We start from the raw sequence: 144,179 nt of genomic DNA on the forward strand, positions 1-144,179 counted from the left end.
ATTGTCACAAACGGAATATCAAATCAATATACCACCAAACTTTTCACATGTTAATACACACATACATGTTAAAAATAGACCATCATGCCCCAGTTAAAGCATATTATTAATATGTTAAAATGTTTAGTCTTGTATGCTAAAACATCTGATACTCTACACAATAATGAGTCGATCCTTATGGTATGTCGAAGGGGCCCTTTTCTGATTGTCACTGCATGTGAAGACTAAGACTCGAAGTCCGGTAGTTCTTGGCCGATAGAGCTGATAATTTGTCTTGTGGGCCTACTATTAATAGTACTGACCTTAGAGCGAATCGAAGACTTCGGTTTTAAAAGTTGGATCACTTGCCCATATACGAATGTATGTATGTGAGTACGTATTTTGTCATTCATATATGTATATATATGTCATTTAAGTGTGAATACTCTACTAAACTCGTAAATATAAAGACTCAGACAAAGAGTCGCAAACATTGATGCCAATTTAGTGATTATAACACTAAATTTAGTGAAGCATTAAACTCTGTTTTGAAATGCCAAAAATAAGGAGGTTCATTTTAAAAACACAGACTTCTGCAGTTAAAGTCTAAACAATGTCTAAAGCAAAAGCACTTATAAATGAGCTAATTTTAGAACTAGTCCTTTAAAAGTTTTTGAATTCTTTGTTATCGAAATTCAGATTCTATGGAGGATTTCTAGTAATAAACCAATCAAATCTTCAGTTGAAAAGTTTGATTTTATTTGCTTTTTAATTTTTAAAATAAATTGGCAGCACTTTCACTTTAATATCAAATTATTTATAAATTCACCCACTCAACTTATTCGCTCTCTTATCCTTTGCTAAAAACAGGACATGTTTTTTATAATTGCATTTATACTATTTTTTTTTTCTACTAAAGCTTTTGTAGTTTTAATTAAGTTGTTTGTGTGGGTAGACTTGTGTTCCACTTTTTCTTACCAGTGGTTTTACAAGGTGACAATGTGTCCCCTTTTCTCTAATGTATAACTATCACTTTGTAATACAGAGTGATATCAAGATACAGTTACTTAGGTTAGGTTTTTCAATACTGTACCTTCGGAAATAACCCACTGCATAGTTAATTGTGTTTTAAAAGTGGAAGTGATGTGCGATTTGTAGTCATGTCAAACTAATTTAGCTAATTTTGTAACTAGTTAAGGACAGTCACTGGTATTTAAGTGCAGCGTTCCTACAGCGGTTTATATTGTATCTATGTATATGTAGTTTAAACACTCTTTATACTTGGTACCAGCAAATAATCCAAAAACATGGACTTCGAAAAGATTTTATTTTGTGCACGTACAGAAGTATTCCAAGTTTCATTACGCACTAACGTCTACACACCCCTTATTAGGCAGCGCTTTTTAAACAGCCTGCATTAGATCTTGTGAAATAGATTTGTTTGTATGTGTACATCTTAGACACAGGATATGTATAGCAATTATTCGATATATAATAAAGCTTAACCATTTACACGTGCATGTCGGAAAGTGGTGTGCATTCTTTGGAATAGAAGAATTTATTTATAAATAAAGCAGTGAAAACCTAGACCTACAAATGTTCAAAAACAAAATCATTCAGTCTGTAGGAAATTTAAAAATCTATACATACATACATACATATGTATGTACATATATTATTATTTTCACAGTTTCTTTATGTGGCTGACATCATCTTGTTTCCTAAATATTAAAGGATATTAAAAAAAAACAGACATATATACATTATGGTGGCTCTAAAAAAAGCAAATTGAGGATATTCCCGGCTATGCATTAAGTACAAACTGATCTATTTTAAAATTATAGACTTTATATTATATATATATGTTCACAATAAGTGTTAGAACTACAGCACCAAAAAAGGGGGCGGTTATATCATGCCACGCCCACTTTATAAGCTAATGCTAATTTTTGTATTGTTGAGTACAACAAAAAGTAATAACTTAAAAATATATAAATTAAGATCAAAATGCTTTAAAGAAGTAGTCGTAGTTATAATAAGGACACGCCTACTTTTTGTATAGAAAATTTATGCGCGTAAGTTCGAGTCAATTATGATCTAATATAATTTTTATGATAACCATGCCCACAACCAAACATTTCGCCCACTTTTCGCTATTATTCTGTTAATTATTTAGTAAATTCGTTTAATGTTTACAACTTTAATGATAATAGTTGAAAGTGGGCGTGGTCAATACAAATATTTGAGTTGTATTTATTAAGCTAATGCTGATTGGTAATCCTTTTTTTAGTACTTTTCATAAAGAAGAAATTTACAGCACTGTTTTATCGTTCCAATAGCATTTTTTGGAATTTTAACAATGGAATAAGAAAAAGGGAAACTTTTGGTTCTTTTACGTTCATCAAATTGTACTTTTTATATTTTCTTGAAATTGAGCTTTTTGGTACTTTTTTCTTCTTCAAATAGTACTTTTTATGTTTGTTTTATAAGCCAAAACAAAAGATTATTGAGCAAACACTGAATGAGATTCTTTAATAGAGAACTGTTTGGTACCTTTTCGTTCTTCAAATTTTGAACATGTAGGGTTCTGACTAAATAAGAATATCTCTTTTATTTAATGATATGAAAAGGTACCAAACATTTTAATTGTGAGATGGACAACAGCACCTTATTTTTTCCCCATACAAACGGGGACCACCTTAATGTACAACATACACAAATTTTCAATAAAATAAAAACAATTAAAATCTATTGAAAAAAATATCTAAGACATTGACAACTAAAAATTGGTTTAGTAAAGATGGATGCAAGTTTAGTGTTCGAGTACATGTGTAAAAAAGTAATTTAACATTTTGTTTTCCTAAAAGTAAAATCGTTAGAGTATAAACTAGGTTATTATAACCTCTTGTGCCTATTGTGTTTTGAAAATAATCTCAATTTTAAGTTCATTTTCTGTATTCTATTTTGTTCATACTTATTTTGGTTTGTTTTTTTTTTTTTACTTAAGAAATGTCAAACTATTAATTGTTTTGTTTATATGTTTTAGACTTTTTGTACAAATGCATTTTCGTAGTAAATCCCTCTTGAATTGTTTCTTGCATTAATATGTAAAAAGTTTGCTGAAAAAAATTTTATTTTTAAGAAACATTTAAAAAGTTTATTGCCAAATATAGACGAAGTTTAGTGTTTAAAGACTCTAAATGGTACCTTAGGATTTACGTCTACATTAAAATTATTTATGCAGAATATCATCGTGATATTAGTATTTAAACAATTTTGAAATCATTTTGTATGGGAGATAGGGTCTAATGAGTCCCGATTAAATCAAACGAAAATCAGCATTATCATTAAGATGTATTTTTGCCGATTTTTGGAGTCATACAAGAACATTTAACATATTTATAAGCTCAAAAGTTCTATTCGGGGAGTACGGTTCTATGTGGACTATACGGAAAAATGTACCGATTTTAACAATTAATAGGCTTCGTTTTTGGGTTTCATCAAATTATCTTGAAAATTGCGAAATATTGAGTGCACACAAAGTTTACATGAACAGACAGACAGACAGACATACATACGGACAGACAGACAGACAGACAGACAGACAGACAGACAGACAGACAGACAGACAGACAGACATACAGACGGACGGACGGACAGAGCTAAATCGACTCAAAAGCGATTCTAAGCCGATTGGTATACTTTAAAATGAGTGTAGAACCAATATTTTTTGAATGTTACAAACATTAGCATAAACGCATATTACCCTCCCCAGTACAGTAGTGTAGGGTATAATATAACATATTTTAAATTCATGTAGGGGTATATATGAAAAACTCAAGCTCAAAAGTAACTAAAACTAGTAAAAGCCATTAAACTCTCTCTCTCTTTCTGATTTAAATTTCATTAACTATAGATTTAATCTTTTTTCTTATCGTCTCTAATGAACCGCAAATATTTGCACTTCCTACATCTTTTGTATTTACTTTAATGTAGATTTTAATTACCCGAAGTGTTGTTATTGTCTTTTAGTAAACTACAAGAATAAAGAAATATATACATTTTAATAATGAGAATATGAGTGAAAAAAGAAAGAAAGAAAAAAAGAAAGCAGCAGCAAAATAAAATAAAATGAGATGAACGTTTTATAATCCAACTTCTTGTCAATTTCGTCCAATGATCCATAAACCTAGATAACTTTCCATTTTACTGCTCTACTATCAAATTCTATTTAATCCTTTGAACATTAAATAAAAGTTAATCTTAAAGATTTTTTTTGTTCTTTTCGTGTTGTTGTTGTTCCTCTTTTTTTGGCACACAAAATAGACATTTATGCCAACTGCTGTACGGTCAGTTCTGTTTTTTTTTTTTCTCCATTTTTTCCATTTCAATTACTTGAGTTTAATGAACAATTTCCGTAATTTTAGCTTAAATGTTTCAAATTTATTAAAAGTTTAAAAGTCACAGTATATATGTATATAAACGTACTACAAGTATTTTCACACAGAGCTTAAAATCCAAAAAAGAAAAAAATCGCTTTAAATTGGGAAATTGCTTGATGCATGGGCATCACTATTATAACATACTCACACTCAGAGATTTATTGCAATACATATCGCACATTTGCCATTAAGAGGTCATCATTTAAAAAGAACTACACAGAGGGAAAAAGAAATATACACGCTTGGTACCAAATTGGCACCAAAGAGTTTGTAATTTTTCAATAACAACCGTTGTCAAAGTATATACATACGTACGACAACACTATGTCGCAACGTTGTAAACATTGCAACAATTCGTTGTCGAAATCTAAATTTTTTACACATACGTTGTCTAAATGTTAACAAACGTGGTAAGCTCACTATTGGCAACGGATTGTTTGCAATATTCCAAGAGCCCTTAAGGGCTCCCTTCCCTTTAAAGCTATTACATTCGCCCTTTCGTTGCCGACTACTCCCGAGTGGCCAGATACCCATATGATGTAAACCATACCTCTGGGAGAGTATTCAGTTAAAGCTTTCTTATAATCTAATACGGTCTTAGATTTAGTTCTATCACCTGATATCGTCCTAATTGCCTTCTGGCTGTCGGTAAATATATTTAGCGCTGTAGACGCCATATTTATTCTAATCCAATTTACGCATTCCGTTATTGCTCGTACTTCTGCCTGGAAGCTTGTGTTATGATGGTAAATGGTGGTATATTTCTGTTTCTGGGTCTTCAATATAGAACCCCAGCCCCACTTTTTCCCCCAGTTTAGAGCCATCCGTGTAACAACGGATTCCTACTGTTCCGCTTGACCAAGACATTCTATCTGGGATTAGCGTTTCAAAGTTTCCGACATATTCAGTGTCTGGTATGCGATCAGGCACGTCCAATGAATGTGTATAACCTTCCAATGTGTCCAGTATACATTGATGACGTTTCCTATAACCGTTTTTGGCCAGTTCGCCTAAAGTAAAGAGCCGTTCGGCTGTAAGCGCCGCCTCATATCTTATATATGTTACAATGGGTGGAATATCTAGCAACGTTTCCAGAGCCTTGATTGAAGTAGTACACATGGCACCACTTATACCCAAGCAGCATGTACGCTGAACTCCTTGTAGTAGTTTGATATTACACTTTTTGTCTAAAGCAGTCCACCAGATTAATGAAGTATAAGCTAGAATTGGTCTAATTACACTTTTATAAAGCCAATTTGACATAGTAGGACTAAGACCAAGAATTTTTTCTATTGAAAATGGAAATACATATAAAATTTAATATGTTGGGGATTTAACCTTAAATTTATACTGAATGCATACTTCGAATATTGTTTGTTAGCTCCGCTAATATCAATATAATGTCACCCATTTCTGACATGTTAAAACGTCCACCTACTTTTATGTGGAAATTTACTTTGTTTTTGCCGGTTTGACACCTGGACTTTTGCATTAATATCACACAAATATCACACAAAAAAATATTATTAACATTTTATATTCATCAAAAACAAAAGCTGCATTGTTTACCCACCTTTTTGTATGTAAAAAAGTTTTGTAAACAATCATTTCCTACTTACAAATGTAGGTAATATACTACATACGAGTAAAATTGAGTAAAATTTTGTATTCAAGTAAAACTTTAAGCAAAATTAAACAAAAAAATATTTATTACTTAAAGACAATTCTAATGTACTAAGCTAAAATTACATGGTGGAGTTTTATTATTACCAACCGGAGCCGCTTAGTCTGGAATATCATGCTGCATTGCGTTAAAATTAAACAACAATAATATTATGAAGTCTCTCTCAAGTTATTTTAGGTTATGGTCATATAACTTAAATTGAACTTAAAATTAAATATGAAAAAGCTCTTCTAGCATACAAAATTTAAAATGATCTTTAAATTAAGAAAATTTTCTTAAATTATTTCAAAAAAAATTATCTTCAACGCATAACGCCTAGCGCCAACATTCTGTCTATGTTATAATAGTCCTTTGCTGTAGTATTTTTTTAAAAGCACACCAGAGGAGCTGGCGAAAAAAATAACAAAAACAATATTAAATGTCGTTAAACGAGAACAAGGATATAAAGAATTAACAGAAAGAAAAACAACAACAACAAGACGTTAATGTTCCGCGTAACATCATCTATTGTTGGAATGAAGCATTAAAGCACAAAAACACACACACACATAATAGATGTAGTACGTTTTAGTTTACCAACAAAAGAAATCAATACTTTCAACAGCTTTAATGTAAACCCTTAAAAAGCTTTCACACGCACAGAGAGGAAATAGCACTACGAAAGAACCCTATGCAAACAGAGAGTGAGAGAGCAAACAAAAAAGCTTTAGCAAACATATACAAATGCAAATACAATAAAACACTTACATATGCACTTGGAGAGTTAAAAAGAAGCTTTAGCAAAGCTTTTTCTTGCATTGGAATGCACTTTTGAAGGCCTAACGAGCATTCAAGCTACGTATGTAAGGGCAGTTGTATAAGCAACGTTTAAGGTTTTGAAACACGAAACGAAGCAACGCGCGAGAGTGTGTGTCGTTCAAATACAAATATTTCAATATAAAAAAATACCAAAAAAAGAAATAGAAAAGAATAAAATAAAATCGTTTATACTAAAAATAGCTTTACTATTGGACACAAAATATTTAAGAAAAAAATTCTAATAATTAAAATTTAGCAAAGAAATTCCAAGAAAATTTGTTCTTAAAAAATGTAAAAGTAGAAAAAAAAGCAAGACGGCGGCGCGTTTAAGAAAGTGCTAAAAATGTGTTAAAGAAAAAAATTTCAAGTTTGTTTGAGGCAAAATAGAAACGACAACTCAAAGCAATTGTTACAAAAAGAAATACATCCTTTTAAAAGGATATACACATAATTTTTGATTCCCCTGGTGCCTTTACACAACACACACGAAACAAATAAAAGCAATTAAATTGAGTGGCAAACAAAAGTATTATTTTCAATTAATTATTCAAAATAATTATAGAAAAAAAATTAGAAAAAAAGAAAATATTTTAATAAAATTAAAAAAAGGTGCAAAATAACAATTTGTGTTCTATGCAAAAATAAAATAAAATCAATAATTTCAAAACAACAAATACAAATCAAGCAAACAACCAGCCAGCCAAAAGGCAAAGCAAAGCCAAAAGCTAAATACAACTTAAACATCACACACACACACAAAATAAATACAACGAAAACGGGACAAAAGTCCATGTAAAATATACAAAAAAAAATATATTTAGAAGAAAAAAACAGCAAATACAACGAAAATTAATAATAAAAAAATAACAACAACAATAATAAGATACGAACATACATATATAAGATTTCTTCAGCTTCTAAGACTTCAAGACAAGAAAGAAGTTCTACAGAAAACAAAATTGTTAAAACAGACCTACAAACTAACTGACAGTCTGTCAAAAGGACAGACAGACAGACAAGACATACATAACCATTTCTATTCCACACTTCTAAGTGGAAGTAGAAGTAGAACGTTAAACACCAGACCAAATCAAACATCATAACATTATAAATTTATGACCAAAAAGCCATAATAAGACAACAAAACCAACCAACTAAGAGGGATAGAAAACAATAGCAAAAGATAATTACCAGGAAACATCATATTAAGAAAAACACATTCCTACACACACACACACTCCGATTCCAAGCTATCGAATTACAGTCTCCAACAAGGAAAACATCAGAATCAAGCGACACAGCGGAAGAGGCGACAAAAAATATTGGAGCATAAATAGCAAATAAAACAAACAAAACCTCCTCTCCTTACAAGAACACAGGGAGAGCATAACAAAAAATTAAATAAGAAAAAGTATAGAGTAAGAGGCAGCTAAATAAAGAGCAAGAGAATTTTCAAATTAATAATTCAAATAAAAATAAGAAAACTACGAAAAACAAACCAAAAAAATCAAGAAAATACTCATACGTGGGACTGGCTGGCTGCCTACCTAACCCACACACACACACTCTAAACTAAACTACTCTCTCTCTACCTTACGCTCTCACATATTCTCTTGCTCTGCTACTACAAAAACATAGGCATACGACAACAAAAAAAGCTTAATAAGTAGTGACCTTTAAAAGTAACTAACTAACTGGTCACTACTACAGCAATTGCAATAACAATAAAAACAAGGCAACTGCTGCAGCAGCAACAAAAACAAAAACCTACAGCAGCCTTAGCAGTAGGGAACTGCAACTTATCACAAAAAAAAGCTACATAAACCAAACAAATAATTTAATTAACGTTTAAAAACGTAACCCATATACACTTCAGGATAATTATCCCAGCTTAACAGGGCTTAATCGTCAAAAACAAAACCAAAGTAAACCCAAACTTATGGACAATGCCTACGTCTACTATAAGGTAGTATGCAAATACATAACAAAACAGGATTTATTTAAAGGCACTCACAAAATTTTTTAATCTATCAATTCAATCAATCGTTCAATTCATCAATCAATCAATCAAATCAATTGTCATCGTTAAGGTCATGCGTTAAAATCACAATAAATAAATACAAAAAAATAAATGAAAACTTCATCATCACAACGCCATTTAATTCATTCACCATTTTTAATCATCTCAATTATCATGGATTTTTTGAAATAGTGTCACCAACAAACAACAAATTAATAGAGTATTTATAGATGCAGCGAACATGAAAACTGTCATCAATCGGACTAAACTAATAGACTACTTTATATGATTATTTTTGACTCGTAACACACAGAAAACTTAAAGCACACACATTCACATCATTCAATTTATACATTTATTTTAAAAATATTGTCTCTCTGAAAGATTTTGGAAACTTATTGATATTGCTTGGTTGTGGCACCTAAAAGTGTCTTATATGCTGAAAAGTTTGATTAAAGTAAAATGTCTGTGAAAAATATAATTCAATATTACTCATACCACCCGTATTCTCAAAAATCTTTTTGTTTGTAAAATATGCACTACTGGTCGTATGATTAATATTTTATTTAAACATTCATAATGCGCTGTGTAGTGAAGGAATTTTGTAATAATGAAAATTTTTAGACTGTTGGCCTAATTTTAATATAACTTACCATTTAGATAAAATTTTCTTCATTATCACAACGAAAATTTCATTATTATAACGAACTTTTGTATTATACAAAATACGTAGCATACTTTTTCAACCTTTAATTATTTTTTTATATGAATTTTTCAATTGAATTTATCTCTTACGTTAAAAACGATCCAAACCTCAATCTCCCGATTTTAAAATTAACACCCTACCTATTGAGAATTTGGAAAATTTTCTTCTGTTAAAGAAAAGTTTTTCTGGGTACATATTGGTTTAGTGAAAATTGTGTTATGATGTTACCGCAATCCCGGGGTAAATATAAATTATCATTGCCTAAGGTTTCACGGGAGAGTTTTATACTCAAAGCTAACCAAAATTTTGGATCTGGTGCAACAGAAACTCCAAGGTACCTTGGTGCCCTTCCCGCAGTGCCTCAGGTATGAATAAACTTAAAAGTGGAGTAGTTTTTTGAAGTCATGTTCTGTTCTAAACAAGATAATGAGCGTGTTAGTACAAATACTGATAGATGGATTAGTGGCATATTTGGAACTATCAAATATGTCTTTAGATGCTCCATCAGTATGTAACCTTGGTATACTTTCGGCACTTACAATCCGAAAGTATACAATTTTCTTACAATCCCCAAGGAAAAAAGACGTCTCCAATGCCTCAGGATTGGCAGGGCTAATACCTTCGTAGCTGGCAACACTATAAAATTAGCACCGATGAAACTATTTTGATCTAATTTATAAAACTTTCATTAGTTAAAGAAAAGATATTGCGACATTTTAGCCACTGTTGCGGTACAATTTGCATTGGCTTGTATCTCTGGTTACCACTGGCTAAGGTTTCATGAGCTCGTTTTTAAACAGATTTCTTCATCTCGTACCTGGGAAATGAATCCATTGGTAAAGGTAAATCAAGTAGTAGCTGTGATTGAAGGACATTTTGTTCTTTCCCGGGTTAAAGGACTGTTACCAGTACCTCAGGCATGGCAGGACTTAAAAGTAAAGAAGTTTTTCAAAGACTTGTCTTGTTCTTGTTATTTGGAGATCAGGTGAAGGCTGTAACTAAAACACAATTCGTAGGAAGAGAATAAAGAGCAAAGATACTGATAGTTGGGCATAGGTTAGGTTTGACAGACTGCCAGGAGTAAGCTGAAATGAACATTCTAATTGTTAGAATGCTAAAACTCATGTAAACTAAATTCACACCCATGTTGACGAATTTAGATCAGATAAATCGGAGAAATGCGACGACCCCAACGTTTGATAGAGAATCGTTTCTTGGGCCGGGCAGTTACACAGAAGATGAGTAATTGTTTTCTCATCCTCATTCTGGCAGCATCTACAGAAGTCATTATATTGAAAATTTGTAGAGACCAGTGATAAACGATAAAAAAGCACTCAGATGCATTCTACAGAGACCTATTAGAAACGATGTTCTATGAAGATCCAAGCGAGGCCACTGCGTACTTGCAATCGAGCAAGTATGCTCTTGAGATCAACGGTCTTGAGCTAAACCATAACATGTAGCATTTATGTATTTCTTCTATGCCTATGTTCAGAGTAGCCATTCTCATCCCAGCTTTCGTCAAAGTATCAGCAATGTTGTTGCCGTTTGTGTCCCCGTGTCCTTTGACCCAAACAAGAGTAATTGTTAAATGTCTCGCCATCTCATTGAGAGACGCCTTCTTGGACAAGTCTTGATGTAGAATATACACCGATCAGGGATTTAATAGCTGCTTGACTATCAGTAGGGTAGAAGGGGGACCATACGCCACTTTTTTTTGAGGCGGCCTCAAATTAAAACCACAATACATATTCTTAATTTTTTTCTTGGTTCGGATACTTAGATATGTTGGCTTTAGTTTTATCCCTTTCAATCTTTCCTAAGTCATCCTCATACACATATTTTTTTAACTTTTCCAATTTTGATGCCATTTTTATCGCCGAAATTTCAGCTTGTAAGATAGTACACGCATCATTGAGTCTAAAGGTGATTTTGGTTCCAAATTCCTCAATGAAAATGCCCATGATCCATTTGTGTAAACATGAAGACCAACAGCATTTAAAGGTGGGAGTTTAAAATAATCAGGAAATCTCTCGTTATGAACAGTTCCGGAATACAATAGTCAGTGGAAAAGTGAAGGTTTGGGATCTACGATCTTTGCATGGGCATATTTGTGGCATATTTCGAACTACAAAATATGTCTCTAAGTGCTCCGCCAGAGCATATTACCATGGTGTACTTCCCACAGCTTATCTTTATAACAATCCCGGGGTAAAAAGACTTTGCCAGTGCCCCACGATTGGTATGGTTTAAAACTGGAGGAGTTCTTCACTAGCAACTGACCACAGGATTGTAGTGTTCTGGTTATTGTTGAAGACTCTTCAGGAATCATATGGAGCATTTGTAGAAATCAACAGCAGCCTCCTCAGCTCTGCCAGCACAGAGCAGAGGCAGAGCGACTTTGGTTGAGGAATGTATTGCAGCAAATGGTATTTCTTTCATGTTCTGACTGTCACTTAAAAGAACTTCAGCAGTCAGAGGGTTTCAATATGGTGAGTGGCATGATTTTGGCACGCTAATAGTCATTAAAAACCTCTTTAGTTTTCGTTTAAAGTCCGCCCAGTGGATAAAACGCTTAATGTGTACACATGTTGTGCACTAGAGTCTTCATATTTTATTCCAACATTAAGTCATGAAAATTCATTATGATTTTCTGTTTCATTTTGGTCGTAAAAGTTTCTTTTCCAAAAGTTGAGTTTAAAGAAAATCTATGAAAATATTTGAAAATCTATTCATAGTTGACCTTAGGTCCCCAATAAGAACTTCTTCAGTTACAATTCATTTTCAATTAAGATTCAGAAAACCATGTTAGGCATTTAACGAAAATTTAATATTGTTTCCTTGATTTACATTATTATTCACATTTACGCATTTTATTTAAAACTTTTTTAATTAATTTTGAATATTATTCTTATGGTAATGCAAACAGCAACACTTTTTATATACATATAAAATTTTAATTATAATCAAATGCAACTGCTCCTCTTACAAAAACATAAATGTGTCCCTCTACTACTTCTATGGCATTATACAAAAACAGCTTAAGTCACAAATTATAGTCAAATATTTGGGGGGCATTTAAGACTTTAACAAAATGTATTTTAAATTAAAAAAAAAATCTTAATTTGTTTGAGACTAATATATGTTATATGACTTAAATCGACTTAAGATATTTTGCTCTATTGCAATATCTATGTTTTGAAAGTGTGTCTATAATAATTAGTATATGTATTTGTAAACTTGTATGCAAGCAGAGTTGTATAATGCGTGGACAAGTGTAAAACGTTTAGATGTTGAAATTGTTCTTCTACATTTAAGTTTGTCTATAGATGTGAGCATGAATGTATGAATGAGCACGCATTGACACTTACAACCTTCAATAATGAAAAAAATACCAACAACCTGCAGCAACAACGACTACACAACAATAGAGCCGCCCACACAAAATCAACATACACACACACCTACACATAAACATAGAAACATAAACACACACACACTTATCTACATACATAATGAACATCCTCCCAAACAAACAAGTTGGAGGCTCCCATAATAATCCATATATACAAAAAATAAACAACAACAACAAATTACTTGTATCCCTAAAAATAGACTTTGAAAATGAGAACGAAAATAAATGTATGTAGGTATGCATGTGTTCGTATGTATTCCAAGCAACATAACAGTTTCTAACATAAAGTTTTTCTTGTTTTTTTTTCGGAATTTTTGTGTACATTAGAGAGCACCACCGGCTCTCATTGACTGACTGATACCCAACAACAAATCAGCCCACTTACACACGTTCACAAAACAAAATTAAAAGATACACCAACACATACATACATTTATAAATAAATAAATTTATATTTAAAAGAACCCAGCAACATGGCAAGGCTATTTCCTAAACAACTGCAAACTTTAAAGTGATTACTCTCTAGATTACTTAAGGACACAAAAGTGACAATGTCACATGTTTCTTCTGTCAACTGATCCAAAATTGAAATCAAACATATACATATTACCTCGCTAGTTTTTCGGATACCATATTGCTTAAAAGAGATACATTTACTCCTTGTAAACCTGCAGGGACAATTTTAACATTAATACACATTCTTTTATACTTGTTAATTTTGTTTGTATTTGCCTGTTTAGGTATACATACTTAAGACATAAAAAAGTCTCCTTAAAGCTTTTTATCTTCATAAACTTTAAAGAATAAAAATATGTTTTGATCCTTTTAGTATATTTCGAAAAACTGTAACCAAGCTGCAAAATTTTGGTTTACATTTTGAAAGATAATTTTTCAGACCCTTTTGAAAGTTAAGCTAAGGTTTAATTCAATGGATGACAATTTTGGGAGAACATAAGCAAGCTTTATTAAGTGCTTCCAAGGACACTGTGAAACTTTTAATACCGAAATGAATATTTCATTAGAATTTCATAAAGATGTACTCTTTGCCCAGAGAAAATTTATCCTATAAGTTAAATTTGGATTCAATTAAGAAGTACCCTGTTTAGCCTGCCTTTTGAATTCTCAAAACAAGCACGAAGCAAGCTCAAATCAATAACATTTTGGGATTAATTACATCTTTTGCATTCCCAAATCAATTTCATTTTTATTCCAAACCAAATATGCATTTGAGTTTAAATCATAGACTTGCTAATTTTCAGGAGGCTTATCGTCCTAATCTCGTTAGGGTCATCTCATAGGATCTTTATAATTCTACCCACCGTTTTAATACTTATGAGTTTATCTCACCCATATCTTTAATTCTGCCTTCGTTGCGTCAAATGACAATGGCAAGGAATGTGTTTCAGAGTATCACTGTCATGTAGGATCTTTGTAATTCTTCCCACCGTTTCAATATTCCAAGAGGACTTATGGGTTTATATCATCGATATCTTTAATTCTGCCCTCGTTGCGTCAAAGGATTTTGCGTTCGTCAGGATCCCTTCCTTTAAAAGCTATTAAATGCTTTTTTTTTGGCGACTACTCCTGAGTGGTGTTAACCTTACCTCTGGGAGAGTAATCGTTTAGAGCATTCTTACAATCCAATACGGTCTTAGATTTAACTATATCATTTGATATGACCCTAATTGCCTTTTGTCTGTCGGTAAATATGTTAAGTCCTGTGGGAGCCATAATAATCCAATTTACTTATTACGATGTTGCTCGGACTTCTGCTAGTGTTGCGATTAGCCAAACAGCGGTGTATTTCAGTTTCTGGGTAACAATATATATCTTGCCCGGGAAACAGGGCAAGAAGATAGTAGATAGAAGATAGTATTTATCCATGCAAAACATGGCTACGACTACTGTTTCGTCTTTTTTTCACCCAATCAATCATCTTATATACAGAAATCAAAAGAATATAAACCTCACAGACAACTCGTTACTTAAACATATTAATTCGAAAAGATATTGTCAATGCTTTGAGTTTTAAGTCTTCAATATTACTTGCGGCCTTATCGAACCTTCGCGAAGGTTTAAATACCCTTCTAATTGTGCTAATATTAGAATTTGGCAGAAACAATTTTAAACTGCCGTGAAAACAGAGATCTCATCATCTTATTGTGGTATTCTGACCCGTCCAAAAAGTTGTCGGCAATTGTAAAGCTGTAATTCTTATAAAAGTAATTATGGTCTCATAAATGATGTGTATATCAAAAATAAAATACACAAGATTTAAATTTTTTTGCCTTTCTAATCTGTTATATCTGTTTCCATATATTCTATAAAGTGTTTAGCTTTTTTATTTAAAATAATTTATTGATTACCATAATGATAAGCTTTTTTCTATTTTCGCTTATAAATCATACTTATAAAATAAACTTTAAATATTGTTGATGCTCTTTAGGGAATACATTGTATGTGTAAACAAATTTTTTTTCTACTTACCCTTACAACATACAAAGTACATCCATTGTTCTTAAAAATAAGTGAAAAATAATTAAATAATTTCTCTAAGCAACAAATTAAGAATTACTATCGCAAAATTTGCCATTTCCATAGTATTTGATTAAGAGGATAGTAAAACCATAGAGTAAATGAAATGGTAGAGAAAATACTGAAAGAATATTCCCTTATAAGGGTGATAGACTACAAAAAAACGTGGTAACAGATTTTCTTTTTTTTTGAATATCTGAACTTCCATTTCTATTACAATTTTAATTAAGTTATTTATTCGTTTGCTATATACATATGGGCAATTTCATGTCAATTGGTCCAACTCAAAAAATTTGATTTTGATTAAAAATTGCACCAAGGTTAGAACTATTAGATAGTAGGGCAGACACAAATTTTCAGCTCTATGGGTCAAGAAATGGCTGACTTAGAGGAGGTCAAAGTTGGACATTTTGGTGTTTTATTCAAATGAGTGTATCTTTTCAACTATTGGTCCTAGGATTTCAGATATTGTTTCCAATTGGGAACGCGAAGCTTTAACAGAACCTTTTAAATCAAAATGTCAACAAGGCAACTTTTGTACTTCGAGTTTACACGTTTTAAACTATCAGTGTAAAAACTAAGATCCCTAACAGTTCAAAACGTGTTATTGGTACTGGCTCGAGGCTGTTACCTTGCTGAACCGCCTCACCTCAGCGATAGAACATATCGTTTAATCAAGTCATACAAAGTCTCGGCTTATTGATGAAGATTGTATTTCGGTCCACCAAATATACATATATCTAGGTACTATTGCCGAATCAATGTGAATGTGAATTGTTGTAGAGAAATGCTTTAGATAAGATCTTAAGATTGCTGAAACAATGAAACTATGAAGATCTATTGAGAAAAATGAGTAGTGAGTTGTCTTTAGCTCATCCTGTGGTTGAAGAAGAACCATCGTAGAATAGGGCTACTCACCAGGTATAATGTAAAGCACTCGGACTTCTGGCTTGGAAATTTTATTCGTAGAACTTGATCTTTATCAGATTACCCAATGTCTGCAAAGGTTTTCAGGCTGTAATTAAAGTCATCGATATGACCGCAAAAATATCGGTCATTAATGTATAATACATGGATATCCTTGCCTCTACCAACTCTGACGTATTAAGGTAGACAAGTTTTTCTCAACTCAAATGACAATTTGTTGAGTTTGAAGCCTCCATGGTTAGGTCATATGCCATGGAATCTTCAAAATAAGTCTAATGATTTCAAATCGAACTAATTAGGAGCTGTTTCGCTCCATCTCTAAGTGAGATGACAAAAAAAAACTGAGGAATGTCCAATGTGGCATAATCTATTTGATTCCACATGCCGTTAGTATTCATATTATCCAGGCTAAAAGAAGTTGTGATAAACGACTTTATTGACAGTGATCTGGCCCACGAAATATGGACCAGCTCCAAATCCACTCCAACAGAAAATTTGTTGGGATACATAAAACTGATTTTTTCCCATGTGGACTAATGTCCTCCCTTTTTCGAATATATCTATTTGTTTGGCTTACAAACAACAAATTCAACTGATGTAGCTTCAAATGACCACTATAACTCTTTCACGTATACGGGACACCAGTTTCCCAAGTTTTAAACATTTTTCTCTATTTTGGGCGTAATTTTCAGTTCACAGTTACAGTAAATGGTTATTTCCAAAGAAAAATACTTTATTTTTTAGAATTTGATGTCACTACATGCTAAAAAGGATAATATCCTGCGATATCCTTCAAAAACCCATTTTCCATTTTTCATCAAAAATTATCGATATATGTACGTCAAATAAATTGCGTGGTGAAGTCATATCCATAAAAAGTTCAGCGGTTTGGTTTTCTGCGTGAAAGGGATAAACTGTCAAAGTACGAAACTTCTTATTTAATGACCCTAAAGAATATCTTGGCATATACGTATGACATTCGTTCTTAAGTCGACCTAACAGCTTATTGCATGTTATCATAGATATTTGTATTATCACCTGCATCATTACCTTTGCAACCAAAAAGCTTTAAGGGTTTTTTACTAGTTCTACAATGTAACCAGATAAATTCCTTTTCAATTGAGTTATAAATTCCAGTTGTTTTCCAAACCTGGTCGAAAACGAAACTTACAAAAAAGGGAAGAATATACTACTATAGTCCATCAATATGTCAATATATTTGACAGATCAAATGTCATCTCTTTAATTGATTTATAATCTCTTCCAGAAAGACATAAAACTCCTTACGCTCTTGCATGAGTTTCGGGGAGTCTTGTGAAACCAACCAATATTTCGATTACACAATTTGGAAAGTTTAAAACATTTCCTTGCTAACTTTCTAGTGAATCTTACTGCACTGCGACTAAATTTACTAGACTTTGTTAAAATTAATATGGAGGAAAGGGGAGGGGAGGTCTATGTAATAAAAGTAGATTTGTGTTTGTATATTTTGTAAGGTTAAACGTCACACTAATTACACTTAGATATACACACACATTTACACTGTTAAATGTAAACACAAATATAACGTAAACGTAAATTATGCTTAATCTTTATAGAATTCCATAAGATTTGCTTAGTTTTTCTTTTTCTTCATCTTTACCAAAACATTTGCACAAAATTAAACTTTGTGTGTATGTGTTTTCGTATGCCTAAGATTGTGTATATAACCTTAGATAATATATTGTATGTTTACACTGACACATGTCATAAAAATTCCCATACACACACATACAATTACACTCACACGCATTTGCAAAATGTTTGCTTCAATGTCATGTTGTACAAGTATTATCGTCTTAAAGTTAAATTTTCGATTCTTATTTAGACTTTTGGGGTTGTGTCTTTGACTACACATTTTGCCTCTGTATAGTCCATACCCTTGTTGTTGCTCTGTGCCGAATGTTACTCTGTGTTAATTGTTTAAATTCTTGTGTAACCTTGTACTTTTATTTTTGTATTTATGTATTATTATGTTTTTTTTTTCTTAATTTTAATTTATTTTCTCGACAGTTTTAAATCTGGTAGTTTTCATATTTTTGTTTTTTTATGAATGCAAACATATACAGGCTTATATACGAGTATAATTGTAAACGTATCCCTATAGTTCGGGGTGACTGTCTTGAACTGGTGATTGAAACTTTTATTCGATTACAAATGGATACTTGACCCTTTAATAGATACATTTTATTAGGTAAATAACAAATTGACCTGAAAAGGGGTGATAGTGTAATGTAGTCTCATTACACTTTCGATAACTTAGGGTCTCTGAAGGTCTGATAGTGTAGTGTATTCTCATTACACACTTGATTACTTAGGGACTCTTAAGTAGCGTCTTAAGTGCAAGATTGGCTAATGACATTTAAGATCCTACAAAAATTACAATTTTGGGAACTTTTGGAAAGATACTGCCTAAAGGGTTACAATATCTCAAGGTTTATTTTGAATCTGTTGGGAAATAGTAGATGTGTGTATATGTGTTTATGTATGTATGTGTGCTAAACTAACAAAAAAGATGGCGTTAATGTATTTGTTATACTACTATCATTATTTTCATATTTAATCATAATAATGATTGATGCTTTTACAAAATAAATATTCTATATTATTTTTCTTTTATTTTTTTTTAACTTTTTAATTGTAGTTTTAAAAACTTGCACAATCGCACATCCGTTTTTGTCTCTATTTTAATTTATTATAGTTTTTTCTATTTATTTTTTTTTTTTTTCAATTCCATTGTGAAAAAGTCAATTATAATTTTGAAATAAATCTTTCACAAACTGAATAGAAATTAAAAACACTCACACACATACAATTATTCAAACAAATAATCACTCAGATTCACATACAGAACCGAGCAATTTTAGATGTCACACACATACACCAAAAAAAAAAAATATCTCTCTTTCTCTCTGATCACATGCAGTCCGTGAATTCTTTCTGTGGGGAAAGTGTCATTGAACAAATCGAAAAAAAATAAATAAAATAAAAATAATGTCTTCAACTTGATAAACTATTGATGCGAATGTTGATTTAAAGTGCAAACGAGAAGAAAAGGAACTTTAGACTTGAACAAATATTGATGGATTTTCAAAAACAGATTGCATTACATTAGATGGATATACATATATACATAGATATATATTTTTTAACTCTAAATGCATCAATTTATGTGGGATAATATGCAAATGTTTAAATCAAATATTGAATTTGCATAGATATTTTCTACTTTACAAAGTGTTCAGAGGAAAACGTTTTAGGGGAATGTGTTATTGAGTTACGATTAAAATGGTTCCCTCAATCCTACAGAGGTTGACCACAGTCTCCAAAATAGGTTATGAGAAAACTTTACAGGATCTTGGTTTGGTTTTTCACTAATAGCAATTCCAAATCTTTTGAAACCAATGACATTTGATCGAAATTGTTTACTACCAAACCGATTCCATATAAATATTACTGAGAACATTATGCAACCAGTTCTTTAATCGATAATTTATGTTTAATTTTTCATAACATCCATTGCGAAACTATTTAGAGTTCTATTGAACTTGCGTAAAACTGAATAAGATCTAACTTTAGGTTAGGTTACATAAGGTACTAGCAATTCATTTTATCATTTTGATACCTATAAACTGAGATCTTGTGAAACCCTGTGATCCCCAAGACAACTAGCTGATACTTCTAATAGGAAGTTGAAGTCATTTCACAAGAGAAATGACTTTGGAGTTAGAAGCTCTTCTAACCCCAAAGACATAAAAAACTGAACAAAATTCCATTATACGATATCTGGAAAACCGGATGTAATGTATAAATTCTGATTCTAGATTTGGCTTAAGTGCTACCTAATGCCTTCGTAGAATATACTTTGGTCACTGAGTTAAAAATTTGTTGGTCAGTGAAATTAGAAGTTTAAGAACATGCAAACGTATAATTAAATGAGAAAGTTTGAAGTTTCAAATTGAGAAAAAAATTGCAAAGTCAATGTCACTTCTGTTCAAGAAATGCCAAAGACAAAAAGCATCGACCTTAATGAAAATTTTGCGTATGTATGCAATAAAGGGACTACAAATTTAACTGACAAAGAAAGGACCTGACTGATCGAATCGTCAGCGTCAGGTTTTCTGATATCATCTGTCTGCTACCTCAAAATCCGCCTATTTGCTTTCTATAGAATTGTACCGCGACCAAAGTCATAATATCACAATGAAACAGACTGTCTGAGTTTAAATGCCGATTTAGCAGATATCAAGAACAGTCTTGTCTCATTAAACCAGTAATAGAAAGCCAGTCCTTGTATTTTATTCGACCCAATGTCCAAATGTTCAGAAAGTCTAGAAGGGTTTCTTACGTTTCCACGAGAGCTAATAGTCTAAAATTACAGTAAATAGCTGTAAAGGGTTCTGGAGGTAACAATTATGTTAAATATATCTCCTTAAAATCTATTAGTGCGAAAAGTGGATGTACATAAGTATACATCAAAAACAAAGAGCTACACCTAAGCCTACGCTTGATGTGAGCTACTTTACCATTGCCTCAGGTGGAAACCCACGACCTCTACCCGACTAGAATACTAACCTCTAACCTACACTTAAAAAACTGTACAACTAAGTTTTACACGGTCTTAATGATGTAGCAAATTTGTGTTAATGATGTTAAGCTTTCATACAGTCCCGTTTAAATATTAAACCTCGATTACTCACTTAATATAACGGTAATTATCGATATCACGTATTTTTTCATTATAACCCACACCTTTCTCGGAATATGGTATTGAATATTTAGTTATTATATTACGGACATTTTATATAACTATAAAAATATATTCACGTTTAAGGGTTAATTTCGATTTTTCATTAGCATTATAAATATGGGTCTATACATTTATCTCAAGTTTCATTTAAATTGGTAGAAAACTAAATAATAATTCACTACAGCTTGAAGAAAGTTTTTCAATATTACATAGTTTGACTTTTACCATCACAGTTTATGGGTTAACATTAACATTCCCACCAAAGACTCTGGTATGCTACACTACAACGGGTGTATGGTCATCGTCACCCTACTCAGTAAATTAGATTATAATACAATTTGTAATTGTATTGTAATGGACAAATAAATAAAGCCATTTTTAGAAAGATTGTGTGGTCTGCGGTCTAAACATGAACTCGAATGCTTATCTGTTCTATGTGCATTTTCATGTTATTTCAAACTAAACCAACTATAATTTTCTCTCTTGTATTATTCTTAAATTTAATACAAACCTTTAGCAACTAAAATTTAAATATAAAGATTTTTTAAAAGATAATATTTTTTATAGCTTTCAATAAGAATATTTTTAATACATTTCAGTAAATTCACCTATTTGTTTATATCAAGTCATATACATTTGATGAACATTAATGCTTCTTTTTTCGCAAGATATGAACATAAACATATAGTAGTTAGTTATAGTAGTCCTTCCTTTAAAACAATCACTATCTAAATATTAAAATCTTTTTGTATTCTAGTCTTTACATGGTTATTGTTTTTGATTAATTTGTTTGATAACAAAACAAAAACACAAAAAACAAATATTCACATGTAACAATCACATGAATGGACAGCAATGAACTGCACTTTTCATCTGTTAAAGATAGAAAAAATAATAATAATATAACACAGCTACACATGCATACATCTACAAAAAAAAAAAAAAACCAAAAACAAAATAACATTAAAAACTACTAACTATTGAAGATAAAATTTGACCTTCTTTTTTGTAAATTCTCCTTTTGATGTTATTTCAAATGACAGGATAATAGTTGCAAAATTACACACGCAGTGTCTTTGAATGGCATAAAGGCGTACAGAAAAAAAATCAAAAAAACATTTGTTACAAAAACAGAAATAAAAAGTATAAATTTAACAAATGGCAAAAATATGTAATAAAAACAAGAACCTACAAATCCTAAAGCATAATATTTGGTTTTGTAGACTTAGATAACTAGATACATTTACACAAATACATATCTACATAAGTATATGTAATGAAATGAATAAAGTACTTGCTTACACAATCTAATATTCAGTTTAGCTAACTACTTACCCGGCAGTTCTGGACTAGACTATAGACTAGACTATAGACTAGACTATAGACTAGACTATAGACTAGACTATAGACTAGACTATAGACTAGACTATAGACTAGACTATAGACTAGACTATAGATAGACTAGACTATAGACTAGACTATAGACTAGACTATAGACTAGACTATAGACTAGACTATAGACTAGACTATAGACTAGACTATAGACTAGACTATAGACTAGACTATAGACTAGACTATAGACTAGACTATAGACTAGACTATAGACTAGACTATAGACTAGACTATAGACTAGACTATAGACTAGACTATAGACTAGACTATAGACTAGACTATAGACTAGACTATAGACTAGACTATAGACTAGACTATAGACTAGACTATAGACTAGACTATAGACTAGACTATAGACTAGACTATAGACTAGACTATAGACTAGACTATAGACTAGACTATAGACTAGACTATAGACTAGACTATAGACTAGACTATAGACTAGACTATAGACTAGACTATAGACTAGACTATAGACTAGACTATAGACTAGACTATAGACTAGACTATAGACTAGACTATAGACTAGACTATAGACTAGACTATAGACTAGACTATAGACTAGACTATAGACTAGACTATAGACTAGACTATAGACTAGACTATAGACTAGACTATAGACTAGACTATAGACTAGACTATAGACTAGACTATAGACTAGACTATAGACTAGACTATAGACTAGACTATAGACTAGACTATAGACTAGACTATAGACTAGACTATAGACGAGACTAGTAGACTAGACTATAGACTAGACTATAGACTAGACTATAGACTAGACTATAGACTAGACTATAGACTAGACTATAGACTAGACTATAGACTAGACTATAGACGAGACTATGACTAGACTATAGACTAGACTATAGACTAGACTATAGACTAGACTATAGACTAGACTATAGACTAGACTATAGACTAGACTATAGACTAGACTATAGACTAGACGATAGACTAGACTATAGACTAGACTATAGACTAGACTATAGACTAGACTATAGACTAGACTATAGACTAGACTATAGACTAGACTATAGACTAGACTATAGACTAGACTATAGACTAGACTATAGACTAGACTATAGACTAGACTATAGACTAGACTATAGACTAGACTATAGACTAGACTATAGACTAGACTATAGACTAGACTATAGACTAGACTATAGACTAGACTATAGACTAGACTATAGACTAGACTATAGACTAGACTATAGACTAGACTATAGACTAGACTATAGACTAGACTATAGACTAGACTATAGACTAGACTAGACTAGACTATAGACTATAGACTAGACTATAGACTAGACTATAGACTAGACTATAGACTAGACTATAGACTAGACTATAGACTAGACTATAGACTAGACTATAGACTAGACTATAGACTAGACTATAGACTAGACTATAGACTAGACTATAGACTAGACTATAGACTAGACTATAGACTAGACTATAGACTAGACTATAGACTAGACTATAGACTAGACTATAGACTAGACTATAGACTAGACTATAGGACTAGACTATAGACTAGACTATAGACTAGACTATAGACTAGACTATAGACTAGACTATAGACTAGACTATAGACTAGACTATAGACTAGACTATAGACTAGACTATAGACTAGACTATAGACTAGACTATAGACTATAGACTAGACTATAGACTAGACTATAGACTAGACTATAGACTAGACTATAGACTAGACTATAGACTAGACTATAGACTAGACTATAGACTAGACTATAGACTAGACTATAGACTAGACTATAGACTAGACTATAGACTAGACTATAGACTAGACTATAGACTAGACTATAGACTAGACTGTAGACTAGACTATAGACTAGACTGTAGACTAGACTAGATTACTTTGAAACACTACGGTAATGATATTCTTTTTCTGTTGATAACAAAGAGTAAATAAATGAATTTGAGTAAACCAAGCCGTTAGACATGAATTCCTAGCAAACTGCTGATTCACCTACACACACACTTCATAATAATGTTCATTTTTGGCTTCTCCTTTCCTAATGACTAAAAATTGTTCATGTTCGAGCAATATTTTGTTTGGAGACATCAAGTCTGCCATATTTATTGAAATTTTTATTTCAGTTTTTTTTAGCGTCATATGACCTCAATTTTATTAAAAAACAAATAAAAAGAATACTTACAAACTTTTATTTATAACTGCGTGTTGCTACTTACAGATACATAAATATATACTTACAAGATCCATATATATTTACTTGTGTATGGATGTATGTTCATATATGGATTTCAACACTTAACGTAAACACTAGGGTGATCGACTCGATTTTTCAACCGGTTTTAAAACCGGTTTTTTCTGCTTTACCAGTGTCGGTTTTTTCTTAATGTCGATTTTTCGAATATCGAATAACCTGGTTTTTTCACTTTTTAAAAACCGGTTTCGAATACTTTTATTTGCTTTGTATTCAAAGATTATTTAAATGAAATTTTTAAGTAAATAATAATACAGCCCGCCTAAATTTTAAAAATATTCGAGTCGAGGAGCTAGCGTATATTTTTCTAAAGCTCCTTTAGTTAAACTTTTTTGATTTTCCTAATTAATTAAAAAAAATTTATTTGTAAAATTGATAACTGTTTGATAAAATTTTATCAATCTTAAGATTATATTCAATTTACAATAATTAATTTACGGCTGAAATTTTATGGAAGTGTTGTCCTAAACAGGGCTTTTGAAATAAGCTAGGATTACATAGTACCTTATGTTTAACAGAAGTGTCCCACTTTTTTCCTAATTTTTTTATATTAATGAAATAATGTAAATCAGACGACTAGATCTATAGTTATAATCTTTTAAACTGTTAAAAATCATTTCTGGCCATGTTTTATTAATCAAATTTAAACATAAACATTAAGTTTTTAAAATTAAAATATTTTTTTTTTTATTTATAATGAAAAACCGGTTAACCGGTTTTTTCTGAATTTGAAAAATATCAATCGGTTTTTTTTAAATGTCAACTATTCGAACTATTCGAAAACCGGTTTTTGGAAAATATCGAATAATCGATCACCCTAGTAAACACACACTCAGAGTTACTCACTTTTTTCACACCCATAGATTTTGCATTATCATATAAAATGTATTACAATATCCTTAATATGCATATTTTTCCATATTACTTACTTATTACTTTTTTCATTCGTATAATTCTCAATTTGTTTATGCTTAATTGTGCATATAAATTTATATGCCACGCACCACAAATTTATTTGAATTAAAAAGAAAATTAGAGAGATACCAAAGACAACAAATTGCTATTTAATAGCTGTGTGAATATTATACCGCTAATTAGAACATTTTTTATTTGAATAATTTATTCTCGGGATAAATTTCAAGGTTCTTAGTCAGTACGATATATTTTCCTTTAGTGTTGATAGTGAAAAAGTAATGCAAGGGATTTAGAATAGTTTTGCAAATGCATTAAGCCTATCTTAACGGTAAATTGAATTCGCATTCGTAGGTACAGGTTTACGGTTATAGGTGAGAAACTCTTATTCGAGTAATTATAGATATATTTAAGTAACAAGGTTGTTCTTTTAGAATATTTCCCCCAAAGAGTAAATTTTCTTTATCACATTTCGGCTTCAAGTGATGCACAGTGGAATATAATTGATTTTCGAGCGGCATAATATTTAAAATATTTAGCCATGAAGCATTTGAGTTTAAGTTATGAAAATGTATCCCACAAATGGTCCATGGGCGGCGATATGGTGACTCAAAGTAGTGGACCTTCGACGTTTTTTTGTATCCCATACGATATCAATAATATATTTTTGATATAGTTTTGAAAAGCGCTCAGATAGGTCATTCAATACCAGAATACCGACAAATGATGATTGGTCCTCGAACACTGTCCTAAAAGACGACGTAATCTCAATCTACTCTGATAGTTCAAAGACAGAAAAGGGCACGGAATCGGGAATCTTCTCCGAACAACTGAAGCTTTTGCTGTCTCTTCGACTACCTGACACCTGCACGGTCTTTAAGGCAGAGATATATGCCATTGATACAGCCGCGAGAAGAATCCGGGAATTGAATATATAAAAATTTGACTATACATATATACTTGGACAGTCTTTCATCAATCAAGGCTCTTAATTCCAATGTTTTTAAGTCGAAATGTCTTCTTAATTGTATTCAATCATTGGCACAACTGACACAACATCACGTTGAGTTGATATGGGTTCCAGAACATGAAGACATCCGGGAAAATTAAGTATCTGATGAAAGCGCAACCAAAGGGTCGTCCCTAGACTTAACTCTTGCACAAAGAGATATTCACGCTCCTCTGGTGACCCTATTAAAATTGATAGATGACTGGATTTTGAGTGAGATAGAACTCAGGTGGTCAAATATATCAAATATCGAGACTGCTCTGTCTCACTCTGACAACGGATAGGACTAGGACTCTCCTCTCTTTTAGTTAGAATACAATTAGGCTTCTCACTGGTATAATTACTGGGCACTGTATGATTAGACATATGTCGGAACGTATGGGCTACCCACGTTATAGCTACTGTAGAAGCTGTATGGACGAGAAAGAAGAGGAATCAATACAACATCTTCTATGTGACTGCCCAGCCTTATAAGAGCATAGACTACTATATCTAGGTAGAACTCTTTTCCATGATCTGGACTGTCTCAGAGATGCGTCACTAGTAAACATGATCGGTTTTATTAGAAATACCGGTTGGTTTTCACGGAGACCGCAAGAACCAAGTAGGCAACGAAATTAGGGAGGAAACCCACTCTCTCAATATAATATAATGATAATTCTAAGGGTATCACAATGGCCCACAAGGCCTCCGAGTGAACTCGCTAACTAGCGAGCAACCCAAGTAACCTAACCTAACCTAAATGACATGATAGCGTGCAGTATTTATCTCCAAAGTAGGGATCAGAAACCGAAAATCAGTTTTAGTAACCTAGAATGTGTTCCCTATTTATTCCTAAAGTATTTTCCCAGTCCCGAGAGAAATGTCGACTCTATGGGTTAAATTGTAAAAATAGAATTGTTGGTCCATTTTTCATTTAAAAACAGAAAAAGGCTTAAAATACTTATAAAGCTTATAATAAGCTGCGTATTTCGAACACTGTGGGACCTAGTTATTTTCAAATAGCATCATACACACTCACACTTACTCTCACACATACATAGTGATTATTATATAACAAAAAACTATAAAAACCTTCCTATTATTCTCTTCATTTGTGCGTTAAGAAAAGAGTGAATGTCAGATAATTTTGATTATAGTTAATTTAGTTAATTTAAGTTAAAATCATGCAAAATAAATAATTTATTTTCATCTTACGTCTGCTTTTTATTTACGCTTTTCATTGTATGTGTGTATGTATTGTATTGATGTTTATGTATGTGTGTTATTTTATTTCCTTTTCCTCTTTTTTTCTATCTTCTACTAAACACTCTATTTTTGATTTAAAAACTTTAAAGATTTTTTTTCGTCCTTTTTTTTCGGTGAAAGCTTTATTTTTATCAACCCCTCCGGTTATTATTGTTGTTTGTATTGTTGTAAATATATTTTTTTGTGTCTTCTTTTTTTGTATTACCAAAAAAGAAATGAAAATTAAGAAGAAGAAGAAAAAAACTAACTCAACTATAACTGCCTTTTATTTAAATTTGCAAACAAACAAACTATAAACGAGAGAATAAAAATAAAATCAGCAAAAAAAAAGAAAAGAAATAGAAAACTATAATCAAAAAGTAATATTGTGCTACATTCTTGTTTTTTTATACAAAATACTTAAACAGAAAACATTATTATTTGGTTTTTGTTGTTGTATTTTTTTTTATTTGTTGTTTTTTGTTCGTATTAAAACTACTTACCACAACTACTACCAATAATTACTATCTCTACTCAAACTGCAGAATTGTGATACAGAAAAAGAAGATATGACCTTTTTTTTAGAAAAAAAAGAACTAAAAATTAATATATAAAAAAAAGTCACTCTGTCTCCTAATGAACATCATCGATACAAAAAATGTTGTAGACAAAAAAATGTTAAAGAACAAAACTAAGCTGACTGGTATAATAACATTTTATTAAGCGTAAATATTGGCTTTAGGAATTAAATTAATAAATGTTGGTAAAATACATCAGCAAAGATCAAAATGTCTATATAGATAAGTTATTGTTAAGGATAAATAATGTAATATCTTTAGGGGGAACTTAAAGCTTCTTAGATCTCTAGTAACAGAATTTTAAATGGGTTTGGGGAGTTTAAATTTTTGGTTGCCATATAGTCGAGAAAGATTGTCAAAAACCATAATGTAATATGTAGTTGTAAAAATATTTATCAAAGTTTTATATTTAGCTTATTTAAAATAAAGCTTTTAAAGCTCTAGTTTGACTAAAAGCCTTTAAAAGTTCAACTTGTTCAGAATCAACCACTTAGCTACTACTACTTAGCTATCAAGGTATATAGTACATTTTCAAAATATCGGGGACGTATCCAGGGATTCCCATCTTGTTTAACTTTGGAAAATCCATAGAGTTGGTTGGGTTATGTGGTAGATTACTACGAGCAAACTGTCAAGTAGAGTCTTAAGGTCCCAGTTTTGACAAGACCACACTACTTGTCAAGTGAATTGTTGCGTATATTAATGTGATGTTAGATCCAGCCTGTAGCTGTGAGATGTCTCAATTGGTCATATAGTCTGAGTTCACCAAGGTTGGATATAATGTATTTTCACATATATTTATTCCTCTTGACAGCTAGGGCAGGGTATTAGCAGTTAAAGTGGCAAGTCATTACAAATGCGACAAAATTCATTGAAGCGGAGCACTAGCCGACTTGCATGTCTGCCTAGCATCTAGTGTTCAAGTATTACTGCCAGAAACCACGATATATCCTGCCTATTTTTGGTTATAAGTCACCTTGTGTCTCTTGGCCCCTCTAACTCCATCTATTTTCAAACTTTTGCAGAAGGTTAGATTAGGTTGATAGTAGGATGTATACTACATCAAATCCGCAGAAATACCCCAATCAATGTTCAGAAACTCAATGTTCAGAAACTGGACGTAATTCCTAAGAATTTTCCAATATTAGATCTAACTTCGACGAATGCCGACAGTGGCAAAGAAAGTTTTCCAGCGTTTTACTATCCTCTCCACATGCTCTACATTTGTCTGAATCCGCACGACCAATTTTGTATAGATGTGCTCGTAATCTTGTGTGTCCAATCTGAATACGTACCATCATACTAACCTCAGACCTGCTTATTTTGAGCAGAATTCTCGTCTTGCTCTCATCATCGTCATTGCATAGGTTCTACCCACCGTTTCATTATTACGAGTGGCCTTATGGGATTCTCTCAACCATATTTTTAAGTTAGCTTTTGTTGCATCGAATGGTTCTGCGTTTGTCAGGTTAACTACATCGAGCTCACTTTCCTTTAAAGCTATTACATTCACCCTTTCGTTGCGGACTACCGAGTGGCCTAGTATCCATATGATATAAACCTTACCTCGGGAAGAGTATTCACTTCAACTTTTGAAGAAAGAATCTAAAAATACTTCTACGCTACTGAAACAGCCATGGATATATCCAAAGCAGATTCTAGCTCATTTGTCTGTTCATCTCCAGAGAAGTGTTTATGCGCAGGGACCCCAACTAGGGTAATGTTTGACAGGAGAAACAGCCTTGACAAATCATTGTTACATGATTATACTAATAGGGAAGTGGTACTTTAAGAGGTTAATGAAAGGAGTGACCAGATAGACTAGTCCATATACTAATACATAGACTATTGACTAATCCATTTAAGTACATATCTGTCCCTGCTAAATCGTCTGCAATTTCATTCCCAAGTATATTATTGTGACCCGGTACCCGGTACCAGGTACCTGTAGCTCTCTGCGACGGCTGACTACCTTGGAGCTAATATTTCTATTGCATAGTGCCTTTATAGCAGCCTGACTATCTATCGTAGATCGTGATACCGCTGCTAATATTGGTCTCATAGATATAAGCCTTGCTGCTTCGGCCACTGCGAAGACCTCAGCTTGAATTATGCTGCATTCATTTATAAGTCTGAGACTACATATGTTCTATACCTAACTTTTAACAAAAAAATACCGTTTCATTTTCGTTTTTGAAGCCTCGATACCATCCTGGCTTACTGTCTCCCAGTTAACACTAGGTGGAAAGATTGACATAATCTCTTTATCCCAACAGATGTGGGATGCTTGATAATCCGTATTAATAACATTACAATTAAAGTCTCTTATTAGTGAAGAGTGAGTGCCATGTATCATTAATTCTTAGTTGTCCAATCTGATTAAGTCTGATTTGTATTCTTAAGGTGTATTCCTTAATGTGTAGATGAAGTAGATCTATACCTAAAATCCTACACATTGACTCAGTAGCATTGGATCTACTCTATCAGTACATAATGCATGACATGCATTCATCTAACTATGATGTCACTGCTTAATTTAGCTTGAATGTGACGTTGTGTTAGTACGTTCATGATCCAAGCTTTATATTACTAAAAGCGCCTGCTATATTAAGGAAATATGATAGTGAATATTCTCTTTGGGCAAAAGATTTCTCTATTATTAAAGTTAGATTTATGAAGTGCGGTTTCCACCGATTTTCCTTTAATATAGGCATGTTGATCCATAGAAAAAACCATGTTCAACATACACGTTCTTATGTGATCATCCAAAATCCTTAGTCCCCATAAAACCGAACCCCCTATATTGAGCTTTGGAGTGAATGATGCGCCTTATTTGAACCTAGAGTGATTCATATTTGATCCTAGCCCCCTTGATCCTAGCCGCCATAAAATAAATCGAAATTAACACAAAATTCAACATAATTGCTTTATTATTAAAAATAATACACATTTAAGATAATACTCATAACTGGTGTTGGTCGGCCATGCCCGATTATACTTATAGGTAAGATGGGAAACATATTAACCTCTATTATCTAAATTTAGTTACGTTTTTCAAATCTTATGGGATTTCCTTAAAAGTAGTAAAATGTCGTATCAATTTTTCATGAGTTATTACACTCTTGCAATGAATGATCGAGGTATGACAGCAAAAGAGCTCTTAATAGGCATAGCTTTTAAAGTTCAAAGATTTCAAAGCTTTTAAAATAAATATTAAATCATAATATTTATTTTAAGTTAAGGTAGGCAGGATAAAGTAAGTACAGATAAAGCTTTCAAGTCCGTCAATACGTTTTTAGTCTTTTTAATAATAATGCTAGGATAATGACAGTCATAATTCCCTTTAGCCAAATAGTGTTAGTATTTAAAGCTTGATTAATTACAAAGGGAAAATAAAAGTGAATGAATGTTACTACATAATAGATATTTTGAATGAAAATTATTCGAATTATATATAATTACTTATTGATGAAAACATTTGTATTTAAATAACAATGTGTTGGCATTATCTACAAAAGCTTTAAAGTAGATTCCCCAGAAAGTTTTATTATATTTCAAAGCTATTATGTGTATATGTATAAGTGGCCCACATTATGAGTAAATAACCGTAAATTACCCATTTAATACATCAAGGACTGATGTATTAACTGAAATGAAAACCATAAAAATTACCTTTATATTTAACCTAAAGCCAATTTTATAAAAATATAAAACTAAACAATAATAAAAATAACAACAAATTTAAGCAAAATACCACTCAATCGATGTTGTTCATTAAGGAGCTGAATTGTAAATGCACAAATTAAACAAAGTACATTTTGAAAACAATTTATTTTTAACAATTATTTATTAAACAATTTCAATTTTATGTTTTTTTTTATTATTATTGTTATTGTCGTTGTTAAACCATGATAAACAATTGTTTTGTCAAGTTGATTGCCAAACAATTTAGATTTTTCACGAAACTTATTGATCATAATGGCTCCAAATAATTGGCATAATTGTGATTTGTTTTTTTTTTTTTTTTTGTATTCATTATTTAACTCGAATTGAATTATAATTTTGTTGTTGTTCTTATGAAAAAAAAAATGGAAAAACTATAATAAAAAAAAACCAAAACAAAATCAATCTATTGTAAACAGTCAACCTTAAATAGCAAAGAAAAAATAATGAAAGAAAATTCTATATAATTGAAAGCCCAGAGACACAAAAATTAAACTAAATACTCTCTGTTAAAGTTAAAAACTGTTTTGTAAAGCTAACGAAACAATTTTTAAATAAAAATTAACATTTTCCCAGCACCAACGAAACTAGAACTTAAAAAAAATATATTAACAATAAAATGAATGAATGAAAAAGAGACAACAAAAGAATTGAAACACAATTTATTATAAAATTAATAAAAAATAATTGAAGATTTAAAACAAAAACATTGGTTTTGTTTTCCTTTTTTTAAGTTGAAATTTTTTAATTTTGTAAATATTTCTTATGACTTAATTGTATAAAATTTTGATAATTTTTTTCTTTGTTTTTTTCTTTAATAAAATTTCATTTCAAAACCCAGTCGAAGAAAAATGTTTAATCATTAAAACTGTATTACTTTTTGATTTTATCCATTGTATATTTTTTACCAAATAATTATTGAAAATATATGTATATATGTATATATATTTGTTTTTTTAATATATACATATATCCTTCGTTGCTCATTTCGTTTGATGATAATGAAAGTAATCATTCCAACAAATTCAGCAGCCAATCATACACTTCAATCAAAGGAATTCGAAACTGTCGTAGACTCAATTGAGTAATTTTTTTTTTCAAATAATTAAATCACACAGCACACTCACTTTCTCAGTACCAACAAATAAACTACAATTTTCCAAACACCAGAGCAATTACAATTGTAGCGGCCACTTTACAAAAGCATTCATTACTTTTTAAAAATAAAGAGAGACAATATATCAACTTACATACATATGTACATATCGAAGAATTTGTCACACTTTCGTAAAACATTATCGCTTAAAGTTGCGATATAACACACTCTCATTCTATTGCGAACATTTTAAATCAAACATTTTAAATCTTCTTCACTTCCACTACACCCTCACTAGAAAACTGATCTATTAATATTGTTAATACTTTATTACACTATTGAAACATTGGGGCTTGCCACAGAATTCCATTCTGATCCGAAAAGTGGAATTATTTTGGAAATTTTAATCGGAATGAAAACTTTGTATGAGGCCCCATTAAAGTGCGTTAAAGTGATTAACAAAATTAATGGGTTATTTTCGATTTTATGTAAATTTTGTTATCAGTTTAGTTTTATTTTTGTTTAATTTTTTTTATAAATTTCTTAAATTTATCTTTTTTTGCTTTAGCAGTATCAAAATTTGTTGTATCGTAAGTTCTAAGAAAGAGTTACCCGTAAACTAGGAATAGGATCGGAGAAAATAGCGATGTATAACAATATCGCATTCGTTAGCAGTACTTTTAATAATCAGACATCTAGATATTATCTACAGATAATAAATTCTTTCTAACTTCTCTATAAAAATTTCAAACAGATCAAATAATTCAAAACATTAAGTTCGAGGTATTATTCTTCTTATATAATGAAAGATTAATGTTTGTTTGTAATCGATAAACTCGGGATATACGGCACCTACTGGGAAAAATTCCTGAGATCGTGAAAAGTTTTCCTTTAAAGTTTAAAAGATCACATCAGTGTTTTACATTTCAATCACTTAAAAAGTTCGGAGTATTTAGATCTTTACATGGAGAAAAGTATAGATCAAAATTAGGGCCACTTACGCAGATCGGTTTTAAAAAGTAAGAACTACTGAACCTAATGGAACAACAATTTAAACTTAAATTTCAAGAACCGCAAGAATTGCTTCTGCGAAGTCTTAAATTTTTCCGGTAGATGACGTCATACATTCAAACTTTAGTAAGTCACACCTACTAATCGCTTAATTCTAGCTGTACAGTCCAACAGACTAAATTCCTAAAATCCCCCTTCAAAATTTTGGCCAAATTTTTATGAAATTACTTTTTCTCGGCTTTTCGAATAGTTGGCTTAACACATACATACTTCAATGTAGAATTACTACTCTGATTTTTAAAGGAATCTCTTGACTTAATGTTTAGTTTGAAAATCAAAGAGATTGTATTTTCTCAAATGGATCAGTATTATCTGGCTCACTGAATATTGTTAATACTCTATCAGAATTTTAATACTCTATCAGATGATTTTCTGCGGCAGAGGTAGAATTACTGCTTTAATTTTTAAAAAAATCTCACGGCTTAATGTTTAGTTTGAAAATCAAGGAGATCGTATATTCTCAAATGGATCAGCATTATCTGATTCACTGAATCAGAATTTTGATGACATATATTTTAAATCCAATTGACTTCTTCTGATTACAGAGGATCGGAGATCTTCTGCGGCAGAGATATAAATTGTCCACACCTTTTATGGCCAATTGTACATGGACCGGCGTACAGAAATTGCCAAAAAGGGGCTGTGGTGAATCGTCTAACAGCTCACCCAGCGGTTGTAAAAGTACCAATGTGTTATAAAGCGTTATGACAGATGTTCGCGTAAAGCACTTCTGTTCACAGCTGCATAGTTCACTGGTCTAAGATGGAGCTATTGTGACAATAAACTTATATGATTTCGTATTCGTTTGTGACCGAAATTTTCTTTAGAATCTGATAGTTCTGTACTTACCGTTTCATTTAAACTAATAGATCATGACTTAGGAAAGTACCGCTGTGTAATAAAGCGTTATGACAGATGTTCACATAAAGCACTTCTGTCCATATCTGCATAGTTCACTGGTCTAAATGGAGCTATTGTGACAATAAACTTATATGTTTTCGTTTGTGACCGAAATATTCTTTAAAATCTGAAAAACATTGATAGATCAATACTTCCCGGTTTTCATTTAAATTTCATTTAAACTAATAGATCAGAAATTAGTCTCACAATAATACAACGTTAGTGATTTTTAATCCACATTTCCTCAAATAAAAGAACCATTTTAACACGTTGACATATATTACGCCGATAGATACAGCGACCTTCAAAAAAAATTGTTTAAATTAACGGTGGGATCGAACAATGCCAGAATTAAGTTATAATATAATAAAAAGAAAGATAAGCAAAGATAATATTCGAGATGATCTATTACAATTTTGATTTAACTACTCCGTAAAGTTATTACTCGAACGCTATAGGAAAAGGGACTTAATTAGATCCTAGAAGATAACAAGTAGGTCTTATTCGTACATCGACAGAGAGTAAAAACTTAGTTCCCCGACTAGTTTTATTGGGTTTTGATACATGTGTGAGCATAATTGAGCGTGAAAGAACGATTACAAGAGATCAGATAAGCGATTTGTCTGACCTCTTTTCACTAGTCATGGAGCTAGTGCTTTTAAAAGAAGTTACTCAAATGTCCATATATTCGAGTCTGATGTGATAATCTTTAACAAAATATATAAAATTTTCCTTTGGAAACATATAAATAAAATCAAAAATTGTTTGGCAATACAATAGTGGATAAAAAATATTTAATAGTAAATAAATTTCAAAAAGATACTGCTAAAATTTATAACAAATTAAGGTTCTTTTTTAAATAAAAATATATTCAAAATTTATAATTTTTTTCGTAAATGTTTCTTTAAATCTGTCTCTGTTTTCTGTGTGATATATATTGTATAAATAATTCTAACTCTGTCTGTTAAGTTTTGTTCTCTCTCTCTCTCTCTTTTGATTTATTATTATGTTAATTGTTTTTCTATCTCTCTCTCTCACTGCCAGAAAAGAATTGAATTTATTTTCCGTCTATTTTATATGCACGTTATAAACTAAAATGCATCCAAATTTTCTATATAAAGTATTTATTATAAATTAAGTATTTTATTATTATTATTATTCTTATAATTTGTTATTTAAAATTATAATTTTAAATTTAATTTTTCATTTACACCACAAATAAAAAAAACACAACCATTTTCAAGGCGTTAAATTACAGTAAAAAAAAATATAAAATAATTAATAAAAATTTTCATTCATACATTAAAATAAACTCTAAATCATTTGACATCTCTTTCTCTTGCTCTAACTTTATCACTAACTCTTCACAATAAGACACATAACTAACTCTTTCACTCTCTATCTAACTCTCTTTCTAAATAACTCTAACCAAACTTCACACTTCACTTTAATTTACACTAATTTTAAAAGACATTTAGACCTAATGACCAGGACCTTTAAAATCCAACAATCAACCTACAAATTTACGCAGCAGCTTGCCAAAATCTATATGTAAAACAAAAGTTTAATAAAAAAATTTAAAATAATTAACCTAAAAAAGTCTAAAATGATAACAAATATTTAACAAAATTTATAAAGAAATTAAGAGAAAATAAAAGTAAATGTAGTAAATATAGTAGAATTGCATATAATAGAAATATGTACTAATACTATGATTAATAAAAAATTTTAATTAATTTAATTAAACTTTCAATTCAAACCATGTGTGTTCATTAGTTACCAAATTATTTTATTGTTTTTTTGTTTATTATTTATTTGTTATTAAGAAAAGCTAAGAAAAACAACAAAACCGTTATAATTATTTAATATAAAATTAAACAAAAAAAAAAAAATAAAACATTCCACAAAAATGAATAAAAATTTTTGAAAAACCTTAAAAATATTACAAAAAAAGAAAACAAAAACTTTATAAAAATTATGGGGCCAGTAGTACGTAAGTGTTCGGGCAAAATCTAAGTATTTTGGTGATAATCAATCTGAAATTATTTCAAAAAAATGCTTTATGTTTCCTAGACTTTAAACAAATAAAATCCCTTAATTATTAAACAAATTTAATTACTAATTTATTATATATTTAAATTTAATGTATATCCTTTACTTAAACATTTTAGTGGCAATGCAAATTAGGTTTTTTTGTGTTCAATATCATCATTATTACTTAATTATTTACTATCCTAATTAACAATGTTAATTATTTTCAGTTTTCTCTTTTTGTTTTTTACTTAATGATCATTTAATTTTCCTTAAGTTTTTCTCTCTACTACAATATGAATAGTTTTCTGTGTGTGTTTTCTGTATTAAATTAAATTCCTAGAATTTTGAATCTTTAACTAAACTTAACTAAAATAATTAAGAAACAAGTCAATTAATTACCTCAAAAAAAGAAGACACTTAAAAACGCAACTAACATCTATCAATTAGTATTATCTACCAACAAAAAACAAATAAATAAATAATTAAATAAATAAATTATAATAAATAACGAGCACCCAACAAAAAGCAAAAAAAAACCAAAACAAAAAAACCATTTCAAATCGCCCTTTTCAGATGTACGGTAACTATGCGCCAGCTGGAAGCCCACCGTTGCCAGATATTATAGGACAGTATTATTCTCCGGGATACGGCGGCCCTGGGCCATATGATTTGTATGGAGGACCTTCGACATCGGCTGGCTACTTGTATGATCCTGCGGCTGTGGCCGCCGGTTATTATGGTCAAACCTCGCCCATACGTAGGCGCCGTTATAGCATTGCTGGCCTGCCGTCGGCCTCAATGATGAACGATTATTATGGTTACCAGCCGGTGGGTCCACAGCCTTTGCATCAGTCTTCCTCTTCGAATATTATTAATTTGCTCAACGAGGCTCACAAGTCGATATCGCGCTCCTCCCAAATACTCGGCCATCACGCACGTCTGGCTCAGGCCCAACAGGCTGCCGCCCAAACCGTCACACCCCTAACGCACTATCCCGGTCGTGTCATATCTAGTTATCCCACTCTGCATCCGGGTGACACCTCGCCGCCCTATCTGAACGATAATCTTATGCAAATGTCCGCGAGTTTTTCGTCGCAGCCGAACATGTACTTCCAGCAATACACACAACCACCTCAGGCGGCACCCGGCCAACTGGGCATGGGCGGTATGGTTGGTGGAACGCGTTTAAGACCCGCGTACTCGGTATCGAATCTAAACTATCTCAATTATCCCAGTGGTGTGGGGGTGGGGGTAGGTGGCGTCGGCTTGGGCGGCAGTAAATATGCGACGACAGCAGGTGGTGTGGCCGGCAGTAGTTATATAAACCCGTACTCTCAAACCCTATACAATCCATCGGATGTGAATGCCTACAATGTCAATAATATTATGCAACAGCGCAACTTAATGTCATCATTACACGCCTCGAATCCCGCCATATCGCAACTCTATCAACAGCATCAGCATTTGCCATCACAGCAGCAACAACATCAGCAGCAGCAGCAACAATACAATACGCACCAGCAAATGCTGGCCCATAATATACAACAGCAATTCGCTGGCACCCAACATTATGCTCACCAAATACCGCCCAGCACACATCCCTCAGCTCATATACATGCCTCGGTACAGCAGCAGCTGAATCCGGATCATCAATTTCACATACACCAGCATCAGAACCACTTGCAAACACATCCGCTGGCCGCTCTGGCCAGCACGACGGCACCCTTCCCGGCCACCCTGACGAGCAGCGCTCTGCACGATGTGCGCAGCGCCATGGGTGGTGGAGGCGGTGGGCTTGGTGTTGGTCTCGGTAGCAGTGGTTTGTCTGGTTCCGGCGGTGCTGCATACGATCACTTACTACACTCCTCATATCCGCACCATCATCTGCAACACACTCACTCGCACATGCAGCATCCGTTGTCGGCAACAACTTCATTAGGACACTCATACTCTCATCATCCGCATCATATGTCACCATATTCGAAAATAGATTTAGATTATCCAAAACTGCCACAAGAGCAAAAACGACAAGTAAGTTTTAAATTTGACGTAGATACGCTATCTCTAGATTCTTAAGTCCAAAAGCTAATTAAAAATTTAATCAATTTCTAAGAAATATAAACTAAAAAAGAAAATTAATAAGTACGCTGCAACAATAAAGCATTTTACTGCCTAAAAATTTAACTTAAAATTAAATTACTTATAAAAACAATTAAAATATTTCAATTGGAGAAATACATATCTCTATATATTATTCTATCTATATCTCGATCACGCTCATTCTCTCGCAGCAAAAACAAAAGCCCAGCCCGAGAGGAGGACAGAACAATAAAAAAAACCGTTACAAAAGAGTTTAATTAGCATAAATTGGTATATGCATAAACTTATATACATATAATTATGTATATGTATGTACATGTGTACATATTGCTAATGCTGCTGCTGCAACTATGACCACAATTATAGCGGCTTTTTGCTAAAAGGAATTTGATTTTATATGAAAATAATTGAAAATATAAGAAATAAAACTGCATTTATGCGCTCATAGAATTCTTTCATTTTATTTCTTTCATTCATTTTTCTCTTTATTCTCTACTTATATTATGTTACATCTACATATAACGTTGTTTTTTTAGCAATAAATATTTACATACTAATAATTCATTTCCTTTTTTTGTAAACAAACTGCTAACAAATGGCTTAGAAATGCATTTATGAAACGAAAGAAAACGAAGAAAAACATACAAAATATTTATGTGCATTTTTTTGTGGATTCCTAGATCCGGGAACATTATGCATTTACTTACTTTTATTATTAACAAACAATATACCAAATGCCAAATTTAAACAAAGAAACAAACAAAATTTTTTCGTTTTTTAGGGAATACTTACAATATTTAAACTATTTTGATTAGAGAATATTAGTCTAAAAACGAGGACGAGTTTAGAGAAATCTACTTTTGAATATAAAAGAAAAAAACACTTATAGAGATAAAGAAATACTACAATAAATTTTGTAGGGATACGGAAAAATTATAAATAAAAACACAATTGAAGCGTTAGGCGATAACTACTACAAAATGGTTGTAAACCAAATAAAGTTATAGCACGAGATTCTTTGGGATAGTTAAACTTAAGTGATTTTGAGTTGACGATGTTGTAGTAAATTACTAGTACTATGCGGATCCACAAATTTTACCATCTCGGTTGTATAAGTTTGCCAAATATAAAATATTATTTATAGTCCATAATAAAAACATGTAAAATTGACTAAAAATGTCTACGTTTTTCCGTAAAAGTAATACAGGCCAAGAAATAGTCGAAACCCAGACCCCATTCTTTAATCTATATCTAATCTGAGAATTTCTCCATGTTATCAAGTTTTCGTATATCGTGTCTTAAAGTTGGAAAACCCCATCGAATACACCTTTTTTAATAAAATTTGTTATATCATCTGAAATTCCAAAGTGTCGACTTTAAAAAAGAAGATTTTACCTTTTTCATATATTCCTCCACCTTTTTAAGTTAGTTTTGAAACCATTATTTTATAGCAAAAGCTACAATGGAAGATATCTCAGAGAATACAAGAGGTTTTTAAATTTTTCAAAAAATTGAGATTCAGTTTAAACCTTAAGAAATACTTATAGGTTATGGGTCTCTGTATAATTCTTCAATAATTTATATATCCTTTTCAAGAGATCTAAAAGAACTAAATTTTAAGAACATATATATTTAGGAAACTTACATTTTCCGAAAAATTATAATTTCGATTATTCAAACGTTAATTCCAAAGTCCGAATATATTCAATATTAATTATATAGATTTTACAACCGATTCTTATTACCATCAAAAACCCACATCTAAGTTATCACGATTTTATAGATTGTTTTTTAGAAGACAGGGTCTTTAAACAATATACCAGTCGTAAAACTTGCACCTTAACAAATTTGACAAACAAATCATGGCGATCTACCGAACGATTGCAAAGGTCCATTGATGAGTCATTTAGAGTCACATTGTACCAATTATTTAATTTGTGATCAGTACCCTGTTTCGATCAAAAGTTACACGAAATGTGATTCTATGGACGATATTGGTGATCTCCAGAACATTGTTCTTTGTTCTTTGAAATGTCTCATTCAAGGCCAGTGCATTCAATTAAAACTATATATAAAAACTAATTAAGTTACGACATCCTTAAATCAGTTTTGTTGTTATTGTAACAGATCAACTGTGATCAATAGTATGACTTGGGTCATACCGGAGCTAAATTAAATTGTCTTAGAAACGTAAAAATTGGAATGGACAATTTTAGAGATTTGGAGATCTTATCTAAAGATCAATTGATGAATCGCTCTGTTTTACCATATGTACTTGATTAATAAATGCCTATAAAAGTATACTTTAAGATCAGTATGGACAATATTAGTGATATCTAGAACAACACACATGTTTTTTGATCCATAAACACCATATTTCAAGACCACTTTAACGAGTCATTTAGCTGCAACTAATTGATTTAAGTTCAGTTTTTTTTGAACAAGATCAGTTAGATCTTGAGAAGAGGACGTGTTGTAGAAAGATTTTAAAAGACTTCAAACAAAATGACTCTAGCATAAGATTAATTAATACATATAAAAAGTACACTTTAAGATCAGTGTGGCCGCCATTGGTGATCTCTAGAACAACACAGTTTTTGATACAGAAATGCCTTATTTCAAAGACATTTTATTGGGTCGTTTAGTTGGAACCAATTGATTAAATTCTGTATTTTTTGAACAAGATATTTTTTCATTCAAAAAGGTCTTATTGCAAGTTTGATTTATGGATCGTTCGGTTAGATCTTAAGAAAAGGAATCTGTTAAAGATATTAGAAGACTTCATAAACAATGACTCCAGCATAAGTATTTTGCTATTCAGAAACGTCTCATAAAAAAAATGGACCGGTTCCAATCTCAATGCAGAAATTTTAACCTTATGTGAATATATTGAATCTCTATGAATCATGTAACTGAAAAAATGTAATTATTATTTATGTAGACATCCGTTCCGAATGGATAAAGCCAAATGATTCAATGGCGAAAAATTAATATAAATCCAATTTTCATGAATATTCTACGTTTCCCAGAAGTTCTTAAGTTATAGTCATATGCCAACAACCAGTACAAGATCCATAAATGTCGTATTGCAAATCGCATTGATGGGTCGTTCAGTTGGGTCTTAAGCGATGGGTTCTGTTTCATAAAGATTCTAAATCTCAATATTTCACTTACTATTGCAATTATATAGTGTAACAGATCAAATTCTCTGACAGGAATTGAACCAGCATGCATCAAATTGTTAGAATAGTAAAGATTTTTGGTTTCCACAGGGATACAAAAAATTTATGATTGAATCAAAAGGTCTTTCATTGAAAAGTCATATTACATGCTTACGGGTTAGGACTTTTTAAAACATTTCATCAATAGAATTCGTTTAAAATACTGTCGGCAATTTAATTTTCTAAAATATTATATAGAACTTCTTGAGCAAATCATCTTAAGCTATTTAGTCGCCTAACGTTTTAATTGTGTTTATCTACATATAAATATTAAATTTAGTGCCTAATAAAATACTTTTTTGCTAACAACGCTATAAATATGAAACAAAATTCTATAAAATAATAATAAAAACGAAGATTTAAACATTTTCCCAAAAAAAGAAGATGTTAACAAACTTAATTTTTTTATTTAAAAGTAACAACAAATTGTGTTTTAATAAAAAAAAACTCAAATCTTTTTTTTTAACAAATATTAAAGGAAAAAACACAAGACTGTAAATATAATTTATGGAGAAAAGTTTTAAAATAAAAAAGTAATAAGAAAAAATTAAGGCAATATTAGTTTAACTGTTACAAATATAAACAAATGCTCTTTCGCTTTAAGATTTATTAAATCAAAACCTTAATTAAAAATTAAAAAAAAACAACAACAACCCACTAAATTTAATTTCAAATTGAATATCATGTTTGTTCCTCACCCCACTCAAATGAAAATTTATGAAAAATTAAGATTTCAACAAAAATAAACGTAGTTTAGGCCAACAGCATAAATGTAGGCGCAATATTTTTATTTTAATTTCAATTTTATTTATTTATTAATTTTTTAGTTTTTAACTTTTTCTTAATAAAAAAAAAACTAGAGAGTGTGATCATTAGAAAAGAAGGTCAATTAATATAAAAAAAATTAAATAATTAAAAATTAAGAAGTAAGATTAACAAAGTAATAAAGAATAAAAAAACACAAGTGTAAGCAAAAAAATATTGTATTTTGTAAATTTAAGTTTAAAAAAAATTAAGCAAAATTATGTAATATTTAGTCAAACAATTTGAAATTTATATAAAACCCCAATTTATTTTAAAACTGTGTAAACTTTTATAAAACTATTTATTCGCAATATGTATTCAATGTAAATGTTTGTTAAGTAGTTCTTAATTTATTTAACTAGAGTTTATTTTTATTTTTTCTCACAAAAACCTTATAATTATTTAACTATCAATTACAGTTTTATGTACTTACTATATTATATATATATGTATATTTTATCATTATTATTATTTCAAACCCCTAAAATTTAGAATTATCTACATACCAACATACATAACTATATAGTTAATATTGAAAAAAAAAAAGCTTAATTATGTCCTTTAAAGCATCGATATGCAACGATAAAGAAAATTATATAAAAAAACAACAAACTTAAAAAACAATCCTTTATATTCTCCTCTACATGCAAAAAAAAAATATATAAAAAATATATAAAACGAAATCCATTATAAATCATACTTAGTAAAGATTAGATGAATGAAAAACCATAAAACAAAAAAAAAAACTACAGTGTTGTATTTGCATTTATATACACTTTAATGTATACACTAAACTATTATTACAATTATTATTATTATTACTATGATTACAATTATAATTATAATTATTATTATGAAACTATTTAATCGACTGTTACAAATCTTTTTGAAAACGAAACAACAAAACCAACAAAAAAACGCAAAACAAAAACTTATACTACTTATAACAATAATCTATACTATACATACATAAATACATACTTACATATTGAATACAAAATAATTAATATACTAATTATACAATATTTATTAATATCATATTTATACATCCATCAAGGCAAATCCAAAAATTATTGCTATTGATATTATTGAGTTTCAAAATCAACTACAGAATTTTTCAGTTCGTTTAGGAATATGTATTGAAAAATCTATTTAATAAAACTACTGATACTGAGTCTGAGAGTGATTAAGAACTTTCCATCCTATACCTACCATGCAAATTACACAATCCAATGACAAAGATATAACGATTCGGTGTTGCGATTTAAATCTCGCTATTCACTCAACGACGAATACAATTTAAAATGTTTCACGATATCATCTTATTCTTATGCAAATTTTCATCCGGAATGATAAAAATAGGGAAGCCATTGGTCCATTAGAATGCCCTTGTTATTCCTTTGCTTCACGAGAGAACCAATCGGAACCAATGCCTAAAAGTCATAGAAAATTTTCCACCACTTTTACTATAAAAAGAACTTTTCTAAGTTTATAGAGTTGCTAAACGACTAGTTCATAGACTACTCTATATATTAGTATATAGATTAGTTCATACACTACTACATCGACCAGTCAATAGCCTAAACAATAGAATAGACGATAACCTAACCCATAGATAAGCGAATCAACTAGTCACGGTACTTTTACTATAATAAGAACTTTTCCAAGTTTAAAGTTAGACTAGCTAAAATACTAGTTCATATATTAGTCGATAGGTTAGTTCATACCCTACTATATCGACTAGTCAATTGACTAACCAATAAAATAGACCCACAGACTAGTGAATAAACTAGTCGCAGTACTTTTACTCTAATAAGAATTTTTCTATGTTTACAGACAAACCAAAAGAATAATAAATAGACTAGTCTATATTAGTCGAGGCTAGTTCATCGACTAGTCAATAGACTACATCAACTAGTCAATAGACTAGTTAATGGACTAACCAATAGAATAGACGATAACAGACTAGTGAATAAACTATACACGGAACTTTTACTATAATAAGAAGTTTTCCAAGTTTATAGACTAGCTAAAAGACTAGTCCATATATCACTCGATAGGTTAGTTCATACACAACTACAACGACTATTAAATGGACTAAACAATAGAACAGACGATAAACTAGCCCACAGACTGGTGAATAGACTAGACACGGTATTTTTACTATAATAAGAACTTTTCCAAGTTTATATACTAGCCAAAAGACTAGTTCATTGACAAGTCTTTATATTAGTCGATATAGATAGACTAATCAACAATATAGACGATAAACTAGTCCACAGACTAGTGAATAAACAAGTTTATAGACTATCCAAAGACTAGTTCATAGACTAGTCCATATATTAATCGATAGGTTAGTTCATACCCTACTACATCGACTAGATAATGTACTAAACAATAGAACAGACGATAAGCTAGTCCACAGACTAGTGAATAGACTAGTCACTATACTTTTTCTATAATAAGAACTTTTACAAGTTTATAGACTAGCTCATAGACTAGTTCATATATTAGTCGATAAGTTAGTTCATACCCTACTACAACGACTAGTTAATGGACTAACCAATATAATAGACGATAGATTGGCCCATAGACTAGTGAACAGACTAGCCACGGTACTTTTACTATAATAAGTTAAACTAACCAAAATACTAGTCTATATATTAGTCGATAGGTTAGTCAACAGACTAGTATCTCGGTATCTCGACGTGCGGGTTGTTATTCTTTATGTATTACGACCCGCTATTGAACATTTATCTTGTATGAGACACACATTCTATGTATTAAATATTCTTTGCTAGTACATAGACTAGTCAGTAGTATAGTCAATCGATTAGTTAATATAATAATCAATAGACTAGTTAATGGACTAATCAAGAGAATGGACTATCCCACAGACTAATGAATAGACTAGTCCATTGAGTAGTCATTCGACTAGCCATAAATAGTCAAAAAAACTAGATCACAGCCAAGTTTGTAGTTTGGTCTATAGATTATTCAATAGACTAGTAGATAAAGTAATCTATGGTTAGTAGGCTTGACAACAGAAAAAAAAACATCTGGATAATAATTTACACCAAAAAAATACTAATTATATTGGTAAAAGTTAGTACTATTTTGAAATTTCCATTTTCCATGCCTGGTCCAGATAATGAATTATGCTTCTGCCACGTTTGTTTGTAGAATATTTGGTTTCTTCGATTGGTGAATAAAATAGGAATTCTGATCACCAATATTAATTTTCTTCTTTGGGATCTGATTCCATTGACACAGTCTAGTTCCAGTAATTTCTTGTTTTCGTTAAGTGTTTTGTTCCATCTATTTTATTTTTTTCTTAATCATTCTCTATTCTTGAATCTTTATTTTGTCTGAAGAGAATCACAATAGACCGAGTGATCTGCGAGGGGAGTTGCACGCTCTTTTTGGTACATAACCTAATATAACCTAATGTGTACTACATTATCTCAGGTTGCTCTCCTATAGAGCGAACGAGAGATATTGTACCGATTCTTCTTTATGAACACGTTGGATGAATCCAATCATAAAATTCCCAGTAAATATAAAGGCATATAAAAGTCTTAGACCAAGAGTGTCAAGTCCTGTTTACTCTAGCTTCCATTCTCGCCCTCGTGTCTTGTAATCCTAATTCTTGGCTTGGAGGGCATAAATGCACTTGAAAAGAAATTTGGAGGCTTCAGAGAATCAATACTGTGCACTTAGATATTATTGGTCAAAGTTTCGATATTTGTTTATTTTTTAATACTTCTCGCGTAGGCACTTAGCAATATAATGGAAACTAAGAGAACAAGCTCATCATATTTCCGAGATCGTGTAGTCCGAAGGCAACCTAGTTTTCCCTTTTTAGTACTCTAATACGGATGATTCGATTAATGTTTAGTGTAGATAGTACATACATATGTATATAATTCGTACACTACCCTACTTTATCCAGGATCGTGGCATAAACGATCATTACATTTCATACACCTTACTCTGAGTTTTTTAGCCGATTTAGTTGATATACATAATATAAATCTCTAGACTAATATGAGACGTTGAGAGAATAGATGTGTACAATGTATGTTTTATCCGAAAGTTTTCTTGCAATTATATAAGTTAAATAGGGCCTTATTCAATACTGCCAATCTATATTTCACAAAATCTATTTTAAACAGTTATCTAACAACACTGCCTAAATATTATCAAAAATATATGTATATGTATAATTTGACTCATTACACGTTACTTGGATTTGCCTTTAGTTATTTGAACTAGACTAATTCTAAATGATATATTTAAATTTAATAAGTTTAAGTTCTAAATAATTAACAAAAAAACATTTCAGTATTTTTCCATTATGTTATTTATTATTTATAAGTGATTTAATTTATGATTTTTTATTTCTTGTAAGTTTTTAATTATATTAATTATATTTATCAGTTATATAAACAAATATATAATAAAAATATTTTATATTATAATACAATAAAAAAGCAAATAGAAATATAAATAAAAATTACTAAAATGATATTAAAAAAAAACAATAAAACATAGTATTTTGGCAAAGCAGTTATTTAAATAATAAAAAAAACAATAAATTATTTTTCCGAAATAATTTTCTTTAATTTAAAAGCATACCCAACAACACACCCCAACTGGAGGTTGAAACACGGACCTACAATTATAAAACCAGTTACTGACTTTCGAACTCCTTTTGATTTTGAAAAAAACCCAGAGTTGCAAAATAAAACCTGAACACCTTTCACGATCGTAAGACATATGAAAAAAAAGTCATCATTAAAAGTAAATTCATTTTGCATTATTAAACAATTTCCTTTCGAAAAAAAAACAACAACAACATCCTCTTTAACTAACACATGCTTTAAATAAAAAATTAAACAAATTAAATTAATTATAAACATTTTTCTAAATTTTTCTAATTCAATTCATTACAAACAAAAGTTGGACGAATTCCGTCTTGAAATACAGAGGAGGGATCAGGAAATATTGGCAATGGCGGCCAAAATGAAAACATTGGAAGAACAACATCAGGTAACTAAAAGTGCAAAAAGTCAAAATGCTAAGTAGAGTGTAAAGTAGTCAAACTTAGTTTAGACTGTGTCAAGAAGTAAAAGCTCGAGATCATCATTAAGTTAAAAATTTTATTATTTTCTTCATCAATATTAAATCTAGGACTACCAGAGGCATATTGCGGTCTTGAAAGAGTCGCTATGTGCCAAAGAGGAACACTACAACATGTTGCAGTCTGATGTTGAAGAGTTGAGGGCCCGTCTCGAGGAGAAGAATCGTTTGTTGGAGAAAAAGAATCAGGGTACCATGCAGACAGTTCAGGAGCGTAATCGTCTAACCAGCGAGCTAACCGAACTCAAGGACCATATGGAAATTAAAGATCGTAAAATCTGTGTACTCCAACGAAAGGTGGTGTTGCCCAAAAAACTAATAAATTCCCCCAAACTATACTCTCACTCTCTATATCCCCCCCTTAAAGATAAGTGAATGAGAAAACAAAGAGCTTGAGTAAAAAATTTTAAATATTAATAGACAAGTAGTAGAAGCAATTTAATGTTCATAGATTATTAGAACTATTTCGCTCATTTATTTTCTCATTGACTCAACTCTGACATTTATTTACGCTTTTACTATAATTATATTTTTTATGTATTTGGTTGATAATCTCTGTGTATATGTATATGTGTGTGTGTATATATATAGATTGAAAACTTAGAGGATTTGCTCAAGGAGAAAGATAACCAGGTGGATATGGCTCGTGCACGGTTATCGGCAATGCAAGCTCATCATAGCAGTTCGGAGGGCGCTCTCACAAGTCTCGAAGAGGCCATTGGCGACAAAGAGAAGCAAATGGCTCAACTGCGAGAACAGCGAGATCGTGCCGAACATGAAAAACAAGAAGAACGTGAACTGCATGAGCGTGAAATTGCCGATTACAAAATCAAATTGCGTGCCCTCGAAAGTGAAGTTGAAAAGCTAAATACTCGCCTTGAACGTGCCGTCACTGAACGTGAACGTTTAGAAATCAAGCTTGAGGCTTCACAAAGCGAATTAGGCAAATCGAAAGCCGAATTGGAAAAAGCCACCTGTGAAATGGGACGCAGCAATGCCGATTGGGAGACCACCAAACAGCGCATAGCACGCTTAGAACTCGAAAACGAACGACTCAAACACGATTTGGAACGTTCACAGGTACTCGCCACATTCTCATTTAGTTCTAAATATAAAACATTTTCTCTTTATTATTATACTTTCATATGATTATGATTTCAATTCGTTAAAGTGTTTCATTTAGAATCAAAGATATCATAAGTGTTGTATTTTTGATTTGATTTTACCAAAAAAAAAGAAATAATAATTACTTATATATATCTATAACATATAAATTAATAATAAATATTTGTAAATGTTAACATATATTTTCCCCCCATTAAACTTAAAGTTAAAATTATTTAAGAAAAAAAACGAAAGTTACAAAATTTTTTTCAAAATATTTATTTGTTTTTATTTTTTTAAATTTTTACATGTACACCTCATATTTACTCTCGACTACCTTTATTCCATCTAATAAACTACTACTATTACTACTACTACTCCTAATTACTACTACTACTATTTAAAAATATTAGATGCAGCTAGATGAACAAACCACACTACATAAAGTAAGACATATTTACATATATATTTTCTTTTGATTTTTCTCTATAATTTAATTTAAATTTTCTTTATATTAAACTATTAATTTTATACTTTAATTCTTTAGTAATTGATTTTTAATTTATAGATGATTAAACTCACTCAAATTGCCAGCAGGGAATAGTTAGTTTAGTTTAGTTAGTTTGTTAGTTAGTTAATTATTTTAGTTAATTCAATTAAATTTTAAGAAATCCTAATAAACTGTCCAACATCACCACCTCCAACATCATAATGCGTCCTTTTCTAAAAAGAACAAAATCAGAAATCAGATCAATTTGCCTCCCGCCCCTACCCCTTGACAGCACTTTCATTTCCTGTTTATTAGTGTATATTATACTAAAACTCTACTAGTATCTATGTATAACTGTGTAACTACATACATACATAAGTATCTGTGTAACAAATTCAAATTTAAAAAGAAAAACTATGTATTAAGAGTTAAAAGTTTGCACACAATCACAAAAAACTTAAACAAAAACAAAACCCAGGAAAAAAAAAACAAAACATTACTATTATTACAATGATTGTTGTTTTTGTTGTTGTTATTGGTGCACTTCTCAAACACTTCTCTATCTCTAACTGTCTGTCTATCTTTTCTTCTCTTAATACATGTACATAAATTTAGTTTTAGTTCCACAAAAAAAAGCGAAAAAAAACTAAACAATTGAACTTCATTATCATTAGTAGTAACATCATCATTATCATTATAATTAAATATTTAAAACACTGCCAATAATTCTCCAAATGAAAGGTTTTGATTTAATAACAATAAAAATAAAAAAACAAAATACGCAATTGATTTAAATTATTGTTTAAAACAATTTAAAAAAGAAATTACACAGAAAAGAAAATCGTAAAAAAAAGAAAGAAAGAAAATCAACAATAACTACTACAAACCAGCTAGTAATCGCCCCTCTCTAGTTTTTAAAAATATTTATAGATATTTGTGTATGTATTAAGTGTATACTTACCATGTATGTTTATGTATTTGATTAATTTAATTGAACCCCTCAAAGTATGCTACAAATAATATTGCGTATAGTTACGGTCAAATGTATGGAACTAATTAGATATTACGGTTTGTCCTTGTTCTATATTAAGAATACGTACATAAATAACTAAAATGAAATGTGTCAAGCTACGTTCATATTGTTCAAATATATTATGAAATAAATGTAACGAGTTAATTGTTTAGGGAGGTAATTCAGTACGTGCAATCACTTAAGTTGAGTTAAGAGGACCACGTTTTAACATTTCAACGTCATGTTTTTGTCTTTGCTCTCCACTACTACATCAATCTCTATTCTTGTTTTTTAAGGGATGTGGGCAATACCAAATATTAAGCGATCGCCGATTCGAGTTATCTTGTTGCAACGTCTGTATAAGTTATTACTTTCAATACCGACAGCAAATTTACATACTAGAATCCGGGAACTGAATCTCGAAAATTCGACTATACATATATACCAGAGATACAAGCTGAGACGGCTCAAATCGGCGGCGGCTGGCCGCCGGTAATATTTAGCAAGCCGCGCCGCCGCCGACTTCTTTAGGCTCAAAAGCTAAGCCGGCTTTAACGTAGCCGCTGATAAAGATTGGAATCGCACGTCTTTCAGAAAATAATTACACCAATTTCAACAGAGTTGCCACTATTTTAAATTCTTATGGCAAATTCAGAAGAGTTGCCACACAATATTGTGCTAATATTAAAATAGTGATAACTACTATAATAATGTCCATTTTCTGCAGAAAAAATTTATATAGAGACAGGTTTCTATATAACAGACTATTATACAGAGATTTTTCAATATAATAAACGCTTATAAGGTCAATTTCTGAAGAAAAAGTTAAATTGAGCCGACAATTTAGCCGCCGCCGATATTTTCTAATATAAGCCGCCGACGATCATTTTGCATCGGCTTGTATCTCTGATATATACTTGGACAGTCTTGCAACAATCAAGCCTCTTAACTCCAATGTTATTAAGTCGAAATGTCTAGTCAATTGTATTCAATCATTGGCACAACTGACACAACATTACGTTGAGTTGGTATGAGTTCCAGAACATGAAAATGAAATATCTGATGAATGCGCAGCCGAAGGGTCGTCCCTGGACTTCAGTCTTTTGAAAAGGGATATACACACTCCCCTGGTGATCCTATCCAAATTGATAGATGACTGAGCTTTGAGTTTGACGGAACTTAGGTGGTCAAATATCACCACTTGTAAAATATCGAGACTGCTCTGGCCCACTCTCACAAGGGATAGGGCTAGGACTCTTTTGTCTCTTATTAAGAACTCAATTAAGCTTCTCACTGGTATAATTACTGGGTACTATATAATGGGACATATGTCGGAACGTATGAGCTACCCACGTTATAACTACTGTAGAAGCTGTTTGGACAAGGAAGAAGAGGAATCGGTACAACAACTTCTATGCCCAGCTGCCATGAGCCTTACATGAGCACAGACTACTATATCTAGGTAGAACTCTTTTCCATGATCTGTACTGTCTCAGAGATGCGTCACTAGTAAACATGATGGGTTTTATTAGAAATACCGTCTGGTTCTCACGGAGACCGTAAGAACCAAGTAGGCAACGAAATTAGGGAGGGAAATCATTCTCTCAACATAATAGAATGGTAATTCTAGGATATCACAATGGCCCACAAGGCCTCCGAGTGAACTCGCTAACTAGCGAGCAACCCACGAAACCTAACCTAACCCACATACAATATTTGATTTATAAACCGTTTATAAAAAATTTGTTTTTAATAAAGCCTTTAGACGTTACGCAAATCCTTCGAATTCTCCCCATGAACTCCCATCTTAGTTCGTCATTAAGTCTGTAATCTGATATCTAACAAAGATTGTGCTGTTGACAATGCTAGGACGAAACATTCGCATGAGGAAAACTCTTTCTCTCTTTGTTAAGTCGAAAGAACTCTCTTAAGTTAAGTCGAATGAACTCTCTTAAGTTAAGTGGGAAGGACCTCGTTTCAACATGTTAACACAATTTCTTTTATGTCAGAATTTTCCTTGAAAAATGTATACAATATCGCGAAATACCATTTTACAAGAGAAACATTTTGCCTCTTCTCGCTATTCCTATCTTAGTGATTTGGGAAACCCCAAAGAATGACCCAAGGGATTTAATCGCATCATCTGTAAAAGTTATTGCTTGCGATTTAATGTGATAGATATTATGTTCACAAATCTGTGTCTCTTAAGCTGTTTATAGCTGTCACTTAACGTTGTGGATTGAATTCTATTTTATACTGATCCATTGACAAGGCAACGGCTACTTTACGACCAAACTAACGACTTATACAGGTTTCCGTAAGCCAAGAACGATCCATTGACAAGGCAACGGCTCCTTTACGGCCAAACTAACGACTTATACAGGTTTCCGTAAGCCAAGAACGAATCAACCGATTCATCATAGAATGGAAAGTAGAAACTAACTGAGCCTATAGGGAGGGACAGGTCTACACCTCTTTCATCCCTTTGTTATTGCAGCTATCTCAATCATTACACAGGCTGACAAATTTTAAAAAATGTCAAAACCCAAGGTCTATATTACACTTTTATATGTGACTGATCTACACTGATTCCAAATCTCATTGGGATATCTTAGCCTAAAGATTTAAAAAAGATTTTTCGCCATATTTAAGGCGTTCTACCAGTTTGAAGTCCTGTCTTTTTGGCATGTGTCTTTGATGTATCAAGAGGATTCATTAATAATGCGATCTACTTTAAAGAGTCTATCTGATTAGGGTTTATTACACATATGAAATTGTCTGAAGTTACCACCTTCAATATTTCCCAGTGGGATTTCGACTGTTCATTATCAAAGTACTTGTAATATGTATAACCAACCGGAACCAACTAATCATATAATTTTTACATATAAAAAACTGTTTTCATTGCTCCAATTTTTGGATCCAGTATCTGAGGACCTAACGTTATATTTATCTCAGTATTTTAATTAGTCCTCCACCACCCTGAGTGAGAATTCCGTTCGGAAGTAGTTCAACGATAAGTCATGCTAGAAACGCTATTAACCATATGTCTTTCTCGACTGAAGTCGTACAACCACAACAAAGGCCAAGTCTTGTAGGCAACTCATTCTTACAGAGTTTAAAACTCCCTCAGTTTTAAGTGTCCAGAAACCAAAAACTCTGGCAATACCATGAGTTTTGTATATGATCTAGATTTCCAACTTTCAATCACTTTTTAGTGAGATAATTTAATACGGAAACAACAACTTGTTGGATTACAAGAGCAATCACAATTTTTAATAGCTGCTTTTATAGCTATTTTGGTCGAAACAAGGTTAGGACAACGTCAGAGCATCGGCGATTTTGACAAAAGAAGACGAAATCGCTTGAAAAAAAGCTAACACATGCTCTTTTCCCGTTGCCCTTCTCACAGTTAAACTCGACTAAACACTATATATCTAAATGACGAAAAAAATCACTTAAAATGTTGAAGCCCCATTTTTCAACCTCCGGTTATCTCTGAACCAGTAGTTATTCGCCGGTTAAAATAAATTTTGTATGAAAACTGTCAATATATAGCACGAACGAAGATATTTAATTCTTCGGCATATTAATGCTGTGTTCCCCCAGGTCCAGGCATTAACAGTGAGTGAGGTCCACTTCGTTTTAACAGAAGTTCCTACTTAATAGATTAAATCTTCTAGCAGGAAGCCCGTAAGGACAGTTACTACCAAAATAGTAACTTTGCTCTCCGAAATAAAAACAAGCTTTGCGATCTTAATGGTTATATGGCGGCCACATGATCATCGCCATTATATTCGAATATCGTCGGCGAATATTCGGTAGAAAATAATGGCTGATAGTTCAGCCTTTAGAATACTACACTTGTCAGGTAGTTTGAAGGAAACTCCTGTTTCAGTATTCACTACGTAAAACCAAAATCCACAACAACAAGTAGTCAATGTAAAACATATAAATTCCATTACGGAGGATTGATTCCTTCTCATGTGGAATACGATCCACCAAAATGTAAAAGTTTTTATCAAACGATGTTTTGGGGGTGCAGTTGTCCGGAATTTCTCCCAGACCGTTGAGTATAATAGAGTGGCCTGACTCACCAGTTGTCTTGAGTCGCCGATATATGTATGCATTCAAATAAACTTTCAATTTTCAGCAAAGTAATCAATTAATCTGTCTTCTCATTCAAATTCGTGAATATAAGGCCCAATGACATCTGAATTTAGTTGATGTAATTGCTCTCCGAAGTTGATATGTAGAATCTAAATGATCAAAAATGCCTTTATTCACTAATAACAAAGGCCAACAAATTTTTAAGCCGGAGACCATAGTACATAATATATGAATCCAAATCTGGCTACAAAATTTATCCGTCATATTCGATTTTCCAGATGTCGTGTTATAAAGTTTGAAAAAGTCACGATTTTGGCCATATTTGAGACGCTATAACAGTGCGAAGACATCTTTATTTAATGTCCTCTAAAAGTCCAATCTGTCGACTTTAAAATATAGGTTTATCCACAGTTATATATTCAACTTTTTTCGAGATATACTATTTTATTTTACTTCATTTGGCATTTATTTTATGAAAAAACTAACTTTAAGATAATTTTCCCATAAATATACTATTTGAAATGTTTAAAACTATCTTGTCTTTGCTGAAATCTCGAAGGAAGAAGAATATATAACAGTGAATAAACCTTCATTTTAAAGACGACAGTTTGGACTTTCAGATGACATCACAGGTTTTTTAAATGAAGGTATATTCGAGCTGTTATAGCGTCTCAAATATGGCCATAAATGGGGTTTTTACAAACTTCTTGCCCCGATATTTGAAAAGCCTAATGTGATGGATCTAATGGCAGATTCGGTTTCAGCGCTACTCAAACGTTTTGAGATGTATACTTGGGTCTCTGGGTTTCGACTTTTTTCATATTATGGTGACCTGTGTAAACATCCTGCTTGTTGCAAACCTACTTTGAAAGATCAATGAGTACAGATATACAATTTGCTAGATCGTGAAATAAATTTCAATTAAAAACATTTGAGCATAACTGTACACAGTATAACTATTGTATGTACACAATAAAAAATTATATATATTTATATAAAATAAAATAAAAATAAAAAACACATAAATATTTAAGTAAAATACACTCGGTAAACTAAATACTAAAAGCGCTTTCTTAACGCCTTACAGTCGGTTCAGAAATTATTACATGAATCTGGAAAAATATCGGTAAGTTGTGTTAGAAACTAGAGGCGATTCTAGTAGTTTGTAAATGATATAATATAAATAAATTATAAACGAATTACACCAGTTGTTTGTTAAAACAAAATTACTATATGATTTTTGTTAATATTGTTCAATTTTTTTTTTGTTGGTTACAAAACAAGCGTTAAATGCACTTTAAAAAAATATTTTAAAAAATTATATGTTTTGTTTGAAAATAATATAAACAAAAGTTATTATACAAGTTTGCAATTACATATTTAATAATAAATATATATTTTGTACAAATTACTACGACAGTAAAAGGCGAGTTTGCTTTAGAAAATTTTGAATTTTAAAAATTATTGGCATTTGGTATACGGATACGTATGTACTTTGTAATCTTAGAACAAACTCGTCTTACAGAATTTTATTTCTATACACGCATTTGATTTATTTACCTGCTGGAATTTTTTTTTTAAAAACAACATATTTATACTAATTTCTTCTAATCAATTGCAACTATTTACTTTTATAAAAAATAAAAAACTAACAATAATTGCCCCAACTGTGTTTTTACTAAACTAATAAAACATTTTCAAAATTCAATCTTAAACAATAGACAACATTTGGTCGCACAACTTTAACAACTTCCCAAGAGCTGGATCGAGCACAAGAGCGCGCTGATAAAGCAGCTGCCGAACTGAGACGTACCCAAGCCGAGCTCAGAGTTACTCAGGTACCAAAAGACAGTTCTTTGATTTCATCAAAAATGCTTCACTTACATACATACTTACTGTATTTTTTTGTTCTTATTGGTTTAATTTTTGATTTCTTATCATGAGTTTCTTTTCATAAATTTGAATGTATCTATTAAATATTATTCTGAATCTGAATATATAATTTTTTTGTTAAGACTTGAAAGTGGTGTTAATATGATATGATTATTGGAAAATATTCGTACTATTTATTAATCAAATAAATTACAATATTCTTTTTTCTACATACATACTTACTTACATATACATATATTATATAAATATATCAGTTGAATTACATGTGCTTCTTGTTATAATTTTCAAAGCATCATAATGTAATTTACTTGAAATGTATTCAATTCAATACATACACACAGACAAACACTCAAATTCAAAAATCCAAAATTTTACTACTACTACTAATACAAGAATGAAAATATGAAAATAAAAGAAAAACTAAACACTGCACATTAAACTTTTATAAATTTCAATACACATCAGATCAATACAACACCACCATCAATACAATCAATAATAATTATTAAGAATATACAGCTTCTGTCAAAAATTTATTGCATTTTTAGTTTTATTATTAAAAATTTTAAACAAAATTAAAATGCAGTCTAAATTCAAGTCCGCTTTTCCGCTCTGGATCAAATTTATTAATGTGAAGCTTTCGCGAAAAAATCATCAATTTGGAATGAATCTTGTATCATTCATAGTTTTTTAATGAATAAATCGAAAAAGATTATTTTGACAAATGATCTTTTAAAATATCATTATTTAGATTATCAAACTTTTTTGACGAGAAAAAATGTTCACTGTTTTGAGATTTGTTAATGAAATATTGTAAACAATGAACAGCTGTTGCCAACAAAATCAACTATTGTGAATGAATTCTTCACAACAAGTTCAAGATAGAAATTTTCTCTTCCAGGGGAATGAAAATTTCATGAAAACAAAAATTTCACTTTCATTAGTAATAGGAGTTAATAAAAGTATATTTTAAAGAACATATAGACAGAAGCTGATCATTAATAACATGTTTGTCTTCAGCTTTTCATGCTTCACAAACATTCTGATGATCGTTCGCAAACATGGCATGAACATGTACTCTATCAATATCAGTTTTATCGCCATTCAGTTTTTAAGAGAAATCCACGATCACTTACGTTCATTGTTGTGATTCTACATATTGTCAAGTTCAAAAACTTCATACAAACGAGGTCAAATGCGCCTAATGAATGTCTCTCCCATTTTAATAAGTTTTTAAGTTAAACAGAATAATTCAAGTAGATTCAAAAAGTCTTCTAGTCAAAAATCGATCTTGAAATGATCTTGAACATTGCGAAACTGAATGTTTGTGAGATGTCTGTCATGTATGTAAAACCATCTCGAAATTTTAAGAAATTTTTATAGATTTTTTTATAGTTAAATATTTTATGCTTTTGATGAAAATCGTTCCGGGGTATGAAATCAAAATATCGTGTTTCCGTCGACTAATGATTAACTGTGGCAGAAATATTAGCTACGAATATGATCCGAGGATAAATGCTTCGGCTTTCAGTCGGCTAACGACTATCGATAATATAATACGACTATGGATGCAATCTTTTGAGATACATTCTTCGGCGTTGTCGGCTAACTAATGAATATAATCCGATGAGATAAATGCATCGGTAATACGATGAGCTAAATCATCAGCTCTCAATCGGCTTTAAAACATGTAAGAATGTATAGTCTGGCATGGCCGACCATATGATACTCTACACCAGTGAGTTAGTTAAATATGTGCAGTATTTTTTTAAATAGTACAGCATTTAATTTGTTTTCTATCTTAATTCAGAAAAATTTCAACAGACTAGACTATAGACTAGACTATAGAGTAGACTATAGACTAGACTATAGACTAGACTATAGACTAGACTATAGACTAGACTATAGACTAGACTATAGACTAGACTATAGACTGGACTATAGACTGGACTATAGACTAGACTATAGACTAGACTATAGACTAGACTAGACTATAGACTAGACCATAGACTAGACTATAGACTAGACTATAGACTAGACTATAGACTAGACTAGACTATAGACTAGACTATAGACTAGACTATAGACTAGACTATAGACTAGGCTATAGACTAGACTATAGACTAGACTATAGACTAGACTATAGACTAGACTATAGACTAGACTATAGACTAGACTATAGACTAGACTATAGACTAGACTATAGACTAGACTATAGACTAGACTATAGACTAGACTAGACTAGACTATAGACTAGACTATAGACTAGACTATAGACTAGACTATAGACTAGACTATAGACTAGACTATAGACTAGACTATAGACTAGACTATAGACTAGACTATAGACTAGACTATAGACTAGACTATAGACTAGACTATAGACTAGACTATAGACTAGACTATAGACTAGACTATAGACTAGACTATAGACTAGACTATAGACTAGACTATAGACTAGACTATAGACTAGACTATAGACTAGACTATAGACTAGACTATAGACTAGACTATAGACTAGACTATAGACTAACTAGACTAGACTATAGACTAGACTATAGACTAGACTATAGACTAGACTATAGACTAGACTATAGACTAGACTATAGACTAGACTATAGACTAGACTATAGACTAGACTATAGACTAGACTATAGACTAGACTATAGACTAGACCATAGAAGCCACCAAATTTGTCAAATGATCTCCAATTGTCACGATGATCTTACAAAAATAATAATGGCTCACAATAATAAATTTTTAAACAAGAATTTACTGCATAATTATACATATAAATGCTTTAATAACCTCTTAATAGTAAAAACATACTTTTGACATAAGCTGTTCTTATACAAAACAATAAAATAAAATTAAATATTTGTTAAACGGTTTTTTTTTAAGTTTATATAAATTTAATTAAATATTCTCTCACATCAGTCAGCGAACAATTAAATTTAAATATTTATACAGGTTAATTGTTTTTAATTTTTAAAACTTTTCTTTCACAATTTTATTTACTTTCATAATTAACTTGAATCTACTATTAAACTGTCGAATACGTTAAAAAAACTACAAAATACAAACAAACAAAAAAATCAAATCTCAATTATCTATTGTATCTATTGCTTGCATTCATACTTATAGGGCGAAACAGATAAACGTTTTGTGAGTAATTGCTTCCAACGAAACCAATCTAAACCAAGTTAAATACTCTTCATCATTTAAAATGCAAAATATCCAATTTGTTTCTTTTTTTTTTAACAGAAAAAGAAAAGCATTTAAATTTTAAATATTTTAAAAAAACCTTGTTAAATTCAATCATAATACCGTTTCAATTTCATATTTTTAATAATTTTATATCAACAGAAAAACATAAATAAATACATACTCTACATACATTATTAAAACATAATATAATTACATACAATTAATACCAAGATTTCTAATTACATACATAAGATTTCAGCCATTTTGTGCTTTTTATTTTCATTTTATTACATTTCAAAACATTTGCCGTTATGTGAAATCGTCATAAGCTCACGTATTGCTGTCTTATGTAAAAATATGTATATGCCACCATTTAAAACTGAAATTGTCCATTTTTGTCAAATTATTCATTTTTATGTCCGTTAAATTCATGTGTATTTGTGTAAAAAGCATAATGTTTCTAAACGTGTACATTTTTCATTTTTGCGCCAATAAGTATAGATTTGATATCGAACATCTGATTCAATTGCTTAACGATCATGAAATTCATTTTTTAATGTTTGTCAACGTATTTTCTTACACAAAAAAATCACCACTCTCTTATAATAACTCTCGATTCTTGAAAATAATTCAGAAAAAATTGGATTTTTTCTAGAGATTGTCGCCCGAATTTTTAAATTGTTCTATCTGCAGAATAACAAAGATAATTTTACATGTCGTTCAGCGATCTGGACCAATCTGCGATCAGTTTAGATTGAACTATTTTTATATTTACGAAGTAGGAACCTGTTCTTAAAATTATAGTGAGCATTAGTTTTTTCCTAAAAAAAACGATGTTATTAGAACCGCTTCTAAAGGAACCTGCTGCATTCTAGCTCCAATAGTTTCCTCGATATACAGTCTTTTGATTTAATTCATATGGGAGGGACCACGCCCCATAATCCGCCTATTTGTTAGGCAAATACTTACAAAGTTGGAACCTGTTTTCAAAATTACCGTGAGCATTAGTTTTTTTCTAAAAAAAACGATGCTAGTAGAACCGCTTCTAAAGGAACCGTTTCTAATGGAACCTGCTGCAGAAGTGGAAAGCTGAACCGCTAATTTATTAAACAAATGTTTACATGAATGTCAAAAATGTTCATTCAAATTAGAGCATTCTAGCTTCAATAGTTTCCCCGTTATACGAATTTTTGTATTTAATTCACATGGGAAGCACCACGCCCCCTTTTTCTAGTCTGCCCATATTTGTCTTAAATATTCATATTTATATCAAAGTTATTCGGACGACTTTTGAGCACTCCAAATTTTATAGTTTCCCAGATATACGAATTTTGGTACTGACTATATATGGGGTGATAGCCCCACTATTATCCGACCATTATTGCACAAAAATTTTCCTATTGAGACTGAAGTTTATCCTACAAAATTTGGGAACTGTAGCTGTTATAGTTTTCCAAAAGTGACACGCCCACTATTATCCGACCATTATTGCACAAAAATTTTTCTATTGAGACTGAAGTTTATCCTACAAAATTTGGGAACTGTAGCTGTTATAGTTTTCCAAATTTGCGTCATTTGATATTCGTTAGCAATATAGGCGTGGAATGTGCAACACCCACTGTTACTAGTTCGCCCATTTTTTCCCATAATACTCATATAGGTGGCAATGTAGTCCTTGCAAAATTTGAGGACAAAATTTTATTCATTTTGCCGATGAGATTATTAGTTTTATTATTGAAAATGAAAATTTGAATATTTTGGGTCTCTTCTAAAAGAAGTTAGACCGATCTGTCATGATCTCTACCCGATAATTTCTAAAAACTTCATAAAATATTTTGATCATTTATGATTTAATGTCATTCTAACATGTGTATATCCAGGTGTGAACTCTCTCTCTCTCTTCTAAAGTATCATTCTAAAGACCATATTACTGATTCGATGCCTGAAACAGTTTCTGTCGTTATGGGCATTTCAAATAAAAGTACAATCGTTTCCATATACGAATTACGACATCGTTTAAATGTCTACCACGGAAACCCGGACACGAATGAATACGTTAAACCCAATTTTAATGAAATTTCCGTTGTTTGTTGTTTATGTCAAAAGAGGTTAAATTGTTCATTCATAAGTCTTCCGACCGTCTGCCTCCTGCGATCTTGTTCATAATGAACAATTCGATCTTAATAATAATGAAGTTTAATGTAATCGCGCTGAAGCGATCTGCTACCTGTGTACCTTTGGTGGTCGTGGCAGAGCGCTCTGTAATGGTAGCATCGTATGCAAAAGTTGGGCGGAAGGACCTTTGAAGGTCAGGGAATCGAATCCGAAAGTTGGGCTGAAATTACTCTTTTACAAGATACTAATGATGAGAGATTCACTGCAACCTAATTCTGAAATATGGGAATAATGTTCCGGCTAAAATCTAATTGCAAAAAGAAATTTAAAATGCTTCTAATATATAGAGGAAAAATATCCTTTAAAAAGAATTTAAACATTTTTGGAAAAATCGATTTGGTACTGAAGCTGATTATACATCATTGGTAGTTGAGAGAAAGCCTCGAATCGTTTACTAAAGCCAATGAAAAAGCTTTACTCTAATATCATACATACATAGATAAAGAACTGCTCGGGATGTACTTTAGAGTCTGCTATCGCGCTGAAGCAGATCGTTCACACTTAAGCGATGTGCTATGCAATTGTAGCTTCGAAAGCAAGAGTAGAAATGCGGAAATAATAATCAGGCTAATCGCCAACATCATACATAAGATAAAACATGAATTGGACTTGGTATTACTTAGGGCGAGAATGAGTATCAGAACTCGAGCTCACACTGATCAGAGTTAACTGGCAATAATGAAGTGACAAAATACAAATATGTTCATTACTCTAGTGAACTTTAAAATATACGAAATCGCCATAAAACTACTAGACAGAACTTAGACAGAACAAGATATTTTACTTTAGGATGTCCCGTTCATCACTTTTTTTCTACGAATAGTTCTCAAATGAAGAGTATTAATGTACTGAATACGATATGCCCTTGAATATAAAAAATTCCCTGCCAAAAAAACCAATTTCCTTTCATCACCTGAGAAACTCTTAATAATACCAATAATTCTACAATGTCTAGACATTGTAATTGCAACCATTCAAAAAACATCACTAAAGAATCGAGAGTTATTATTCATATATTTTTTCATATTTAACAATTTCCTTTCGCAAAAAGTTTTCTATCTTCTCTATACATTAATTTTCTTTCTTTCGTTTTATTGCTGCACTTCTAACTTCCCAACACTAACTAAGTTTCGTAACTTTTGTAACATTTTGTTTGCCTTCACTTTGTAATACTAGTTACAACAACATTATACATTATATTTACATATGTACATATAAATTTGTTTTTGTACTTGTATGTCATTTAATCTCAACATCTATTCGTATTCGAACTTAACCACATACTCAGTACATACACGTACAAATGAAAAATATCTAATGTGTTGTATAAAAATAATAAAGATTCATTCAACATTCTTCATTTATGTTATCGTCGCTCAATTGCTTTTGTTTGTAGCCGTTTTTCTGTCTGTCCTCTTTGTGCATTTATTTCGATATCATTTCGACACCATTTCATGTAAAAAAGACTTAAATATAAAATTTGCTTTTTGTTTCGCACACGAAATTTACAGTCGGATGCGGAAAGAGCTCGCGAGGAAGCGGCCGCCCTGCAGGAGAAACTGGAAAAGAGCCAGGGTGAAGTGTATAGACTGAAAGCTAAATTGGAAAATGCCCAGGGCGAACAGGAAAGTTTGCGTCAAGAACTGGAAAAAGTACAAGGTGGCATTTCACGCATACACGCTGATCGAGATCGGGTAAATCACTAATCGGAAAATATGCTGCAATACATTTATATAAACATGTCTTCTTTTTCCTTTAGGCCTTCTCCGAGGTGGACAAGATGAAGGAGGAAATGGAACGTACCCAGGCCACTTTAGGTAAAGCACAATTACAGCAAGAAAAACTACAGAATGCTTTGGATAAGGCACAAAACGAAGTGGATCATTTGCAAGAGAAACTCGATAAGGCGGGAGCCGATAATCGTCGTTTGGTCTTGGAGAAGGAGAAACTGACATATGACTATGACAATTTGCAATCACAATTGGATAAGGCATTGGGCCAGGCAGCTCGTGTACAAAAGGAACGTGAAACTCTTACATTAGACACCGATCGAATTCGCGAGAAACTCGAAAAGGTTCAGGTAAGCATCGGCACCATTACTATCGTAACCTGCATCCAGTCTACCAAAGAAAACTATCTAATAAACTTATGTATGAGTATTATACTCCTCACATCAATTGTAAATGTAGACATAATACTTACCATACTTATGTATTCAACTCATAACCTCACTAACTTTCTACTATATATACTTACGAAAACCTGTCCATCTTTTTACATAAAACTACGTATATGTAATAAATCTATTATTCCTTCCTCATTATAATTATATATTCAATCTCATGTATGTGTTAAATATTGTAAAAGTATCTAATCTATCTAAACTACTTCTAAACCTGTAAAAAACTATTCTATAACTATACTATACATATATACTTTAATGTTGTATTTAAATTAACGTTGTACATAACTGTCATTTAAAATCTAATGAAACCCAAATGTAGATACAACTGGCACGTGTCCAGAAGGAACGTGATCAATTCTCCGACGAATTAGAAACTCTTAAAGAGCGATCTGAATCATCACAAACACTGCTTCAGAAAGCAGCACGCGATCGAGAAGCCATGCAAACCGATTTGGAAGTACTCAAAGAGCGTTATGAAAAATCGCATAATATCCAACAAAAACTTCAGGTAATTTTATACCACGCTTGTAGACAGACCCCTGCCCCAAGCAAAAAAAAAAAAACTTTCAATAACAAGTTTCGAAAACTGAAAATATGAAGTAAGAACTGCATGATTACTTCAAACAATTGGCTGTTTGTTAGTTGTAGCTTAATCAAAATTGTCACTTCTACCCTTTAGAGTTTGAATATTAACCGTTTCAAGCCTTTAACACAAATACTTGACCCTTCTTGCTTCTCTTAATAGATGGAACGCGATGATGCTGTTACTGAAGTGGAGATTCTCAAGGAGAAATTGGACAAAGCTTTGTATGCCAGTCAGAAACTTATTGACGAAAAAGACACTTCAAATAAAGAATTTGAAAAAATGCTGGAGAAATACGATCGTGCCCAGAATGAAATTTATCGCCTGCAATCACGCTGTGATACGGCTGAAGCAGATCGTGCTCGCTTGGAGGTTGAGGCAGAGCGTTCTGTACTCGCCGCCTCAAAGGCACGAGAAGATCTTCGCAAGCTTCAAGAGGAAAGCACACGTTTACAAGAAGCCTGTGATAGAGCTGCCCTGCAACTTAGTCGCGCTAAGGAATGCGAGGATAATGCTCGTGCTGAGCTCGAACATCATAGAGAACGTTACGATAAAATACAAACCGATCTGCGTCGTACCCAGGGCGAGAAGGAGCATTTACAATCAGAACTCGAGCGCGTCAGCTATGAATTGGAAAGAGCTCATGCTGCTCAAAGTAAAGCCAGTGCCAGTGTTGAAGCTGCCAAAGACGAGTGTGCTCACTATGCCATTGAACTTGAAAAGATGCGAGATCGTTATGAAAAGAGCCAGACAGAACTTAGGAAACTACAAGACACCGAGACCTTTGGACGAGAAACACGTCGTCTTAAAGAGGAAAACGAGCGTTTGCGAGAAAAGCTGGACAAAACCCTTATGGAACTCGAGACAATACGCGGCAAATCCCAATACGAATCAGAAACGTTTGAAAAATACAAGGACAAGTATGAAAAAATTGAAAATGAAATTGCCACCATGGAATCTAAACTCCACGAAACCTCCTTGCAACTCGAACTGTCCAAGGGAGAAGTGGCCAAATTGCTGGCCAATCAAGAAAAACAACGTAGCGAATTGGAAAGAGCTCATATTGAACGTGAAAAGGCCAGAGACAAACACGAGAAGTTACTAAAGGAAGTAGAACGTCTTAGATTACAACAAGCCTCCGCCATTAGTCCCGCAGATTCAGTGCGTACATCTTCGCTTTCGGCTGGTGAACGCCAAGAAATTGATCGTCTTAGAGATCGCTTAGAAAAAGCCTTGCAGTCTCGCGATGCCACCGAACTGGAAGCCGGACGTTTGGCTAAGGAACTGGAGAAAGCTCAAATGCATTTGGCCAAACAACAGGAAACCAACGAATCGACTCGTATTGAATTTGAACGTATGTCTGCTGAACTGGGTCGTCTACATGATCGCCTCGAAAAGGCCGAAGCAGAGAAGGAGACTCTGAGACAGTCTGCCAGAAACGGAGCCGCAGACAAACCTCATCCACAACTCGAAAAACACATACAACAGCTGGAGGCTGACTGCAAACAGCTGTCAATCGAACGGGAACAATTAGTGCATCAATTGGAAAAGAGCCAGGAAATCCTAATGAACTTCCAAAAAGAACTTCAAAATGCCGAAACCGAACTCCAAAATGCACGAGAAGAAAACCGCAAATTACGCAATGGCCAACCAGTGGCTCCAGCCGCACCAGCCGAAATTCAAGCAATGCAAAAGGAAATACAAACATTGCAGCAGAAACTTCAAGAGTCCGAAAAGGCGGTACAGGCGGCGGGTGCTGCTGCCCAAGGCGGAGCCTCACGAGAGGAAATTGAACAATGGCGCAAAGTTATCGAGGCTGAAAAGAATAAGGCCGATATGGCAGATAAGGCGGCTCAAGAGATGCATAAACGTTTACAGGTGAGATGATTTTTCTTGAAAACTCTTAAAATTTGTTACTAATTCTAAAACTTTTCTTTCCCAGATGATGGATCAGCATATTAAGGAACAACATGCTCAAATGCAGAAAATGCAACAACAGTTGCAACAGCAAGCACAACAACAACAACAGCAACAACAACAAGCACCTGCGAACACACAAGAAATGCAACAACTCAACCAAGAACTGGAGAAAGTCAAAGCAGAACTCCAAGCTGCCACAACACAAAGAGACCAATTCCAACAGCAACTGGAAATTTTGGTTGAAGAACTACAAAAGAGTCAGGTAACAAGAAAGCTTTAAAGAAAAAGTCATGTTAAAATACATCGATTTTCTAATACTCCCTTTTAAGGTTGCCAACCAGGAACAAGCGAAACAATTACAAGCTGCCCAACAACAAATACAACAACTACAGCAACAAATACAACAGATTAGCCAAGCGGGAGGAGCAAATGCTGCCGCCAGCGAAGCACAAAAACAACAACTGGAACAACAACAAAAACAATTGGAAGAAATACGCAATCAAATCGATAATCAAGCCAAGGCGGTCGAAAGTGAACGCAAAATTATCGAAGAACAGCGCAAACAAATCGAAGCCAAACGCAAAGATATTGAAGAGAAAGAGAAGAAAATGGTCGAATTCGATGTCCAACTGCGCAAACGAAAAGATCAAGTGGATCAATTAGAAAAATCTCTGCAAGCTCAAGGAGGTGGTGCTGCAGCTGCCGGAGAACTAAACAAAAAACTCATGGAAACTCAAAGACAATTGGAAGCGTAAGTCTAAATGCATTTACATTTATACATGATCAAAACTTATTTATTTTATTTATTTCTTTCCTTTTTTACAGTTGCATCAAAGAATTACAAAATACCAAGGAAGAACACAAGAAGGCAACAGCGGAAACAGAACGATTACTCAAATTGGTACAGATGTCTCAAGAAGAACAGAATGCCAAGGAAAAGACAATTATGGACTTGCAACAGTATGTTCCCAAAAATAATAACTGCAAACATATTTATTACTTTTTTTAATTCAATTATTAATTTATGTGTTTTTTTCTCCTTTTTGTGTGTCTTCTTCTTTCAATTGCAGAGCCTTAAAGATTGCCCAAGCAAAAGTCAAACAAGCACAAACACAGCAGCAACAACAACAAGATGTAAGTTATTATTACTTTGTGACATTTTAATTGTACCTTTTCAAAGAGTTTTGGGGATTTCTTGTTTAAACTAAATATGAATAGTGGCAATGAACTTTTTTCTTTAAATTTGGGTTAAATTATTTGTGAAATTTAGTGTAAAATTTGTGATGTGTATTTTATTATATCAACAAAGATGTTGTTATCACTAAAAAATTTGCTGATCTAGAGGCATGTTTGTATATGTTAAATGGTTATATCATCATATTTATACTGTCGTAAACACTGTCAAAGGGAAAATTCTAAAAGCTACTAGCGCTGAATAAAAGCGATCTTAGAGTACTAACGAGATTACATTTTGGTCTTAGACAACATCAATTCACTCTGGGAAACTTTATAACGAATCTATATAGATTCTGTAGCATACAAGGCGAAAGCTCTTACCTATTTTTGGTTTCTTTCAGAGCTAAGATTTTTATATCTTTACCGATATAATGTATTAAAGATGTTTATGAGCTAAATTATAGAGCTTGATATCATTACGATCCTGAGGTAAAAAAATTACCATTATCACTTCAGTAGTGTGGCTGTAGGAATTGATCAAGGAAAGTTTATAGTGTGAATGTTTGATAGTTTTCTTCTGGACGGAGTTCACCTGATCTGGCAAATGCCTCCTTGGTCATGTTACCTTGATAAAAGACCCCATCTTGGTGTTATTGCAATCTCGGGGAAAAGAGATGCTATCAGTACCTCTAAACTATAAACTGGAGATGATCAAATGTATATTTGGCCTTTCCTTGGAATAATTTGACATATAATTCTGGAAGAGTTCTGTGCTGTTGCCGAAGTCAACAGATACCCCACAGAGGAGTAACTGTGGAACTGTGCATTGGAAATTAGTTGGTATTAAATGTATATGATACAGGATGAATGTAGGGGTATTCGCCGGATGTTGTTCTCTGTATGTGTGTTGAATGCATAATAAGTGTGCTGGGTTGAATGGTGATGGATTAAAGGTATATTATACAAATGAGACCATTAAATTTTCCCTACTTGCCCAGGTATGTTCAGGGTTTACTCTGTTCATACCAGATTTATCACAGTTTTTTAACTGTGAGTAAGATGGATTCGTGTTTCGGTCTACCAAATACGTTTCTAGATGCTGTTGCCGACTGAACAGATGCCATCCCATCTATGTAGTTGTGAACGGAAGTGATGATTTTGAATCTCTAAAGTTAAGCAGCAATGGTCAGAGATCAGATAGCTCGAGTGCTTGAGAAAAGTGCTGGACTGCAAAACCATGTACCGTATAAGAAACACAACGGGCGGTGGTGAGTCGTCTACACAGCTCATCCAGTGGTTAAAAACCAACCAACATGAAATAAGGGCGGCCAACACGGCAGCAGTTCACTTAAAGCTCTTCGACATCATGTCCTGGCAAATGGTGGTGAAACGTCTGTTATCTTCAGTGATTGCAGCATAGAGATAGCTCGAAATTAAGTTAATTTATGATCCGTTTAACACCTGAATACTCTATGCAAGTGATTCAGAAGCGGTGGTAGTCTGTTGAAACTTCATTCAAATGTGCCCCGATAAAAGACCACTCAGTGGCATAAGAAGTCCTGACTTTCAAATTTAGGTGTTTGCATACTTCAATGTGATGAACTCTATACCGACCTTTTGTGGAATTATAGACCCATTATAACAACAATTCTGTATATGAAAGTTAATCCCTGGATGAATAAAGGACTTCTAGCAATATTTTTTAACTCGCTGCTATAATTTCTGCTAAAACTCATCAAAAAGGTAGAAGAAACGTATTACTTTCATGGGTTGTTTCGAAAATTTTCTCATATATCCGTTATTTTTGCCACGATTTTGTTAATTTTAAATAGGAAACTTTTCGAAAGTATTTCTGAAAGTATTATTTGGACTCAAGAGGAGTCTTCAGAAAATTGATTTCAACTGACTCATAGACATACACAGAGGGAAAAAGAAATATACACGCCTGGTACCAAATTGACACCAAACTGTTTATAATTTTTCTATACCATCCATTGACACCAAAGACTTAGAGCTTACCACGTTTATTAACATTTAGACAACGGATGTGTATAAAATTTAGATTTCGACAACGAATTGTTACAATGTTGACAACGTTGCGTTATCAATATTACAAAGTGTTGTCGTACGTATGTATATACTTTGACAACGGATGTTATTGAAAAATTATAACCTCTTTGGTGTCAATTTGGCGTGTATATTTCCTTTTCCCTCTGTGTACGAACAGACAGATATAGCTTAAACGACTCCGCTATTTATAAGGATAACTATGTTAAAGGAAGTACAAACGGAATAACAAACTTTAAGTACATTCTCTAATCTAAATCATAATGGAACCAGAGTTTTGATCTAGGAGCGAACTGTTCTTAGCTATTTACTATATAAAAAGACGTACGTATACTTTTAAGACACTTTTTAGACAAAAGTTAAGTCGTTATGTATTAATATTTCTAAGGAATGAGCTATTTTGGCTTTCGAAGTGTCTATGAAAATTATATTATAGCAAGTACTAGAGGAATAACAAACATTTATGATCAAAATACTCTAGATTGTAGAGTTTCCAACGTCTGCACCCATTCAGGACTTATTTGGGCCAATCAAAAATACATTTCTTAAAGAAATATCTTTATTGAAAGTGTAACAGTTTCATGAACACTTTTTGGTGTGTCGTTTTATATTATGACATATACAATTTATGACAACTAATTATCAAATTCTAATACAATCTTTTATTTTCATTTACAGGCTGGACCAGCTGGATTCTTAAAGAGCTTTTTCTAAACATAACAAAATTAAAGAAAACAAAAATTATTACTCTATCTCTCTCTCTCTACACTAACTACACTACAGTTTACAGTTTCTACTATATATATTTGTACATTTGTTGTTGTTCTTGCTTATACTTTTTTCGAACCATCAATTATCAAAAAAACAAAAAATTAAATAAAACAAAAGTCAGTATTTACATACTCTATACTCTACTCTTTAAAGTAAAATACAAAAAACAAAAAAACGGAAAAACAAAACCGAAAAAAAAATTAACAAAAAAACTCAAATTCAAAATATTTTTTCTACTATTTATACATAATTAAGAAAACCTCTCTAATACTGCTAATAATTGCTTTACATTTAAATTAAAATTTAAATTAAATAAATTTATGTATTGTATCATAATTAAGTTCAATCAAATATACATAATTCGACTAATTTCGTAAATTTTTTTCATTTCTAATTTTTCAATTATTTTATTTTTTACTTAGAAAAACAATTTTTGTGTGAATTGTGCCCACTGATGAATTGGTCATGATATATTTAAAAAAAAAATAATAAAATAATAAACATTAAAAAAACATAATGTGATGTCATACATAAATAATTCATAATCTAACTATAAATAATAAATTATTTGTCAAATAATTAAATAAAAACAGCATATATACAAAAAGCAAACCAACATAAAAAAACTAAGTAAATTTAGTAAAAAAAAAAATTATATAAAAATTAAAAAAAAATAATAATAAAAATAATACAGCATACCATACATATTCACTTTAAAAAAGGCAACAAAAAAAATGTTAGTAGTTAAATATTTATTATTATTATTATTATATTATATATTAACAATAATTACATTATAGACCCCCCGCCCCCTGTTATAGTTAGAGTAAATTTAATTAAGAAAAAAAAAAGTTGAAAAAATAATAACAATTATATAAATATTAATTAATAATTTAGTGTATATATTAGTCAAAGAAAGAAAACAAAAAAAGAAACATAATTTTTATTTTGTTTATTAAAGAAAAAATTATGCGAAAATTAACCAAAACATAAAAGGGAAAGAGTTAAAAAAAAGTAGAGTTATTATTACTAAAACAAATTAATATTTAAATAAAGTTTTCAATTCAATCAGCAATCAGCCCACAACACAACTTAAACACTATTTAACAATCAAATCCTATGAATTTCCGTTTCCTTCAGCCATTTACTTAGTTGTGTAACTTTTAAATAACTTCACCGGAAATAGTTAAACAATTTAAAGACTGATTTTTATTGCTAAATAAATTGTTTGTCAAATATTAACTACAAACTATCTATCTATGTATATTAAGTTGTTTTTGTACTTAATTTATGACTTCCCTCCCATCTATAATATTGCAAATAGAGGCTAAATAATCGGTATTGAAATTGGTATAATACCGTTATTGATTCGTTTAAGATCCGTTAAGATTATGGTATTGTTTCTGTATGTTACCGGTAAAAGGGTAAACGGTATTTAAATACCGATATTTATACAGATAAATTTGTTCAGGTATTCAATTTTAAATGGTATTTAAACGATACCGGTATTAATAACGGCATCGGTTACTAACCTTGATATTAACTGAGAATTTTAGAAACATTTGAATGTAGCAAAGTGACAATTTTAGCAAAGTCGAAACGCAGAAATAGATGTTAAAGTCGACAGATTATAGCGATATCCGGAAAATCTTATGTAATGAATAAATTATGAGGACTATTTCAGATACAGCGCTGCTCAATCATTTAGAAAAGTATACTTTGGTCTCTGTTAAAGTTATTACTTTCGCGATAGAGGCCTCGATTTAGCATAAATATAGATCCAAAATATAGATCCAGTTTCCCTTGTTTCAGTTTTTTCGATCTTTTAAAATAGTTTATTAAAAAATCTACGGTAATGTTTGTTTGTAATCTATGAACTCGGCACCTGATGGGACAAAATTTCATATATGTATGTTCCAGGGATCGTGAGAAGTGTTCCTGTATAGTATAAATTTGACTGATAGGTGGCGTCGACGTTTTAACTGTCAGCTTCAGCTAATTATAAATACTGGGACAATATATTGAAAAAATTATAATGATATAGGGATTTGCGATAAACTAGCAAAGTCTAATTCCCGCCTACACGTAAGGCAGATTGACACATTAGATAGTGCCCCACTTTCATGCAGCAAATCTTTCATTTAGGAAGAACTTTACAAGATTGCTTATAGAAGATAGGAACTCTATAATCGTCGATGATCTCTAGACTTAATGGGACTTTCAAGCATCAGACTATGTCTGTTGTTAGCCTGACAGGTGACTGTCATATGCACTTGCTAGGAGACTACGCTCGGATGAAAAGGAAACTATCGAACACTTTCTTTGCCTCTGTTCTGCTTTGTCAGACATAAGGACTGAGCTTCTTGGCAGTCCGATGTTGCATGAACTAGCGGCTCTCTCTAGTATTAATATAAACAAGATAGGGTTATTTATTCATGTTACAAGTTGGTTCGATTCTATGTAAAACTATACATGTAATGTCGAATGTGTTGGTCTAGGTAGGATCCATTCTCCAACGGAACCAATATATGTCATTTATCACTAACTTTAGATCAGAGAGTAATCCTTGACCCCTGCTCGACATCAAAAAGAATCTGTACCATCTATGATCGTCGAAGGTCTAATTCATGGAACTTTCAAGATCCTGTCATGTACACATGCTAGGAAACGGCGCACAGACGAAAAGAAAACTATCGATAAGTTTTTTGTCAGACATAAGGAACGAGTTTTTTTTGGCAGACCGATATTGCATGAACTTGCGGCTCTCTCCAGTATTAATATAAACAATATAGAGTTGTTTATCCATGCCTCAGGTTGGTTCGATTTGCTATTAAAGTCGACGTGTAATGACCCATGGGTAGGTCAAGGTATGACTAAGTATTTTTATGCCTTTTTTCATGCGTATTGCAATGTTTTTATTCTGATATAAAATATTTAACTTTTTGAAGTTATTGATGTCCTAGAATTGATCTGGTTTGATCTTCACTGCTGAAGATTGACTAATTTTTCAATTACGGTCTTTGTTCTAACCGAGCTAAGCTAGTATAGCGTTTCTGAATGTATGAGATTGACCTCTTTCTTTCCAAATCTTAAACTAAATCATAATGGAACCAAAATTTCGATCTAGGGACAAACCATTCTTAGTTATTTATTGTATAAAAAGATGTACGCAGACTTTAAAGAAACTGTTTGTATTTTCATTAATATTTAAATTCCAATTCCTGACAAAACTTACAAGTAAGATCTGCAACAGAGATCGGGTGTAAACTGGACAATAATTTGTCAAAGTAAAAGTTTTGAAAACCAGTCAAAAATAAAAGTTAAAGTCGTTAAATATTAACAATTTTTACTCTTTTGGCTTTCGAAGTGTCTATGAAGTCCATTTAAAATTTACTGTACACTATATCGGTTATCTGAATTATCTGATCATTAATTAATTTTGCAGTGAAATTCGTGGAAAATATGTATGTAAATAATGTTCACATTAAAAAAGTCTCATTTTTTCTTGAAAGAGAAAAAATTGCTTGACTAATGAAAAATGTGCAATTTGGATTCCACCTTTTATTAACTGGCAACTAATTGGAATAGATAACTGAATAGTTGTATTGGATTAGTATGAAGTTATTGAGTCAAATTTGTTAATTTTGCAGATGAAATGATCTTAGAGATACATACATAGATGTATAATATGTGGGTTCAGTTGTATCCGATTAATTTAAGATAAATTCAAATTTCGATTACATCAAGTAGTGGCTCGACCCGAAAGATCTTAATTTCTAGATAAAGTTGACACTACATTATATTATACGAAGATAATTGTATTTTTTTGGTAAAGCTTCCCTGAAAGTTTTGCAGGAGTCATAATTTCGATTAAAATTTATTGAAATAATCGTTCAAATAACGTTAGAATCAGTTCCATAACTGGTGCTAAGAAATACATACCGAGATGGCTTAGAACTTTGAGAGTAGGGTTCTATAGTTGAAACAAAAAGTCGACTTTTCGACTATAGCAGAAACTATTATGACAAAAGGTCAACTTTTCGACATTTTAAAGTCGTTTTATAGAACCCTAGTCATTATTGAATTAGTTTCGAATTTGGGTATTTAAGGTTAGAACTTTGGAATATGCTAGGAGTAAGTTAATTAACCCTATATAGAGTGAATTAATTAAAGTAAAACAAGGATTAAGAGTCTACTTTTTCGATTACTTGGGGACAATAAAGTTACGTTTATTTCATGAAAATCTCAAATTTAGTGCTGCTATCAACTTTAAACTACAACGAGATCACGAATTCGATCTATAAAACTTTGTGGAATTAAGATTTTTTCTACGATTTGTATTAAAATTTAGATAATTACTAAAAATTTTGAGAAAAGATATATTCCTTTAAACGAAAATCTCCTTGTTAAGTTTTTTAAAAGTTACAAAATTTTATGTTTGGCTAAACACTGTGCAATATACAGCAACAACAACAATATACATGGCAACATATTTATAAAGCTATAATTTAGATAATGGCTAATTTGAACTAATTTAAAATTGTAATTATAGTTCTTTTTTGTAATTAAATCTTTATTTGAAAGGAAAACCGACAACAAACTATTTGTATTTAAATATTAAATAAATTCATATAAATATACAAAATAATCATATATAAAATAAAATCTATTGTATATCAAGTGGCGTGAGTGTGTGTGTGTATAGGTGGAAATGTATGTATGTGTGTATTTACAAGACCCTGCAGTTTTGGAGCGGTTGTCATGAACTAGTGATTTCTTGATTTGTTATTTTACTTTGTTTAAAACTGGACCAATTGGCTTTGAAATAGTTTACATTTGCATACGCTAAAGTACAAACAAAATAAGCTTTAAAGTTTCTCCTCTTCAGATTACTTAAGATACAGTAAAATGACCTTTGACTTCCGATCTTTATTACAAAGAATACAAACGTGTCTAATGCATTAAAAATATGTGAATTTGTTGCAACCGAATTGAAAGATATTTGGGGAAAATTACTGCCGTAATAAGAGAGAGATACATTGAGTCATTGTAGAACTGCTGGGTACAAATACATACAATTAAAAACACATACACACATTTAAACATAAATAGACAAATAGACAGTATGTATGTTAATTATTAAAATTATTACGATTATGTTTATTAAATTAAATTAATTATTATAATTATGCACTAGGAACAATTATGTACATTATTATTATAATTATTATCATTTTGACAGTTAAAAAGTATCCTATAAAATACAAACATACATACATGCATATATACATACATATATATATTTAGAATACATATACATTTATTATATTTAATTATATATAATTTGATTTAGGAAATTTATTAATTAAAAAATGCAAATAAAAAAACAAACAACAAATAAATAAAACTAAATAAATTTAAATTAAAATGAAATAAACAAATTTAAAATTTATGTAAAATTAAGACATCACTGCCATGTTAAAGGAAAAAAAAACCATAAGAAATAACTAAAATACCAAAAAACAAAATAAATAACCGAAATTAAAAAAAAATATTAACCAAAAATAAATAAATTGTATTAATTTTTATTATTATTATTCTCATTGTTTCAGTTTCACTTTATTATATTTAAAAAAAAACAAAGCAATTCGAAATAAAACATACAAAAAAATCACAATCTAAAAATTTTCTTTTCTTATTTTTTTCCTTAAACTATATAGCGTCTAGTAAATATATGTAAAACTTAAAAAAAAAAAACAGTACTTAGAACAAAATACGTTTAAAACAAATTCATATCAATTTTGGACAATTTTACTCTCGGATGGGCAATATGGTTCAAAATTGTTTAATGCTTCTTAAAGCATAAACTGAAATCTTCTATTAATATTCACCCCTTTTCACTTTTTTCGTTCACTTACTCTTACAAAATCAACTATTGTGAATGAATTGTTAACAGCAAGTTCACGATAGAAATTTTTCCTTTGAGGAAAATGAAAATTTCAAAGGAACAAAATTTTCACTTCTACTGGCGATAGTGGTGTTTATACCCTACACCACTTCAGTGGGGAGGGTATATTGGGTTTGTGCTGATGTTTGTAACGCTCAATAATATTGGTCCTATACCCATTTTCGGAGTCGATTTAGCTATGTCCGTCCGTCCATGTAAACCTTGTAATAAAACTACAGGTCGCAATTTTAAAGATAATTCAATGAAATTTGGTACATGATCTTCTATTGTCCCAGGAACGAAGCCTATTGAAAATGTTTAAGATCAGTCTCTTATTTCACCTAGCACCCATACAAATGAACCCCTGAATAGGGCTTGTAATCAAAAACTACAGGTCGCAATTTTGATGATAATTCAATGAAATTTGGCACATGATCTTTTATGGTACCGGAGACGAATCCTATTGAAAATGGTTAACATCGGTCCATTATTTTACCAAGCCCCCATACAACTAAAGCCGACGAACAATTATGTTTAATATACTCGTATCTCGATAAAAAGCTGCAAAACCAAGTTCTATATATACTAGGCTAGATGACCCTCAAAAATTTTATAGTTATAGGGTCTCATTTGACCATAGCACCTATACAAAGGCCCCTTCAAAATTTGACTTAAATGTCCTAAATTTTATTCAACAATAAATGGCTTAGGTATATCTGACGCAAGGTACAATTCAACTTAAATGCTTTTTGTAACAGGTGTAGGGTATTATATGGTCGGCCTCGACCGACTATAATTTCTTACTTGTTTTATAATAAAGTTCGATATTAGTTAGTTTCATCACTCGTAAAAATTCTGTGAGGATAGACATTACATGTCTTGGCCTGCGTACTAGGACCCTCAACTTGAAATATATGTACATAGTACATATAAGTTATATCCATGTATTTACCTCTTAAAGAGTATCAAAGTTACGATTGGAAAAGTAAGGATTTTCTACATTTCTTATGACAGAACAAATAGTTTCTACTTTCTCCAAAAACTCATATTTAATGAGATTTGAAACCGATATATCATCAGCGTAGTATTAACGTATTGTATTAAATAAATACAGACTAATCTATGTGGCAGAGTCTCTCCGACAACCGCTCCTTGGATCGATTCTGTGTGAGACATGAACACTATATACAACTACCAAAAAAGAGCATAAAATTACTTCTTGAGAATGACTTAAGAAGTAGTGAATTTGGGGTCAAATAAAAAAGACATCCCTCTTATGACAAGCCAATGTTAAAATCATCACTTCTTCAGGTCATTTTCAGTACCTGGAGTAAATTCTACTTCTTTTTCGCTTCTTTGAAAATTCTTTTTTTGCTGGGTATCTATTTCCCTTATCAATGTTAATATTATTTAAGCCAAATCAGTTGTAAAAAACGAATAACTTCGGAAGTAGAGAATTTGGAATCAAATAAAAAGGACATCCCTCCTATGACAAGCCCGTGTTAAAATCATCACTTCTGCAGGTCTTTTTCAGTACTTCCATGGAGTAAATTCTATTTATTTTTTGCTTCTTTGGAAGTTTTTTTTTTACTGGGATAATACTACAATAGGACTTTTTTAGTACCATGGATTAAATTTTACTTCTATTTCGCTTCTTCGGATGTTCTATTTTTGCTGGGAATCGGACCTATCCATTTCACATGAAATGTAAAAAAGTACGTAGAAAAAGTAGATAATTTCTAATCAATAAAAACGTGTTTTAGGACTTTACGAGGGAAATATTAATATAAACATTTTTCAAAATAGGTGTCAACATTTTCCAAAATTTTTGAGACCCTCTGATTCCCAAAAAACAGTTTCTTGGGGCACAATGAACACATACATAGAAGTTTTCTATAGTAATTTGAGATACGATCCGTTTAAGGCAACACAAAGTTGATATCAATAAAATACAGGAACCTATTTCAGATGGCTCAATATGTTCTTAGTCATTCGGTAAACTCGGGCCCGATATGAATATTATAGTCAAAAAATTATATTCTTGGGATTTTTTAAATTTTTGTTTGGGAATTTGGGAATCTAACAGCAATCGGAAATATTTGGACCCGCTTTTATAAATGAACTGAACTTCAAATGCTAATATCTTCTAAGCTATTACAGATAATTGATAGCTAATAACATACGTGGTGTTCTACTTTGGTAACAACTTTCCGCGACTCTGTTGGTTCCTTGGTGGGTATTTTTACCTAGTCAAATATCTGATTAACAAATTCCACGCACAAAAAGAGCTTTCACATTTTGATAAATGTATTAATAAGAATATTGATTGGTGCACAGGGTCCACGACGCTATTATCCATCGGCCTCCCTAAATATATAATTATCTGGACAAAAAACGGCACAACTAAGTTTTATACAAGCTCTAGCCCCTATACAAAGTACACCTTATTTGCTTTATTCTATATTAATCCAATCTGAAAAACTAGTCATTAAAAGAAACTAAAACTCAGCTCAGCTCACTTTTCTCGAAAAAAAATGTGTCGCCCTTGGAACTAAGACTAGGAATGCTTTACAGAGCAAACAAATGTTGCAGGATTTTAGGAATGGATCTCTAACAATACATAAGAGATAATGAAATAGTTAATTCAGTAGATGTCCGACAAAAAGATCAATGCGGTTAGGTTAACAAGATTATAGTGTTATTTTATAGTTTCTTTACAGTGATGCATCATAAATGAGTACATCAGATGTTATCATCGGATTTATTAGATTTATGTATATATTCTGGTAGAAAGATAAAAGTTCTTATAAAACTTGTTTGCGCAGAATTTCATTGAGTTACTAGTAGATATTCATAACTCAGTTACGAACGCTAAAGTCCGTTTTGGAAAAACAACTTAATTGGAGGCGAGGGTTAAATGATACACGATCTTTATGAAATCGTGGACCGATATCATCCATTTTCAATACCAATCAAACTGCATGAATAGTGGTGTCCCTAGCTCTTTCTTTTCGGATACTCTCCTGCTTTCAGCAGGCATATGGACGGACATAGCTAGATCACCTTAGAATATAATAAGGACCCATAATATATGTATGTACTTTTTGGATTTATGATCAATATTTCAATATGTTACTTCGATTACCATTAATATTTTGTTCGTGGGTCTCAGGCAGTACAGTACAGTTCAGTTTTGTTAGAATAATTTTGTGGTGTTCACAACTTTATAGAATCTTAAATCGACCTATGCGATTATTGCGTGAAATCACACAAATGTCTATGTAGAATAATTATTCTTTTTTTACATTTCCAACTAATTAAAAATTCAGTTTTTGCTTTAAGACTTCAAGTGGTAAAGCAATTTAAAAGTATCAAGAACCTACTAGCCCCAAAAGGTGTTAAAACTAAACTGGAAAGTAAAAAGTACACAATGAAATTAGAAAATTCTTGACATACTTACATACATAAATACATACATAGTATTTAGTGAATAGTCTGTGTAGAGGAGACGATGACCCCAAAGGATGAAAGTATGAAGTATGTATAGAATAATCCAATCATACCTTAAAACAAACATTCATAAAACTAAACTACTACAATACTTACTTACATACATACATACATATTTGTAATTTAACTAATACATATACAAATGTATAAAATTCACAAAAAGGTTAAAATGATGGACACTACTGAAACTACATTTTGTGAATGATTGTTTAGTGAAAAATTAAATAATTAATAAAAATAATTATAATTGTAATGAAATAACAAAAAATACACTAAGGCCTTATACATATACATACATATTATACATATACATATAGAATTTTATTTTCAATAAAAACAAAATGAAAAAAAAAATACCCCAAAAAGTAAAATAATAACCAAATGAAATAAAAATCTTTTTGAGCACAACAACTAATATTTAAAAAAGAAAATATGTAAAATTAAACAAAAACATACACATACATACAATATTAAACACTACACTTACATACATACACACACACACACTTTAACACTAACACAATCACTAAAATACTAATACAAATTTTATATGCCTTATTAAGCTAACTTTAACAACAAAAACAAACAAATAAAGTACATTCATACATATAAATTAATTAAAAAATAATAAACAATAATTGAGAAATAAAAAAACTACTTAACATTAAAATAATATTTTATTAAATAACCAAATAAAAAAACATAATATATTTAACACAACAATAATATAATAATAACAAAGAAACTAACAAAATAATGATAACTTAAATAAAGCTTCATTTTCTTTCGATTTTTTTAAAGAACTTAAAATATTTCCATTAAATTTTGATTGAAACAAATTTAAAAAGTTATATAACAAATATGTAAATCATTTGCAGTAGTAACAAAATAATATTTATATAAGAGAAGTTTCTTAAGAAGTTTTTTAAAATTTACTTTCAACGGTTTCTTCACCACAGTGCAGAATTTTAGACCGAAAGGTTTTTGTATGTCCTGGAATGTTGAGTCCATAAAGCTTTAAAAATATATATTTATAATTAGAATGTTTTCTAAAGGTAATAAATTTCTAATTCCTATAAGTCCGATTTTAATAAAACATCTATTGAATAGAAAAACTGTTGTAATGTTGTATTGTTCACTTAAGAATGTATGTATGTAATGTTGTATTGTTCACTTATGTTCACTTAAGAATAGAGTTATATCAGCGAAAATCGCCGAATGAAAACTGATCCGAGGGGAGATGCAAAAAGACAGGCTAATGAGTTTACCATCAATATGATTTATATCTCAATACGTCGACCATTAATTCGGACAATGACAGTCAAAGGCATCCATCCAGGCTGTCTGACCTCTCGCCATTTTATTGAATGAAGAAATCTGATCATATCCAGATCTGGCTCTCTTAATTGCCTTCTTACGGGGACTATTAGCACTTTTTCGCCGAGCTCGGTACGTCGAGCATTAATTCGAACAATTACAGCCACCTGAAGTTATCCATCCAGGCACACTCACAAATAAAGCTTATCATCTCCAAATCTGTCTATATTAATGGCCTACTTAGAGGGACCTTTAGTAACACCAGATACGTCGACCATTAATCCGATCAATTACAGCCGCTGAAGGCACCCACCTAGGCTTACTCACGTCTTCGCCTTCTTGTTGGATGAAGAAAGCGGATAATCTTCAGATCTGTCTCTCTTATGGTCTCCATACGGGCTTTACGATTTTTAGGAACACTAGCCGGTGATGCACTTGACCTCTTCATCGGGCTCTGTACGTCGACCATTAATCCAAACAATTACAGCTACCTGAAGGGATCTTTCCAGCCTAACTAACTTCTTCGCCTTCTTATTAGATAAAGAATGCTGATCACTTCCAGATCTGGCACTATTAATGGTCTCTTTACGGGAACCTTTAGGAACAGCAGTCAGTGATGCAGCGAACCTCTTCATTGAGTTCGGCACGTCAACCTTAAATCCATCCAGGCTACCATTGCCAGTTGTGTCCTTGCAGGAACCGTTAGGAGCACTAGCCGGTGATTCACCGGCCCTATTAACTTACCAAAGAGACTTCGACAACACCTTTTTGGAGCCTTTTTCTTCGGCTGATCTCCACACGAAGAACACTAGGCTGAAAGTTTACCAGACATCTTTACCACACCTAGTGTGTTGGTCATCTTGCCAAGATAATTGCTTGATATCCCTATAACACCGCAGCTCTTTCCGAAGACATGAGTGCCTTGAACGATCTTTTTACCAAACTACGGGTTGATGACCTTTATACTTTTGAGATTTGGCCGATCTGACACCCACATGTTGTCTCCAAGGAGTGGACTATCCCGAAAATGCTTTCTAATTTATCGACGCTTTGTCAGTGCCGCCTGAGAAGATGTTTATTCCTTGACGAGAACATTGAGGGTTCAGCCTTTGCCATCTTGGCCAAAAAGTCAAAAGATTTTGACTTATTGTTCTTAGCATTACCGTCTTACGTTTCGCCGGTTTTATTAATACCCCGTGGAGAGTGACTTGGTATATCCTCTACGTCTAACTGTCAAACAAGTCCAAACAATTTCCACGTCAGAGAGAAAAGACATCTTCTTCAACTTCTCCAACACTGGATAGACGTGGAGGTCCTTTTTTAGAAAATTCCACTTAACATCTATGTTACAAAAGAAAGAACTTGACTGTTTCCGATTCTGCGAAAGTGTTTATTTCTTTCATGGAACAGGTGTTTGACCCATTATCAATATCCATATGTTTTCTTCAAGGAGTGGACTATCCCGCACTTTGTCAGTGCCACCTGAGAAGATGTCTATCCCTTGACTAAAACCTTGAAGGTCTTGTCCAATAAGACAAATGATTGTAGAGCCACTAAGATCTCCTCATTTCACAATCTCCTCATTTCAAACATCTAGACATTGAAGCCGCTCAGTATTCTGGTATACAGATCACGTCCCCCCATATCCAACTCGCCATCGTCTTCTCTGACCTCCTATTGCTAGGTTGGCCAAGTCGTTTCTAGTGTCACCTCCCTCATCTTTGTGCTCTCTAAATTGATTTCTTACTTTTTTTTTCGTCTCCTCTGACCACCCATTGCTATGTCGACACGTTGTTGCTTGTAACCCTTCCCTTGTTTTCGGATTTTTTAAATTGATTCTCTATTTTTGTTCACAAGAGCACCTATGCAGTGACGACACCTATTTATAAAACCTAGGAACACGTTACATCTAAATATGTCACAATGAAAGAACTTGACTGATTGCGATTCTACGAAAGTGTTTAGTTCTTTTATGGATTAGGTGTTTGACCCATTCTTACTTGGATATTGTAGTTTTTCAATCCAACATTTTTTTATCCCCGAAATCAAAACGATGGAGATTGACGACATTATAGGTGGACAAAATGGCTGATATGTGAGTCTTCAGAGTATCGCGAAATATATTTATTTCTATAGTTAAGAAATAGCTATCGAACGATGTAAAATTGTTGGTTTAATCGGACGTCTAGTTTTGACATTGATATTAGCTTTAGCTAGCGGTTCTTAAATTTTTAAAACTCTTCGCTTTATTCCCGATTTTCATACTTTAAAAGATGGGTTCATCTTTTTTTGTAAAACATATACTGACGATAAAAAAAAAACAACATTTTAAGAAACTTTTCTTTCAACTAAACAGTAGCAAATAGTTATATACTCGACCAATTGTATAGAATTTAAACGTAATAACAAAATAATCATTAAATATTGTAATTAAAAATAACGAAAACTAATATTTTTTCTCTTTAAACTTTATAAACAAACAAAAACTTAAATAAATTTCAAACTCCCCCCAAAAAACGTTGATCTCTAAAAAGGAACACAAACCTGTAAATATTACTAAATATTGATAAAATTAAAATATTTTGTAAATAGTATACATACTTATACATAACTAAATATATAAATAATTAAATATATTTAAAATAAAACGTTTAAAAAAAACTAAAAATATAGAAAATAATTTGTATAAAATACACCGCGAGAAAGAAAAGAAAGCTAGAGGCGTGGTAATCGAAGGTGTATGTGTTGTATTGGAGGCATAAAAGAAATCCTAAAATCTATTGATTTTCTTTTTACAGAACTTAACAATTTGAAAGAAAAATTGTTGCAATAGATTTCTATTAACTTTATTGTTGACCAGTCTATGTATAGGGAATCTGTCGGACAATATTTGTAAAAAAGTAATTTAAATAAATTAACTTAAAAACATTAATTAAATTTTAAAAAAAACCCAAAACAAACTAAACTAAATAATTATATTATTTGTATTAAATACATTAATACTTAGAGAGGCTCGCTTAAATAACTAAATATGAAAATTAATTAAAAATTAAAAATAAAATAAACAATAACAGCAAATTCACATATCTACCAACACAGGCAGTTTAATTTAAAACAAAACAAAACAAAAAATCAGCAACAAATTTAAACAGTAATTAACATAATTATTCAGACAGACAGACATCCACTATATAAATAAAAAGCAACAAAAACAAAATCTGCCAATTATTTCTTTGGAAAACACCAATCAATTGCTATCCCAACTAAAAAACTAAACTAAAATACTACTTAACTCCAACACAAAAACATACTAACAACAACAACAATAATATTATTATTAAATATATTTACTGCTATTAACTATTTCTATTTTAGAGCCACAATTCTTGTCCTAAATAAAAAACTAAATTTAACAAAAATAGAAAAAAAAAAACAAAAACTCATTTCTAAAATTTGAAAACCAACAAAAAGAAAATATTCGTACTTGTACGTTTTGTAGTAAATTTAAATACAAAAATAAAGAAAATAATAACAAAATTATTTAAATAAAAAATAAAATAAAACAAATTTATTAATAAAAACATACAGAAATAAAATAAAATCATATAATCCCCGCCGTCGTATATCCTTTAATATAAAAAAATAATTTAATATAAAAAAATATATATATTAATATAACTTACAGTATTTACTCTATGTATATTGATAAAAATATTTAATATAAAAAAATCTTTAACAAATTGGGAATTAACAATTAGACATTTAAACATTTTATATTACAACAAAAAAGAAAAATTTTAAATTAATAAACATACATACACAAATACATATTTAAATAAATCACAAAACATAAACATCATTTGTACAAAAACAAAATATGTAAAAAAATGTATAATTAAATATAAATTTAACTTTTAACGAATGTGTGCTAAACTTGAAATATTTTAAATTCGTTTCAAAAAAACACTTGTCTTGCTGCTCAGATCAGTAAGATCTGCACAAACTGCAATATTTTTTTGGTTTTGAGTCATTCATTCCTGTATGGGAACTTTACTGAGGGTACAACTTTAAAATTTAAAGTCTTTCGAAATTCCTCTACGAATATTACCTTGAGGTTATAATCGCTAGGCGGCCATTTGTCTCATTGTGATACCCATATAATTTTTACTATTTCGACAACGGTATTGGTCCCGATCATTGCGCTAGATATTGTTGTTGTTGTTGTAACAGCTAAAACTATATAATAATCTAGTTGGGGGGTTCTACATCAATATCCAGGCCTACAAATTAGGCTACTTCAACTGGATGCGTCCATAAATCCATTGGACAGAGTGAAGTAAGGTTGGCTGAGCAGTTGAATATGTGGTGGGTGTAATGAGGACCCTGACCACATGCAGGACATTCGTTGGGGACGGCACTGTCTATACGTGACCAGTAGGCATTGAGCCTGTTGCTCCATCCCGATCTTAGTAGTTCCAGAACTACTCTTGTTTTCCGCGGCAGGTTTTCTTCCGTGTCTGCTATGGGCGGTAGGCGACCTCCAAGTACGACATTCATGTGGTATCCTGCGACCGCGGAATTTATGGCGTCCCTCTGAATGTCGTTCAAAGCTGCCGAATACGAGGACTGATCATGCACATAACTACTTTTGTTCACCTCGTATATACGAAGGTCCTTCCAGACATGAATCGGGGGAGTATTCAACAGTGTGATGTTAAAGTTGGGATGACTTCTCCGATGACATCCCAGGAGGAACTGTTTAGTCAACATGACATTGTGTTCCTTGACTGGGAGGACTTTCGTTTCCTCGTGCATGTGATGTTCCGAGGTAATTTGTAGGCAGCCCGTTACAGTCCTTAGGGCGGCATTTTGGCAGCTTTGAATGTTTCTCCACTGGGTAGGTGAACACACTGGATCAGCAAAATTAATTACTGACCGACCAATCGTTTTATATATAGCTAACAACGTTTCTTTATCCATACCCCAAGTGCTGCCGGCTGGCGCTTTGAGGACCTTGTTTCTACTTCGCAATTTGTGCTTGATTGTGAAATGTGACCACCAAGATTTTTGGGTGGTGCACGGTCGGGATATTGACTCCACCGACCACGACGCCAAGGGTTAGGTTGGTTTACTTCTTTCGTCCAGGTGGTAAAAAATATTATTGACGACTTCGGTGGTAACGCCTAGAACTGTTGTATTTCGTGGAGATAAGCATTCACCAAAACGCACAATTCATCAATATTGTAGACCGTCGCCATGATTGTACAGTAGACCGCACATGAAATCACGCCTTGTTCAGGTGCGGGGAGTTTAGAGAGGTAGAAATTAAACAAAAAGTACTCCACCTTGAGGTAGAAGTTAAACAAAAGTGGTGATAGTACATCACCTTGAGGTTGTTTAAGTTTACGGCCTTGGAGCATATGTCTCTAAACTCTACGAACGACTGTTGGCCACACAGATAATTTACGATCCATCTCTTCTTATTGTTGGGCATTGTGGATTGCAGGATATCTTCGAAGAGTGTGGCATGACTGACATCACTGAGTGTGACATGAATGATGCCCGGAAGCCACTAGGACTGTCCTTTCACAGGGCCTCGGCAGATTTAAGCCTTGTGAGATCTGACTAGCAATGACGGTTAATGCTGTGGTGGCGTTGTGCATTTTGCGGGAACCATACTAGTGACGAGCCGCTGTTAGGTGGCGTTAAGTTTCTTCGGCTGAACAGCTGAGGGAGGAGAAGCGCCTCATGAGTCTTCGCGACCGGTGATATGAGGGATATCGGCCTGTATGATAGTCCCTCCGTCGAGTCCTTACCAGGTTTTAAAATGGGAATTACTCTACCCTTTTTCCAGGCTTTGGGTATTACGAGGCTGCTCGCTAATTTGTTGAAAAAGGTGTTTCAACATCAGCATGGATATTCCGTCAGGGCCAATCGCCATATCGGACATTGAGACCATCAGTTACTTAATTATATATTGAATAATGGTGTTTCGTACCCAACCGAGTACGACTTGAAAGTTTTGTCATCCTGTTTAAGAATGACCGGTTTTATATATTCGATATTCTACTATTTAGAGATGCAGATACCTCCTGACTGCATGATGAACGATTTTCCCAATTCAAAATTTCCGAGATAATAAAAAGGAAGTTTCTCTAGAAGAAACCTTTGGGAGTATAATTATAAGGATTGGCATTCTCCCAGAGCTCTATCAAGGAGTATACAATTTGAGGTAATGTACCGCGTTAAGTTTCTTCTGCATGTCTTCATATCAATGCGCGAGGAGATAAATGTCATTTACATAGTAGAGATCGCCTAGAAGCCTGTTTAACCGCAGAAAATGCTCCTAGCAGTGGATACGATCCGTAGCAGAACTTAATTCATTTGAAGAAATGTTATCTCTAAGATCGTAAAGCTCACACAGATTTGTGTGGTCTGGTATCTGTTTTTTATATAGCAATAAGGAATAGTGTCCCTTTTTGCAGTGGTTTGCTGCTGGAAAGACCTCTCTTATTTTTATTTATAGCAAATGTTTCAGCTTCATCTATCTTCTCTTCTTAAGGGCGGGTTTCTTACTACTCAGTTAAACTAGGCATAACTTGCTGTTAGGTTAAACTCGAAACAAATTTAGGTGCTATTTCTCTAATTTACATTATTTATTATTAAGAAAATTCGAATTGTTAATAGTTTAGCTCACATTTGTTAAAATACATAAATAAATTATTCTAATTCTAACATTAAAACATATAAAAACAATTTTTAGGCATAATTTAAAGGATATACAGCAATAAACAAAATCACTTTACATACATACATATTTTTATGTTAATTGTTAAAAAAAAAGTAATTAATATAGAATTAAATTAAATAAATAATTAATATAAATTTACTCATATATTAGTGAATATTTATATTTAAATTACAAAATGAGAAATTAATAATAAAAAAGTTAAAGAATTTATGTAAATTTTATTATTAAATAAATAATTAAAAAACAACAACAACAACATCAAGAAAAATAAAACCAAATTATAAATTATAAGAATATACTTTTTATTGTTATTAATTGAAAATACTTTGTTATGTTTTCAATATAAATAAATGAAAAATAAAATAATAATTTTTACCTCATCGTTTTTACAATTTAATGCAAAATAATAACAAAAAAACAATTCTAAAACCAACAAAAACATGATTTTTTATAAACTTCAAACGGACATACATTAGTAACGGTAAACATGCGTTTAAAAGGAATTTTTTTAAAAACGTGGAAGTTTATGAAAAACAAAAAGTTACTCATCAATCGGTGCAAATATTATTCACAACATTTCACATCACAAAACAAAAGTTAAATACATAATTAAATAGAAAAATTAAAACAAGAACATTTTCAATAATAAATTCTTTAAAACTAACAAAAACAAGAATTTCATTTTTTCCAAACAAATTTTTTTATTTCTTCTTTTTTCAATAATAAATCAGTGATCTATGATATTAATTAAACAAATAATAATAATAATATACACATATACATACAATATAAATAAATATATACTAATTATATACTATTGATAACAATAAAACAAAAACAAAACAAATATTTTTCATTTATTTCTTTTTTATAATTATTATTTAATTAATTCTAAGATAAAATAATAAAATGAATACAAAACAGAAAAGAAAAATATTAACAAAATAATTTAATTGAATTTTTTGCAATGAAATGTATGGTTAATGAAATGAAAATTTACATTAAAAAGACAACTTTAACCGAAAACCAAAAAAAAAATATAAAAAATATATAGATAAATTTAATAAAACAAAATGGAGTACATAGAATGAATGAAAAACAAACAGACAAAAAATAAAATGAAAATAATTTTCAAAGCAGAATTAAACAAACAAAACGATGATTATTCAAAACATATTCATTATATAAATGTCATTATAAAAAAATATGTTCTTTAAAAACTGCCTACAAATAAAAAGTAATATATTTAAAAAAAAATAACAACAACAATTTTGCCTTAACTATTGGAATACTAATGGATTAATTCTGGCAAGTAAGTTAAAACTTGAGAAGAATTTTGTAATTTAGTAAAAATAAAATAAATCAGTTGTGGAAAAAAATCAAATGAACATTTCCAAAATATCGACATACAGACGGACAGACATAGCATAATATGTTTGAGTGTTACAAACATCAACACAAACGCATAATACCCTCTCCATATAGCTTCAGGGAATCTCATAGTACCACGACATGTTGAAATCCCGAAATAAAGCCCTAGAAGCACTTGCTGGCTCCTCTTGGGGTATGGATAAGGAGACAATCACGGCGACATATAAAGCAATTGGTCGCTCTCTTCTTAATTATACTGCCCCAATATGGATCCCTTATCTCAGTGACACACAATGGTGAGTATTGCAGACATCCCAAAATAATGCACCCCGAATCGCAACCGGATATGTCAAGATGACAAACGTGGATCATTTAAACGAGGATACCAGGACGCTGTCTGCCAAGCAACATAATGAGTTGCTGTCTAGACAATTCCTGGTTGCATGTCATCAGCCATCCCGACCATCAAATTTTGATGGAAGATCGCCCCCTCGACACATTCGGTCAGACTTTCGGCGTTATATTACAGACATTCAGGACGTCTTCCCATCTGACGTCGACAGATTGTCGATAATAAATCGTCGCCGCTCACAGAAACATCCACCTGCGATTTCGGATAGTGAGAGACAATTACACAGACAAACTCGTTCTACACTCGCACAGTTAAGAGTCGGTTGGAGCAGTATTCTCAACTGCTACCAAGTTCGAATTGCTCCAGGCACCCTTAACCGATGCCCTGCCTGTCATTAAAGCACTCATGACACAGTGCATCTTTCTAACTGTACCCATAGGCCCACAGACTTAACCCCCTTAGACCGACTGAGGTGGCACAATTTCTCCAGCTTCCAATAATAATTACTTTTATTTAACATTTTCAGGGAAGAACATCCAATCACAGCCAATCTGTTACAACAACAACAATTCTCGCCACTATAGTGACGTAGGGTATTAATATAGAAGTAGATTGATTTAAATTTAGCGTTTCTTAATATTGAATACATTTTAATAATGCCTTAAAGTATGCTTTGGAAAATAACACTGTTAAAACATACTGATATATTACATTTAACATAGGCTGTAGTTACAATACATTCTTTTAATTTTATATGGGTGGTATAAAAAATTAAGTTTTTTGCCTACTTCTTTTTAAAGAGAATTTTGTTTTTTGTTCATAAATAAAATTCAAAAAAACAGGTAAAAAGTAAATTTATGTTTTTCAATTGAAAATAGAGATTGTGTAGAATGGGAAAACCAAGAAAAAAATATTAAAATAAAAATTTTGGTGCATTTGTTGTTGCATTTTATTATTTTTCATCAGAATTTGCACGTCAATAAAGTATTTTGCATATTGAAATTTCCAGTTAATTTCGTTGGGATTATTATTTTTAAATTGCTTTTTGGAATTTATTGTTTTATTGTTAAAAAGACACGTGTTAAGTATTTTTCAATTGTAATTTTCAAAAATCATATCCTTATTGTGTGAAACTGTGTAGTTATTTGCGTTAAAAATGTTTAAAGGGAAATAATGAGGCAATTCCAATATAAAAAATTAGTTTAGATTTTTAGAACAAGTATAAATCAATGAAATTCAATTATGAGATGTTTAATCAACCATTAAAAAATATAAAATATAGAAATTGATGAAATAACACAAAGAATTATTAAAAAAAACGCACAGAGTGGTCTTTCAAAATCTTTAACTGCCAAAGGAGAACGACTTGTATCCAAGCAAAACCATTGATGTCCTCATTTATCTTCTCCAAAGTCCATATACGAACTTAAAAGAACACTATGTTTAGACCTCTAAACAGACCTTAGGTTGCTTGGAAACAATATAAAGTGAACTATCGTGTGGTACGGGAAAAATACTTAATTTAGATATTTACAAATAGAGGCGGTTCTCATCAACTAAGATCCACAAAAGCAATATTTTTCAGCTAATACATACACTTATATATAGTTAGAACCCAAATCAAGAATAACTATCCAAATCCAACTACGCCTACTGTATTTTATTCATAAAATAAAGCATTCAAAATATGAGGTAGAAAATCAAGATTCTAGCATGTAATAGTTCTATAGTGGTATACGGTGTTATCTCCATACTTAGAGTGGCTAGGATGGTACTTAGTGTTAGCTTTATTGAATAAGAATCAATATTATACAAATCTTAAGAAAATTCACACAGTACTCCCCAAATAGATGGGGTTTCCGCAATGTAGTTTTTGTTTATCAATACAAAATGACCAAAAAGTCAGATTATTTTTGTTATAATCTATAGATTTATACCCCACTAAAATGTTTTTCTAGGTCCAAATCCATTGATTTCCTAATATATCTTGTATCCAATTCAAAATTAATTATTATTTTCGAAATTAAATCAAAGAAACGATAGATTTCATGTTAAGTCAAATATTGAAAAATTCTTATAGGTATATAGGATAATAAATCGGTTAAGAAATGTCCAAACTTAGTCGTTCCACTACTAAAATATCTAAAAAATGTTATTCTAATATATAGGAGTAATAAAAATATTAAATTTTATAAAATAATGCTGCAATATTAATAAAATTAACAAAAAACCTATAAAAGCAAAATACTTTATTGACCTTAAAAATTAACAAGACGTTCACATTTTATCAAAAATCTCGTTAATTAATAACACGATTTTACTTTTTATGGTAGAAAATTAAAGATAAAATATAAGATATTCTTTAAAAAATACAGCAAACAAATTGCTTTATTTTGCTAAAAATAATTGTTCAGAAAAAGTTTTTTCTTAAAATTTATAAAATTTTACATAGGCAAATTACTTAATTGATTCACTGTACATACATTAGATTGGCCTCGTTTATATGGAGAAAAACAGGTACTGATGTTGCCACCGAAAATTAAAATATTGTTCATTCTGGGATCAATATTTCCAATTATGTTTATTTTTTACTCAAAGGAATGATATGAAACTGTGATATCATATGAAGCGTCTTCGAAAGAAATGTCGTATCACGAATATTTGTGCCAATTCAAAAAAGTTGAAAAATTTTAAATGTATATACCTACCTATACCTAGTTCTTCAAAAACTTCCATACCAATGATTAATAACAAATTATGCACTATTTCATGATAATAAATATTAAGATCTTTTGGAAGGACTAAAAAGGTCCGATTTTATACCGTGGAGACCAAATGTGAAATTATAGGTATTAAAAAAATAAAAAATGTTCTTACCTTGACACAAACCAAAATCGCCATCACAATTTGAATTTGAAAATATATTTTTCTGTTATTACCCAATAAACCAAAGAACGATATGATAGCGAAAACGGTATTGCTTTTAAAGGGCGATTATGATATCATATTTCATTATTTAAAACGATATTATTATAATATCGTTTTATATTATTTTGTTTCCAATAAAAAATTAAGAAAATACAAACATTTGAAAAATGTGAAATTATAGGTATTAAAAAATAAAAAATGTTCTTACCTTGACACAAATCAAAATCGCCATCACAATTTGAATTTGAAAATATATTTTTCTGTTATTATCGTCTTAACTGTGTAGACAGCCTTAGTTAGACCCGATGAAGGAACTTTCTCTTAATACCGGTTATGCGAAAATCTCGTTTCAGAATACCAATAACATTTGGGAAATTACTTAAAATTAGCGGAAATCTAATTTGTTTCCATTTTTTCTTTAAACAATAAATGTCTATGCAATTACAACATTAAATTTTACATGGCACTCCAATACGAAGAGGTGGGTTTTAGACTATCTGAATGGACGTATACATATGTATATTTATAAGTAAGTCGTTTACAGAAATATTTCACAGTTAACTAAAGTGTTCCATATTTCTATCACCTATAGGAACAAGGTTCTCGGAGACTTAGCCGGCAGCACATGGTCTATACATAACGACCCCTTGTTAGCTACCAATAAAACAAGTGGGCGATTATGGGTTAAATATGCTGGTCCTGTGTGGTCATATTCACTTAATGAAGTAAAGCTTCCAAAATAATATAAACGATCTATGAAGAAATATAGGTCCTCGCTGTCAAATATTACTAATATCAGGCTGACAAAAATGTAAAAGTGCGGAAAACAAGAGTAATTCTGCCACAACTAGGGTCAGGATGCAGCAACAGATCAATGTCTACCCATCTTGCATAGACCGTGCCGTTCCTATTGCGTATCAACCGTGTAATTAGGGTCCTTATGATAACATCCACTGTTCATCCAAAAATTTCACATTGTCCATTAAATTTATGTAGAAATCTTTCAGAGGTGGCTACATTTTTAGGACTGTAATAAACGTGAGTTACAAATGTCCTAGCTTTTAAAACAAACAACCTAAGGATCGAAATTCTCGATACATTTAATATACGAAGAAACTCTTTAACAAAATTGTTTTACGATATATCGCACAACCTTTATTTATTAATTTTAATTTTCCGCACTAATTAGCTGAAACGTAGTCACACAGATTGTATATAGATCACAATTTTATATTTATTGAGAATTTATTGCATTTTATTTACATTTATTTAAAAAAAAACAACGAACGAATGCAATCATAACTTGGCAGCACTTTTTCTTGTTTAAACAAACAATGATGACAATGCCTTTTCCTTATCCAACAAATGCGAATACAAATTTCAAATACAAACTGTAAAGAAAAAAATTAAAAATAAATGGTAGCAATGTATCAGTCAATTATATAATTAAAAAATATCATTATAGATAAAAATTTGTATTTTTTTTATTTTTAAAATTCTGTGTTAGGTCGAATAAAAAAATCGCTTTTTTTATTTCTATAGTTTTCACTTTAAAAAATCGCTATAATTTCGGCATAATACTAAACACACTTTTTCCCGCTAAATTGTTTTAAACGTCGCTGAATTAACAGCACTGGCAAAAGGAAAACTTTCGTTTTCCGACACAAAAAATTACTAAAATAGTGAAAATTTGTATAGATTTTTTCATTTTACTGCAAATAAAAACAATTAAATATACAAAATATTAGCATAATAACTCGGAGTGTTCAATTTAGAAGGCGTCAAGCACGCTAAAATTGTGAAAAAAAGAGGGTGCGGCTAAATACGCCACATTAAATTAAGAAAAAACAATTTTGATTGTTGAAAAAAAATTTGTGTTCACTGAAAAAAGATTTTTTACGTCGTCGTCGTCTTCATGGACTGCTGCTGCTACTGCGGTTGTTGTAGGAAGAAAGACGACGCCACAGTGTAAGAGACTCGCACAAAAAAGGACAGCCAAGAAATATTTTCCAACGCAAGATAAAAACTATTATGGATCACAAGAAGTCGCCAGTAAGAAGAAAGCGACAATCGAAAGTCATTGAAGAAAATTTCTGGGACTGCAGTGTTTGTACGTACAGGAACTCGGCCGAGGCATTTAAATGTCGCATGTGTGACGTACGTAAAGGTGAGTGACCGCTTCTTGGTTAATGCAATAATGTTTCTAAATAATAAATGACAATCTATAAATTTTTGTAGCAAAAGTGATAAAGAAGGCGGCATTTGGGGGTGGTAAGAAAATTAACTAAAACAATCCAACTAAACCAATGAAAATTTATAGATGTTAAAAAGTAATGTGTGCGGTTTTCCCCCCTTTCTCTCCTTAGTCAACACACTTTTACGGGTTTGTTTTGTTTTCAATGTAAAACAGGTCAAACAAACTATTTTCGTTATTGTTGGCTGTTTGTTTTCTGATAGTGTGAGATACAAATGGGTCGAAGAGGAAGGAAAGTGGAGAAAAAGAAATGTAGAAGATTTTTTTATTACAAATGAAGAAAAAGACTATAAAGAAGACTATAAGGATATTTTTTGTAAATTTGTTTAAAAAATCCTTTAAATTTTGTGTATGTGTAGAGAAAATTCTATTTTAAGCCGGTCGTATTTTTGAAGGTTACCAAAAGAGAAGTGACAATAAGAAATAACCTTGAGTTGTAAAAAGTTGTTGTATTTTTATGTTATTTCTAAGGACATTTTTTTGTATTATAAAGAAATTTAAAATTTTATATTTGTATGCTTATGTACAGAAACTATAACTGGCTATATATTGAGGTATTATATTTAATAGCTGCTATCTTAAATAACAAAAGTTTTCAAGAAAGCAAAACAGCAGTTTATTATGCCAGTTCGCGAAGTTTTTAGTGGAGTAAAAGAAACCAAATTACTAAAAAACGCCAGAAAAATATGTTTTAGTCCAAAATTATTAGATCTAAATTATATGGTTAAACACGATAATAAAATTAAACTTATTAGTATCAAGATGAGCGATATCTCGAAAACCATTCGTCCGTTTTAAATATTTTATCTTTAGCTTGCCCAATTAGTAAAACAACTTGTTATACAAGAAATTATTATGCAAAATAATAGACTCAAATGTTATTAATTAATTAAACCTTAAAGGTTTGTTAAAAAGTATAAAACTTTTGAATAAAAACCTTCAAGTGGTTTCATTAAATTTATCATTATATTTCTAATTGCAACTATCTCGTAACCTAAAAAGAATCAAATAAAACTTTAAGATTTTTGTAGAACTCAATAAGTAGATTTCATATACAATAGTATATTTAAAATATCAGGATAAACACAAAATTGGAATCAATTTGAAATTGCCCAATACATAAGTACCTAATGTGTTAACGGGCATCTATAAAATGCTGCCCCTGCCGGCCAAAATCTAAATTCAATAACACTTTTCTCTTGTTTACACACATTTCAGTAACATGTAAATTTAATATTTCGTTGTCCGATCTTTTTAAACAAAATTCAGTTTTAAATGGGAAAAGAATGATTTTCTTTTTGTTAAAAAAAGTTAATTAAATATTCTATTTATCTTTAAATGAAGGTTACTAACATAAAACCAATTTTTGTTTAAAGGTACTTCTACACGTAAACCACGCCTTAATTCAGCGCTCGTCGCCCAACAAGCTGCCACATTACCCGGTGCATCTGGAGCCATGCCAAACGGCAATAAATCCGCATCCGGCTCACGCCACAGTAGCTCCGGCCACGATAAACACAAGCATAAAAAATATCCAGCCCGCTTGAAAAATGTTGATCGGTCAACGGCCCAAACAAGAGAAGTCACCGTCAATTCAGTGACCGTATTCATTACGGAATACAAGCCAAAACCTGTGGGCAGTAGAAGAGAATCAAGCGAGCAAAGTTTTAGTGAAAGTAATGATTCTCGAAGTTAAATTTTTGTTTCTTTATAAGATAAAATTCAATATCAAAATAAAAATAATAACAGAGCAGAGCAAATGATTACATAGAAAACAACAGCCACACACAAACACACACTTTACTACCACGACTCCCCCCAAAAAAATAATAAAACAAAACAACAAAGGATTAAACAGAAATATGAATGAAAATTAAACATAATAAAAAGTAAATAATATATTATTCACTACAAACTCTCTAATGCCGTCATTATCATCATCAAAACAACATGTATCTTCATGTATCATTATTATATCATCAATTTTAAGGGATTCCAAGGTAAGAGCCAGAGACAAACATTGAGATGTGTTGTCTATCTAAGGAGAATGTTAATAGTTTATCTTTTATTTTTTATTATTATTATCTAATTATTATTAATAACAATTATTTTAATTTAGGCAAGTTTATTATAGATTTTTAATAATATTAAGTATGTTTAAGAGATTAACTTCACTAAATACATATTATTATTTAGAACTAAATTGTTTAAAATTTTTATTTGGTTAAACAGCAACAGTGTATTTAAGACTTTAGGATAGTAATAATAACTGTTCTATTGGCTCAGATTTTTTATGCGCCGTAAGCTATCAAGTCGGTCCCAGTATATCATTCTGATACAAATGGGAATTATTACCGTATTTTGCTTGTTTAAAGAGATATCTACAATTTCTCTCAAAATAAAAAGGTTTTCAGTTATTAAATTGAATTCAAAATTTGAGACTACTCCGAACACGCCTGTAAAGAGTGCTCTTCCAAGGACTAAGACTGGTCCAAAACTAATCCAAATATATGGAAATATTAACTTCATTTAACATTGGGATGTCCTAGGTGAGGACCACGTAATAAATATTAATTACATGGGACTAATCCCAAAACTAATCTCTTGCTAAAATTATGACAGTACATGATTCGCAACATGGTCATATGTAATGTAGGTTATGAATCACGTTGTTTTCCAAAAAAATAAATATAATCCATGCCTGCATTACATAGGACTACAAAACGGATCATGTACTCCAATAATGTTGCATTAGTTATACCCATGAATTCAGTACCCAATTAGATTTCTAATCTGGAATCAAACGATTCCCAATTCACAGGGAAGAACTTTCATATTATTCAAATATTTATCTAAATAACTATGAATAATATTTATAGTAAATCAAAAAGTTCTATTATTGAGATCATTTCGAAATGAAATAAATTAATTAATAATTAATTCCTAAAACTGTTAAAAACACTCGTTGTAAGCTGTTTAACTAAATAAAAATTTATCAAATAAATTTGTGTATAATTTGAAAATGTTGTAAAAATGCAAAAATAATAAATTTCAAAAATATTAAAGAAATATTCTATGTAAAAAGCTTAAGATAATAAATTATAAAGCAAAATTAACAAAAAACCATATTTTTATTCAAAATTTTATTAAGTTTTTATTTTCAAAAAAACGAACTAAACAAAAATTTTTAAAATTTGTGAAACTTGTATATTTTTTTTCAAAATATTGTTGTAAATAGTATATTATTAGTGTAAAATTTTATAATAATTTATTATAATTTAAACATTTATAAAAAAAACACCGTGTCAAACATTAAAATAATTTCGTAGTTTTTTAAATAATTTCTTAAAACAGAAAAAAGGAGATTTTTAAAGATCTTAGCAAGCAAAAAGTTAAATTGTTATTTTATGGTTAAAAAAATGATTTTAAATTTTAACTAGTTCGGCTAAGATTGAAAGCTAAATACTGATATTAATCTAATCTTGAACGAATAATGGGCAAAATCGTTTTAAGAGTTGTGCAATGCTAACGAATACTTCCATACACATATTAATACAGTTTTGTTTTATTCGAAATTGCAAGAAAGAAGAATTTGGTCTCAAATTAAACTTAAATTATATTTCCCTGTATCCGTTTGATTTAAAGAATATTTTAATAAATTTAAAAAATTTTCGAAAAGAAAAAGAATTTTCGAAAAGTTTTTAAAAGTCTTTATAAATTTAAAAATTACACAGAGACCAAAGGATTGATCTCCAAAATAAATTCAAAATTTCTCCATCACACCATATTTTCCAGATATTGTGTCCTAAAGTTTGAACTAACCCGTTTTTCAGTAGTTTTCAAAATAAATGTTATCTTCTACGAGATAACATATTCATTGAGCTGATTCAAGGCAGCTCAATCCTATAAATTGGTCTCTAGGTTTTGAAATTTTTTTTTAATTTTTTAAAGAATTTAATTTGTAAACATCTTTGAGAATTATCGAGATCTTTTAAAATCTTCTTGACAAGTCGAAATCTTAATCCCATAATTAAAAAAGCAGTTTATTAAAAACAAGTAAAAATTTTATAAAAAGAAAGACTGATTATATGCAAAATCAACAACAACAACAACAACAAGAAAAATAACAGCAACAAGAATTTTTTATAGTTTTTATATTTTATTAATTAAAATTACAATTGAAAATAAAACATAAAAAGCAGTTAAATTTATCGTTTACAACAAACCCAAGTTAGAAAGAAAACTTGAAAAAAGCTAGCAAAGCTTAAAAGTAGAAGTTAAATAAAATTATTCCAAAAGAAAAGTTTTATTTTAAATAAGACAACACTTTACACTAAATACATTTTACATTTTTTTTAACATTGATAAATTAAAGAATATTTTTTTATGTCACAAACAAGTATTATGATTATTAAATTCAAAATTTAAAGAAAATTTACTACAAAATTTAAATATAAATGTAATTTGTTTAATTTATAAGTTTTATAAGCATAATTAAAATACAATAACAACAACATTTAGCTATAGCTATTAGATTTTTTTGTATAAATTTTTTTTATAAATCTATTGTAAAATGTTAAGCTTTATTTCTTTTAATTTAACTACAGTGTTGTTAAGTTTTGTTTACTAAATATTATTAAACAAAAACCACACATACACACACTTAAAACAACGAATCAAAAAAAAAAAATCACCATATTTACCAGCAATTTTACCTACAGCTAGTATTTAATATGATTTTTTTATAGTTTTATAAATAGTAAAAGTAATTAGTAAAAATGCAACAACAATTTGTTGTATGTTATCTTGAATTCGTGTTTTCAATTATTAAAAATAATTTTAAATTCTAAGATCAAATAACAATTATTTTTATAACTCAACTGGTAATTTAAAGATTTTATTCCCCCTTTAACTGTAATTTAAATAATGTAAAAATTCTTTATTTTTTTATTCATACTTCACCATAATTTTTCTTTTATTATTTAACAATCAAAATATTTTATTTAACTATATTTACACTCAAAAGTACATAGATTTGTATGTACTTTCTATACATACTCATCGTCAGTATACAGTTCAATAAATGATATTTTTCATAACTTAAAATTCTTTTTTAATTCTATTTGATAATGTTTGACAAAAAAAGTTAAATTTTTATAGACCTAAACTAAAAATATCGATAAAAATTAAAAAACAAAAACAACTTAAGAAAACTAAACATAATTGTAATACGTGTTGAAATGAAAAACATTAATAAGAAAATTTAAAAAAACAATTAATATCACCGCCTAAATAAAACCAATAAAAAGTAATATTTGAAATATTCATATTAAAAAAAGAACTAAACTGTGTTTTTATTTAAACATTAAACCACTTGTACAAACGTAAAGGCAAATATTGAAATAGATTAAATTAGAAAGGGATATTACGACCCCTATATGAAGTTTTTGTGCAGCCTGTTGTTTCCCCGTAAAATGTTAAGTTTACGCGTGAAGATGTGCTATCTAAGAGCACAGTGTCCCCTCAGTAATACCGTTCGTATTCTAAGTTCACTTTTTTAAGCTATAAACGTTTCGACTGTCAAGTAAAATTTATCATAATTTTTCATTCATTTCGACAACGATGTTTTTATACCCTTCACCACCATCAGTGGTGATAGAGGGTATATATAACTTTGACATTCCGTGTGTAACATCATGAAATATTAATCTGAGACCCAACAAAGTATATATATTCTTGATCCTTATGAAATTCTGAGTCGATTTAGCTATGTCCGTCTGTCCGTCCGTCTGTCTGTGTAAAACACGCTCACGTTAAAACGAAGCAATAGAAATTCACGAAATTCACCCAAAACATTCTTTATTATCCGGTACAGTTCGGTATTGTGCCTGGGATCAAGTATGTTCAAACTCATAACAATTGATCCAATATTTCCCATAGCCCCCATACAAAGGTGTATATTCCCGGAAATTAGTTTATCGTAAATAACTCCTTCAAATATATCGGTATCAACACAAAATTTTGTTCGTACAAATATAATATGAATAGAAATCATACTACCAACGTAGATCTTAGTCGGTCCACAATTGGTCATTGCTCCCATATAAGGTCCACTTCCAAAAATCACCTAAGCGCACATATTTCATTGATAAATAAAGCTTTTGTGATAAAATTCGAGCTGAATATGTTTTATGTACATACAAATCATTCTACTAAATTTCTTTTCAGATCGGTCCATTATTAGTCGTAGTTCCCATATAAGGCCCACTTCCAAAAATCACTTAAACGCACATATTTAATTGGTCAACTTCCGAAAATCACTTAAACGCACATGTTTTATTAATTAATAAATCTATTAGAGTAATATTCGACTTTAATTTTTTTTGAATATAAATCATTATACGAAATTTTTTCTTGATCGGTCCATAATTGGTCACAACTCCCATATAAGAATCATTTCCGAAAATTACTTAAACGCACATTGACAATCAAAGTCATCGGGATAAAATTCGACATAAATGGGTATTTTGTATATATAAATCGTTATACGGAATTTTACTTCTGAAAATCACTTAATGCCCATTAATTCATTATTAATGATTATATCCAGATAAAATTCAACATGAGTATGTTTGTGTATAGATAAATCATTAAAATGTTTGCAACTGGCTTATTAATATAAAATTTTATGAACCTAATCAAAATTAGTTCCCCATATGCATAAATGTTAGTACCCTCACTACGGAAAAAAATTTTGTCAAGCTACAAATTAGATAGTTAAACGGGTTTTAATGAAAAGTAGCTTGCTGGTGGAGGGTATTTAAGATTCGGCATAGCCGAATATAACACTCTAACTAGTTTTCTATACGAATGATGATTATTCGATCACGTATTCGGTAAGACGGCCACTGATAAAGTTGCCCCTTACGAGCAAATTGGACATACGAGACAAACCTTTCAATAATATATCATTGTTCAATAATAAGAGAAAGGTTCGAATTCGATAAATAGGCGATTAGCGCCCTATTTTCCCTTGTGTGACGCTTTACACACTCTCTAATACAGATTGCTTAAATTTGTGTCTGAAAGACTGAGAAAATTTTCCAGGAAGTCAACACTCCATATACAGAGTGAACTTTATGTCCAAGTATTATACATTCAATGATGACACACAGTCCATTACAACACTAGACCTAACTTTATGCGTCATTATAAATAGTCCCTATATATTTCTCCTAGCCCCAGAATATTGTGTAAATTTCCAACAGAAATATTAAGGGATATTTTTCAATCTGAATGGCCAAAATGTCCACATCAATTTCGTAATATATTCCTTTAAACCTATTTATGAACCAAAATTTATATATACAATACAATGATTGATTAGTCCACTGATCGTTCCCACGACAATTGCATTTCCGCTCCGAAACGACCCGATTCTCAATCGGCCAAAGATTGTCAACTCAGCAACAGCTGTATCAACCGGATGTTTTTTCCAGTCACAGCCAATCTGTTACAACAACAGTCCACTGATCGCTAATAAGTAAGTAAGTCAACCTCGATATCAAGCTGGTGATAAAAGATAACCATCTCGATGTTCGTTACGAAACGAACACATTCTCAGCCGCCAAAAGCAGAAGTTTTTCTCCAGGTGAGCTGAATAAGCAAACAATTTTGCTCAAATTCTTCTTAATCATAGCATTGAGCAATATCCAGTTCAAGAAATCTGTGATCGAGTTAAAAAATCGTAATTTTTTGAACAAGAAATCTAGTACACTTCAGCATGATTTCCATATCGAAATGTGTTTTCGATATGAATGCTTATACGATTACGTTCGAGATTATTTGGCCCCTGGATTTATTCAATTGTTGTGCCTTTTACATCTGTCGAGTTGCTTAGGTCTTAAAACCCACCACTTCTAATTTCATCATCCGTTGTCAAAGTAATTAGACTTAGTTTCCCTTTCCCTAGAAGAGAATTTTATATCACTTATTCCGGAAGAATATTTCAGCCTTAAAGATTTCACTTGTATTATATTTACATAGGTCTATAACAAATAGCATTCTAAAACCATTAACGATTTACCTCACAACTTTGTGAGTGTATTTTTTATCGAAATATAAATGAACGTTAAAGTGTCCTTAAATTTAGTTTAAAGTAGTCGTTTGCAATAATTTTAATTTTAAAATATTTAAAGCTTAAGAAAATGTTACTAAATTCTAATCATTAACAGCCATACCCACCTTTCTACCCCCAAATCTACTTTCCTTTTACAAAAGAACTAACGAACAAAAAGAAGAAAAAAAAAACAATGTTCATATAAAAACTAACGTAAGAATGAATATTATTTTAAGCTGTCATACAAAGAAGTAAAGCAACCAAGTTAGAAAGTAATACAGATAGAGTTATGGTCGACTAGTAAAAGCTTTTTAATTTGTTACCATATTCGGATTACTAATAGTTGAGGGAATTCATTTAATAATTTTCCTTTGACTGTGTATCAGATCAATAGTCGTAATTCTATAGATCCAAGATGCTTTAGGATTAACATTCAGACATTATTTGATTGTCAGATCAAATTGCTGACATATGGATAAAAAACGGCATTTACCTTGCTTATTGGAATATGTATATCTCCGGCGAGTCTATAGTCTAGTCTGTAGTATCGTCTGTAGTTACTAGTCTTTGTTCTTGTCTACAGTGTAGTCTAGACTATAGTCTAGTTATAGTCTGTCATAGTCTAGTATAGTCTCGTCATAGTCTAGTCTATAGTCTAGTCTCTCGTTGGTCTATAGTCTAGTCTATCGTCTCGTCTATAGTTAGTTAGTCATAGTCTATGTCTAGTCTAGTCTAGTCTATAGTTAGTCTATAGTCTAGTCTATAGTCTAGTCTATGTCTAGGTCTATAGTCTAGTCTATAGTCTAGTCTATAGTCTAGGTCTATAGTCTAGTCTATAGTCTCGTCTCTAGTCTAGTCTATAGTCTAGTCTATAGTCTAGTCTATAGGTCTAGTCTAATAGTCTAGTCTATAGTCTAGTCTATAGTCTACGCTTATAGTCTAGTCTCTAGTCTAGTCTATAGTCTAGTCTATAGTCTCGTCTATAGGTCTTTAGTCTATAGTCTAGTCTATAGTCTAGTCTATAGTCTAGTCCTATAGTCTAGTCTATAGTCTAAGTCTATAGTCTAGTCTATAGTCTAGTCTATAGTCTAGTCTATAGTCTAGTCTATAGTCTAGTCTATAGTCTAGTCTATAGTCTAGTCTATAGTCTAGTCTATAGTCTAGTCTATAGTCTAGTCTATAGTCTAGTCTATAGTCTAGTCTATAGTCTAGTCTATAGTCTAGTCTATAGTCTAGTCTATAGTCTAGTCTATAGTCTAGTCTATAGTCTAGTCTATAGTCTAGTCTATAGTCTAGTCTATAGTCTAGTCTATAGTCTAGTCTATAGTCTAGTCTATAGTCTAGTCTATAGTCTAGTCTATAGTCTAGTCTATAGTCTAGTCTATAGTCTAGTCTATAGTCTAGTCTAAGTCTAGTCTATAGTCTAGTCTAGTCTAGTCTATAGTCTAGTCTATAGTCTAGTCTATAGTCTAGTCTATAGTCTAGTCTATAGTCTAGTCTATAGTCTAGTCTATAGTCTAGTCTATAGTCTAGTCTATAGTCTAGTCTATAGTCTAGTCTATAGTATAGTCTAGTCTATAGTCTAGTCTATAGTCTAGTCTATTCTATAGTCTAGTCTATAGTCTAGTCTATAGTCTAGTCTTATAGTCTAGTCTATAGCCTAGTCTATAGTCTAGTATATAGTATAGTCCAGTTTATAGTCTAGTTTATAGGCTAATCTATTGTCTAGTCTAGACTCTCGTCTATAGTCTTGTATATAACCTAGTCTATCGTCTAGTTTATAGGCTAGTTCATAGTATTGACTACAGTCTTGTCTATTGTTTAGTGTTGTCAACTGTAGTCTAAAGTCGAGCCTGTTATATGATAAAAAATGAACTAGTTTCAAACGACTTCATATGTTCAAACAATCATGTAGGGTGCATTCTAGAATTATACTTTAAGATATATGTGAGTTTGTATGTATGTATTATGTATAGTATGTTTGTGTGTATGTTTTTGTTATCCTAAGTTATGTGGCGATTTAAGTTTTGTGCTCTGCTGTTTTTTTGTTGTTATTGTATGAAGTACACGGATGTATGTACATTTGTTCTTCTACCGCTACAACATTCGAGGAAAACTGCCATTTCAATTAATGTTACATTTTTAGAAATATTTTATGTTTTGCACAAGATAAAAATAAGTGTATTTTTCGAAGCCAACATTGTGCCTTTTACGTTTGTTTCTTGTACGTTCAGTTTTCTGTTCCATCGTTCGTTCGCTTCTTGTACATTTTTTTATTCAGTTTTCAGTATTTTTATTTTGTATTTTCCTCTGGCCTTAAAAAACAAGTGGTTGTAATGTGCCACCCTTGAATTTTTCTCTAAAATGTTAAATTTAACAAAACTTTCATGACACCCATCCATTCCCATGATTCTCTATGGCACACGCACACACTATTCGAAATACATTCGTACGACATTGTTTCTATGGATTGGAATAAAAAGCATCCAAAAAAAGTTGTGTATTTTTGCTATTCTAGGTGTATGAGAGTTCTATGTAGTAGGTAGTTAGTTAGGGTTGTTTATTGTTCGAGTTTAATTTCTAAAAATTTTAAGATTTGGTTTCTTGAGATCTTTTTAAGAATATAAGAAAATTTATGCTAAAAATAATTGGAACAATCATAGTTTAATTGTCATAGCGGATGAATTCGAATATATATTTAGTAAATTTCATAAATATAGTACATATTTCCTAATCGTGTTCCTATGCGAGTTAATATTCCCGATTTTACTCTATTTTCCAATATTTGATTACTCAGTATCGTTTATATTTGCTATTCTAAAGTAAAAATGGTTTATATTTTAAGGAAATATACGTATGTGTGTATAGAACGTTTTTTCGATTAATTCTTATTCGAATGAAATTTCTAATAGTAAAGTCTGTGTGTGCAGTATATGGCCAAAAGCGCACCCTTCTTCATTCTTATCGACATTAAGTATATCTTTATATATATACACACAACATATACATACATACGTTAGCATTAATGTACATATTTATATGTAACATTGTTCTTATTTGGATATGGTACTTGTGCACTGAAAGAAATTAAATTTTAGACAGAGATTTTACAGTAAAAATCTGATTCGGTATTGACAGTCTTCGACTTTAAACGGTATCTAGTACTAATAGTTAATTACGGTAATGGTTATCAAATAAAAACTATTAATAACTCTATTTATCGTCGTTTTGACATTTCTTAAAGTATTTCACGAATTTCCGACTTTTTTATAGGAAATCGATTATTATTAGTGGAGTGGAACTTTCGTCATTATTCTTGACTCCACTAATGTAAATATCTGAAGTAGTAATTGTTCCATACAGAACACCTCGGATCTACATACGAATGCAATTTGGAATGGTTCCTTTTGTACATGGTTTCTCTTGTGGTACTTTTACAATCTTTCGGTGAGATTTTAGACGACTCACCATCGCATTTTTGTGTGCCTTACTCACACGCAGGTGGCAATTTATGTACGTGGTTTCTTCGGTCCATGTACAAGCATATCGAGCTATCTAATTTCTGATCATTGCTGAGATGCAGAAACATCACTTCCATTTGCAATCATGTCTTTTGTTGATTCAGCAACAGTACCTAGAGATGTAATCTGTAGACCGAAATACGAATCTATCAAATAAGCCAAAGACAAGTTCTTGCTCACAAATAACACACTGATGTAATTCTGGTTTGAGCAGAGTAAACTCTGAACGTAACTTTATTAGAAAGGAAAACTGAATGATATGACTTGTAAAAGATAGCTTACATCCATCACCATTCCTAACCCACCACACTTCTCATTTATACGACACATTCTTTGAGAAAAACATACGACACACTCAGGTGAGATCCGCATACCCCTACATATATAACTCATTTGCAACGCTAAGCGCCATAGTCACTGCTCTGCGGGTATCTGTTGTCTTTTTCGGCAACGGCAGCGAGATATAGATTTCACCGTGTATTTCAACCAATATACTCCTCCCACGAGTTTGGGTTTAAACCACAACCACCTCGTGCACTCGAAGGGACCTCTCCAATAACTCTGACAAGACGAAGTCCTAAATTCTGTCCTATGGACTCTCTCGATCGCCATCATGTCGAAGCATTCCAAGGAAAGGCCGAGAGTACATGTGGGAAATTCATCAATGTATCATACGCCGAGGGGGCTGATCGGGAATGTCTAAGTTTTTTCGGCGAGATGATGAGTAACATAAATCTGGAATTACAGAGCTCTGTAACCATACAAATTTCCATAAAAATCATACCTAAACCTAATTGTTACAAGACGTCAGTTATCGAATTTTATGATGATCGGTCCTTAATTAAATTTCTAAAAATATTTTTAAATTAACTTAATTTCAATTTTATTTAGGAAGATTTGACTTTCCTCTCAGTGTACAACATAAACGTAACATTAAAGTGTACACGATAACATTTCTACATACAAATAATTATATATGCACATATCTACATACAAACACTATATTTATACAACCATCATCATCATCATCGTTTATGGGGAGCCCTTCTAAGCACACAGCGACTTGTAAAAAAGAGAAAAACCCCATATGCCCATCGTCTATATTCTATGAATATTCCTTTTAGCTCCCTCTGGTTTTACTTGTAGTTTCCAGCGACATACTCATCGTATCGTACGTCTATAGTACATCCAGCTACAAACAAACAAACATCTATCCTTTAGATTCGTAGTGAATTCAAAATTTTTTGTGTGTTTTTTATATTTTCCTTACCATGTTCAAGCAAATGTCGTACACGTTGTATTTCTGCTTTTGGCTTTGAAACTCTGTTCATTTTCCCCCTTTTGTTGTATTTTCATGATTTTTTTTGTTGTTTTTATAGAAAAAAAGCGCCCAAAATTCACAGAATATTTCTTGTAGATGAAACAAAAAAGTATTTAATGTAAATTCATGTAGATACCAGATTACAGGATTTAGTAATGAAAGTGTAAAAATGATCGTTCTTAAAGAATATATTGAGAAATAATTTAACATAAACATATTTTCTGTCATGTTGATAATACCTATGATCGAGACGATGATCAATTAGACACTGATCCCTATGATCGGTAAAATGAGCAATTATACAACGATCTCTATGAAATGTTTTTAACAGTAAACTTCTAACACCGTTCTCAGATAGAATATCGTAATCAAGTTGAACATTACAGCAAATACCCTTATTAATGCATTGCTACACGGATTGTTCAAAACCAAGGGACATAATGGGCTTGGGGTTCTATATTCGAAATCCAGAAACAGAAATATACTGCCGTCTACCTAATCAGAACACTAGCGTCCTGGCAGAAGTCCGAGCAATAACGGAATGCGTGAATTGGATAGAATAAACAGGGGTTAACATATTTACCGACGTCCAGAAAGTAATTTGAACGAAATCATGTAATAAGATTAAAACTAAGACAGTATTGGAATGAAAACTTTTAACGAATACTTTCACAGAGTTAAGCTTTGCATCGTATGGGTACTAGGCCAGTAGGGAATAGTTGGCAACGAACGCATTAAAGGAAGACAAAACCACTCGACGCAACGAGGGCCGAATTAAAAATATGGGCAAGAGAATCGCATAAAGCCTCTTTAAATAATGAAACGGTGTGTAGAAACACAATGATCCTAACGAGAGCAGGAGGAGAAGCCTCCTCAAATTGAGCAAGTTTGATGTTAGTATGATGGTACGAATTTTGAGTGGACACACAGGATTACGGGCACAACTATATAAAATTGGACATGTGGTGAGGACAGTGAAATACTGTACTGGCACTTTCTTTGTCATTGTCATGCTTTCGTCGAAATTAGATCTAAATATTTTGGAAATGATATTATTCCGGATGTAACATCCCTCACCGAGGCTGATTGGAGAGTTCTTAGGAACTTGGTACAGGAAACTGAATTTCTGCCCACATTCCATTTTAATGGACAAATCCTGTCATCTGGCAACTCATTGCAGCATTCAAACGCTCAGACACATATTCATTCAAACACACATATAAATAGTTAAAAGAAACTTTACTCATAAAAATAGACGACTGTTGAAAATTGTGTTAAATTTTTTTAAAACAAAAGAAAGGAATAGATAAAAAGGAGAGTTTTATCAACAAAAAGTTCGTTTTTTTCCTTTTGTTTGCTTATTTTTTGTGCGATTTTTTTTCTTTATTATTATAGAATTTTTAATTACAATCTTATGTCTAATATTAATGTACATACATACATACATACTATGTACATATACATATATCTTCTAATATAAATATATAAGTATATACATATGTATTAACAAGGATATGTTCAGGAAAATGCAATGAAAATACATTGAAAGCATTTGTGCACATACATGTGTATGTTAGTAAATATGTACATATATGTATGTTTATACAAAAACATACATATTTATATATGTTTACCCACATATGTAGATATGTATTTGAGTACATAAATATAAATTGTCATGTATCTGTGTACATAAAATATTGAAAAATTAATCTTTAGTGGCCATGCAAGGAAATGTTAAAGAAACATCCATAAAACTCTAATATGACAAATGTTGAATGATGGTGTATTATAAAAGATATTGACAAAAGGACATTGTCGTATGATATTTGAATTTAGGATAAAATTTAACAAAATAAAATGGTCATTCCATTACAAATAAGGGTGTAATGGGAAAGTAAAGTGCATTGGCTTTCTTCTCAACCTCATCTATTGTCTAAAAAATTTGGTGTCACCTGTTACGCTAACGACACTTTGATCACTGACCTTGGGCGGGACAACCATAAACATACTTCTGAGCGCCTGGTGGCAATGTTGGCAGTCCCAACACCAGGATCGGACGCTATACTCTAATAAGCCGAACGTCTTATGAAAACCAGAATAAGAATAAAAACTGAAAACCCCGATAAAATATTGACGGAATTCCGGAAACCTCAAGGCAAGGAATTTTCCGGTTGGGATATGCGAAGTGTGAATCAGGAAAATTTACGTCAGCGCAAGGTCTAACAATTCAAATGCCTCGATCAAATGTCGTTGGTTTCATTCTACCAAAACATGTGAAACGTTGGAAACTTTACTCCGACAGAATCATTACTGTCAGAGTGCGTGGATAAGCCCATAATAACACTTTTATTATAAGGACAAACAACACAGTATGTCAGAGAGGATTCAATGTTGAAAAGCCCTAAAATCGTGAACCTATTAACTAACAAATTATCAATATATGCCTCAAATAACAAGGAAACCCAAACAATGCAGCATTTCCGCGAAGAGGTTTAAGACTATTGGTAGAAAAGAATGGAACTTAATTCAACAGAGAAAAGTCGATGTGCACACCAGTAAAACACGCTCTAATAAGGCCTGTCAATAGCAACTTTAGATATGCCTTAATTCTGAGGTGAAATGCATTGCTCGGAAGGATGAAAGCAATTGGTTCAAGAATAAAGCTATAAAACCTTCCGGCAGCGGCTGAAACCCATTGTGTAAGTGACCTGTATATGTCTGTAACAAGCTGACAAATAGAAAATTATCGATGGGAAAACCTTTGGGATAGCTTTTAATCCGACATACTATCAACGCTTACGCTATGCTTCACATACCCATGAATCTCTGCCTGATGAGCTGTCTGATGGGGTCATCATAAATCTTCCCAAAAACGGTGATTTAACCAACAGGAAGAATTGGAGAGGCATGACTATCTACAACAATTTCCCCATCCCTCGGAAGTGAGCAAGCTCTGGTTTTCGCTCCGGAAAATCATGTGTTAACCAAGTAAACAGTCATAGAATTATAGTGGAGCAATCAGTGGAATGGAGGTAACCCTTATATCTCATATTTATAGAAGGCTTTTGACTTACTCCACCATAACGCTATATGGAACTCGCTTGTATGCAAGGGTGTCCCCGAAAAACTAAATCGGTTAATCAAAGACCTGTACAGGAATGCCGTGTGTTGCATGAAAAACATTTCAGTAAGACGATCACGGTTAAATCTGGAGTTAGACAAGGTTGTGTCTTATCACCTTTACATTTTAACTGCGTCCTCGATGCTGTGATTCATTGTGAGGGACTTACAACAACGGTAGGAGGTCCTAAATTATGCCGATGACATATGTATATCTATTTAGCAACTCATTCTTAGAGATGCAGTCGAAAATTTTTATCATCAGTGACATTGCAAAATTTGTTAGGCTGAAGATAAATATGCCCAAAATAAAATCGCTCAAGTCCTTCTGCTACCTGGGTAGCGCAATTGATACAACTGGTGGCCCATCTGCAGATACATATATCCAGTTGCATAAATAAGGCACGGATTGCATTTACTCAGTTAAACCCGATTTAGAAATCTTACAACGTTTCGAGACAAGCCAAACAAATGCCTTCGCAACAATATCCAACGACCAACTCTGTATAGAGGGGCAAACCAGCAGCCTATTTAAACAGAAATAAGTAAGAGGAAATGGAACTGGATATGTCACACCATCCGTAAACCAGGGTTGATTGTATGTATGCTGAATGTGCAAAGCGGTATAGGCTGATCTTAGTTTTACTATACATCTATCCACTTTGTACAAGGTTTGAATGGCTAGCTTGTCTTGCTATATCGGGCGCTATGTGTTGAATGCTTTAGACCACTCTGGAGGCAATACTAGACTTACCTGGCCTTAAAAACTTTATTTTATATTCTTCCTGCTAAATCCGCTCTTAATCCCAGAGAGTCAGGAATTCTTTACGGATGCTGGATTGAGAATTTTCCCCAATGAACTTGATCTCCATCAGATTATCTAATTCCTGCACTGCTTTATCATCATCGATATGTCCGCTAGAAACATCGGATAACTAAATCTTGAAACATTTGAGAGTGCAAACTAAGATATCTTGATGTAAGACTCATTCATGATATGGATTGTCTCAAAGATGTATCATTAACAATTCTAATCAAATTTGTTAGAAGTTCCTATATAAGAAGAACAATTTAAAGGGTACCGTAATAGGTTATGCAGCGTTCAAGAATTCTACATAAATTGCGAGCTTCCCATATATTCTAATCAAGCGTAAACCAAAAAAAGTTGTCACTAAAAACTTTTGTAGGATGATCGATATACATATGTAGGTATATAACATCGAGCAAGGAACTAAACTTTAACGCAATAAGATCAAATTGTCTTCTTCACTATATAATCTAATCAGATTTGCAAGACTGTCCCAATTATTCGACCGATTTAAAATTGCTTCATATTCTTTTATTGTTAAATTTGAAAAAGTTTATTATCTAAAATATGTATATTTTATAACACTTAAATTTCTTTAAAATTACCATATCGTTACTTTCTTCTTTGGAAAAAATCTAAAGAAAAAAGTCTGTCCAATTAAAAATACGAATATTGTATATAGTATGCATATAGTAAGTACATTTTTTTGCTAAAAAAAGGCAAATAAGAAGGGATCTTATCTAACTTGCGTATATGTATGTATGGATGTGTGTGAATATACTTACGGTATTGTACTACAAAAATATTCCGTCCATACCTCTATATCGCATGCAACAAAACAAACATCATCAGACTCCAAGCAAGTTAAAAGTACTATATACTAGTACAACAAAATTTCAAAGTCGTGCCAAAACAAAAGCAGAAAAAAAATTTAAATAAAAAATAGCTAAAATGAACAGAAAGAAAGAAAGAAAAAAACTCATTCACCTTACTTTGGGGACGTTGAAGGCACATGCTGAGTTTGCTGTATGCAATGAACATGCTGCCTGCTGTGAGTTACTGAAATATTTTACTTATTCGTACAACATTTAAAGGGTGCTTTTTCCAGAGTGTTGTACAACTTTAAGTTGGAGATCATAGTACCAGGTTTAAATGTGTTTTTTCGAACTTTTGCTAAAAAATGGGAATTCTAGACCAGAGGACAGGACTAAGAACATATCATTGAGGTCTTGTTTCTATATTCCAGTGAAAATGTAAAAAACCGTCCTTTATTCTGGATTCACCTAATAAAGTTAAGGTTAGGTTTCATATCAGAAAGATATAGAACCTAGGCTGCTATCGGTCCTGTTGTGAGCTTCTTTATATAAATAAAGATTTGGTGAACTTAAAATTTGGGATGTTATATCTGGTGAAAATCGCTCGCTTGGCAATGCCCAACAAACAGTTTTAGCATTTCACTATCCTAGTCAGATTTGGATCGTTAAATTTGGCATAGTGGTGTTCACAATACCTCGGACTTGTTTCCATTGAGAAGATTTCACTTTGTCCCTTCATTGGGGTTACATTTTAAGGTCTCTGTTGTTTTATTCACCATTCCACAATTTCGAATAGTCTTGTGGGATTCTTTTGCCCATGTTTTATATTCGCTTTCGTTGCCTCAATTTTCATTCATAGACATTAGGATCAACAAGGCACATCGATGCTGGGTGCTATGTAGGAAAACCATTGGTACGAAATAAGGCCTTAATCCTACTATGACATATACATATATGGAGATTGAACCAATTTTAACTTATGTTTCAATAGTCTGGTGGCCTCCTTTGGACAAAACGTGTAATGTAACCCCACTACAGGTAGTTGAGCGTATATGGGCAAGTTCATACGTTTGTATGTGACGTTCGTACGCCTTCAGAGTGGTATAGATTGGGTAAAAATGGGAGTACTTGGAAAACAATATTCTGCTCCATTCTGAGAATACTATATTTGCAAAAGGAATCATCCCATTCGCAATCTTGTTTTCCAAAATATGGCGATATCATACGTGACGAAAAACGGAAGTGTTTTTAAAGTACATGTAAATATTTACGAAAATCTGCGACTTCTGTAGGTGTATCTTTTTATACCCTACACCACTTTAGTGGGGAGGGTATATTGGATTTGTGCTGATGTTTGTAACGCACAATAATATTGGTCCTATACCCTTAAAGTATACCAATCGGCTTAGAATCATTTTCTGAGTCGATTTAGCTATGTCCGTCCGTCTGTCCGTCCATGTAAACCTTGTAATCAAACTACGCAATTTTGAAGATAATTCAATGAAATTTGGCACATGATCTTCTATTGGCCCAGGGACGAAGCCTATTGAAAATGGTTAATATTGGTCCATTATTTCACCTAGCCCCCATACAACTGAGCCCCCGAATAGGGCTTGTAAACCTTGTAATCAAACTACAGGTCTCAATTTTGAAGATAATTCAATGAAATTTGGCACATGATCTTCTATTGTCCCAGAGACGAAGCCTATTGAAAATGGTTAACATCGGTCCATTTTCTCATCTAGCCCCCATACAACTGAACCCCCGAATAGGGCTTGTAAACCTTGTAATCAAACTACAGGTCGCAATTTTGAAGATAATTCAATGAAATTTGGCACATGATCTTCTATGGTACCGGAGACGAAGCTTATTGAAAATGGTTAACATCGGTCCATTATTTCACCTAGACCCCATACAACTGAAAACGACGAATAGGGATTTTAAGTTTATAATTATGTTTAATATACTCGTATCTCGACAAAAAGCTGCAAAACCAAGTTCTATACTAGCCTTGATGACTCGCATGAATTTTATAATTCTAGGGTCTCATTTGACCATAGCCCATATACAAATCCCCCTTCAAAATTTGACTTAAATGTCAACAATTTTATTCAACAATAAATGGCTTAAGTATATGTATCTGACACAAGTCAACTTAAATGCTTTATTATGAAAACTAAATCACATTTTATTTTTGTAACAGGTGTAGGGTATTATATGGTCGGCCTCGCCCGACTATAATTTCTTACTTGTTTGTTTTAATTTCTTACACTATGGGACATATTTTGCATTTGTAATCCATAATTTTTAAATAAAAAAATGCATATAATTTTATAATGAACATTTTTGAATATCGTACGTGAAACATCGTATGTGACAGATTTTTCTACTGAATTTTTTTTAGGTTATAAAATATATATTTTGGAAATATATGCACACACACACCTCAACAAATAAAAGGGAGTAGGAAAGTGCAGTCGGACATGGCCGACCTATATACATGTTTAAGCAATTTATAGATAAAATTAAAAAAGTTATATGGTGACTAGGGAGTGGGATTTTTATTCATATAAAGCTTATTTGTGTCAAATTTTATTATAATACTAGTTCTTATAAGTGAGTTACGGACGTTTAAGTGTTTTTCTGAAATTAAACTTTGAATGGAACTAGGGTCAAATGAGGTCCTATCGTTATGAAAATCGTCATAATGGCTTAGACTTATATACATTATAGATCTGCCGATTTTGGCAGGAATAGTATTATAATTAACAGAATTATGAGCTAAAAAGTGATATTTGCGGGTCCGTTTGTATGGTGGCGAGGTGTAAAAATAGACCGATTTCAAAAATGTTCAAGTCTTTGGTGCTACAAAATATCATATACCTATTTTTGTTGAATTATCTTAAAAAATGCAAAAGATATAGGGGTTTTATTTTTTCAGTCGTGGTTTACCTTTTCATGGAATTGCCCATATGCTGATTGGGCATAAGTGGGGTCCTGAGCAATATAAGATATTATGTAGCACTTACAGCCGAACTACCCCAAACTTTAGGTGAACTAACCAACATCGACATCAACATATAATGGACAAATAGGAAGGCCATACACAAACTTTTGACGTGTCCGAATACATACCAGACACTGCATATGTTGGGAACTTGGAAACACTGATTCCAGATAAATTAGAGGGAATTCTCGTTGGAATCCGTCTTTACACTAGAAAAACGGCATGGGGTTCTACATTGAAACCCCAGAAATTGAAATATACTACAGTCTATCTAATAACAACACTAGCATCAAGTCCGTGCAATAACAATGTGTAAATAGTATTCGAATATACATATATTAGGGAAATATCAAATGTTAAGGTTAAATCCATGACCGTTTTGGACTGTATATTGACCGAATATTCTATCAGATGTAAGCTTTGCATTACACGGGTACCAGTCTACTCGGGAATATTCGCAACGAAGGGGCGAATGATTGTACACCCAAAATAAATTCGTAGTCCATTTATGGAATCCAATTAAAACTGCCTATTGGTGTACCATTTCATTTAAATCAAAAAATATGCATACCTAAAAAAACACCCTTTACTAGTACGGTCAGGAATAAATATAACTTGTTGTCGTAGAGTTTCTTGATTTACTTTCAACTTTCAGCAAAATGTTGCTTGTATGAATATTTATGTATCTATGCAAGTAGTCGTAGTCGTCGTCACCGTCGTAGTTGTAAAGTAAGTTAAGCCAGTTGCTGTAGTACAACTAGTAGTCAGTCGCATTGAAAATGATAATGATGAGTTTGCCACCCAAGTTGTAGCTTTCATGTGGAGTTTTTTGCGTTAAGTTTCTTGTTGTTACTGCTGCTGTTGCCGTAGCTGTTTTTTGTTTGTATCTGTTTTAAACACCCCTACCGGCATTCCAACAAACACGTGCCCTTCTTCCGTCATGCCCTAATACGCTGTTGAATGATCGTTGTTGGCGTTCTTTAAGCAAACATTCATTAATGATAAAATTCAATATATTTATGTATATTTTTTTTTGTTAAATTCCTAATCTATCTATAGGTATGATTAACTATAAGATAAAAAAAGACTTGATGCAAATAGTTATTCATTACAATTGAAAAATAGCAGATGTTTGAAATTATGGTGACTTAATTTCGTAAATTCATCAATTTTTAAATATTTTAAGTTGCTTCTTGACATTTAGCATTTGCAATCAAGGAACTGTTGTGAATTGCATTCCAGTTTGTGGTCAACTCTTGTATGCTATAGTATTCGCATTATTTACAAAGATTGTAATGAAACTTTTTGACTATATATTTTTTGCAATTATGTGTCGGGAGCACCGGTATGCTAGTTGGTAATAGACTATTTAACTAGTCTGGTGCTAGTGTTTTTGAATCCCATTAGAATTTCTGGTCTGTTTTACTAGAACGGGCTTATGGTCATCGTAATCCAGCAATATATATTTAGCTTTTAAATCCACTTCCAAAAAGAGGGTATATTGATTTTGGCATTTCAGAGAGATGAATATGTTCATTTCATTGTCGAAAGGATTGAAAGCATCGTTAAAATCTAGGTTTTCTACCGACTGCACAGATTGAACATGGCGAATAATCGAAGAAGCATCGCCTTTGTTGTCTTTTGGTGGACAGAATGAACGATAGAGCAACTCCAAAGTTGACCTTGCTCCTTGTTTCTCTGAGTGCGTACGAAGATTTCTTGTTGAGGACTGCTGTAAACATTCCAGAAGATTCTTTAGTGTCTTCAATCTCTACCACTTGACAATCATGAGTTGGAGTTTGGTGGTTGAAGCATTGAAGAAACTAACATCTTGAGTATTCAGCCGATATTTCGGAGGCAGGACTAGGTCTTCAGCATATCTCACCCATACTTCCTCCAACAAGTCAATGTCGATCTTAAGTTGCAACGCTCCAAGGAACTGTAAGATCTTGAGGGCTCAGCCAATATTTTAGAGACAAACCTAGATCTTCAGTGTATCTCATTTAAAGACACCATTTCGAGCTTTTATCCAACCCTCCACAATGTCAGACTTGAGTAGTAACGGACAAATGGACAACACAAGTCATGAGTTTTAGGTGTGCCTGGAACCAACCAGCGTTATCGATATGTGGTAGGGTGACTCAGTTTTCTTTGAGGTCTTGCAGAAGTGTTTGTCTCGCGAAATGCCAGTTAGACTGGGACATGAATGACAGCACGAATGGGTTTGGGACGTTAATTTCCAGGTAACTGTTTTTTTGCCGTTTCATTCTTCTCTGAACGCGCCGTTTAGGCACTGCATCACCAATGACATCATCTGAAGGAGGAAAAGTCTGTGCGAAAGCAATTATAACTCTCGCGCACTCTAGCTCAGGGAAGTGGTTAATACTTAGGTTAGGGATCCTTGGCTGTCATGGTTTTACCAATGTCGTTTGGATGATTTATGGTGTCGAGACTATTCGAGACTATTAGGATTCTGTTATTCAACCTGATTGAGATCACCCTTGGTATAGACAAGTTAACCTGGTCCTTATCACCTTTGCAGTTTGTCAGAAATGGCTTTAGAGGTAGGCACTTGCGTACAACAGTAGCTCACAGACTATGTAGTCTGGCCCTGTGTAGCCGTTCGAGCTGCCCGTTGGGAGCAGGATACGAGGGGAATGTGTTTCTACCACTTTCCATTTTTTAATGAACGAATTGCATTTATGTATTAAATGAGGCGAAGACCACCAGCTGCTAAATATGGAAAAATACGCTGGTGGATCCAGCCAGAATTATACATATATTTAATTATATGTTCCAGACGAATCAGCTAAACTCCAGAGGAGCATGTTATAGGGAAAACAGGCTTTCAGGCAGAGGGAGGGTAGTGCTTAGTTTAGTGCTCAATGCAAATCCTCTCCTACCTGGAACAAATAACTCTGGTTGTGCCGTTCCCTTCAGCATGGTTCCACTTATCATTACAGTACAACTTTAGGACTGTGTTGTCTAGATCTTCTCTATTAAATCGGCAACATGATGACAACTCGAAGAATAATAACCTGAAGTTTAAATACAAAAACGATATACCCATAATCCAAAGAAAGCTTTTTGCATACCTTTTCTAAAACTTAAAGTCGAATCATAACAAATTAAATAGTGATAATAATATTTAAATTATTTCCTAGCCTCTAACACCATCTCCACTACCACTGTCTTTATTTCCTCATCATTGCAAAAGCAATAAACAATTTTGTATGTTTTTAAATTTCTGAAATATTTAAAAAAAAACTTTCGAAAATTAAAACAAATGTTTCGCATAAACAAAAAATGTTATTTTCAATATAATTTTCTTCGTTTTTGAAATTCTTTTACCCATTTCACTGGCTGGCATTCTTTAGCTGAATTGTTCTATCCATCTATCCATCCATTGTCATTAGACTTAAAATGCTGTGCTCATCAAAAGAACCCTAAAAAAATTCACTTATTGTTTTTAGCATCATCACCATCATCGTCATTTTCTCAATCGTTGTTGTTCGGTTGGTTGTCCTTTCCAAAAATCCACTTTCATATTAAAGTTTAAATTTTTTAAGCTTTTAATGCAAAAAGTTGATTATTGGCGTTAGGCACATTTAGTTAGTTAGTTTGGAAGTAGGTAGGAGGCAGGCAACGAGGGTGGTTGTTTAGTTGAATATTCCTGGTTGTTACTTTTAGCCGGCTGGCAGGCTGAATGACAGAAGAAGGAACTTGGAATGGGGGGCCCCATTTCGAATAAAAAGTATTGAATAAACACCTTAAAATCGCTATTGCCTTCATGTATTTGTAGTGGATTGAAATGACAGAGAACTGATAAACAGACACACACACACATACTCACAATGTTTTATTCATATTGTATATTTAATACACTATTGGACATAATTAAAGGTACGCATTTTATTTATGTGACTTTTGCGAAAATTTCTGAAATTTGTAAGTAACTGATTAGTTCCTGAAAAACTTATTTAGTTTCCTAAAATTCATAGAAATTTTATTCTAAAGATTTCTGTCTTACTATCTACGTATCTATATTTTTAACACTCACTGTTATAGTATACGTATATATGTCTGTATGTCCTTCTCAAATATATTCATATTGTATTTGAAGTTTCTTCGTCTGCTATGAAAATTCGTAAAATTTTTATCTGTATATAGAAAAGCTGTTGTTAACTAACACCCACATTTCGAAAATAACCGAAGAAAAACTTTAAATTCTAACCCTTTAAAGTATTTCTTCTTTTAATCAAAAGCAACTGTGACTTGCATGAAAAATGGGTGGTTGAAAAATCTGCCAACTACTTTACACATAAACACACACACACAAATATATTCATACAGAATTTAAAATATAAAATACTTTGATATTTTTAAACCCTTTCCACTAAAATTTTTTGAAACCATTTAATGAGAGACTTATTACTATGAACAAAACTTTTGCATGGTTATGAAATAACATTTTAGGTGTATTTAAGGGAAGTTGTTTTTGGATTATTTCGAATACGAAGTCAAGTCCACATTCTAAAAGGAGATTTACTGTTATGTTCTTAAATTTGGAACGGATTTTGTATAGGGGTTGTTATCCGAATAAAATCAGTATGGAACCCATTACCACTTACTGTTGTTCGAATCAATCCGAAAATTTTGTTTAATTATTTTAAACGTATTATTTTTAAACACTAAGGAACAAAACTAAACTCACCAATGAAAAAGCGATAAGATGTCACACAAGAGTTATAGTTTTCAAGAATGGTAGTCATCTTGTCGACATGGGAATGCAATGAGTCCCATGAGCCATGCAGACACAGGCAGCTCTGCCAAAGCTGGCTGCCTCCAAGGGGTTACCCTTGTCGGAGAGATCATGATAGGAGCACAATATGTATGGCGATACCGGACTGCATCTGGAGCAACAACAACAACCACAAGTAGACAGCTCAAGTAGGCTGCTTGTAAGTTGAAACTATCCACCAAGCCTTCGGCTGTGGATAAGGTTCTAGCGGCGAGGTATACCTGTCTGCCGTGGTGAGAACCTCTGCAGCCGCAAGAGCAGCACTTACTATGCAAAGGTGTAACATCGACCCCGATGTCGGGTTGCTCTATAGCACTTTCCCTAACAAGTTGTCGGACTTTTGCAATGTACCTCAAGTTACTTCCCAACACCTTCCTGAGGGGCTTTTGTTCATCGGCCATCGAGCGCAATGTTTGCAGTCATGGAACCAAACAATGTCTTAACAATTGGCGAAAAGTCGTCTCTCGAATGGAAGAAAAACCTCCTGGCTTGGCTAAAGAGATCAGATTCTCTGGCTAAGACAGAATTATTTATACCTGCTGTCGTGGCGCCTTATCGGCAACGAAGTTGAACCCTTTTCTTCTTAGCTGAACTATCTGCCTACTACTAAACATTTAAAAAATGCGGAAAACTTTATCGTAAATAAGCCTTTCAGGGAGGGAGCTAGATAGCTATCGCTATATGCTCTAAGTCTCAAATATCATTGAAATATAATCATATTTGATCGTATATAGTTCTACAAGCTAATCGTAAGAAGAATAAGAGAATTAAATCTCATACCATCAACCATTAGCTTTAATAAGATCGAAATGTCTTCTCGATTGGATTCATTCTTTGTTCCAACTCCGACGACACGCTATTGAGTTGACATAGATTTTTGGACATGATTTGAAAATATAATGAATATCAAATCATTCACGAATAAAACTGAATCGCAAAGATTGTTTCCCAGACTGATGTATCGAAGTAATGAGCAATAGAACAATGGAAATTTAGATGGTCTACTGATACAGTATTTCAGAGAAAAGGACCTTTGCAGTCTTGACTTTAGAATTTGTTAAGTCCTCATATGGGAAAGCCGGATACTTCAGAAGTTCTTATGTATGTTTATATCGCTCTACCAAATTACATAATATAAATAAACGATTTTCAAAATATATATTTAAATGATTTAAATGGGCTTGATAACTGATAAACTTTCTTAAATGTGAACCATGTTTGTTTTAGGAGTAACAATTCTCTTAAAAGCTAAACTGTGCTCAAAAATTCATCTTGCGAATTATTATTTAACAATATTTCACTTTTATGATACCAAACATAAATATAATGAAAGGTCGACAATGGTAATTTTTAATATCAATTCTAACGACATACCTATAAACCACTTTTGTCGGCAAATGCATTTCTTTAGAGGGGGTTTGTATCTATTGCCAACCAATATGAATGTTAGGATTGCAGTATAGGTAATGAATTTTGAGGGTGTTTGAATTTAGGTGGTGGTTGGACAAGGCGAATCTGATGTTTGGTATTTTTATTTATAACACCATTAGTGATTAAATTTCATATTTCACATGAGCGTGCAACATAGATACGCAATTAGGTTTAGGATGTTTTTGTTTTTGCTACTGATATCATATTTTCAACCTGTTTTCTTAACTCTGAAAGTGATATTGTTTGATTATTGTCCTTCTTACTCATAAAATTTAAATGTCCCCTGACTCCATGTCCACACTCCCTTGTAGCTAAAAGGGAGAAAAGTAATGGCAAAATTATTTTGCTTACAAAGTTTTCTTAAATTTTTGTTTAGTTTTATTTTTTGTTGTTGTTGTTGATATTTTTCATTATTCTCCCGCTGGTATGTGTATACGAGGTATGTTTCAGTGGAGCCGTATTACATCTGCAACACAATCTGCCCACCAGCTAGGCAGTCTTTTTATTTAAAAACGACCATTGTTAGTTGTTTGAGTATGTTGCTGCTTTATGGCTTTAGAAGGCAGTTGTTAATCAGAACCTTAAATATATTAATTAATAAAATTGGAAATGGAAAATCGGGAAATGGGCCGATCGTCTCTGAGAGGCCTGGTACCCATATGATGCAGAACTAGCTACTGGATGAGTATTAGGTTATGGCTCTCTTATATTTCAAAACGATCTTAGATATAAACTTATATTTTTGTCTAACAGTTACCGACAATTTCTGTTTCCGTAATGCGATCGGGCACGTATGTTCTCTATGTTCAGCATACATTGATAACGTGTAAATTCGCCTTAAGTAGTCTTAAGTCTACTACGATTTTAACTATGTAAGTACTTCTGAACATCTCCTTAAACAATTTAAAGAATAAAGAATCTACTCCTTTAAATATCGCATCTTCAAAGTATGTGTTTGCTTTGTTTACATCCAAGTATCTTTATCGAATGCTTGCATCCCTTACGTATCATACTGATATGAGCCACACAGCTGATTTCTTATCATGTTAAAATCAAATTCCCGAATGAGCAATTTTTCATTCCGGCAAGTAAAAACAACTAAGTTGGAAAATGTTGTACAATTTTGTTAAGCCGTACAAAAAAGGCACGAAAGAAAGTATAATTTCTATGTAGAAACACAGAGGAAGATATTCATTTGTATGTATTTGAAAGGGAGTGAAAATGAATTTCTATGTAGAACCAAAACATAAAGAAAAGTAGATTTTTTTTATACCCTACACCATCGTGCCTGATCGTATACCAGACACAGAATATGTCGGAAACTTTGAAACGCTGATCCCAGATAGAATGTCTTGGTCAAGCGGAACATTAGAGCAAATACCAGTAGGAGTCCGTTGTTACACGGATGGCTCTAAATTGGAGGACAAAGTGGGGCTGGGGTTCTATATTGAAGACCCAGAAACAGAAATATACCACCGTTTACCTAATCATAACACAAGCTTCCAGGCAGAAGTACGAGCAATAACGTAATGCGTAAATTGGATTAGAATAAATATGGCGCCGACAGCCAGAAGGCAATTAGGGCGATATCAGGCGATAGAACTAAATTTAAGACCGTATTGAAATGTAAGAAAGCTTTAACTGAATACTCTCCCAGAGGTAAGGTTCACATCATATGGGTACCAGCCCACTCGGGAGTAGTCGGTAACGAAAGGGCGAATGTAATAGCTTTAAAGGGTAGGGAGCTCGAGGCAGTTAACCTGACAAACGCGAAACCATTTGATGCAACAAAAGCTGAATTAAAAATATGGGTGAGAGAATCCCATAAGGCCTCTTGGAATAATGAAACAGTGGCTAGAACCACGAAGATCCAAAATGAGCAAGTCTGAAGTTAGTATGATGGTACGTATTCTGAGTGGACACACAGGATTACGAGCACATCTATGCAAAATTGGACGTGCGGATTCAGACGAATGTAGAGCATGTGGAGAGGACAGTGAAACTCTGGAGCACTTTATTTGCCACTGCCAGGCATTATTCCGGAAATAACATTCCTGACTAACACTAATTGGAAGATTCTTAGGAATTACGTTCAGGAAACTGAGTTTCTGAACACTGAAAAATAATTCTTTCACTTTTTTTTTCATGATAAGGAGCGCACAACAGGCCCGATAGTGGCCTAGGTGTATTTCTTCGGATCCTCCTATCAACCTACCTACCTACCTACCTTGTTATAGAAAATGGGAAATAGAGGTCCACGATTTCATCTAGACGTCATATAAGGTCTCATTTATAAAATTACTTTAACGTTAATAACTGCCTTCAAAATACCAGTACAGAAAGTAAATTCCACATAAACAAGTTTTATTAGAAATAAAATCTCTCAGTGCAATTTCATTAGGATCGGGAAATAATTGGCCCTAGCTCCCATATAAAGTCCTCCTCAAAAATTTCCGAATTGCGACGAAATTTGACACAGATGATTCTATAGCAAATAAAATATGTTTGTTAAATGTTATGGACTGATCCTTACATTATTGTCCATTACATGGCCCCCTTCAGAATATGACTTTTAGCACTTATATAATAAACAATAAGGTTACAACTTTTATACAGTTGATTTCCAACAACTGTACAACAATCTATTCCACATAGTGTATAAAAAAGTACGTCGAACAAGAATGTCGCATTTTCCCGAACGTTAAAAAATTGTCCGCTTTGAAGTTTTCGATATTTGCTCTAAACTAAAGTTAAACTTTTTCAGTAAAAAATCGAAAATTTTCGATATAACCAGAAGTCTTTGTTTGGCCGACCGGAGATAAAGCAAAGATAGGGTCTACGGTTTAACCATCTTCCAAATTTTGTATCCAAGTTAAGTTAGTTAGTTAGTTAGTTAGTTAGTTAGTTAGTTAGTTAGTTAGTTAGTTAGTTAGTTAGTTAGTTAGTTAGTTAGTTAGTTAGTTAGTTAGTTAGTTAGTAGTTAGTTAGTTAGTTAGTTAGTTAGTTAGTTAGTTAGTTACTTAGTTAGTTAGTTAGTTAGTTAGTAGTTAGTTAGTTAGTTAGTAGTTAGTTAGTTAGTTAGTTAGTTAGTTAGTTAGTTAGTTAGTTAGTTAGTTAGTTAGTTAGTTAGTTAGTTAGTTAGTTAGTTAGTTAGTTAGTTAGTTAGTTAGTTAGTTAGTTAGTTAGTTAGTTAGTTAGTTAGTTAGTTAGTTAGTTAGTTAGTTAGTTAGTTAGTTAGTTAGTTAGTTAGTTAGTTAGTTAGTTAGTTAGTTAGTTAGTTAGTTAGTTAGTTAGTTAGTTAGTTAGTTAGTTAGTTAGTTAGTTAGTTAGTTAGTTAGTTAGTTAGTTAGTTAGTTAGTTAGTTAGTTAGTTAGTTAGTTAGTTAGTTAGTTAGTTAGTTAGTTAGTTAGTTAGTTAGTTAGTTAGTTAGTTAGTTAGTTAGTTAGTTAGTTAGTTAGTTAGTAGTTAGTTAGTTAGTTAGTTAGTTAGTTAGTTAGTTAGTTAGTTAGTTAGTTAGTTAGTTAGTTAGTTAGTTAGTTAGTTAGTTAGTTAGTTAGTTAGTTAGTTAGTTAGTTAGTTAGTTAGTTAGTTAGTTAGTTAGTTAGTTAGTTAGTTAGTTAGTTAGTTAGTTAGTTAGTTAGTAGTTAGTTAGTTAGTTAGTTAGTTAGTTAGTTAGTTAGTTAGTTAGTTAGTTAGTTAGTTAGTTAGTTAGTTAGTTAGTTAGTTAGTTAGTAGTTAGTTAGTTAGTTAGTTAGTAGTTAGTTAGTTAGTTAGTTAGTTAGTTAGTTAGTTAGTTAGTTAGTTAGTTTCAAAGGAGGATGTACGTATATACATCAAGTCCGAAGGAATACATCTAGGCCTCCATCGGGCCTGTTGTGCGCTCCTTAACCAGTGCCTCAGGTGGGGATCGAACCCACCACGTCCGGTCTACGAGACTAAAACACTAACATAGATTATACTATTAAAAATATGTGCCGATTTGCAAGAAAATGATTTTCGATATTAGAACACTACCGACTATCGCGTAGTAATAGCGCCTAATTTTGTGTATAACCTTAATAAACATGTTTTATAGAAACTAAAATGTCTCGTTCAATTTTTATAATGACCGGTCCATAATTGATCCTACCCCCCATTTACCAAATTAAAACTTAAACGCTAAAAGTCAAAGGGTAAATTTATAAATATTTGGTCTTTTGGTTAGTTTCTGCATATCGCTTTATTCAATCATTACATTCAAATTTCAGCCGAAAAGTGTTAAACGTTATAGATAGACCAATACTAAATTTATTTTAAAAATTGCTTTAAGTGTTTCCATGTCCTTGTAATTAAATCGAGAGCCCTTAAGTTATATACATTTCATAGTTAAAGTGTAAAAATATTTCACTAGAAATTTGTTCTCAGCGAAACTTATAAAATTTTACATTTATGTTATGTGTAGATGTGTGTTTTAAATACCGAAATTTGAAGTACGAATACGAGTAAATGAAATTACATATTTACACATACATACATACTTTTTAAGTGTTTAAATATTTTATTGTTTTTTTTTTTTCTTTGTCTGCATTCAATATATGTTTATTAGACTGGCTCAATTTTTGTGTGGATTAAAAAATTTCGTATATTTAAACCTAGGATAATACTGATTCTTGTCATCTGTGGTCCTAGGATTTTTTTGATGTTGAGAGCTGTGCGGTGTATTTTTTTTTTTTTGCTGTCGCATCTAATGTTCTTATACATAACTATCTCATGAGATAAATTTTAGTTATTTTTATCAATCACGCACTTCAAATTTGTCTCAATATATGTATGCTTGTTTGAATGCATATCTATGTGTTTAAATATAAGAATATGTATGTATGCAAAATATGCAGAACAGTATTACAAGTTGAACATACGCGAGTGATCTGATAAGTTCTTTCAAATGTTCTAACATACTGAAACATTTTTCTCACTTAGTTGAGGACTTGCATGAATTAAAAAAAATATTCGATGTTTGGATGTTTTACGTAATTTTACTAAGTTTATTATTAAGCCTAATAGATCTTAAAAGGGTTAAATGTAAAAAGAACTATTATACTCTCCCTACTTTTTGACATTTATAGTTTGGAAAATCATTATGGATAGATTGAACACAGTTACCAAATTATCCAAAATTTATTTTGAAAATCTGTTATTGATATATCGAAATTGACTCGATTTTATTCTCTTAAATTTGGATTAGTTTTTGATCAGTAATCAATTCAAAAACACGCTACTGGCTCGATTTACCGAAATCGTATGTTATTTCCTCTCAAATTTTATGAAGTATATATTTAGTTCTAAAAGTTTTGTATTCGCAAATATCCACCCTTAAAGAAAAAATCTGTCGTAGGATATTATGTCTGTAAATAAGTTTGTCGAAAGAAAGGTTGACATCCAGTATAGGAATTTTATGGGGACTTAAGACAATTGACAGCCAGTATGCAATTTTATGGGGACTTAAGTCAATAAGAACCGGGCTCTACAGAATATAAAATTGTGAGTAATATTTTCGAAAAAGCATGTATTTATCAAATTTTGTCTTAATTTCATTTCTTTTGACAATAAATTGATTTTTTGCAACAGGGAGGCTAGGTACTTGACTTGTATGAGGGATAGGGAATTATGGTTCGAATTTTTCGGGGATAGTTTTTGGTTTCTATGTACCGGTACAGATTTCGAAACTGTGAGTAATATTTTTGATAAAATATGTATTTATCGAATTTTTTCTTAACTTCATTACTTTTGACAATAAATTGATTTGTTTGCAAGAAGGAGGCTAGAGACCTTGTATGAGGGATTTTTGGTAGATATATTTTGGTTTCTATAAACCGAATTTCATGGCCATACTTGCATTTCTAAGTCAAAGTTTAGAGTAATTTTCAAAATTTCTTTTAAAATATGTTGTTGTCGAAATTCATTCCTATAGTTTTATTTTTAAACCAGTTATGAGCCACAAAGTCATTTTCTGAAAAGGATTTTATATGGGGATTAGGGTCAATTATGGATCGATTCCCATCAAGTTCGTTGAAAAGAAGTTTATTCCTAAAACACTAGTTTATTCGAAAATTCTGGTATTATTAAGCCAGTTATTAGGTCTGCAGGGGACCTTATATGGGGAGGAGGGTCAGTTATGGTCAGACCTGGGATAAATGCATTAAATGTGTTAATGCATTAACAATTTTTTCTACATTAAAAAAAATTAATGTTAATGCAAGTTTATTGCATTAACATTAACATGGGTACATTTAATGCATTAAATTTGCATTAACATTAAATATTTTTAAATTTAATGCATTAATTTTACATTAACATTAAATATTTGTGAAATTAATGCATTAATTTTGCATTAACATTAAATATTTTTGAATTTAATGCATTAATTTTCCATTAACATTAAATAATAAATAATAAAATTAATGCATTAATTTTCCATTAACATTAATGTATAAAAAAATTTATAAAAATAAGAATACAGCGCTAAAGACCTCGGTCTAACAAAATTCAAGTAAAATTGAATGTGTTAAAGTCCTTTCTAATAAGTCCTATACTCGATAATACATATTAGAAGAATAGTATCACTTCCCAGATATTCCATTTTTAGTTTATTTTGTTAAAGTCCTTTCTAATAAGTCCTATACTCGATAATACATATTAGAAGAATAATATCACTTCCCAGATATTCCTTTTTTAGTTTATTTTGTCTGTGGAATCTTATATAAATATCATATTTAAAACACACAAGTTTGAATGGAATATAGGAGTTATTAGAAAGGGCTTTAACCTATTTAATTTTAGTTGTTTAGTTAGATCGAGGTCTTTTGAGCTGTATTTTTATTTATGTTTATCAATTTTTATATATATTAATGTTAATGGAATATTAATGCATTAATTTTATTGCTTATTTAATGTTAATGTAAAATTAATGCACTAAATTCAGATATATTTAATGTTAATGCAAAATTAATGCATTAATTTGAAAAATATTTAATGTTAATGTAAAATTAATGCATTAAATTCAAAAATATTTAATGTTAATGGAAATTTAATGCATTAAATTTAAAAAATTTAATGTTAATGCAATATTTTTTACATTAAATTAATTTTTTTTTAATTTAATGTTAATGCAAAATTAATGGAAATCGCCCAGGTCTGGTTATGGTCCGATGTCCGCCATTTATTAAAATATAATTGTAAGTTGGATTAAACTTACTGGTCATGTATTTTATCACGATTGATGTATACTCATTAACTTATGACTTTTTGAGGTGTTAACTAGGTGAATCCTTGGACCGATATTGCACAGTTTTAATACCCAACAAACATTACGAATAGAGATTATTTGTGCAAAGTGCAAGTGTTAAATTTAATAAGGATCCGGAATATATATACATTTTTGGGTGAGAAGTATACACAGAGGGAAAAGGAAATATACACGCCTGGTACCAAATTGACGTACGACAACACTATGTAATGTTGACAACGGATTGTTTTTCAATAGTGAGTATACCACGTTTGTTAACATTTAGACAACGGATGTGTATAAAATTTAGATTTCGACAACGAATTGTTGAAATGTTGTCAACATTACATAGTGTTGTCGTACCTATGAAAACGGATGTTATTGAAAAATTATAAACAATTTGATGTCAATTTGGTACCAGGCGTGTATATTTCTACTTCCCTCTTTGTACTTTGTAGTACTGTACTTATAGCACAGTGTGGAACTGTACAAAATGAATACAAAACTTTTATAATTAAAAACTTTTCACTAATAGTTTAAGAATCCTCAACGGAATACAGTCCATTAATAGCCCCGAAAAAATTCGAAAATAGCTTTTTCCTAATACATATGTAGTAGACTATATTTTTTTGAAAAGAAAAACATGTACTCTTTGTAAACGAGGGTGATGATAATCCTCACTTTAGTGCCCCCTTTGTAAGTGAGATAGTGGGCACTTAAAAAAAAAACTTAAGCTTATTGACTGTCCCTTAGTAATCTATGGGGTAACGATTGACTTACTCGTAGGATAAGCATATGTTAAAATAGCTAGTCACCTGTGGCCGACCGAACTGCTGGTTACTTTTCGCACTACTCTCGTATACTAATGTAAATACAAACATGTATGTATATGCGTGCATCAATATGCATTTCTTTCCTTGTGATGAATTTCTTTTTTTTGTTACAATAAGTGTGCCAAATGGTTGTTGTATTTGTTGAATGTGTTTTTTTTGCATTTGTTGTCTGTAGAAAAAGTCAATTGAAAAATAAATTGCTTTCTAATTGCTTTCTAGGAAATAAAGAATGACAAGTGTGGGACGAGACTGCGACTATGAATAAGTCTCGCATAGAATACGAAGTATGAATGTATGTAAGTATGTATGTGCATGTGTGTATTTAAATATGGGTGCATGAAAGACTTTACACTGAATACAATAGATCAATTTAAGGATCTTGCAGAAAAAAATATTAAGCCACTTAATAGTTTTGTTTTAAATATTGAGAAAAAAATATGAAAAAAATGGATTTATTTAAAACAAATTAGCAAAAATCCCACATTAAACGTTTAATGTATTTCAAATTTAACGATTTTTTAAATATACAAATTTTGCTTTTAAAATTGAAAGACCGATTTTGCTCAATTATTCTAGGTCTATTACTCTGACAACAACTAGCAACTATAGCGCACAATGTGTTCGTTCCTCCTTTTCAAACCCACAGAAATGTATAAATTCTCAATACCGGTTCTAATATTTTCTAAAGGATCATATTCCCATTGTTCTAACAAACAGCTGACTGACATTCTTAAAGCGTAAAATTTTTACTGCAAATCACAACGAAACTTTTTAAATATTTAGAAAATTGTCATGAAAATTATACAAAATATAAGAATGTATGTATGTATGTATGTGCGTTAGTGTCTGTGTGTATCACAAAAGAAGACAGAGAGAACAAATAAAAAATAAAAACTAAAGTCATATAAAATTCAACATATCCTGACAATGTGTATTTTGAAATGGTGTCAGATACTACAGACGATATATTATTTACACACACACACACATATAGTCTCATGAATTTATTACATATTTACATTTAGTGTGAGAAGAAACATAGGAATGTGTGCGTATATTTTGAGTTAAAATTTGTTAGAAAAAGGAACAAATATTATAAAAAATAAAATAGAATAAAAAAATAAACAAGACAAGCACTTCCTGTGATTCATTTTTCTATATTTCGCTAAAAAAAATTAATACACACAAAAACCTTCCCTGCATCCTTACAACAACCGAAATTGTTTTTGCACCCAAAAGAAATTTTACAAAAAACAATATTAAATTAAAGGTTCCAAATATTTCTATAAGTATTTAAAAACGTTCCTTACCTAATATATAGTTTTTGTATTAAAAAAAAGTAACTTTAACTATGTTTAGTTAAATAAATAATTTATTGATTTAAACTTAATATGGCGCAAAAGTATTAAAAAATATATTTTCCACTTGTTTCATTCAATTCCATAGAAATTCTTTAAATTGTTTATTAATTTCTTACCTTTCTTTACGTAAAAATCTTTAAATTCTTTGTGGCATACGAAAACTTAAAGTCTTTAAGATCTTTAAATGCCACATAAGAACTTAAATTTTCAACTGAAGCAACAGCAAAATTACAACAACAACAGCAACAATAAGAAGACGGACAAAAAACTGCTGAACTAAGCAGAAGAGCAAAAAATTTTGAAGAAACTTTTCTTCTGGGTCCCATATAAAATACTGTTGTTGTTTGAACATAACCCTGCAGTTTGGGGTGATGGATCCTTGGCAGACTATAAATATATATAATTTGCTTCGATTAGAAATGGACTAGTGACTCAGTAATATATGTATTACCTTCTAGTTGGCTGAATAATTAACTATTATGTATACTCTCTGCTTTACTTGGTGACAATTAATTTCCTGACTGTATAAATCCGAGTCAAAAGTAATTAGAATTTTTTGAAAAATACTGTATAAAAGGGATACAAAGACTCCTTGTAAAACGGTTGGGACATACAAACATAAGAACACACACACACAAACGTTCTGACAGGACATCAACAGCAACAATGGATGCATAGGAATGACTATATGTTTGTGTGAATGTCTGTAGCTATGAACACTAATGTTTGTATGTATTTCGGCAACTGAGCCGCATGCTGTTTTCTAAGATATCCAGTACAATACAGTATTGCAAATATTGAAGAAAATTTTCTTAAACTTGGGACATTTAAGGGCCAAAATACCATAATTTAAAAGTGTTGCAGATTCTGTTTTTTGAATTGGTTTATTCTGAAATGGAAGTGAAAATTTCTGAAATACAACTCTGAAAATGATGTTACCTTTTCCAGTTCGATCGATGTGCGCTGCTTTTCAGAGTAATTGTTGGTGGAAAATTTGCAATATCTGGAATAACATCATTCCCAAGATATTTGTATCTAATTTTAAAGAAAGCCAGAGAAGATTTCCCAATGTTCTCTCCAAATGCTCTACATTCGTCTCAATCCATTTGTCCTTAATTGTATAATTATCCTGTTAACCTGTATGTTTACTATGAATACATACACTCATACTAACCTCTTATTCAGAAGAGGCTTCTCGTTTGAGTCACCCCATCGTTTACATATATTCCGATTATAACCGAATAGCCTTATCGTTGATAGTGGGCCAAATGTCCATTCCAGTTAGTAGACGCTAGTATATCTTGGTTTCGGGTTTTCACTGTAAATCTCCAGACCCGTTTTGTCTTCAAGTTTAAAGCCATCAGTGTAACAACAGGTCCCAGCAGAGGTTCCTAGCAAAAACTTTCATTACCATGTAAGGGGTTAAAATGCTAAAATTTACTTACACAACAGCATTTTAAGTCATTGTTTTAACACGGTGATGTCATTGGAGCAAGTACTTACCACAAACGGTTACATATAATTAGAAAAATTAGTCGTTGCAATTCGAATGAAAAATCGTATACAGCTTCTATAGCTTCACAGGCAGGTGGACTGACTGGTGAATTAGAAAGTATTTATGTAACACATTATTTGTAAGACCTTATTAGACTACTTCTATGTAATCCAGACGATATGTAGTAGTTGTTGAAAAGTATGTTGTTAGATAAGTAATTACAATTGAAAGTCATTACCTAGTTTTTGCTAGGTTTGTTCTAGTGTTGTGCTTAACTATGATCTCCCATTTAGGACAATTTTGTTTCCGACATTAAATTGGGCGCCTCTAGCGTTTATGTATAAGTGTCCAATATGTTCATATATCGATTTCCATCTTTCCCATTCGAAAGCCGTATTCGAGGCCTTAATGCCTTCCTGCATAAATAATTTGGATCCTTGTGTCAAAGAAGTCTTTCGAAATCGTCTGCGTATCAGATTGATCTTAATCACTCTTCGGTTGAGGTCATCTTCATCAGGTCATGCGATAGAAAATGTACATTATTGGAGGGCATGTGGGGCTGTAAATGTGGTGTAAACTTCAAATGAATGTGGTTTCCACTGATCTACCCTTTACATAAGCATGTATTCGGCTTTTAGCCATGCTATCGTCTGTTAGGTGGCGTGTCATAATGTCCAATGTCATAATGTCCATAGACGTTATGACGCACTAAATTGAGTCATAATGTCCATGGACGTTATGACAATTTCAAAAGTGTTACAATGTCCATGAGCAATGGGACATAAAGTCCATGGATTTCAAAGAGTCCATTTATCAAAAAAGGCTTAATTTAGCGAAGCCGGTGTTCGAAATACCCCAGAGTTTGAAACCCCTGCGCCCGGCCGAAGGCCGGCTATCCAGGACACTTTTTAATAGGAGTCCAAAATGTAACAATTACCAAATTTAGGAGCAATTCTTTTCGGGATAAGAGCGTCCCTATCTTAAATTTTAAACAAATTTTCCAATACATTTCTGATTTCAAAGTGTCACAATGTCCATGGACATTATGACATTTTAAAAAAGTGACATAATGTCCATGGACGTTATGTCATTTTTTGGTGTGTCATAATGTCCATGGACATTATGACATTGGACATTATGACATGCCACCGTCTGTTATATAACAAATGTAAAATCTTTATTTCGAAGGCTTTTGATAAAAGAGACGACATTATGTTTTAAGGTGGCGTGTCATAATGTCCATAGACCTTATGACACACTAAATTGAGTCATAATGTCCATGGACGTTATGACAATTTCAAAAGTGTCATAATGTCCAAAAGCAATGTGACAGAAAGTCTATGGATTTCAAAGAGTATACCAAATTTAGGAACAATTCTTTTCGGGATAAGTGTGTCCCTTTCTTAAATTTTGAACACATTTTCTTATACATTTTTGTTTTAAAAGTGTCACAATGTCCATGGACATTATGGCATTTTAAAAAAGTGACATACATAATGTCCATGGACGTTATGTCGTTTTATGGTGTGTCAGGGTAAGAAATTTGTAAGAAATTTGCCTATTTAGCCCTTCCAACATAGGAGCTGGATATAATCATTATATATCGCTATGGTAACCCTTAAATACACACACATTTCTACATATTTACATACACATACATTACAATAAGGGAATTTATGTGAATTGTATAAAAGAGTGCGAATAAGAACAAACATGTCTGTATGTATGGCTTTCTATACTAGGTTTTGCTTGAATGTTCGTTCCTTCCACAAGTATATTTATACTGAGCTTCTTAGTCCGTCCTTGCAAACTTACGAGCTGCACGAATATTTCTTTTTTTGTATATTTCTGTGTAAGATTCAGTGTTGCCAGTTGCTTTAAGTTTTTTGGATAATAGAGATTTAATTTTCTGATTCCCGTCTAAGGTAAAATTTAGTAACTATCGTTTGTTATGAGTGGAGCCTATTAAACACTCCTTAGTTCAGTTCCTTGGGTAATACCGATCTTATGCTCTATCCTAAAATTAGGTTTAAGTTACAGTCGCCACATTTACGGCGCTAGAACCGTAGTTCAACGGGCGTCCTGAATGCAGCGGTACCAGATTAAAGAAATTTGTCGTCACAGTAAATACTGCAAGCAGTTGTGTTTCAGAAATCCCTATACTGGTCGCCGTCAAATTGCACATTCAAGCATCCAACAAACTCTATATTCACAAAATCTAGTCCGACATATACACATTCTCTAACCATTTCCAGTAAAAACACCACTTAAGTCAAAACCTAACCTCTTCACACGGGATTTCGGAATTGAGAATTCAGGGGAATTACCGGTATTTCTCTTCTTGGAAATTCTTTTTCGAAACTCTACTTAAACTACAATGCTTTGTTGGTTCAGCCAGTAAGAAACTTATTTTTGTGCATTTTGAACAATAATATTTTCAGATTCGATTGATTTTTTGTCCAATTATACCACTACCGATGGGTCGAATATGCCTTTTCGCTTGGATCAACTTCTAATAGTGAAATTAAGTTTTATTTTTACGTCAAATAGAAGTAAGTAAAATATCATTCAATTATATTTAGGATAAGAGTCCGACCATCTTCGCCAAAGTTTTTTTCAGAAATAACTTTTTATAGACTCGGAAATAATATTTTCAATTTACCTGATATAATACCCCTGGTGGCATGTTACCTTGACAAAAGACCTTCATCTTGGTGTTATAGCAATCCCAGAGAAAAGAGGTGCTACCAGTACCTTTAGTCTGCCGGAACTATAAACTGCTGATGATCAAATGTATACTCGGCATTTGCTTGGAATGATTTGCCATGGGGTCGTACCAGAAAACCACATAATCTGGCAGAGTTTTGGACTTTGTCTTGCCCCGGACATTGAAGAGGGGTGCACGTGGAAAGAGAATGTCGGTTAAAACAATAATAATTCGGGATAATTCGGTGCTTTTGCCGAGATACAAATACAACAGAGTGATTGTGGGACCAAGTGTTGGGAAAGAGTTGGTGGTAAGTGTATTTGATACGGGATGCGGACCATATCCACCCGTATAACTAGATTGATTGTGTCAAATGAATGAGAAAGGTGCAAATGATACCATTGAATTTTCCTTCCTTTTCCATGCATCTCGGAACTTCAGCAACGGGACCGTAATGGTAAGAGATTAGATAGCTCGAGTACTTGAGCAAAGTGCATGTCTCTGGGTTCTCTCCTAAAAGTCCAATATTCCTTTGGGTCCTACAATCAAAATTTTGATGTGCTAAGGAATGATAAAGTTGACTTAATTACCATAAGTAAGTAGTAAGGACATAAATTACCCAAAAGTAAGTCACACATCTATTTGGTATTTGTGTCCACCAATTCTATTAATTTGTAGGTGATATATTTAATTTAAAATAATTGCTCAATTCTCTAGAGTTTAAAATTTATGTGTGTATATTAAAATATCCCTTTTGCAATAATTTGCATTAATATAAGATTAAGCAAATGATTAAAAAAGTTAATGGTTTAATAACTGGTGAACTATATAATAGTATTCAGTCTACCAGGACTAATCATTAAAAACTATAGCAAAAATGAAACATTTATTTGGCATATTAAACCTATTATTTTTCATCAATTATATAACAAATGGTAAATAATAATAAAGTTTCTAGAATGTTAAGTTAAAATAATAAAAGTTTAAAAAATTAGTTTCCTCCTCCTCCATAGAATCGGAACAGGGCAAGCAGTGCATTGGAAAACATCAAATACCCTTCGATAATATTTTCGGTTTAAGGGTGATGGGTTATATAAATGAGCCTTTAAATTTAACAAACTTTCATGTACTACCAATAGAAACGATTATGGAAAATAATGATCATACTATAGTTATTAAGATGAAGTATAACACAAGTATACCAACCATAAATTTAGGAGAATCGACTGGCCTGGGTACATATTGTTTTGAGTTTATGTATTTTCAATGGTTCGAAAAGTCTTCGACAACACTACCCATCGAATTGCATTTAGTATTTTACAGTACCAGAGCCAAAAATTTTCAACAGGCTTTGAAACGTAAAAATGATGCTATGGTTTTTGCATTCAATATGAAGGTATATAGTATATATAAATCGTATGATATCTATATATTATAATTTTACTTCTATATAAAAAAATAAATCTAACGATGTTTTCAGAATATTTTACCAGCTAATACTGAATATACGTTATTGTTAAAGAATCTTGAAAGTGTTCGAATTGGTCTCACAAAATCATACATTGAAAATGTTCCCCTAAATTCCTGGATGCCAGAATATATGAAAGATTACTTTTTATATGAAGGTTATATGACATTTTTTGATTGCAAAACGAAAGTGCTATGGGTTGATTTTTTGAATACCATTAATGTGGAATCGGAAGTAGTAAGTTATTTTAAAATACATTAGTTTTAAATGAAAATTTAGATGAAATAAAACATTTTTAAGATCAAAGAGTTTGAGTTACTGCAAACTCTTGGAGGATCAGCACTAATGAAGCAATATAGGACATTCATTTCGCCCAATGGATCATTTGTAACTAATGTTGACAGTGTGATTGATAATAATCATGGAATATTATTTATAAATGATTTTGATTTCGATGAGAAGGATGTTAGTAACGGAGCTTCATTTCAAACAATAAATCTCATAAAGAAAGTGGGATTTTTAATCTTGATTTTGGAAATTTATTTAAATTTTATTAAAATTTAAGATACACATTTATTTATTATAAAAATATTTCACAATAAAGCAAAAACTTTCATTACCAAGTAAGGAGTTAAAATGCTAAAATTTATATACAATTTAAGTCATTGCTTTAACACGATGATGACATTAGAACCAAGAACTTATCACGTTCGCTTACAAATAGGGATTTATTTATTTTTTCCATCAAGGCTAAAATGTAAGTACTTACATATATATTTATTTAGTCATTACTAGACTCCTTCTAAGTAATGTAGACCGTATGTAGTAGTAATTTAAAAGTAAGTTGTTGGGTACGTAAAAGTCATTACCATGTTTTGCTGTCATGTTTTAAGATTCAGACAGAAAGCTTTAAGATTCAGATAGAAAGCGTTGGTTGAGGTTTCTTCTCATACTCTCTATTCATTCGGGAAATCGCCTTCCAAACAGCTTGCTTTGTCTTCCTCGCCCGTAAGATTCATACTGGAGGCTTCTTTGGGGAAAGCGGGGTTTTGGAACCGTTTTTCCTCTTGGGCCTATTCAGTGTTCAGCTCCTAGTGATATCAGTTTCTCTTTGCCTCAGGAATTAAGAGAGATTCCGATATATCTTTCAGAGTGATTCCCCCAATATGATCTTCCGGAGAATCTTTTTCAACTTCCTCCCCTGTGTCCCAGACAGTTTTTTTGTGGTTGATTTTTTGGCGTTAGACGCTTCCACTTCATCTTTGTTGGGATAAGGTATGATGGTGTTGTTAATATCACCTACAAAATTTTGAGTCAGGACCCTCGCCAATATTAAAAGGTTAAGGTTGCTTTGAGCATCTTCCGAGTACATCCTTCTTCCTCCGTACTAGTCTTTTGCTCACGATTGCAAATTGATGACTCGCTATCAGATCAACACTTTCCACCGGTACCGGATATTTTAACTTCCGCTCTGTAACGTTTATTTTATTATTTGTTTAATTCATTAATACCATACTCCCCCGTATCCAATATTAGTCCGCGGGGAATATTCACCACCATATTGAAGGGTAATATTCTGCTTTTATTCCCCTGAGGACCATTGAAGGCCGAGGACAGATTATCCATTACCCATTTCTTTCCGCCACATGGAGACGCGCTCGGTATGCGTTTGGAAAAGACCCTATTAGGACAACGTACAGACGAAAAATTTAGTTATAATTTGAATAGTCACAATATTGATAAATGTATTTGTATATCAGCTGCAAAGGGCCCATGATCAAGTAAAGATAAAGATCAGATTGTCCATTACCTCCTTCTATCCGCCACCTGAAGACGCGAACATTTAGGACAACGTACAGACGAACATATAGTTCTAATTTGAATAGTCACAATATAGATAAATGTATTTGTAGATCTGCTGTTAAGGGCCCATGATCAAGTAAAGGGAGACCTGGTACCGAATCCGAATCCGCCACCTGGATACGCGAACATTTAGGACAAGGTACAGACGAACATTTAGTTCTAATTTGAATAGTCAAAATATAGATAAATGTATTTGTAGATCTGCTGGACTCCAATATAAAGTCGATAAGTGACATTCTCTAGATCTTAAGACAACAAGCAATGGTCTTAACATCAGCACCTAAGTACCTACCTGTGAATTAATATTATTCTCAGATTATCAAGAGCAATTGGTTAAGGATAATTAGGTTTAAGCAATTTTTTATCTTGTACGAAGAGTAAGAGAACTCTGGCCCAAAGCTAAAACATTGGGTATATACATTAAAAATGATAGGCTTTTGGTTCTTGCAACATTTGTTCATGATGAAATATTATTTGACATTATATTTGAGTTACTGAAATGTAAAAGCGACATGTACACCCTCTGTTGAGAATCCGTAATTTTTAATTTATACACCCAATATAAATCGCTACTCTGCTTTGACATTTTAGTGACTTCTGGCAGCACTGATCAGGATATAAGTTTGTAAGAGTGTATATGTATCTGTGTAAACTGAAATAGTTGAATGTGTATACAATCGTTTCTGTTTTCTTTTTGTGTGTTAAATGTCAGTCAGTTGTGCTATGTGTATAGTTGTTGGAGTTGTTGCCGTGTTGTGTAGGAATAAGTAAGGAATTGTATAGAATTCCATGTCGTATTTTTTTCTATTCATGTTTTTCGTTGCCATTGTAGTTCTTGAGTTTGTTCTTATTTTCATATTCACACTGACTGCCTGGCTGGATAGCAGCCGGCTTGGTTACTTGTCTGCTTCATTTTACTCAGTATGGCACGACATGTTCTATCATTTTGACTTTCTTTTGAGCTACTATTCACCGATATGCTCACGCATTCAAATCGTATTCAAAGATAAAGGAAGATTTGTCTAAAATTTTAAAACCATTTACAAGTTTTTTTTTCGTGAAATGAAATAAACCACGACTTAAACTGAACTACTACTATTCTGAACTGAAGAAGTAACAACAGAAATTCGTACGAGTATCGTTGTCGATAGTCGTAATAGTAGTCGTGGAAATAATTTAACTTACAATTTTAAAACTTACAAAAGCAGCAGCAGCTCAGCTTACAAAATCTACATATACGAAGGCAGTCTAGAAAGTACTTTAATATTTATCTATTATCGTATATATGTTGGGAAATGAGAAGGGGTTTTTAATTATTTTCATAACCAAAGCATTTTCGGTTTATACCACACAATTCATTACAATCATCGAGAAAATTCTGATTGCAAAACATTTTTATAAAAATAACTGTAATTTTGAAAAATAAAACCAAAGCATAATAAATTATTATATGAAAATAATAGAAAAATCGGAGAAACAATGACGCTTAATAAACTAAAAGAATATTGCTGTATGTGTATATGGTCTAAGACTTATGAAAATGCCCTCGTACAAATATATCCACAATGTTGAATTTCAGTGATTCCCAGCCTTAAAATAATGCTTCATGTTTAAAACACAGAATTTTCCGATATGCTACAATAGGATTAAAGGAAAAAAGTTATCGCCTTTAGACGAAATGATGTAAAATATCTGATTTTTAAATCAATTCGATTTTTTAATTAAATGTTAAAGCATTAAGCGTTCATTCTCTGAAGGAGTTTTATATGGGATATGCTTCATCACGAATGCTGCATAATTATCATAATTTTAAGTGCAATTCCGAGGTTAAATTCATAACGGGGCTATATAAAATGATGGACCAAATTTAACCTTAATCAAAAGCTACACGGCCAGACAGAAATCGTAGTTATTATTTTAATCATTTTGAATCGTTTCATATTGTTCTCAATTTGACATTGGGAATCGCTGCTTAAGATGTTGTTGCTTTTAGTTTTGTTGTTGTTATACAGTTACATACTTACGAATATCTAGTAGGCATACCAATATACTTACGTGCAAACACACACAACAAATACGTTTTTTATTTTAAATCTGAAATCATTATGAATCAATACTTTCTAAGAAATTTGAAGAAAACTTAAAAAATCCAGAATGAGACTTACTTCTGTAGATTTATATATTATTTTATTAGCTCTTAGAAATAGAGATTTTTTTATAAAATTAAGAAAATTTAATTTCGTTTTGATAAATTTCACATAGAATGTTCGTAAAATGAAAGTGCGTGAGTTGACTGATATTTCTTAAGTGACTAGTTATAGTCCACGACCAAATATGCAAATAATTGTACATCCAACAAACCAGAAACCAAGAAATCTGAAGTGAGCTTTTGTGGAAGGTTATCGTGACAATCTTGATTGTCATGATAACAGACCCTGTCTGTTAAGAGGAAGTAGCTAGATAGGCTTAGAATCGAATAAAGGCAGAGGATATATCTAAAAGTCCAACTATTTCAATAGGACTAGGGAACAGGCCATTGATATGAAGCTAGTAGTAGTTCTGACTCTATTTAGATTCTCGATTGGATGGCATCACTTGATAGTTATGTTTCCAATCATTATATAATATTATTCTCGATGAAGCCACACCATTTCCCACATCACATAGTTCGGAAGACCTGTGAGATCTGAACAGCTCAGTAAGTTTTCTTTCTCCGAACCGTGAGCTAACGAAAGAGTGAAGAAATCTGGGGCTACATTTTAGGGTTGTGGAAAAGATTTCCAAGTTCCATTGTTGAGACAACAGACAACTCACAGAAGAGTCATTGATATTAAGCTAATTAGTAGTTCTGATTCTATTAAGATTCTCGGTTGAATGGCATCACTTGATAGTTATATTTCTAATCATTATATAATATTATTCTCGATGAAGCCACACCATTTCCTACATCACATAGTTCGGAAGACCTGCGAGATCTAAACAGCTCAGCAAGTTTTCTTTCTCCGACTCGTTAGCTAAGGAAAGAGTGAAGAAAACTGGGGCTACACTTTAGGGTTGTGGAGAAGATTTTCTAAGGAATAAGCGTTGGAAATTAGTTGGTGTTGGAAGTTAGTTTGAATGTATATGATACAGAAAAAACTTACCCATCCGTATACCTAGACTGAGTGTGTCGGTTGTTGTTCTCTATGAGTGTGTCGAATGTTTGTGCTGGGTTGAATGTTGATGAATGAAAGTTATCTTATACAAGTGATACCACTGAATTTTCCTTGTCCGGATATATTTAGGGTTTACTCAGTTCTTATCAGATTTACCACAGTGTGTTCCTTGGGAGTAAGAACAAGTTCTCGGCTTATTTGATGGATTCGTGTTTAAGTCTTTCGGCCATCTCGTTTGCGTGGTTGTAAACGGAAGTGATGTTTTTGCATCTCGGAAGTTAAGAAACGGGGCAGCAATGGTCCGAGATTAGATAGCTCGAATACTTGAGACGTCTAGTCAGCTCACCCTGTGGCTGGTGTTCACGTAAAGAGCTTTGACATCTTGTCTGCAAGAAAAGTATAGATTGGCAGTGTCATCTTTCCAGTCTCACTAAAATGTGATCACATCAGCACAATCCTACACAAAGTAGGTTCAACTAAACTAAGGCAACAAGAGGATTATGTATTTTCAATATGTATCAAGCTATGATAAAGCCTTCCGAATCACAATACCAACAAGAGAAGATGAATGTTCAGAGTATGGAAGTGCGTGAGGTAACTAAATAATTGTAAACCCAATACACCAGAAACCACGAAATCTGACATCTGTTTCCGGATGCCATAATGACATTTACGTCACCGATACTGCTGCGAGAAACATCGAAGAACAAAATCTTGAGATTTCGACCATTAACTTACACGTATGCAAATCTTGCATCTCTTAAGCCTGTCGTCGATCGTGATATGGTCGAAATGTAGTTACTCCTTAAGCCAACTTAGAAGACTGTTTTTCAAACTTTATCATATTCCGCTGGCATTGGTCTACAGAAAAATCTTCCTCTTCTTCCATATCATATATTTCACAGAAAAGACTTTGATTCTTTTTCGGACCTTGATAAAAATTCGTTAAGACTTTCTTCCTTATCACCGTACAGCTGGACGCATGACAGATCACATAGGCTACCCAAGTAATAGTTATGTATAACGTATGATCTAAGTTGGCAAAAACCTATTTTATGATCTCTACTGTCTCAAGAAATCGTTATTAACAAATCTACTAAAAAGTGTTAGAAGTAACAGATGTGTCTCTTTGGGACCAAATGAATACAACCAACGTTCAAAATATAGAGGAATAATAATATTAAGTGTATGAAAAAATGCCTCCG

General features: G+C 31.9%; 3 protein-coding genes across 8 annotated transcripts; all 3 read left to right on the top strand.

Annotated features, from left to right (window-relative positions):
- Nucleotides 1-7,068: 7,068 nt before the first annotated feature.
- On the top strand, nt 7,069-72,090 carry LOC119606552 (myosin-11-like). Of its 5 annotated transcripts, XM_037960097.1 has the most exons (16): nt 7,069-8,869; nt 48,580-48,669; nt 48,811-49,056; nt 49,351-49,839; nt 50,277-50,309; nt 57,197-57,313; nt 60,513-60,533; nt 64,262-64,444; nt 64,510-64,830; nt 65,255-65,443; nt 65,681-67,396; nt 67,461-67,700; nt 67,768-68,189; nt 68,264-68,398; nt 68,509-68,572; nt 71,360-72,085. In XM_037960097.1, exons 1-16 carry the CDS (start codon nt 8,843-8,845, stop codon nt 71,393-71,395), a joined length of 4,329 nt encoding a protein of 1,442 aa, XP_037816025.1. In that variant the 5' UTR covers nt 7,069-8,842; the 3' UTR covers nt 71,396-72,085. The 5 variants fall into 5 exon arrangements, with proteins under 5 accessions (XP_037816025.1, XP_037816026.1, XP_037816028.1 ...); XM_037960098.1 differs by lacking the exon at nt 60,513-60,533 and having other exon boundaries at nt 71,360-72,090; XM_037960100.1 differs by lacking the exon at nt 50,277-50,309 and having other exon boundaries at nt 71,360-72,090.
- Nucleotides 37,791-39,656, top strand: LOC119606553 (la-related protein Larp4B-like). Its single transcript, XM_037960103.1, has one exon. The coding sequence runs from the start codon at nt 38,066-38,068 to the stop codon at nt 39,566-39,568; it is 1,503 nt and encodes a 500-aa protein (XP_037816031.1). The 5' UTR covers nt 37,791-38,065; the 3' UTR covers nt 39,569-39,656.
- Nucleotides 72,091-95,226: 23,136 nt separating the features above from the next.
- Nucleotides 95,227-99,991, top strand: LOC119606550 (YY1-associated factor 2). Of its 2 annotated transcripts, XM_037960094.1 has the most exons (3): nt 95,227-95,795; nt 95,867-95,899; nt 97,259-99,991. In XM_037960094.1, exons 1-3 carry the CDS (start codon nt 95,660-95,662, stop codon nt 97,576-97,578), a joined length of 489 nt encoding a protein of 162 aa, XP_037816022.1. In that variant the 5' UTR covers nt 95,227-95,659; the 3' UTR covers nt 97,579-99,991. The 2 variants fall into 2 exon arrangements, with proteins under 2 accessions (XP_037816022.1, XP_037816023.1); XM_037960095.1 differs by lacking the exon at nt 95,867-95,899 and having other exon boundaries at nt 95,230-95,795; nt 97,259-97,616.
- The last annotated feature ends 44,188 nt before the right edge of the window (nt 99,992-144,179 follow it).

This window comes from Lucilia sericata, unplaced genomic scaffold, assembly GCF_015586225.1.
Source record: "Lucilia sericata isolate MDLA Ls3-8-SP2 unplaced genomic scaffold, ASM1558622v1 Contig000600F_arrow, whole genome shotgun sequence".
NCBI lineage: Eukaryota > Metazoa > Arthropoda > Insecta > Diptera > Calliphoridae > Lucilia > Lucilia sericata.

Coding starts and splice junctions, on each gene's coding strand:
- LOC119606553 (XM_037960103.1), top strand. CDS start 38,066: ATGTACGGTAACTATGCGCCAGCTGGAAGCCCACCGTTGCCAGATATT.
- LOC119606552 (XM_037960097.1), top strand. CDS start 8,843: ATGGACAATGCCTACGTCTACTATAAG. Junction 49,057..49,350: donor TCTGTGTACTCCAACGAAAG/GTGGTGTTGCCC, acceptor GTATATATATAG/ATTGAAAACTTAGAGGATTT. Junction 65,444..65,680: donor ATATCCAACAAAAACTTCAG/GTAATTTTATAC, acceptor TTCTCTTAATAG/ATGGAACGCGATGATGCTGT.
- LOC119606550 (XM_037960094.1), top strand. CDS start 95,660: ATGGATCACAAGAAGTCGCCAGTAAGAAGAAAGCGACAATCGAAAGTC. Junction 95,796..95,866: donor CATGTGTGACGTACGTAAAG/GTGAGTGACCGC, acceptor AAATTTTTGTAG/CAAAAGTGATAAAGAAGGCG. Junction 95,900..97,258: donor GAAGGCGGCATTTGGGGGTG/GTAAGAAAATTA, acceptor TTTTGTTTAAAG/GTACTTCTACACGTAAACCA.